Genomic DNA, 144179 nt, shown 5'->3' on the forward strand with positions numbered 1-144179 from the left:
CTGATTCCAGCCTGATCGATGACCACCTTTCCTCCGCCTCATTCATCACCACGATCGCTGCTCGACTGATATTGTTGTTATTTTAGGTGACTTAATTTTCCTGGCTTGACATGGTGCCACGTAGGCAATGGATTTCTCCGATTGGATATAGAAAAATCTGCGTTTATCAACAATGCCGGTTGTCTTCTGAACGGCGATAGCAACGCTACTCAGCAAATCATTATTTTCATTAATGAAAATAGGGACCATTCATAAACCAAGTAGACCGAAATTCGACACTTTTTGACCCCCTCCCCTCGTAGACTTAAGTAACCTTTTAGCAAGCCCCCCCCCCACACTTGATTTTTTGTTTCGTAAATGTCAAATAGCGAGTAGCATATTGTAGCGCTCAAATAAATTCAAGTTGTTTTACTAATAAAGACTATGCTTTTTACATTGGTTTTTTGACTACGAACGCTTAAATCAATTAGCAATTCAATGGAATTTATGATCATATTTTCCGTCATGCAAAACTCGTGTTTAGGCTATTATGAATAACTTACAGTTTTGAGAAAGGTTTTTTTTTCTATTATCAGTTAAATTTATACGAACACCGCGTAATATATAATATAATATTAATTTCAAAGTTCTTTCAAATTTTTATATAGCATTATGTCTCTCAAAGTGTGTATCTAAGAATCACTCAAACGCTACTCTGTCGTCGTTCAATGTTATTTTCCTTTCTTCCTTTTGTCGCCAGTTGTCATCACCACTTTTTGCCGCTGGTCCATGGACGTGGAAAAGAGACTGATCTCATCTGGTAAAGCCTCGAATTTCTTGCATATTTGGAGCCTTTGGAATGCTGCTGCCTTTTATATGTTATGTGGTTTTTCTGGCTTGATATTGTAAAGCGAATATCCACGCTAGATCAACTTTCGCCGACTAGAGTCTGTGGTATTGTGGTACTAATACTTTTCTTTCTATGTTCTACGAAAGAAGAATATTTGCTTACTTTGCACGATAGGTAGGTATCTGACTGCTCGATTGGTAGATCTGGCTTCACTCTGTGCAAACCTTTAAACATAAACAACACCTTTGACGCCGACCACCAATATTTCGGCGTTCGTTTGGTTTTAAATGTGTTTCTTTTAACGATTTCCACATTCAGCTTAGTTAGATTCGCTACTCGCCTCGCTACGGATGAATCCTGTGCGGCAATTTTTCTCAATACCTCTCGACGATTGACGTGTACTTGTGAACTGTTTTTCGCTATGTCCTAGTGATAGTTTGAACGCCTTGTAATGGCTCCAATAGGAAATGCTCCAATCTGTAGACGTCCAAATGATGTTCTGGTACATACCCTATGTGCATAGGGTGAGGTCTATATCTTTCGCCTTCTATACATCTATATAGGCACGAATGTTGGTGATCCGTCATTGCATATGATCAAGTGAGCAGAATCTACGATTTCTACTAGAATGAATTATTCCTCTGCTATGATACCGTTCGTATCCCCACGCAGGATGATGGGCATTGAAATTCCTGTAGATGTTACAGACAAGATAAGAAATAAATAAGTTTATTAATTGAAATACTCCAAAACAAATTGTCATTTATTAACTAAACAAAAACTACGCCAGTGAAATCAATCATCAATCATAAAATGTACTTATTTTGGCTATTTCACATACGTAATAGCAACTTCATATCGCCTAATTTCATTAAGCTTTCTAGGGGTGGAGACTTCTCCATCCTTGCATCATATATAAAACGAGCGGTATCGCCACAGGAGAGCTCATTCGTGCATCGGTCGGCGTGGCGAACGGATCGCCTGGTAGCAGCAGCAGCAGTGGGCCGAGTACGTCTCCCCCTCCCTTGAGCGTGCATATAAGACGCGGGGCCCTATTCTCACAGTTACGTCACTTGGTGACTAGAAGGAAATTTCCTTCTAGTCACTAGGTGACGTGACTGTGAGAATAAGGCCCGCAGTGTCGTCGCACAGAGGCTCATTCTTGCATCGGACGGCGTGGCGAACGGATCGCCTAGTAGCAGCTGCAGCAGTGGGTCAAGTGTCCCTCCCCAAATTCAAATAGCAGAGCATCTCACCACAATGGAGGGCCATCCTAAATCGACGCATTCTACAGCATCGACGACCTCAAATCACGACAATTCCCTCCAACTATAATGTTGCTAAATTGATCCGTAAATACTATAAGCGCCTTGGAGTTCTTTTCAAAAGCATCCACTGTAATCGATGGATATAAGCGGACAATACAGTTATTTATTATATTTGAAGTAATGGGTAGTGTATATGTAGTATAGTCAAATTTGGTCGATACCAATATCGGGGCTCCTTCATATCCATTGAGTTCTTGTCGGCCGGTCTCACGAACACTAATACAGTTTATTGATTGAAAATCATCCCATTTGGTATGAAATGTGAATGTAAGATTAATTTTTCTTATAAATACACACATAAGGTTTATGTGCCAGAAAATAGTGTATAGCCACCGCTAATTGAAACAAATCTATGTGTAAAATTAGTAGTATTTCTATGTCTACGTTTACATTTTTATCAGTGTATGTCCAATTCCCTTCGCTCAATATCCGCTGTATTTCAGTCTTGTTTTTATTCATACTCTGAACATTACATTGAAATATTTTTAGAGCCATCTTTTTTGTGACAAGGGTTTCTATCTCGAATGCACTATCCACTCGTCGGCATTTCGTATTACCATTCGTGCCAAATCAAAATATTTGTTCCAGCATTCGGTATTGTCTTGGTATAATAATCTGTATAAAAGTTTAGTAGTTCTGCATGCAGCTTTTCTTCAGTAGCTTAGATTTTGCTTCCAACTCTTCAAGCGCTTGCTCCGAGACATTTTCTCACTTTTCATGCTTCCCTTTGGCATGTCTGTTGCTCAGACCTGCTCCGATGTTAACGGTATTAGTGCACGATGAAATAAGCTTGTGGTACTCCGTGATCCTTAGCGCCTTAGTTCCCGGTGCCTTGTGTTCTACATGGTCGTATCTTTGTCGTTTTCCATTAGTTTTTGTCTTCTGTTGGTCCTTTTTGTCCTTATCGATCTCGATTGCTGCTTTCCGTTCCTGGTTTGTTTTGATCCACTCTTTTTCAGTGGATTTTTGCATTTGATGTTTCCGCTCGCCATGTTAGCAAAAGAATCTGTGATCGCTGGGTATTCTTCTACGTGGTTCAATGGTTCGTACACGTTTTCCGATGCCATCGGGACGATTTCGCGAACTTCTGTGTATGTAAAGCGGACGCTTTACGAGGCAGAAATATTAACAAAACTGCTTCAATCCATCAATGCCATTTAAATTCTACAGAATCAATATTTTCAAGGTGACCTTACATCATCAATATATTGATCAATAAATGATTTATAGTCAATATTTTTTCTCGTGTAGGGTCCGCTATAAACCCAGGAGCTGCAACACATGAAAACTTCATTTACACACACACACGCACACACACATTTGGTTGGTGGTACTAGGTTCGGTTGGAGCATTCTCGATTTACGCCGATCCGGCTCTGAACACTACTCCTCATGAAGGATAGTGTCAACCCTTGCATGACCTCACTGCTGCTTTTTGGCAGCATAGATAATCATGGGATCGCGAGAGGCGACTATGTGCAGCGAGTGAAGATAGCGACCCGGAGTTGGGACCCAATAAAATGGAGAAACAACAAGCAATTAATATTAACGGAGCAGGCACGGCGAATCCGTTCGCCAGAGGTGGGTTGGTGAGGTCACCACCACCAATAGTAGCTGAAGTCATTCAGCAAGAGCAGGAGGAGGGGAAGCCGAAGCAACAGCAGCAGCAAAAACAGCCAGAGTAGAGCGGAATGAGCTACACCCCACAAACGCCAAAAGTAGTAGCAGCGAAGCACTTAGTGGAGGAGCTCCACAAGTTTGTGGACACGAGTCCTTAACGACATTAAGGAGATGGTCATCAGAATCCGGAAGGCGCTACTATCTGCCGTGAAAGAGTATGATACGGAAACGCAGAGGGCGGATGCGGCTGAGCGAGCATTGGCGTCGGCTAAGGCTACTATCCTCCTAGCCCCTTCGAAACAGGGTAACGAGAGGCAGACTGGAGTGGAGAACACGCCAGGTCCCACAACTCCCAAGAGAACAAGATCCTCGCCAGGAGACGAAAGACCAGGCGGGTCAAAGAGGCAGACGCTCGAGGACGCTGTTGCTGCCGAAGGAGAGGACGCCACCCGACAGGGTGAAAGCTGGAGTACCGTTGTGGATCGGAAGGAGAAACACGGGAAACAGCAAACAGGAGGAGCAAAAGGGGAACAGAAGAGGAAATCCGAACGCTCGGCTCGTCAGAAGGCGCCTAATGGAGAAGCCGTGCTCGTCAAAGAAAATGACGAGACTACGTACGCAGCGCTGCTCAAAAAGGTCAGAGAGGACCCGGAGCTGAAAGATTTAGGGGAAAACGTGGTAAGAGTCAGGCGTACCCAAAATAATGAGATGCTCCTCGAGCTACAGAAGAATACTACGATTAGTAGCTCGACCTTGCAGGAGACTTTTACTAAATCAATGGGTGGAAAGGCAGAAGTGAAAGCCTTAAGCCCGGAGATGGTAATTGTGTGCAAGGACCTTGATGAAATCACAACGGAAGACGAGCTGAGAGGTGCAATGAAGCAGCAGTGCAACCTGGGCGAGGTGCACATGACGATCCGGTTAAGGAAGGGATACGGAGGAACGCAGACAGCGATGATTCGTTTACCGGTAACCGCTGCAGACAAGGGACTAGAGTTAGGTAAAGTTACAGTTGGATTGTCGAGATGCCTACTGAGAGCCGCCCCACAAGTAAATAAACAAGTGGAGAAATGCTTCAAATGTTTAGGCTTTGGACATTTAGCAGGGGCATGCAAAGGCCTGGACAGATCCGGGATGTGCTGGAAATGCGGAGAGACGGGCCATCTTGCGAGAGACTGCACGCAGAGGCTGAAGTGCTTGCTTTGCACCTCAGTGGAAGGAAACGACCATCAGTCGGGTGGCTTTAAATGCCCAGCCTACAAGAAGACGACTGCAGGCCAACGGTGATGGAGATAACCCAGATAAACCTGAATCACTGTGATAACGCACAGAAACTGTTGTGGCAGTCTACGTCAGAAACTATGTGTGATGTCGCTTTGATCACAGAGCTTTATCAAGTCCCCCCTAATAACGGTAACTGGGTGGCGGATAGATCAGGAACCGCTGTGATACAAGTAATGGGCAAATTCCCCATCTAAAAAGTGGTAGAACGCTCATATGAGGGTTTCGTGATAGCCAAAATCAACGGCATCTTCGTGTGTAGCTGCTACGCTCCTCCAAGGTGGACAGTAGAGTAGTTCAGCCTAATGCTGGAGCAGTTAACCTAGCAGTTGATCGGTCGGAAGCCGGTAGTCATTGGTGGCGACTTTAACGCCTGGGCTGTAGAATGGGGCAGTAGAGTAACCCACCCAAGAGGGTGTATCCTTCAGGAAGCTCTAGCGAAGTTAGACGTACGATTGTGCAATGAAGGTCTTGTTAGCACATTTCGGAGAGACGGGAGGGAGTCTATCATCGACGTCACATTCTGTAGTCCCTCATTGACGGCGAACATGGATTGGAGAGTATGCGAAACGTATACGCATAGTGACCACCAGGCGATTCGCTACCGTATCGGTCAACGGAACTCCGCGGCAGTACGGAGAAGGATGATCGGTGAACGAAAGTGGAAGACGAAAACCTTCAACAAAGACCTCTTTGTTGAGGCACTTCGACCGAGAACGTGGATGCGTCTGATCTAACAAGAAGGATTGTGGCGGGTTGTGACGCCACAATGCCGCGAAAACTGGAACCACGCAACAAACGGCATTCAGCTTACTGGTGGAACGAGACGCTTAGTACGTTACGCGCTGATTGTCTCAGAGCCAGAAGGCGGGCTCAAAGAGCAATGTCGGAACCAGATAGAGAAGAGCGTAAGGGCGCGTCGGGAAGCTAGGGCCGCTTTTAAACGGGAGATCAGACTTAACAATTCAGATAGCTACAATGAGCTATGCCGAGAAGTAGACGCCAATTCCTGGGGTGACGCATACCGAGTCGTGATGGAAAAAAGGAAGGGCCCGATGACGCCAGCCGAAATGTGTCCGAGCAAGCTGAAGATAATCGTCGAGGGTCTTTTCCTGAAGCACGATCCTACTACATGGCCACCGACACCGTACGGCGAAGAAGAAGGAACAAACACGGATCGGCAAGTGACTAACGACGAGCTAGCAGAAGCATCGAAGCGCCTAAAATTCCGGAAGGATCATTCTTAACAGGTTGACGAAATTCACGGAAGGTGAGCGTGGACTGTCCAAGATGCAGTATGCTAACTGGCATAAGGGAGCCGAGTCATGGTGCGGAATGGCATAAGGGAGTCCAAATGGGTGCACTAGACAATCTGAAGTATGCCCCCCAAATTGTCTTGGTAGGGGAGAAGCACTAAGTCTCGACTCAGCCAGCTTTCCGACTAAGTAGTTGAATTAGAGTGTGTGCTATGCAAATAAAAACTCCTCTCCGAAGTAATGCCGTAAGGTAGTACCGGGGAGGAATCAGGTTCTGGGCAAGAGCAGTGGTTTTCTAGCGTGGTCGGGTGATGGCAGCCCAAACCCGTTCCCTGAGACATTAGGGTTTTTTGTACATTTTCTCTGTCTCAGGGTTTTCTTGATTTTTTTTACTGCTTAAAAAAACACGCGCGCACTCACTGGAAAGGGTCATTTTTCCTCATGATTTTTTTAGAACTTTGAGTGAAGCGAATTGATCAAAACTTTTGTACATTGCAGTATATCATTTCAATAACATGCTTTTCTATGCAAGTATATCGACAAACGACTTGGTGACGAAGCTTTTTGTACAACGTCTCTGGAAAAAAACATAATTTGCGGTGTTACCTGCCATTCAAAAACTACTTAACCGATTTCTTTCAAACTTTCCATACACATTCTATGTTGAAAATACCTAACCCCCCGAGATAATTTTTCATTCCACTTATAAAAAGGCGGAATTTTTCGTGAAAAAATGTATTTTTTTTTAAATGAGTTAAAAAAAACTTTTATTTACATATATTCTTTACATAGAACGTGTATGCAAAGTTTGAAAGAAATCGTTTAAGTAGTTTTGGAATGGCAGGTAACACCGCAAATCATGTTTTTCTAGAGATTTTCTACAAAAAGCTTCGTCACCGAGTTGTTTGTCGATATACTTGCATAGAAAAATTACAGCATGCTGTTGAAATATTTTTTTTATTTCAATTATAGAGGTTTTAACCTTAAGGTCATTCGCCTCTTCGGGTTAGAAAAATCTCTTAGGAAAAATTTCTAACCCTATGTGCGGAGTCGGGACTCGAACCCAGGTGCGCTGCGTACAAGGCAATCGATTTACCAATACGCTACGCCCACTCCCTTGTTGAAATATTCTACAATGTACAAAAGTTTTGATCAATTCGCTTCACGCAAGCCCCCCCCCCCCATTTTTTGTTTTATGTCGCAATTGAAGTATTACATCATCTAATGGCGATTGACGAAGCATTCGTGCAAACAAAAAAATCGCAAATTGTTCATAGGTTCTTGGAAAACGGGGGTGCTCAACTTGCCCCACATAGCGATATTTCCCCACTTTCCCTATTGGTTAAACGTGAATACTTATAAGCGGAAGCCGAAGGTTAAGTCTTTGAACAAAAATCTCTTTGTAGATGTACACAGCGAATTGTCTAACCAGAACAGGAAAGAGTTAACATACACGTTAGCGAGAGACTGTCACACCACCATGCCAGGAAAACTGGAACCAAGCAACGGATTCAACCATGCAGATTTCGTGATTGATTCCGTAACGGGAAGGATGATTGACTTGTGAGAAGTGTAGATGGATTTTAATATAGGAATAGAATACTGGTACAGTACAATAATTTTTATACCATTAGAAAAATGCAAAAATCGTTTTTTTCCAATTGGCAAACTACTTTGTTGAACCTTTTGGCATTGATATCTCACTATCCATTGGACATAAAAATAGGTATAATAATTTTATTTTACATTTATTATTGTGGTATTTCAATTCAAACATATACTTCTCGCTCTATGTTAAACGTCTACACTTATGAATGTCTACATTTTTATTTATAGTAGTAGGGATATATCAAATATGTTAGCATAACTAAATAAACAACGGCAAAAGGTGAGTTTGAATTTAGACATGTGATTCAATCGTGAACAAGCTAAAATTATTTTCACAAGTTTTCTCAAATAGGTATTAATCTTTTGCAATTACTTGATTTGGTAAAGTAAACAGGTTGTTTCTTCTAAAGGTAGAGACAGTATAAATATTGATAGAAGAAAATCTTACCTATAACCATTGTGAACTCACAAATTTTCTCTAAACCCAATAAATGTAACGCTATCTCTACTGCAATATGATTTCACATGGCAAACCAAAAACTGGCTGGCCTTAGAATTAGAGCTTGTCGCCGCTTGCTACTAAATTGTATATACAGCAACGCCTCTAACTGTTAACGGCGTGCACGAACGCTAGCAAGCATCAGCGTTGTCCCGATACCTTAACGCATGAAGATCATTTTTCCGAAAATAGAAAAAAAAAACCTTTTTACGCGCGCCTATCTAATTTGCTAAATTAAGGCGAAGGCGAATCGTACTCCTCGTCAGTGGTACCGTATTTGTCGTCCTGTGAACTTTTGGTTCGATCACTTCGTTTTACAAAATCCATTGCCGACTCTGCCAGCGCTTTTTGTATCATTTCTCTTTCGCTTAGTTGGGCGAAACCTGTGGGAGGATAATTCATACAACAATACCATTTAGTTAAAATATCAACCCAAACACTACTCACTACCATCATCGGTGTACGAAGATTCTAGCAACGACTGATAAAATTCGGAGACTGGTTCACTTCGGGGTCGGTTGTCGTTGTTTGCTGTACCGGAAGTGCTTGCACCACTATCTGTTTCACTTTCGTTTGTTCGATTGGTGATAAGTTTTGCTTTTTTGGGTGGTAATTCTGTGCTGGATTTATCAATTCTAAAATATTGCAATTGTACCATAGCGTGGACATATGATACTCATTGAAGTTGTTACTTACGGAGAATTTAGATTCCTTTTCTTTCGTCTATTACTGTTGTTGAAGTAGTAAGGGACAGAACAAGACGTCTCCGGAAGAGAGCATTCCAATTCAAACGAACTGTTCTTTGAACTGGAAGAACAGCTTCCTTGGCTGAAGGAAAGGTTCGACGGTGAAGGAGATGCTGATTTACGCAAGTCTCGCAAGAGTGATTCCGAGTACGATGTTGCTGCTTCTAAGCTTAGTTTGGGTGATTTTTCTGGACTGACTGCCGTGCTACAACAACCACTTCCGCCCACATCACTGGATGTTATGGTACTGGTGCTTTTGCTGTTCTTTCCAGGGCTATTGCGCATATTGTCACGGCACCATTGTAGATAGGATTCTCTCGCTATCTGTTCCTCAATTGCTTCATTTGTAGCTTCCCAATCGGTGGTTTTTAATTTATCTTCAAACATGGTTTGCTCGATCTCTAATTCTTCGCTCATCCGTACAGCATCGGCCACTTGTTTAATGTCCAATTCATCTGGCCTATAACCAGCTAAACCTAAACCAACCCCTACCGAGGCTTTGTACGGATCCATAATAGCATTGTAGTGAGAGCAACGCTGGTACGATAACCGCAACGGCTCGTTTCCGTTATTACTTTGATCGGAATTGAAGATGTTGATTGGTTCTACATAAAAATTGCAAAATTAGCAGAGTAAATCTTTAATCAAATCAAATCGAACGTTTTCAATATACCTAACTGATAACAATACAACTCCACCGAGCGGTTGTACATTTCGGACATTGCTTGAATTTCTATATGATTACCATGAACATGATTTGCTCTTTTCCGGGATACATAACTGTCAATATCCTCTGTTACAAACTGTGCAAAATATTCACGATTTTGATACTGCAAAAACATATTTACTAAAAAAATCTTGCAAAAATTCGTTGCACTTACAATATAATCCATTGTCTGCTGCCTGATAACTTCGTGCATATCCTGATCGCCATAGATTTGGAGTGATATTGCCCGAAACAGACAAGCGCCATCTTCGACCATATCCTTGATGATAAACCCTCGATCCGACATGATTTTACTGAACGCTTCGTCTCGTTTCTTCCACTCGTCTGGGCTAAGCTGTGCGTCCTTTTGTCCGACATGTTCATCGCCACTGTTGTAACCGGAAAGAGTTTCTTCACTTGCAACAGTGAGATTGATTGGATTTTTATTGCTACTGTTAGTCGTCACGTTAAGATTTGTTCCGGAGGCGACAGTACTTTTGGGTGAACGTCCTCCAGCGCTTGCCAACGGGCTGGGACATGACGACGTCGATTGTTTCTTAGTGCTCGCAGAAGGCAAAACGGCTTGATAATTAGGCGAGGCATTTTTGTCACGCTCGCGGTTCTCTCTCTTGTGATGGTGTTCACGCTTTGTACGACCAAGACTGTGGAAAAGGAATTGAAAAGTTTGTGTAAACGTTAAATCATTGCGAAAATGTTGAAATTTTTTCTAAGCGTTACTTCTACGAAAACTTAATCTTGTATAGGAACATGTTTAAAAGGAACAATAACTCTGTTCACGGCATGTTTGATACAACAACTTTATGAAAAAATCAGCTTCTCTGAAACTTCGGAATATAGAAGAATGAAATTTTCCATTTCATTCGTGATTAACATGAAAATAATCCGTCGGGGTGTATTTCTCGTAACAATATAGCGGTTGGCAAAGCTTTATTGGTACAGAATGAGGCCAAACTATGTCCCCATTGAGTTCTTTGCTACCGGTCTCACGAACACTAATGAAGTTTCCTGGTTGAAAACAATCCCATTTACTTTTGCCGTCTTTGTTTATTATTTTCCACCAGCTTGTAATGTAGTATTTGTGTCATGTGGCGTGTACGTACATGAGCCGTCGAAAAGTCTATTCACCTCTGATACAGAACTCCTATCATTTAAATCCGTGCGGTGCCAACCGGGGTACGAACCGCTTATGCATTTTTGATTGGACCCAGGACTGGGTCGGGTTCTGGCCCCAACCGCTGTCAGTGCGTACATTTTGATAGCGGTTGGGGTTAGAGTCTGACTCGGTTTCGCTTCGGATAGGATCCGCATTAGTGAAGATCTGTGGGTCGTATGCACACAGGGAAGGGGAACAAACGATGCGAGCGTGGAACTGGTAATGTATTGGGCATATACAGTCGGGTCTCCTACTACTCGGAGTCCTACTACGCGGATTTCTACTGCGCGGATTCCTGCTGCGCGGTACCCGCGTAATAGGAATCTCATAGCTTATGGGATTTTGACTAATTGGGGCTGTGGCCGAATTTTTCGTCTGCGTTAACATTTAGCGCCATACTACCATACCATACAAAGTTGTTGTGCTTACTTAGACGTACAATTTAGAGCAATTGGATACCCAATTAGTTGATAATTGTGCCGCCAGTTTTGCTTTGAAACAGAGTAAATAAATCGAACCTGTCATCTGGAATGTGACTATCGTTGAATGGGTTCAACTTGAAATATATCGAAACACTGATTATTTTGAAAGGTAGGAAGAAAGTCAAGTGCTTCTGGATGGTGGAAGTAATAACAATCACGAGAATATTTAGAAGGGTACTGTCTTCAATAAAGTTGCTCGAGAGATCAAAGACTACCAGATGATGTCGCGTTAGTTTGGGATACTCTCACTATGTTGCGCTAGTGAGCGCAACAACACATTATAGAATATGATACATCTCAAAAGTCTAATAACTTAGAAAGATGGTGTTTTCGGCAAAGTTCTAGAGAAGGTCAAGGGCTACGCGAATATGGAAAAATCAAATTGGAATAGATCCGCCAGGCGGCGCTAGTGAGCATGTACTATTTTTTCAAATTCTATATCTCGAGAACATGATAATTTAGAAGTGTGGTGTTTCAGACGTGGACATCCCTACAACCTAATAGGAATTGCTGGGCTCACTGGTGGCAGCCCACCTGTCATCCAGTTGACGTCACGAACAGCATCCGGTTAGCTGTGTCAGAATGTACCATACCATACTATACTGCCGCGGCGAGGCATTCGATACTGTGCGTTAGTGACATTTGACGTGAAGAACGCATTCAACAGCGCAAGCTGGGATGCCATCGCGCTCTCGTTACACCGGCTTAGCCTACCTGTGGATCTGTACCGGATCCTGGAAAGCTACTTCCAGAACCGCGTACTGCTATACGAGACCGATGCCGATCAGAAAAGGGTTCCGATTACCGCCGGAGTCCCGCAGGGCTCGATCCTAGGCCCGGTGCTATGGAACCTCATGTATGACGGGGTTCTGAGACTGAAGTTCCCTCCTGGGGTCAAGATCATCGGCTGACGTAACCTTGGAGGTCTATGGGGAGTCAATCCCTGAGGTAAAACTAACTGCAGAACATGCGATCAACACGGTGGAGGAATGCTTGAGCGCGAGAGGCCTGGAGCTTGCTCAGCATAAGACGGACGTAGTTATCGTCAACAACCGCAAGTCGGCACAACATGCAGTTATCCATATGGGAGAAGTCGTGATCACCTCACAGCGGAATCTGAAGTCTCTCGGAGTCATTATAGACGACAAGCTGACCTTCGGCAGCCACGTCGACTATACATGCAAGAGAGCGTCCACTGCTGTTACGGCACTATCGAGGATGATGTCCAACAGCTCAAAGGTGTGCGCCAGTAGACGTAGGCTACTGGCAGGCGTTGTCATATCTATCCTCAGGTATGGCGGTCCGTCATGGTCAAGAGCACTGAGGGTAACCAGTTACCTACGGAAACTGGAGAGCACCTACCGCGTGATGTGCCTCAGAGTGATATCTGCTTACCGCACGGTATCACACGTGCTTCGAGCTATCACTGCGTGATAGCGAGCATGATGCCAGTCGGGCTGGTCATCCGGGAAGACGAGGAGTGCTTCGAGCTACGTGGAACTAGAGCAGCCCGCGAGCGCACTGTTATGTATTGTCGAATTACCCAGTAATAAGCGAGTACGCGTGAGGATACGATGAAGTAAATAAATATATTACAGACGGTTGCTGGGCGATCGTTCTCAGTTTAGTGTACACCATTAAAACATACGCGTGTAATTAATTTTATTTCAAGTCGTCAATCAGATGTAGACCGGTTTCTTACAATAATTATTAAACTAACTTAACACTAGTTAAAATTTTGGTTTACTTTAAACTGCTGCTTAAGTTTTGCTTTCGACATAGTGAAGTCAATGCTTTCGCAATGTTTGTTGTAAATATTCATCATTTGGTTTAAAGGGCCAAACTTGGCATAATTAGTGCGATGGCGAATTGTACAAAAGATACTGCGGTTACGTAGTTGTCGAGAAGGAGCATAAAAATTTAGTTTCGATAAAAGTTCGATTGAATCAATACGATGTGATACAATGTCGTTTACAAATGATACCATAGAAAATTCACGACGATCTTTCAAGGTTTGAATGTCAATTAGCATGCACCGTGCTTCATAAGATGGCAAATGTAGTCCAGTCCAACCTAGTTTACGAAGAGCGAACATCAAAAACTGCTTTTGTACTGATTCTATCCGGTTTGCATGCGTTGCTGAAAAAGGCGACCAAACTATACTACAATATTCTAGTGTTGAACGCACATAGGCTACATATAATGTTTTTATTGTGTAGGGATCTTGGAAATTATAGCTGAAGCGTTTAATAAAACCTAGTGTGCTGTTTGCTTTGTTAATTATTGTGTTATAATGATCTACGAATGTTATTTTGGAATCTATAATAACTCCTAGATCTCTTATTCTGTCACACTTTTCTACTTGTTGATTTCCCAATAAGATTCTATTGTTCTGTATATTATTCTTTCTACTCAATGTTATGGAATTACATTTTTTTACATTCAGTTTCAGCAGGCTTTTATTACACCATGTATAAAATATATTTACTTCGTTTTGAAATGTCTGAAAGTCTTCACCATTTCTTATTTCTAGAAATAGTTTCATATCATCAGCATATATAAGAACTTTTACATTTTTTAGAATGAAGGAAATGTCGTTCACAAATAAAATAAAGAATAGCGGGCCCAAATGAGACCCTTGAGGGACTCCTGATGTAACTTGAATTGGGATTGATTTTATCCCTTTAAATCTAACAGCTTGTTCACGATTTGTAAGATATGATTGTACCCATGTAAGAAGTCCTGGCTCAAACCCCATTTTTTCTAATGTAAAAAGTAGCATGGGTATGTCGATGCGATCAAATGCTTTGCTAAAATCTGTATAAAGAGCTTCAACGTGGTTTCCGTTATCCATTGCTGTTAATGTGTAGTTAATGAATTCGAGTAGATTTGTACTTGTAGCCCTTTGAAAAAACCATGTTGCACATGGGTAATTCTGTTCTTGATTTGGTGGAATAAATTTTCATTAACAATCGCCTCGAAAATCTTGGGAATGCACGAGATGATAGCTATTCCACGATAGTTACGCACATCGGATTTTTTACCTTTTTTAAAAATTGGAACTAGGAAAGAGCTTTTCCATGTTTTAGGAAAACAACCTGATTCTAGAGACATGTTAAAAAGCCAAAATAAAGGAGCGGTTAGTTCTATTGACAAAGTTTTTAAAAACACCGGTGGAACGCCATCAGGTCCAGGGCTTTTAGAGCTATCCAAGTTTTTTAAGGCATCCATGATTGTATGTACTTTTATCTGTTTAATGTTAATATCTCTTGAAAGTTCTGGGAGGAATGAAAAGTATTCACGCTCTCGATCCTTCTCTGAAAATGTAGTGTAAACTTCCTGGAAGAATGTTGCAAAAAGATTGCAGATTTCCTCTGAGTTATCGCCTACCTTTCCATCAAGATGCATTTCTGTTGGAAAATAATCCGATTTTATTTTAGTTTTTACGTAATTAAAGAAGTTTTTTGGGCAAGTTTTTATATTGCGTTCTGTTCTTGCATTGTACTCTTCAAACGCGATATCAATGGCAAGGTTCAATTGATCGCATAGATTTAAATAGTTTGTTAAGTTATCTTCGCTGTTGTATTTTTTGTAGATTTTGTGTGCTTTCTGCTTACGATTTTTTAAATTTTTGATTTCTCTATTAAACCAGATGGGATGTTTTGAGTTATAGTGACGCCTTCTTCTTTTCAATGGTATATCTTCGTGAATGACTTCAAATAATATTTTGTAGAAGATGTCTACGGCAGCTTCAACATTTTCTTCATTTCTTAAAATCATTTGCCAGTTTATTGCATTAATTTTTTGCCTCAAGCTTTCATAGTTAGCGGACTCGTAATCAAATACCTCCTCAAATTCACTATCACCAGGTCTGTCGTTAACATGCAAGAATATAGAAAACTCAATGGCTGTATGATAAGCTTCATTCTTCCATAAGGGAGTAAGTGATTCCGTTACACAGAAGTCTTCGTCTATATTCGTCATTAATAAATCTAAATAGCAATGTCGCTGATTTCTTATGTGATTTATTTGATTAAGTCCTAAACTGGCAGATTTATCGCAAATGAACTGCAAAGTTTCATTTTCCCCTACAACAGGAAGTAGGATGCTCTCATTATCAGCATCTGGTATGAAATCAATACCGCGTTGATTGAAATCGCCATATATGTGAACTTTTACGTGCGGGGAAAGACTATTAATAATGCATTCAGCAGCATGATAAAACTTTTCGTAAGTCGTTTTTCGAGCAAAATTTGGAGGAAAATACACCGAAGCGAAAACGTGAGTTTCGTCCCACACATGCTCGAATTCTTTTGATTTTATAGTTTTGATAACTTCTGCATTTAGTTTTGCTGAAATCGCAATCAAAGCGCCCCCTCCTGACTTCTTACCAGATACATGACAATCACGGTCATCCCTAAATACATTGTAATTGCTCCCGAAAACTTCTTCACTTCTCACTGTTTCGTCCCAACTAGTCTCAGTTGCTAAAATTACGGAATAATGACAACCTAATATTTTGTTTTGAATCACATTCATCTTAGCTGCACTTTTCATGCGGTTAAAGTTTTGGCAATAGACTAAGATTTCTGTTCTTGACTGAGATTCTCTTGGAGAAGTGTTAGTTGAATGGGAATTAATTAGACCTAGCTCTACCTCTTCTAAATCTTGAATCGCAATATGATTTGTCAATTCATTATTATCTTGCTCTAATGAGCGCGTCGATAGCGGCAAAAACACTGACAGGCGCCAATTCCGGAGGGGTACATAGGTGTGGCAGCAGCTGTTCGATGTGAGGTGCTAGGTTGGTCGGTAGGGCACGGGTTTAAAACATCGCCTCTCTGGAATGCAATGGTAGGTCTGAACGAAGTTGAAGGTGGCCTCGAAAAACGTTTCTTTGCCTCAGCCAGTAGCTCTCTGTCCAACGGAAGATTGTCGATGTCGCGGCGTTTGTTATCGTGGTACGCAAATCTGCTGTGGTTGTAATTACATCCGTTATTTTTGTCGAAAATTGTGTGGTGTTTGTAACCGTGATTCTTGCGACGCTTAGTATTATTATTACTGTTACGGGTGGTGTTAAGTGCATTAGCGGGCCTCTGTTTATTCCGTTTCTTCTTTATTCTTGCTTTCTCCGCCGCTTTTTGTTGATTGAGACGACGCAATTTACGTGCGTCGTATTCGGACCAATCAGCCTTCCATACCTTAGAGTTGCCAAGGAAACGCCAGCCTGAGTTACTGGCTGCCTCGACGGACATCTCAGCCTCTAAACTAGGGGAGGAATCTGTTGCGGGTGAAGCAGCAGTCTTTTGTTCCAGTGAGTTTACTGCACTAGAAATTTGCTTTAACTCATCGATAATATCATCCGTGAATATTGGGTTTACATAACTCATATTCTGAGCCGAACAGTTGTTAGCCATGTCAGTTATCACGCTGCTGACCTTTTCAATTTCTGAACAAATTTGTTTCAACTCGCGTGTCATATCGGTGGTCAGTTCATTGACATAGGCTGCGATGTTGTTTTTCGTAGCTTTCATCGATATGTCGAATAATGATGTTAAGTGATTTTTTGTGGCAACGACATCAGTTTTGCCAGTTTTGTTGGAAGCAGCCAGCTCATTCCACAACTCCGAGGTTTTGGCTATGTGTGCAACCACGTTATTATGATTAGCTGCAGTTGTTAAAGAGAACTGTCCCTCAGTTTACATAGTTTACAGTGGCGACGAGGTGAAAATATTTTAGAAAAAATTTAAATGAAAGTGATTGCAAAAAAAATATAAAAGTGTTTTCGCTGCTGATAGCGGGCGGCTGAAAGGAGTGCACAGCAAGTTAAAGGGAGAGCACGTGATTTGCTGTGGAATAAGTGCCGTTGAAAATAGGTGCGATATTGCACACGGCAGCGGCAAGGCTTTGGTGTTCATTCTGTTGTGCTTGGTGTTGGTAGAGTTCTCGTTCAGTGAGATCCCATCATAATTTCGGATAGTTCAGCGCAGTGCTGCCAGTTTTACTGCAGTTCTGCTGGCTTGAGTCGTGCGAAAAGTTTGTCGAATATTGTGTCGGCTGAAATTTTCGGCAGAATTCGATACTTTTTGTTCGTTGAGACGGGTGTCGAGGACGGTAAGGTACCATATACGGGACGGTGAGCGAAATAAATAAAAGCATATTTTGTTTCATTTTTTATTTTTGCGCTTGAATTGTTTTATTTAGCACATTCAATATGGCTGAAGGTAGCAATGGTAAGGCCAACGTGTTGATTGGCACGATTGAACCGTATGTGGTTGGTACTTCGTTCACCAATTATTCTGAACGGTTGGAATATTTGTTCCAAGTGAACGGGATTGACGATCCGGTGAAACAAAAAGCGCTCTTTGTCACGTTGAGTGGACCGGCAGTTTACGAGGAGCTTAAACTGTTGTATCCTTCAAAGGATGACCTTAAAAATGTTGGTTACGGTGATATTTCACAAAAGTTACGTGAGCGTTTTGACAAGGTCGATTCAGACTTGATTTTATAACCGTGTGCAAGGACCAAACGAGAAGGCAGAGGATTTCGTGCTAGCTGTAAAATTACAGGCTGAACTCTGCGCGTTTGACGAATTTCGCGAAACTGCCATCCGAGATAAACTTGTGATGGGAGTTTTCGATAAATCTTTTCAGGAAAAGCTACTGAATGAGGAAAGCTCTAGTTTGGCAACGGTTGAAAGATTTATTGTGAACTGGGAGTTGGCTGGGTCACGGGCTCGAATGATCGGCGATCGACAAGGCGGCCAGGTAGCTTCGGTAAAGCAACGTTTGGGTCGAAAAGAAACGTTCGACAGAAAGGTCAGCCGTGACAAGAGCAGGAGTCGTAGTCGCAGTGCTGTTTATAAACGTCAAGGGCGAAGCAGGAGTGGCGAGTTTCGACGAGCTGGACGGTGTGCGGATAAAAAGTGCGATTTTTGCGGAATTAAGGGTCATATCAAGCGCATGCGACAGGAGCGGAATTCGGTAAAGTTTGTTGGTGATGACAAGGAAAAAGATTTGAGTTTTGGCGATGAGAAAATCGGCGAACTTTTCAACCGTTTGCGAGCTGATTTGGACAATCCTGAGAGCGATAGCGATTCAGGTGATTTTTTATATATGAAAGTGTCGTCCATGAATAAAATAAGCGAACCATTCTTTTTGAAGTCAAGACAAGCTGGTTAAAATGGAGGTTGACTGCGGTTCGGCTGTTTCTGTTATTGGTTCTATTTTATATGAGAAATTGTTTGACTTGCCATTACAGAAAATTAACAGGGAATTGGTGGTGGTGAATGGTTCGAAGCTGAATATATTAGGAAAACTTGACGTTATGGTTCGTTTTAGGACCATTGAACTTGAATTGCCATTGTTTTGTATTGGAGTGTAATTATGACTTTGTGCCATTAATGGGACGTAGATGGCTTGACGTATTCTACCCGGATTGGAAAGAATATTTTGCAGGGGTTTCTCAGATTAACATTTACATTTACCAAATCTAGCTGAGAATTTTTTGCTGGAAATAAAGCAAAAGTATTCTCAAGTATTTTCAAAGGATCTTACCTCGCCAATCATTGGTTTTGAGACGGATCTTGTGTTGAAGGGCAATACTCCTATTTTTAAACGAGCGTATGAAGTTCCATTCAGACTTAGGGAGAAAGTTATTGAGTATTTAGGAAAATTGGAGAAGGAAAATGCTATTACTCCTATTAAAACAAGTGAGTGGGCTTCTCCAGTCGTCGTTGTTCCCTAAAAGGATGGTGAGATTAGGTTGGTAATAGATTGTAATGTGTCCATCAATAAATTAATTATTCTCAACAGCTATCCTTTACCTTTAGCGCAGGATATTTTCGCAGATTTAGCGGGTTGTAAAGTTTTCTTTGCCCTTGATTTGGAAGGAGCGTATACTCAACTTATGCTGTCAGAAAAATCCAGGAAGTTTGTGGTTATCAACACGATCAAGGGACTTTACACTTACAACAGGTTGCCTCAAGGAGCTTCATCGAGTGCGACGATTTTTCAACAGGTGATGGACCAGGTGCTGGCTGGATTGAAACATATACGCTGCTGTTTGGATGATGTACTCATAGCTGGAAAGGATTACGACGACTGTCGTAAGAAAGTTTCTGCCATTTGACGGAGTTGAAGTCGTTTTTAGGGCTCGTAAATTATTATGGAAAGTTTGTTCCCCACTTGTGTTCGAAGATTAGTTGTTTGTATAGGCTTTTGAAGAAGAACGTGAAGTTCGTGTGGGATGAGAATAGTGACAAGACTTTCGTTAGGTGTAAAAATGAGCTACTTAATGCTAATATTCTTGAATTTTACGACCCTATGAAACCAATAGTAGTTGTTTCGGACGCTTCAGGTTATGGTCTAGGAGGAGCGATTGCACATGAGGTAAAAGGTGAAGAAAAACCTATCTCCTTTACTTCTTTCTCTTTGAATAAAGCTCAAATGAAGTATCCAATACTTCATTTAGAGGTTTTAGCATTGGTCTGCACTGTGAAGAAGTTTCACAAGTTTTTATATGGTTATATGGAGGTTTGTTGTTTATACTGATTTCAAGCCTTTGGTTGGAATTTTCGGGAAAGCAGGGAAAATGCTATCTTTGTAACCAGATTACAAAGATATATTTTGGAAATGGCTATTTATGATTTCGATATTATATAATAGGCCGTCTGAAAAGATGGGAAACGCTGATTTCTGTTCGCGGTTTCCGTTGAATCAGGCAGTTCCAGCACAGTTTAACAGAGAAACTGTCAAAAGTATTAATTTTAGCCTGTAGATTTTTCTCAAGTTGCCAACGAGACTAGAGCCGACGAAGTTTTACAACAAGTTGTTAAGTTTATGCAGAATTGTTGGCCAGAGAGAATAGACAAAAGTTTTGCACACATTTTCTCAAATCGTGTTGATTTGGAAATTGTCGGGGGTGTTGATTCCTAATTCCATGCATAGCGGGATTTTGAAATTATTACATGCCAATCATTCTGGAGTTGTGAAAATGAAACAATTAGCTCGTCAGGCAGTATTTTGGTTTGGAATTAACTCAGACATTGAAAAATATGTCGGTGATTGCGAATCTTGCAGGAGAATGGCTGTTGTTCCCAAACCAAAAGTAATTTCTGCGTGGATCCCTACCAAAAGACCATTTAGCAGAATTCATGCCGATTTCTTCCATTTTGAGCACAGAACATTTCTGTTGGTTATTGATAGCCAATTCAAAGTGGATCGAGATTGAATGGATGAAACATGGAACTGATGCTAGGAAAGTTTTAAAGAAATTTGTTGGGGTATTTGCTAGATTTGGATTGCCAGATGTAGTGGTTACTGACGGCGGTCCTCCGTTTAATTCTTGCGATTTTATAACTTTTTTAGAAAGGCAAGGAATCAAGGTGTTAAAAAGGCCTTCTTATAATCCTCCCAGTAATGGACAGGCAGAGCGATCTGTCAGGATTGTTAAGGATGTTCTCAAACGTTTTATGCTAGAGCCTACAATCAAAAGACTAGATATTGATGATCAAATTAATTTGTTTCTGATGAACTACAGAAATACTTGTTTGTCGTCAGATGGCAAATTCCCATCAGAGAGCATATTTTCTTACAAACCCAAAATGTTAATCGATTTGTTGAACCCCAAGTCTTATTACAAACAGCAATTAGCTGAACCACCACCACCAAGTGATAAACCGATACTAAAGATTTTTGAGCAGATTCAACCTAGTGAACCTGTAGATAAGTTGACGATGGGCGATGTGATTTATTACAAAAATCACAAATCCCAGGATTTCGCAAGATGGCTGAAGGCTCAATTCATAAAAAAATATCGAAAAATTTATTCCAGATTGTGATTGGATTGTGTTCGGCTCACAGCTCATCGAAACCAGCCAAAGGTGCCAAGTAAGACGACGGCTAAGGCGCGTGGAATTTTATTTCCTTTTGCTAGCACGGTCGTTACTGAAAACAATAGCGATAGTAAAAGCGCCAGTCGAAAGCGAGATTTTCGCGGTACGACGAGCGATGATGAGGAGGATGTTTTCCGAGGATTTCCGGAGAAGATCATCAAACGTAGAAGACTTTTCGAGTCATCGAGTGATAAACGAAGAAAAATTCAAACTCTAAGGAGGTCGAACAGATTGAGAAGAGCGAATACGGAAAAGAATTTTATCCATGCTAAGCGGTGAACTATTTTATTTTATCAAATTCTATTGCTATTGAATTTTATTATATTTTGTAAATAATTGTAAAAAAAGATGAAATAACCATTGAAAATTAAAATGAATTTAAAATCATTAAAGGGGTAAGGATTGTTATGTATTGTCGAATGACCCAGTAATAAGCGAGTACCACAGTGTACGCAAGTATGCGTGAGGATACGATGAAGTAAATAAATATATTACAGACGGTTGCTGGGCGATCGTTCTCAGTTTAGTGTACACCATCAAAACATACGCGTGTAATTAATTAAAGAGAACTGTCCCTCAGTTTACATAGTTTACACGCACCAGGGTGACCTCGGTCGCCAGATGGCAGCGTGAGTGGGATAACTCCTCGAAAAGTAGGTGAACCCACCGGCTGATACCTAACATATCGAGCTGGGTGGGCAGACCCCATGGGGAAGTTCACTTCCATCTGATACCATTCCTGTCAGGCCATGGCTGCTTCCGACAGTACCTCCACAGGCTCGGGCACGCGGAGGTCCCTGCCTGCCCTGACTGCCCAGGTGTAGACGAAACTGCCGAACACATACTGTTCGTATGTCCTCGTTTCAACGTCGAAAGAAGAGCAATGCTCGACGTCTGCGGCTGGGACACAACCCCTGATACCCTTATTCAGCGGATATGTCAATCGGTGGAGAAGTGGAACGCAGTCTCGACTGCAACCACCCAGATTGCCTGTAGGCTACAGGGAATTTGAAGCGAAAAAGGCGAGCGCAGAAACGTGAGTGAATGGTCTGCTCATGCTGAGGCAGTTTGGCAGAGCGACTTTCAACCGCGTAAGGGGTAAACCCAGCCACCCCGAAGCAAGGCAGAAGAGCGAGTGTATAGGCGTATCTGTGGACTTCCTCATGCTAAGATGGGAGGGTCGTAGCGTAGTATGTTGGGACTTAGCTATCGATGCCTCGTGGCGTGGTAGAGGAGCGAAAGGGTGAGCATTCAAGTCAGTCTCACACGGTATGTTAAGGGTGTGCACAAAAGTCAGCCTCACATGGTATGTTAGAGGTGAGCACAAAAATGTCCCACATGGGATGCCAGAGGGAGCGACAGGGGTGTGATAGAGTGGTACGATTGAAAGTGAACCAGGTGATAAGGTGAGCATCCAAGTCAGCCTCACATGGTATGTTAGAGGCTAGCACAAAAGTAAGCCTAGCAAGGAATGAAAAAGGTGAGCATACAAGGCAGCCTCACAAGGAACGAAAAAGGTGAGCATAAAAGTAAGCCTCATGTGGAATGTTAGAGAGTGAATCAAGGTGTGACAGAGAGAGCACCCAAGTAAGCCTCATACAGGACGTATGAACGCGTGAGCGAGTGTGAATGAGTACATAAAGTACAGCCATCCCCCCAGAAGTAATACCGAGAGGTAGTCCCTGGGGGAACAATGGCGGAGCCCAATGGAGTTTAGTCGGTATTAATGGCTGCGTCACCATTAGAGCCCGACACACTCCCAGTACACCCCGTATGGTAGCTTGGCATCTACTAATAGCATGTGTACTGGACTAGTACGTAAATGTATTCTCGATTGTAAAAAAATACTATACTGCCATTATAAACTTAATTGTTCCATGTTCTATGGGATTCCCTATATACAAGGGACAATTATGCGTATAACGGCAGTATAAGTAACACGCATATTTTACCTCTCCGTTGTCCGCGTCTATAGTTTTCAATAAAGTATTTAATAAAGTATAATTTTAACGTATGGGTCGTGTAATCTTCTCTATCGGTCACCCACGAACACGGCCCAAATATTGGTGACGAGTTTTTAGCCAGTAACGGTTTGTCCGGAATTTCCCTTCAAAGAGAATTTTGACAATTGGCTTTTAAGCCGTAATCATATGTTTGTCGAGAATTGGCGATCGAAAGCCAATATTTATCTCCCACGTGAAAACGGAAAGCATGGCGGAATCAGCCGGGAAACGGCTTGCCAGGTAGTCCACTACCGCCAAAAGAAAACCCACAACGCCCGGGAATGCAGCAAAGTCATCAGCGGTATTCTGCTCCATTTTTCAATGGTCCACCATCAACGCAGCAATCTTCAAGTACCAGCTCGTCTTCCGCCGAAGCATCCCACCAGCTCTTTCAGCAGCTAATGCAGCAGCAACAGGTATTCGTGCAGTAGCAGCAACAACACACCAAAGACTAATGAAATTTAAACGACATGTAAATCAAAACGAAGGTAAACATACAACGATTGAATCCAAAATTTGATTGAAAATTACGCTAAAATCAATTGGAGCTCAAACAGCATACAATTTTACACTTTCATTCGTGTAAAATTACGTGTCATTCATTTTACAACAGTATTCGAGTGAAAATACATTGAAGTGCATTGGTTTTCCGTTTAAAGAAACTGTAATTTTCAATCCACTTGTAAAATTATAATAAAATTCGTTGAAGTAAGCACGACAAGTCGTGTGTATTTGTGGTGGAATTTGATTTTACATTTATATTCATGCTCCAAATATGTGCATGAAAATAAACTTAAAATTACAAAATATTTTTTTCTGTGAACAGTTGATGCAGCAGCAGCAAGATTTCTTCCGGAGTGTCATCTCATCAATCAATATTCACTCCAGTGGCTTATGCGGTACATAGTATGTAGTGTGGATAATGAACTCGACCGACCGGAACGAGCAAAAATCATCACACCGGTGCTTTTCGGATTGGGCAGCTCCCATCGTTGTCATCCGAAAAACGAACGGATCTATTCATAATTGCGGTGACTATTCCACCAGTCTCAACAATGCTCTGCAACCGCATCAATATCCGTTGCAGCTACCGGAAGAAATTTTCAACAAATTGGCTAATTGCACAGTGTTTAGCCGAATCGACCTGTTGGGTGCATTTCTGCAGGTAGAAGTGGACGAAAGCAGCTATGACTTGTTAACCATCAACACTACCAAATGGACTGAGAGCAAATTAAGGACATCCCTATCAAATCTATTCGGAATTGAAGACTGAATCAGTTGCCACTTGATACAGAATTCTGAAAAAGTCGGGATTCTGGCTTATTTTCCAGCAGTTCAACTGTGATGTTGAATCTTGATCGAGAAAAATTGGAATGGTGTAGTGCCAATATTGAACGAAGATAACCACTTTGGCCAAACCTCATATCGAGCTATCCAACAAATTTTGGTTACTTCTGAGTAAAAGAACTTTTGGTTGGAATGAGAGTATGCATTAACAAAAACAAGTGCTGGAAGTATTTGAAATTGACAATTGAAATTAATTCTCTTGGAATAAAGTTGATCTGAATTTAATACAGGGTGATTCATCATGACGTTTTTTTGATCTCGCCAAAATTTGAAAAATGGAGTAAATCACGAAATGTTTATTTGACAATCGAAATAACATTTTTTGCCATTTATTGTTTGAAAACAATTTCTTTTAAATGTTGACCATGTTGGCGCTTGAGGTAATCCATTCGACTGGTCCAATTTTTGATGACGGATTCGAGTATTTCAAGTGGTATCTGGCTAATTAGTCGAGTAATGTTGGTTTCCAATGCTTGGGAATGACACCGCCGCTATGTTTTCTCCAATGCGTGCTCTGGATGTGGTCGATTTGTTCGCTAATCATCCAATAACGAGAACTGCAACTTTTACTCTTTGATTGTATGGCGAATAGTGGAGTCAGTTGGCCGATAAAGTCGACCATATTATGGTCAGAGTACACGAAACACATTTCTCACAGATCGCTGATTTTCGAAATATAGTTGAATAATTTGAAAATGGTGAGCATACTGTGGTGGCAAACAATACTAAACTACAATAACATAACATGCCCTGTTAAAAAACATCATGTTGAACCACCCTGTATATGCCAGAGTTTGAGACTAAAAATAAGGACATTTGAAGTAAAATAATGCACCGAGATTGCGGGAGACTATTCTTGAAGTTCAATACTGACGAATAAAAGAGATTTCCGTTCTAAGTTTATAACTGATTCGTTCTAGAATACCTATCCGTCATTCAATTGCATTGCTTTCGTTTCTTTTAGTCTTAAATTTGCCGAAAACAGCGAACAAAATCGATACAGTAGAACCTTGCGACAATTGAAACATAGTAATAGAATAAAAAAGAAGTCGATTTTTTATTCGCTACACCAGACGCCTCCCTTAAACATTGTGAATTTGGATGTGTATTGCAGTATGTATTAATTATTTGCTTAATTTTGACGACATTTTGAAGGGTTAATTGGTCATCCATATTTAATCCAATTTAATAATGAATATAATGGAGATATCCAAAATTCCGATCTCAAGTATTCTCTAACGTAAAGTTAGAAACGACTAGGTGATGCGTTTAAAGCGAAAGTTGACGATGTCAACTAACTGTTTTGGCATCATCTTTTATGAGCATCTTTAGAAAACCACGTAGATAGAAAAGTCATAAATTGTTTGAATGGGTTTTGAAAGTCTCCATTTATTTATTTATTTATTACATGAATTTTTTTTAAGATGTAGGAAAAAGCCCCTTTAAGTGAAAAAGACAGTCTCCACTTATTTATTTTTTAAGTATTAAACTATAAAGTTTTTCAAACTGGGCATAGACTATTTGATAGCATTTGCCCCTAATGATTTTTCTTTGCAACTACTTACGGTTATCATCGTATATCGGTTCGACATAAGCGTAATTCGAAAAAATGTGTTCATAGACTATTGGCATGTCTCAATTTGTTGTTCTTGCTACGACCATCTACTGTTATTTTGATGGGTTGTTTGCGGATTCATAAATTTTATGTATAACTAGCTAATACCCATCGCACGTTGCTGCGACTACCAACGAAATATGAGGAAAACACAATTTGTTCTAAACCGCCATCTGGCGGGCAGATAATATCCAACCAATAGCACACAAACACGCTCCAGAACAAATGCCTACTATGTATAAATTTTGACGGCAATCGGTTAAGCCGTTTGGGAGTCCATAAATCATATACATACAAACATTGACTTTTATATATATAGATTTGCGGTAGGTTTTAACGAGATTGCATGATGAAGGATTTTTGACTATGTTTGAGGAAATTTAATAGAAATAACATAGAATGTAACATAAAGCTAACCAATTTAGCCAACTTACACGAAAAAATATATCGTATCTATTAACGATCAATAGAATTGGTATAGATTGTTATTAATATCTTTACTTCATTCATAATTGTGTTAAAGCAAAACGGTAACCAACGGATGCCATTATGCCAGATTTATCTGGCACAGCCAGAGTTTTTGGCAGCTTCCAGACAAAAAGACAAACCTCTTCTTCTGCCAGATTTTTAAATTTTAGAAGCTGCTACATACACATTTTGGAAATTTGGGTAATAATGTCTCAAACTTAACAAAAATCCATTGATACTGGGTCGGTGATTTTGAGGTTGCTGTCAAGTGCCAGATTTTACCATAGATTTTTAGTTGAATTGCCAGATTTTCTTTGAAAAATAGTGGCAACTCTGACGGTAACTAGAACGAGCACCCCATTTGAGCTAATGTATGAAACAAATATGATAACCAACGGTTTAAAATGGGTAGAGTGTATATAAGAATATAGTGAAAATGGGCTCACCACTCCACACATACAATTGTTTTAACTTGCATCTCAATATAAATAACAGGGCAATCATAAGATAGAAAAATAAATAAAAACCCTGAATTGTAGTTTTTACAAAATAATACGAAAAGATTATAGCAACATTGCATAGTGGTGAAATGTGTAGATGAAAAATTAAATCATTCCTCAAATTCACACGACTTGACGTAATTCCGGTAACATCTGGTGAAGAGATGTTAAGCGAATTCTATATTGTTTGGGGAAAGAATATCAATTAGCCAGTGGATTTCATACCATTATTCAACGTCAAAACTTTGAGAAAATAATCCTAGGTAATTTTCAATCCCCTAACAATAAAACTGTGCATCGTCAACAAAAAATAAATTAAAACTGGCAATTCTCCCACATTATTTTGCCACACTTCCTCTTCGTGTACTGCCTATAGCAAAACCAATACATTCTCTCCCAGCTGTCGGAAGAAAAATGTTATGACATCACGGTCATAGACAACAAAAAAGTTCTGATCTGGGGCAGTCAGAACATCTCGAATTCGTACACGCAGCCAAATCATTCAGCGAGATTCATAAGAATTATCTTATGATGTATAGAAAAATAACAAAACTATGTTTTCATAAGATGATTATGAAAAAATACGACTTTAGGTATTGCATACGTTACCCGCTACAGTTTCATACGAGCATCATACGATTCACATAAACATAAGAGAAATATATAGTTTTGTCTTATGAAAAATCGATGATGCATTATGGAAAATTAAATCATAGCAAACCGATTTGACAAAATAAATGCCGCTTCATAAGGTAGTCTTATGATTTACATACGTCCTGCTTGTGGCTAAAAAATATACGATATACTTATGAAGTTCACTGTATTTTTTGGCTGAGTGTAACATTCCCGAAGCACCTGACTTTACCCTCTGAGCACATTAATGTACATCGCCACTCAGAAACAGCCGAACCTTCGGCTTCTCTACATGAGTGCAACGAAGCGACTGTACCCAAATTCGCTGGCGCGTGTCCATACCTCTTACCGTAACATACAGCACCTATTCAGACACTGAACCGCTATGGCAGGACTCGGCAGCTAGGCTCGCGGCTGGCTGTGACAGTGTCGTCTTAGGTGCCAGTCGCAATGAATGTTAGCAGTTCACAAGTTTGCTGGAGATATCAAGGACTGCCCGATGATGTCAAATTAGTTTGGGATACTCTAACTATGCGGCGCTAGTAGGTGTACAATCTTTCACTACATGGTAGAATGTAATATATCCCATAAAATTGAAAATCTAGAAAGATGTTTTAACAAAATTTTTGAGGAGGTGTAGGGCGCTTGTGAGCTAGTAAAAAAATTGATATTCAAAATGCAAACATTTTCAAAGATATGGCAATGAGTTTTATTTTGAAGGGCAATTTTTTGGCAGATGAAAACCAATTGTTTTGGATATTTTCAATGTACAGGGGGATCCGCCAATGTGAAGATGTTTCTACATTTTAGCAATGAATTTCACATTGTAAGGCAAGTTGTTGGCAGTTGAAAATCAATAGTTTCGGACATTTCCAATTCATATGGGAGTCCGTCGATGAATTAATATGGAAAGTGGTTCAACTTCACAAGCGTGAGCTTTATATTCAAGAGAAAATTGTTGGCAGATGAAAATCAATAGTTTTGGAAATTTTCAATACACATGAAGGTCCGCCAATGTGCCATAACGGATTTTTTTTTCAATTTGATGGGAGTAAGTTTTGTATTAAAAGGTAAGTTGTTGGCAGATGTAAATCAATTGCTCCAAACTATGTGTTGGGCATTTGCATCACCGCCGATTATGACGGGAAATCCGTTTCTGCTATAGTATGATACAACCCTTTTGAAATCATCAAAAGGTGAGGAGGTGAAATCAGGGATGCCAACGGTACCGATAAACTACATTTTTTTCGGTATATTTACATTTGCACAAGCCGTACAGCCCGCTACAGCGACGCATCACTACAGCTCTTGCCAGAACGGTAGCCAAAACGAGTACATTTTCCCGTACAGCAGTAGAATACATTTTTGTTTTGCTGCTGTACTCCGACTGCTCGGTGAGAGTGTGGCGTAGTAAAGTTTGTTCTCTCGCTTTGTACGTTTTTCTCTGCATAGTCAAAGGGAGGGGCCCGGACACGAAAGTGTTGATGCCGGCCGCGGCGTAAATGAGCCGCACTCATTGTCGTCATTTTTGAATAAAAATATTAAAAAGATTGAAAATATTAAAAAATGTAAAATAAGGAAAGAGAAGCTGTACCGCTCGCGTCTGGTGGCTGTACTGGGGACAGTAGTTTTTTGTCATGTTACTGCTTTGCACACAGGCAGCCGTACAGCGCTGGGCGTCCTGCACTAGTGAATGACAGCAGTATCGAGAAAGAAATGAGAATGTAGGCAGAAAAATTACAGCCGCAGAAAAGGTAGGCATTTTGCATCCTTGGGTGAAATCAATAAACGTAAGGGTATGACCTACGACACTCGTGCGTGGCCGGCATATTTTATTTCTGTCAGCCATTCAGTCTTAAGCATGGAGAAACACCTTGACTTGAGGACTCCTGTTTTAAGTCGCCTCGTACGACATGAGAGCAGGATACCAGTGGATCAATTCTTGGTTGACAAACTTCAACCCGTCGCATACCACACGGCCTCTACGCTGGTTTTGTCCGGAGAAAGATAATAGACTGTTATCAACCTCTTAGTGGACCCCGATTCATAGAATCGGAACTTATGTCATCGACCGATCCTTCAAAACCGGTAGATGAGACGTCCAAGGAGCTCTACTTCTGCGAATACCAACTATCTGTTGCCATAAAGCATTATATATCACAATAAACGCTGCCTACCGATTCAAATTCAGAAATACTGATGATGTGTCCATCAAGTATAAGGCTTGTTCGCGACAAAATCTGGACACCTAAAAGCACAGTTCTCTTAAAATATTCAACCAAAAAATGCAATATCAGATATTGACGTGTGTCCGTGGTTTCTAAAAATACATAATTTGTTGGTACATAAAAAGCGATTTTGAAAATAGCACCCAAAGAAAATCTAGGAATATCTATTAAGATTACTTCTAATTTGCCAGTTCTATTCATAATGTCAAATCGTCTAATACTCGATTGTCAACAGCTACAAACAAAATGCAAAAAACCATCTTATGGCGTTTTCACTTGAACCCGAAACTGAGTCAGGTTCTAACCCCAACCGCTGTCAGTTCATACATTTTGACAGCAGTTGGGGTTAGAAACTGACTCAGTTTCGATTCAAGCAAAAACGACATTAGGAAACGGCCAAATTGATGCAATTGTGAGATAAATATTCAGAAGAATGCCAGGCCTTGCTGTTGCTAGGAAATAAAAAATGTCAAAAGTGTTTGTGCATAATTCGAAACATCATTAAACCTCCGGAAGTCGCGTAAATGGCCCACTGAACGAGCAGCCGCTGGTGCGCTAAGACAATTTCGCTAGATTTTCAGAGTAGCGTGCACTCAGTGCACTAGCGCGACTTCCGGAAGGTTAATGAATACAGTTATTCAAGGTAATGACGGTTCCGTACCATAGTGATAGACAGAATGCGAGGACTAAACACTTGATAGAAATTTTTTTCATTGATATTTGATTAAATTTTGCTGCGTCATAACGGATGACAAAAACTAGGGCGTATACTTCAACCAGGAGACTGTTTCCTAATAAATATTTGGTTGGGCAGGTCATCTGCAACAGTGGATGAACCAGTAAAAACGTATTAACAGGTAGGAACCCCAGAATATCTACTAGGAAGATTATCAGGGTGTCGACTCATTTCTGAAAATGAAATTCCCTGATTTTCCAGCTTTTTCCAGACCTTTTTATAAATTCTCCAGAGTGCTCAAACAAATCAAATTAAATTAACATTTTTCAATGTTTATCGTTTGAGCTTACACAATTTTTTCATTTTTAGTTAGTTTTAAACTTTTTATATCTTCCATTTCAATTAAACCACTTTTGGTCTTTTAACTGCCATGTAATTTAAATATTTTCAAATCTGAAAAATTGTTACCATGCACGGAAAGCAAGAAATCAGCTCTGCGGCTAATTTCAGTTTCTGTTTTTGGATTAGTTGAATTCAACAAGAAAAGTGAAAAAATAACTAACAGTTTAGTTGAAATTCAACTCACATTTTTCTAAAAATGTTTCTTGATTTTAAAAAAAAATTAGCTGGATGATATCCTAGACACAATCCAGCAAAATGAAAACAAAAAACCAAATTTGCATTTTCTACTAAGCATGCCGTTGAAATCAGAAGTTGAAGGGATTGGTTTATCTAAATTGGGTTAAATTCAGTTCTGTTTTTTCTGAGTTGGAAATGTTTGCTGTGAGAATTCAGCACGAAGGAAAACGCAAAAAATTGTTTTGAAGCCAGTTTTGTAACTGGTAAAATAGTTAAATGTAAAAAAAAGCTTATTACGTAATTCGAGTGGACGTAGCATTTTATTCATGTAGTGAACGAAAGAAAAATAAATTCAATCGAAATACTGCAGTGTTCTAAATTAGATCCCTGGATTTTAAAAAATTCTGAAGTAAGTATATTTACTACGGTGAAATGCGAACATTCACACTTCTCCGGCACGGTACAAGTGTAAATGCTCGCATTTGTGTATGAAAGCATATTGGTGTCCGTGCACGGAAATGAACCGTCACTGAATCGGATCGGAAAGGTGTAAATTTGGCTTAACATTCGCTGGAAATTTTAGGATATTACTTACTTCTGGAAATAATCAAATGTTATGTTTATTCCTGGTAAGTTGCCGGAGACAAAAATAGAAAAATGAATCTCTTCCAATTCACCCGGGAAATTCACCTACTGCCACATTATACGGGCACTGGATCAAACTAACAAGCGATTTGATAAATATGTAAAACTACATTACATTTAGGCACTCAATTTATGTAGATACCGATTAAGCATGGCAGTGGTAGGGATCAACAAAGATAAAAACTTTATCTATATTTTGAGTCTGTCACCGTTCTTTGCTTTATAATAGCGAGGTTATTCATTATTTAATAATGAATAACCTTCTCGCTGTTATAAAGCAAAGAACGGTGACAGACTTTGTACCTGATAGCACAACTTGTTCGACCACAATAGAGAGGATAGCCATATGAACCAGTTTTCTAACGACGCAAAGTGTAGTAGAAATGGTTTATTTTTAAAATATTTTATCTTTTGGCCAGTCAAAGGGGTTGAAAACGAAACTTGGTCTATCATATAACCAATCGATGACAATAAAGCGACTACTTACTGAAACTATAAATATCGTACCTTTTATCTCCGTAGTACTATACAAGTATCTTGAACGGTTAAACGACAGACCAGCCCGCCTTATCCAACTGTCAGGATTAATGATCAAAATTCCAGGAAAGTTTAAGACGTAAGCTTTCATTATATCAACTGTTTGTTTAAAAAAATCTATATTTAAAATTCTGCCCCATCAGTACCAGAGCTAGCAAAAGGTGCCATGGCACAATTGATCTAGTAGTGTCATATATCGTGTCGATTAAATATAAGATGATGCCACAAGCCTTTAAACCGGTGCGATGTTTCATGAGATGCAGATTGAAGTTTTCTAAGCGATATTAAAGTAACTAAGCATCACGATCTTGATAAATCCTTTGACTAACACATTGACGCAACAGTACATATCAACGGAGGCATCAAACTTTGTTAATCATTCCGCTCTCCGGCGTATTCCGTGTATTTTTGTTAGCTAGTACTGCACAGAAATCAGCTACAAATCTTGTAAACACAGTACAGTGATGTAGAACTTCTAACTCGTTCCGATGAAGATTCAACAAACTTCATTGCCTAGGTCGAAAGGAACCGGGTCATGTTTGTAAAGCAGCAGATCCAGGAAGTTAGCGCGCTTTTTCCTTTTGGATACGAACACAACTGAAGATTCCTTCATATCATTGATTGACACACGACGTCAATCTTCCTAAATAAATCCTGAGCTTGAGAGAATAATTCCACGAACACTACTCGCTCTGATTCACCAATGGCTTTGTTACGACAACGGAGATCCGGAGACGCATACGGTAGCGGATATACAGGCCTACAGCCAGTTGTACTACTCAACTTTGTTGATATTTTTCTGTTTTGCAATGTTTTATTAATGAGTATAAAAAGTCAAACATCGTTGAAGTTGACAGTTGAAGACAATGCGCCGTTCACCATTTTCGTGTTTTCTTTAGTCCAACACGATGCGTTTTGGCCCTAACCCCTTGTCATCCAACCCCTGGCAGACAAAACTGTTTGGCTGTGACCAAAAACTATGTTTTAAATATAGACACGCGGACAGAAGAAGTAAATCTGCCCAGTTAAACTCATTCCGGAACCGGTTCGGATTTCTGAATGGAGTCAGTATGGTTTCCAACTCAAATGCGACAACCGATTCCGACTCAATCTGTTTCAGAATCGGTTGTTGCATTTGAGCTGGAATACATACTGACTCCACTCAGGATTCCGATCAAATTCCGAATGGTTTGACCGGGTGGCTGCACAGTTTACTTCGTTCAACGTTGGTGCAACGAAAATCCTTCATTGGAAGGTTTCGAAACCAATCGTTCTCAAGGGGTATGAGGATAACTATATAGTAGACATTAGGTTTGTTCCAGTCCATGGAAGTTACTCCCTGTTGCTCAGGAGCAAAACATTCTTGCTCCTTTTCATTCCGGTTTGCCACCAGAAGAAGAAAAAGAGAAGAAGATAATACAGGAACGATTTTCTCCCTGTTTGCTCCAGAGCACTTCCAGTTTCTCCTGGTACTGGAACAAACCTATTATTAGCCTGTGCACGCCCACTGAGACGTCCAAGAAATTGTTTCAAAATCGTTCAACACGAACCCAACGATGGACTTTGTTGAACAGTTATTTGGACGTTGTCCAAATTGGTCCAACGAACGTCCTTCATTGGACGATTTTGAAACCAACCGTTCTTAGCGGGCGCTGACGAAGTCGACTAGCAAGCAGGGATTTGAAAAAGATAAATGTCCACATTTTATTAAAAATGTCTTCATTTTTCTTAAGCGGCCAGGATTCCGAATCGGTTATTCATTTTGAGTCAGAATTCTGACAAAAATCACACAGACATCTGAATAAATTTGTCTTCAAAATGAAAAACTTGTCTTCACAACATTTCAAAAGTCTTCAAAATAAAGACAAATCTGGCACCTCTGCTAGCAAGTCGACATAAATTGACTTTTACTGTAAGCCGTGTTTACCAACATTGCTTCACAACTAAATGGCAGTGTTGGAAAAGTTGGGCGAATATAGATGCTGGTGAGCGGGTAGGCAATTGTAACTTTGTTCTAGGCAACTTGCCGTTAACTGAAAAATAGTATGGGATGTACTACCCCAAGCAAACCCATTTCGGAACAAGAACTGAAACCCGGTTCTGAATCCTGAATGGATTCAGCATGTATTCCAGCTAAAATTTAACAACCGATTCCGACTCAATCGGTTTTGAAATCGCTTAACCCATTCATGCCCATGTTGTTTGTGGACAACATCGTTTTTAAACAGCTATAACTTTTGATTGTGGCGAGAATTGCTCACAAAAACAAGTCAGGCTCATTAATGTGATTATTGCCTTTAATTTGAGTATTAACAGTTGCAAGGATCAGCTCTAGAACTGAAGTTATTGCAATTAGTCTGATTGATTTACGATGGAGCAATGCTGCCAGGGACAGTTTACGTTGACGACGGAAAAAGATTTTTTTATATATCTTTGTTATGGTGCAATATTTTTGAAAACTGATAAAACTTATCAATTTAGACTGTCGTTGGCTACGTTTTCCACGTAATTAGACTATTGTAATTATTCGAGGACAATTGTATTGAGCATTAGAAGGTAAAAATTGACCAGCTTCTAGCACTGCCATGGAAGCACCTATCTTTATGAAAATAGGTTTTTCATGTTTCTTGATCCCACCGTTTTCAAGGAAAAATAGTTTTGAAACCCTACATGCACTAGAAAAAAGTTGGGCATGAAAGGGTTAATACTGAACAGGGATACCAGGCATATTTTTCAAATGTCTTCACATTTCATTAAAAAATGTCTTCATTTGTCTTCACCGACCAGCCCGGTCAGCGTGACAAGCAGAAAGTTACCAAAGTTGAGCAAAGCGAAATTGATGCTGGCAGAGTTTCTGCGAGCATTTTGCGCGATTTGTGCGAGAATTCTGACAACGAATTCGCTCAAATCCAACAACCGTTTCTGACAGAAGCGGTTAAACTAACCGATGCTGCTCACTTTTATCCAGAATCGAGCCAAAAATGTACGGCCAAGATCTTTGCACGCTTCCTGCCACATCTTTGTTTGATGTTTTGCTCGATTCGTGCCAAATTCTACCAGGTAGGAATTGCCAGGATCTTTGCAAAATTTATGTCCGAGTTATGTCAGGGTTTTGCTCGGTTCCTGTTAAAATTTGCCCGAAAATGCGAGCGAAACCGAGTTCGTCCTAGCTCAACTAACCAAACCAAGACTTACAGAAATCTAGCAGAGCGGTCTCTGCCAGAAAATTTGCTCACTGGGAGGATTCTGAATCGGTTTTAGATTTTGAGCCAGAATTCTGCCAGAAATCGGTCAGACATCCGAAACAAATTTGTCTTCAAAATGAAAAGCACGTCTTCACAACCTTTCAAATGTCTTCAAAATGAAGACGTCTTCACATCTGGCATCGCTGATACTGATTTTCGAAAGAGTTGACCGGGACTTTCGAGAAGTGCCAAAACTGGCTTCCCTGGTGGTTTCGTTGTTTTCATTTTGGCGAAAATGTTTATAAATTTATAATTCCTTAGTATCAGTCAATGGACATGCATACGAAAAACTACTTGAATATTTTATGAATATTCTTGATCGATTGTTATGTGCGTTTAATTGGCGAAAACCTGTGCGTGATGGAATATCCGGTGGTCATTTATATCAATTTTTGATTGCGGTTAGATTATAACAAGTTACTTGGAACTGATCAACAAGCAGGTAAGTTTCGGTTACCTTCTGCTTCATATGTTTTGTTTACGTTTTACATTTAATTTTCAGAGAAAGCATGTTGTGTGCTGCAGAATAGGAAAAGTTCTACAACGTCGCCATATGCTATTATCTCAGCGCGGTCATTTAGAATGAGACATTTGTTTTCGGAGCTAGTAAAATCTGTACTCTTAATGCTATCTTGCTTGCGAATCAAACTTGTCGTGGAAAATGTTTTTGGCGTTTGGGCGCTAGTCTTTGCTAAATAAATTGTTTAATCGAAAATTATCTACACGGAACCATGTCCAGCACCACCGGCGAGATTATATTCTGTACTGGTTGACTGATCACCTTACTGCCGACGGATGAAATAACAAGGTATCAAGTGACAACAGCATTTTTTTTGGTTTTGTACTAGTGTCATCAAAGCAGTGTAAAAGCGACGTGTAGTAAGAATTTTCAGCCATTTACTAAGAAACTTACGAAGAAGTTAAGATCCGGTGAATGCACGAGAATAAATGAAGCATCTGGTTAAAAGAGATTATAACTACTAGAGGGAGCAAACCGCTACTGTCTCCATGTATTCACAAACTGAAACATGGGGTCTCGCTCTAGCATATTGTATCCCATTACTTTGACATATGTGTATTTGGGGCAATATGTGTCAAACTAATGGCCCTAGCATATGTAAGAGCGAGATAATAAATTTTCAGTGTTAACAGCGACATGCGACCTCTAGTAGTTATAATCTCTTTTAACTGGTTACATTATTTTACATAGTAATAGTACAGATACTTTATGCAAGTTTACATTCCCTCTCCTAGGTTGACGGGTTTGACGGTATTGCAAACATCTTCAAGCATATTTGAGCAGACACCTGCTTTAGGATGGTTATTGTATTGCGCCTCGATAGTGGTGCATCGAGGAGACCGAGAGGGCTTATGGGCCTTTTTTATGTTTGGTGTTTTTTCATACTCTGCACCAGCCCAAACTAACGGTCAACTAATAGCCTGTGCACACTGGCGTGGCCGATTGGCGGGTCGACGTGGATTGACTTTTTCTGTGGGCTGTGTTTGCAGACATTGTTAAACAGCTTAACGGCAGTCTTTGTGAGCACGGCTCGCAGTGGAAGTCATTGTGTGTCGATTTATCGGTCGACCTCGGCAACGTGCACAGGCGCATTAAAAAAATAACAGTAGAACCCTATTAGTTGTGTTGTGTTGTAATAATTGTAGTTTTTGGTACTAGTGTACAATTGTGTGCTAGCCGTGTGTCTATCTGTGTATGTGGGCGTCTGAGTATTTGTGATATGTGGACCAGGGAATGGATGCAGAACTGGCTTATATGATGGAATAGTGGGTGATCCTTCTTGGGATTCGTTGGTCACTTTTTACTGGTGTTCAATTCGTGCATTCGATTCGATTCATTCGGAATGGATAAATGAAGGTACGATTGATTTACCGATGCACGTCAATCATCCATTCCCGTCCAGCATAGCATGAGAAACTTCTAACGGAGTTAATTGTCGTTAATGGTAAATATATATCATTTTCTGGCATTTGGACGATTCCAAGTAGTTTTATTGCATGGTACATGTGTTGTTCAATTAATATTCAATAACAGTACTAACTCTACTCTTTATTTTATTTTATTTATTTTCGATCTCATGCGCCATATTCCTCTGATGACTTCTCCGAGATAATTCAACATAAGAGGGCAACATTGCTGTCAACAATGACTATTCGCTGCCACCAGACGTCGCCAGGTTTTAGAAAAATTGAGATGTACTTTCATACTCAATTGAATCAGATAACTAGGAACGAACAACAAACTGTAAGTAGCATATTACACATGTCTTATTTTAACATCATGCATATTTGTATTAACATATTATTTACAGGTAACACACATATCTCAACATGCAACACTTCCCATACACACATAAACATTCACACACGCAAATATACAAATGCTCGACAGGTGACTGGGCCAAGTGCATTCACTCGTAGGATCTATCATTTCGATGATCGCCTCGATTCTTCGAAACCAGTGCACAATTAAGCTGACATAAGCTAGTCTCGTCTGGTGAATGCATGCAACCTGGAAGCCCCAGACACGACAGGACGAGACGGACAGATGACGGATTAGACTCGACGGGGCCTAGTTCAGAGTTTTAGGCATTCTTCAATGCACGGCAGCGACCTCAAAAAAAAGATACTTTATGCAAGTTTACATTCGTGGATGCTAGTTTTTCTGTTTTCCTCTCCGCTAGTCGGTTATATAAAGTGTGTAGTAATAGGTACCTCCGTCGTCTATCGTTCGTAGCGTTTTCACGGTTCAAAATAATTGTACTGGTGGACTGTGCATACCATAAACTTATTAAAGCGAAGTATTTTAAATGTATCTATTGATAGTATTGCCTTCAATACTTAGGCAAAACAATTATTGAACTCTTGAAAATGAATATACTATATACTGTAATACCAACTTTAGTCGATAAGTGCCAAAATGTTTATATTCTTTCTTAAGCAACATAATGCTAATAATACAATGAATGCATTAGCTAGACTATTTTAACTCTTCATTTACAGAAAGAAGGCCTTGAATTGAAAAGTTGTATTCAACTAAAAAACTAAATTCAAAAATAGTTAAAGATTGAAATCAACAAAAACTATTACTGAATACAACAGGGACCTCCGTTCAAACTAACCATTGATATTAGTTGAAATTAACGTTAGAAAATTCTGATTATAATAAATTTTTTTGTTGAAATAACAATTGAAATTAGTTGAAATCAACGAAAGCCAACACTGAATACAACAAGAACATTTGTTGAAATTAACTATTAGCATTGGTTGAACTCAACAAAATCAGCTGCTAAATTCAGCCAACAAAGTGATTGAATATACGAGTGATGTGTCTTTGCTAAAAGTGACAGCACATTCCATTTCGAAATATTAACTAAAAAAACAGTAATTTCAACCAATGTTTTAGCTTTATTTAGGGAAATGAAAAATAACACATCTAATTTAGAAAAATTAGAATTTTGTTAGTTGTCCTAAATAATAACTAACTGAAATCAGGAAATCAACTAATGTTTTCGCTTCTGAGCTGAATTTTCGTTTTCCGTGCAGGCCCGAAGGATGACAAGCAAATGAGTGTATGGGACCGTGTATAAAAGGAGCTAGTGTTCTGGAAAAATAAGCGGATTGACATTTTGGGGATGAATTTCCTCATAGTGTTAAGTATTTTAGTCTGTGTGGAAATGGTGATGAGTCTGGGATCTTCCGTTAACCTTCCGGCAGTTGCACTGGTGCACTGAGTCTTTGGGCAACTGCGGCTGCTCATTCGGTGTCATGCGCGACTTCCGGAGGATTCGATAGTGAGACAAACATTCTGTTCGTACACTAATAAAATAATAATAAAATAAAAACGTCAAATGTGTTTGTGTATAATTCGAAGCATCATTAAGGAACGAAGTCATTGAAGGTATTGATTATTCCGAATTATAGTGATAGGCAGAATATGAGGGCTAAACACTTCTTCGAAAATTGTAACGTGGATATTCTACCAATTTTTCCTGTGTGGCAATGGATTACAAAACTTGGACGTAGAAGACTTCAACCATGCTTCATGGTATGTAACGAAATGAAGTATTGAAGTAATTCTGAACGATAGAGAAGTCTAAGTTTATCAAGAAATATTTGGTTAAGCAGGTCTTCTGCAACAAAGGGTGAACCAGTAAAAACTTCATACCAACAGGAAGGTATCCCAGAATATGTACTAAGAAGATTGTTTACAGAAACGGTTTTAACCACTTATGTGCAGTAATAATCCGCTTTTTATGTTCTGGTTAGATTTGGATTCTTCTTTTTAACCTTTCGGAAGTCACGCTAGTGCACTGAGTGCACGCTGATCTGAAAATCTAGCGAAATCGTCTGAGCGCACTAGCGGTTGCTCGTTCCGGAGGGTTAATAATGATTGTGTTGTTGATACAAAATCATCCAGCACTTTTTCACAACTTTAAAATAGGGACATAATTCAAGAAAATGTCGAATAATCACAAGAAAAAACAGACAGGTCTGCGAACAAATTATAGAAACCGGTTTTTGGTAAGTTTACTTGTGATTTGAGACAAACAGTTTTTTAGTCTCTCATTTGCCTGCTTATGATTTTCCCCACCAATTCGTCATTTCAGAAATTAAGTACTCTCTAAACTGCCGTTAAGATCATATTCGTCCCATGTTCTATGAGATTTCCTCTATACATAAGACAATTATGCGTTGAACGGCAATGAAAAGGTCAGTTGGAAATTCCATCTTTGAATATAATAAATACAAACAAATAAATAAATAAAGCGATTTTTAATGCAATCTGGCAATAGCAGCACACAAAAAGGTCACTAGTGTATATTCTATCTCTGCTCAAGCTAGTGCTATAAGTTAAGCAATCGTAACAGTCGCCACGATCTATGGTGAGTGATAATACACTGCCGATTTTATTTTTGCGATGATCGTTTGTCTGTTTGTTGTGAGATGAGTGAAACTTCGCAGCAAAAGGGAGGCAAACTTCGGTTAAATACACTATTTGTTGATTTTAAATATTGTCGTATCCGCCCGTCTGTTAGCGGAAGATGATATTGAAACTGAAGCATGCGAAAGTCATCTTCATACAGTACTATTATACACGGAAACCCATATTGAAAACGTTGACTTTTTAAGCGGAGTTGAGTGTTTAACCATTAGGTAACGACATAGTACGCGAGTACCTTTCCAGATTTCAATTAAAATTACAATGTGCTTTCCATAACTAGAACCTGAAACTTGATGACATCATTGTACATCACTAGGCATAAATTTTAGTGAGATAAAATTGAAGATGTAGACCTGAGCGAACGTTTTGGTCGTTTCTACCGCATAGCAGACTGACAGGGTAATGGTCATTACTATTATAATTTTAAACTTATTCAAATATTTGTAGGTGGTTTGGAATCAGGAAGACATCTACTTTTTTAAACCTGCTATAAGGAATCGTATGAGACACCCGGTCCTGGAGGTGTGTCCCAGCTTTGAAATACTATTTGTAAATTTCAAAGAATCATAGCAATATGGATGTCAAAATTCTTGGGTTTGCCACAGATATTGTTAACAATCGTCATGGGACTATCTGATAATTTGACCCCGGAGCGGTCGTCACAACTTTATTTAGTTTCTTAATAATTCTGTCTGTCAGTGAGCGGAGCAGACATATGACTTCAGCTGCAGACAAAAAATAGGGGCAGCCAACGTGCGCGAATAAGAAGTATGAAAGTTGTGCGTTACCTAATGCCGCTATGGACTAGCACTGAATACGAGTGGAATTGAGTTGCGCTTAGAATTAACTCGATGACTAGTGCATGAAAGAAATTGAATAAAACAAGTTTACGCCGTTGAGAATTAGTTGAGTACAAACCCCAAAATTGGTCATATAAGCAAAAAATAAGCTGCCGCAAAACAAGAGATCAGCTACAATGCGATATACTGTTATACGGTCATGAAGATTTATTTCAAGAATCGGCAATTTTTTGACGTAGGACTACGTCTTTGTTTTCGATATGAGGGTGCACGTTGCAAATTCTACAAAAATGGTACGTAACAAAAAGTGGTCCAATTTTAAACGCAAATAATTCAGCCATTTCAATTTTTTTGCGCGAATCGCCCCGAAATACTTTAAGAATAGATTCCAATAGATAAACCCAAAGATTTTTGACATCATGGCATTAAAAATTTAAATAATATACAACCTTGTCAAGATATCGCGCAATTACACACAGAAGATAACGCTTCCCAAGCCCGGTACGACAGATTTGTGTACCTAGCGCACTACGCTTCTATGAATGACGTTATCATCGACTATTTAAAGAACGGATTTGGCCGGACAAGCTCAGTTGCCTGTTGAATGGCAGGCCGAGCAGATCGCTGCGCTGTGTGTTTTCACAGCTAGTGTAGCTGAGTGAGAAGTTCGTTACACTGCTTGTGGAGGTACGCTATCCAGTGCTATGCTTTCTTTTGTGTTGTGCTCGTTTCCAGCAAACTTTTATGTACAATCTCGAACACATTTATTCCTACACAAAATCGCTTGTACATTCAAGCTCCATTTGCAAACACGGTTAACATAGTGTCGTGATCAAGGCTGGAAGAAGTCATTTCAAATGACATTTTTAAGCGAAAGTTCGGGAAAAAACCAATACGACAGCACCGCTGCTAGTTTGACTTCGGCTGCTGTGCATGTAAACGGACGAGAGAAAAGCAAAAACGTTCGTGCTGCTGATCGTGCCTGTTACATGTTCGTGAAAGTTCGGTTATTCGGCTTGCTGCCGTAGTTGGGTTTCGTTCGCCGGCTGTTGCGAATGTATGTGAATGGCCCGTGTGTTTTACTTGCATCATCCGTTGCGTTGGAACTGTTGCAAATAAATTTCATAGCAGCGGCTCAAAATGAATGTAGTGAACGACATTCATGGCTCATATTTGCAAGATTGGAATGTGCGGCAGTTCGTTTTTCGCTTGCTATAGCAAAGGACTGCAAGCAAAATGTTAGCGGTCACATAGTATCGTTGAAAGGAAAGTTGTTGGCCATTGAAAATCTATAGTTTTGTATATTTACAATTCGCTGATGCGTCAAAATTAAAATATTTTCAACTTTTTAGTAATGAGTTTTATATTGAAGGAGAAGTTGTTGGCCGTTGAAAATCAGTAGTTTTGTACATTTACAATGCGCAGGGGGTCTGCCGATGCGTGAAAATGGAAATGTTTTAAACTTTTTAGTAATGAGTTTTATATTGAAGGGAAATTCGTTGGCCGTTGAAAATCAATAGTTTTGAACTTTTACAATGCCCAGGGGGTCCGCCGATGCGTCAAAATGGAAATGTTTTCAAGTTTTCAGTAATGAGTTTTACATTGAAGGGAAAATTGTTGACCGTTGAAAATCAATAGTTTTGAACATTTACAATGCGCAGGGGGCTCTGCCGATGCGTCAAAATGGAAATGTTTTCAAGTTTTCAGTAATGAGTTTTACATTGAAGAGAAAATTGTTGACCGTTGAAAATCAATAGTTTTGACATTTAAAATGCGCAGGAGAGTCCGCCGATGCGTCAAAATGGAAATGTTTTAAACTTTTTAGTAATGAGTTTTATATTGAAGGGGAATTCGTTGGCCGCTGAAAATCAATAGTTTTGTACATTTACAATGCGCAGGGGGGGGGGTCCGCCGATGCGTTAAAATGGAAATGTTTTCAGCTTTTTGGTAATGAGTTTTATATTGAAGGGGAATTCGTTGGCCGTTGAAAATCAATAGTTTTGACATTTAATATGCGCAGGGGGTCCGCCGATGCGTCAAAATGGAAATGTTTTCAAGTTTTCAGTAATGAGTTTTATAGTGAAGGGGAAATTGTTGGCCATTGATAATGAATAGAAGTTGTTGGCTGTTAAAAATTAATAGTTTTGGACATTTACAATACACACGGGCAACCGCCAATGTGACATAATGGAAACTTTTTTATGCGGTAGTAGCATAATCAAGTTACAGAATGATGGTATTGCAAGACAAAATTTTCATTATTTTTCTCCTTTCATCAGGAAAATAAATCGTTTCATTAATAATTTTGTGCCAATACATAAGAAACAATTAAATGAACAAAAATATTCTTTTTTCAGAATCCACCATTACATTTTGGCATATTTCCATAGTGGAAATCTCAAAAGGAAATGTTTTCGATCATTTTTACCGCTACCTTGCAGTATTTTAGTCGCATAATATCATAGTAGCGAAAACTCGGTTTTCTTACATTAGCGATTTAGGCCAGTATTGCCACAATTAAATCTGTACCGGGATCCTTTCTATCTGCACTCTTCTATCGAAAGAAGGACCGGATTATGTACCCAAACAATAACGAGGTTGTTAAAAAAATCATTTTTCTTCTACATATTTTCCATTCGGGGAAATCAAACCAGACATTCTGACTCGGTTGTTTTATTTGAGCTGGAATTCCGCAAGAACCCAGTAAACTAAAAGGCGGCGCCGTAACTTGCCGTTCACTTTAAAAGTAGTGTGGGAAACCAGTTAGAATTCTGGATGAATTTGACTGGGTAATGTCAATATCAGCTCCAGCTCAAATTTTCACTGCCACTTTGTTTGCCAACCAATGGTGGCCAACAGAGTAGCGGCGAGAAGCTGAGATGGGGTTAGAAATATCAATAAGATGCGAGAAACCGGCTTGCAGGAATTCAAATGGAGTACGTCAGAGTAAACGTATGCACTCCGAGAAGATTCGCTCAGCTTTTATTAGACATCATCCCTTTGATTTGCTAGAAGCATGTTTCTCGCATATTGCATTATAATGTCAGCTTCAGTTCAAGCTCAATCAGTACCAGCTCCACTTCAGATTCTTGCCATCACTGCTGCCTAACTCAACTGTTTACTGGGATGCATCGCAGGGTTAAATTATTTTACCTTGCTGTAATGTAAAAAATCTGTACCAATCTGTACTTTTTTACAAAAATCTGTAATCTGCACCCTAATAAAAAAAAATTATACACAAACTTTAACCCACATAGTCCAACGATTCCACATAATGTATGAATGATACCCTCAACAGGTCGTTAGGCTCTTGGATCATTAGATGTTTATTCGGGTACCGTACAGAATCTGTGCCAAAAATGCTTCAGAAATCTGTACCTTTCTACATAAATCTGGACTTGCGGCATCACTGATTTAGGCCCTCATGAAAGATCTATGTCGAAGTGAGAATTGCGTATCAAAAGAAAAATGCGAAGAGTGACCAATTTGACAAACACAAAGTCGTTTCAAGGTAATCATCATAAGGTGTAGGCATGTGTATAAGATTATTGGTGGCAAACTCTGAAAAACTCAGAAAACTTGAAAATGCTAAATTGTTATATTCAAATCAATTTGTTCCAATTAATGATTTGTTTTTTAGAATGATGTAGTATTTACACCATCCCAATCCTGTCGGATGTAAAATCAAAACACTGGCGTCACATATGTAAAAATCTTATCCGTTATCATATTGGGGTTTATGCCACTTGCTGTTTGACGAGACTATAATTTAATATTGTAAACGGTCTATGCAAGAGAATGATCATTGGAGGGTAGTCCTTCGTGAACACAGAGTTCGCTAAAATTTAAAACTGAATATATGTAAATTTGTAATATCTCGATGTCACAGCGTTCACACGATTCAATAACACGTGACATGACAATAGGGAGGCGTTTTGTTCCAATTTTACGTCAGAATGGTCCAGCTCCTGATTGGTTGATTCTGACTTTTTTACCGTACGCAATGTTACTGCAGAGATAGCGAAATGATGTTTGGCAGTGTTGCAATATTTATAGAAAAGATTGTCATTACTTTTGACAAATAAAATTATTATCGTTAAAGAAGAAAAAATGACTAAATTGAAAAGAAATTGTACGGCAAAGTGAAACAAGTATTTATCATGCATTTACCGTATACGTGGTTGATTATCTTTAACAAAAATAAGACAGAAACCACAATATAATCTAAAATTTTTCAGAAAATGGCTTCATCAAACCTTACTAAACACCCATGATATAGAAAAACGGTGCCATTCACCAATATAGTGGATTCAAGATACAAAATATTGCCGGCATAAAATAAATTAACAAGCCTTCATTTTCATTAATAAAAATAGCAACACTGTTCGGAAGATGGCAGGAAGAAAATGCGCGAAAAGAAGAATATCGAAGGAAAAATAAGAAGCCGATTGTCACGTCTTGTCTTAGTGTTGACCTAACATCGAACAATTTGGCTATCAAGAAACACACCCAGACCAGGGATGCCACATTGACATCTGTGTTTCGGCAAAAAAAATCTTTTTACCATCTGTGATGACAAAATGCAAAAAATCTGTCATCTGTGAAAAAGAATCTGTGATCAAAAATTGTGAAAAAAATCTGTGACATTACAGAAAAATCTGTGAATATGGTAACCCTGACCCAGACGCGACAATGTTCACACCTTTCTAACATTTACATTTTGATTCCATATTAAAATTTTCCAGAGCTGTCAGATAGCTTTGTTGGAAATGTGCATCCTAATAAAAAAAATCTGTACAGTCTTCCCTAATAAACATCTAATGATCCAAGAGCCTAACGACCTGTTCAGGGTATCATCCAAACAATATGTGGAATCGTTGGACTGGGTTAAAGTTCGTGTATAATTTTTTTTTATTGGGGTTTATTCTCTGGTTCGTAACTCTTGACTGGACCGTGTTTTAGTTAGACCTCCACTAGTTAGACTGTTGTTCAACTAAAAAGCAGTTTTGTGGTTATTTACGCATAATTTAACTATTATTACTTAACTATTGATTTTGAATGGCCAACAATTTCCCTTTCAATATAAAACTCATTACTAAAAAGTTTAAAACTTCTCCATTTTGACGCATCGGCGAACTCCCATGCGCATTGGAAATGTACAAAACTATTGATTTTCAACGGCCAACAATTTCTCCTTCAATATAAAACTCATTACCAAAAAGCTGAAAACATTTCCATTTTGACGCATCGGCGGACCCCCCTGCGCATTGTAAATGTCCAAAACTATTGATTTTCAACGGTCAACAATTTTCCCTTCAATGTAAAACTCATTACTAAAAAGTTTAAAACATTTCCATTTTCACGCATCGGCAGACCCCCTGCGCATTGTAAATGTACAAAACTACTGATTTTCAACGGCCAACAACTTCTCCTTCAATATAAAACTCATTACTAAAAAGTTGAAAATATTTTAATTTTGACGCATCAGCGAATTGTAAATATACAAAACTATAGATTTTCAATGGCCAACAACTTTCCTTTCAACGATACTATGTGACCGCTAACATTTTGCTTGCAGTCCTTTGCTATAGCAAGCGAAAAACGAACTGCCGCACATTCCAATCTTGCAAATATGAGCCATGAATGTCGTTCACTACATTCATTTTGAGCCGCTGCTATGAAATTTATTTGCAACAGTTCCAACGCAACGGATGATGCAAGTAAAACACACGGGCCATTCACATACATTCGCAACAGCCGGCGAACGAAACCCAACTACGGCAGCAAGCCGAATAACCGAACTTTCACGAACATGTAACAGGCACGATCAGCAGCACGAACGTTTTTGCTTTTCTCTCGTCCGTTTACATGCACAGCAGCCGAAGTCAAACTATCATCGGTGCTGTCGTATTGGTTTTTTCCCGAACTTTCGCATTAAAATGAAATTCGAAATGACTTCTTCCAGCCTTGGTGGTGGGAAATAAAACTGCTGTGTGGCGGCATTCACGCACACCAAAGAGATTACATTCATTGAACGACATTCATACGTACACCAACCATGAAATTCGTCTATGACTTTTCTGCTCGGGCAGCAGCGTGAAAGTTTGTAAGCTTATGACGTTCATAAAAAAAAGTCACGTTTCCAGCCCTGGTCGTGATACTAGTTGTCTCTTTCGCTCTACCCATCATCATCAGCGACTCATTTTGCGTTGTTCGCTTGGGTTCAATGTTTGAGGCGAATGTAGGTATATCTAATTTGTTGGCAGGGTTACTATATTTACAGATTTTTCTGTAATGTCAGAGATTTTTTTTCACAATTTTTGATCACAGGTTCCTCTTTACAAATGGTAGATTTTTGACATTTTGATGAAAATTTGATAATTTTTGGAAATATTGTGATTTTTCACAGATTTTTCGGAAATTTATCACAGATTTTTTTCCTGTTTCAGTTATCACAGATGGTAAAATGATATTTTTGACCGAAACACAGATTTCAATGTGGCATCCCTGTTCGTTAACGGATGCATGCGTAACCTGCATGATAGCAATCTGTGCTTTCATTGCGCAAAGACGAAAACTTTCTTAGCAACAAATTTACGCGGATCGATGGAAAGCACAGATATATGATTAAGACCACTGCATTCGCTACATTTGTATACGTACTTTAGGATTAGTTAAAATGATGACAAAATAAAACTAGAAAGCTTGGTCTATACATGAAATGTGATTATATTGTCTAAAATTTGATTTTTCTTCGCCGGTCCAGGTTTTTTACCACACACAATCGAAAAGTTTTTACAATTTTTAAAAGCTGATCTTGTGCTATAAAGATTTAGTTTCAGGTATTAGTTCGGTCACGGTTTTCTGTCTTCTTTCTTCAGATCTTCTCAAATAAGTTTAATTGGATTCGATCGCCTACTAGAAATGAAATAACTTGATAACCAAGAAGGTTTGGTTCAATATGTAACATTCGATGTTGATTGATTGTGCTTAAGCTATTCGTAAGAAATAGATTTGATTTATTATTACTCTGAATGTACTAAGAAAATAAATATTTTACATTAAATAGCATAGTCCTACGTCTACAGTTCGTGCAACCCCATAGGGCTGCCCCTTGTAGTTTTTAAAGAATTTATTGCTCTATTATTTTGGAAATGCAACTACATTATCAACAATATGTTCGATTTAATAGGCATAATTACTCTACCACTCTGTATCTCTAACATCATTGACCTATCTTTTTCGTCTACAACATAAAAATACCCACGGTTCGGCCAAGCTAATGCATTGAGCCGTGTCAAAGTAAACGGCCTGTGCACACCAAGCGTACTTATATGTACTTACCTTACAGAGTCAGAAGAATCACAACAAGGCCGTCAATAAATCAATTTGGCATGCATATTAAATATTATATATGAGTAATTCCACGTCAGATTTACAACCAATTTTTTTTGCAATCTTTAGTTGAAAATTGTTCACACTACGTTTTGTTTTTGATGAATATGATTCTTTTTTTCAATTTATGAGTTTGTAAAATTTTGAATTTTATTGAAATGAACATTTTTCAATCACTGATAACTCAGAAACTATTCAATTTGTATGTATGTTGGTAGCCACCATCCTAGCTCGAGTCTTGCTCTGCATGCCGCTCCACTTAACAGTACGCTCAAATTTCGTCACAATTCTGCATTCAGCATACCACTGTATGAAAGACCAAAAGGAGGTAGCGGACCCGTAGGCGATTACACCTACTCAGTATCCGCTGGAATCAAAGAATCTTCTACTCAGAAACTATTCAAATTGTAGAAAAAATATTAAATAATAAAAGTTGCCTTTTCGCATGAGCTCACCGAAATTGTTTTTGCAATACATATTTGTTTTTGCTATGTAACTTATGTATTCTGCAAATACTAGAAGCAAATTTTTGAACCAAACACATTTTATTATTTTTTGAAATCATTTACAGCGAAGATTAGGTAAAAGTTTCGGAATGGATCTCCAAGTACTTCACGAGATAATACAATTATAACAGGTCTGTCACTGGTCGTTTAGTGTAAAATTGGCTTGTTTTCAATTTATAACTGTAATATCTCGCATTAAATTTAAACATGATTCTTAATATTTAAAATTGGCCAAACTTTAAAAAAAATTAGTTTGTTTATAATAATTGCAGATTTCATAAGTTACATAACAAAAAATATTTTTTATGTTTTTTTCGGTAAGCTCATGCAAAAACAACTTTTTGTAAATAATATTTTTTTCCATGCATCAAATACTTTTCGAGTTATAAGTGATTGAAAAATGTTCGATTTTATAAACTTCAAAAGTTACAAATCTAATAACTTGAAAAAAGTTTCATATTCAGCCAAAACAAAAAATGCGTATCAATTATTTTTAGCTAAAGAATGCAAGAAAAAAATTTGGAAGGAATTCAAATTTTAGTTGTAAATCTGACGGGGGATGACCCATATAACCATTGTTGTGAGAAGTTTATGAGATGGATCGAATATTGTTATTCTCCCTAGTATAAAATGTGTTGAGGGGAGTAAGTGCGTTCAACCGAATATTGAGCCAATATTTTCCAGTCGCATTTATAAAAAAAATATTAGTCAAATAGAATTCCCTGAAATTCCCTGATTTTCCAGGTTTTTTCCAGGAATCGCCACCCTGATTATCTACAGAAACGATTTTAGTAGTTATAATGTACACTTTTTGTTCTAACCAGAATTGGTATCTTTTCACTAGAGCAGTGATGTTTTGCATGGTACAAGTAATTGCACCGAAAGAGCCAAATTCACCGAGTTATTAAACTTTTAAACTTAATGCTACGTCGCACAACTTCAGACCCTACCCTCCCCCTCGTCACACTTCGTCACAAATTTGGTATACCCTCCCTACCCCCCAAAAAGCTACGTCATTTATGCACGGATTGAGCTCTCGTAGATGAGAGAGCATTTTAACAAGAAAAAAGTAATTTATTATCGTAGTAATCGCAATTCGAGTTGCCACTTCCAGTGAGGCTTTCACCCGTAAATTTTTACTGACCTGGGATAGGTTTTTATAGAAGCACGAATATACGTTGAAACCAGACCTACCTGCTGAGTTTAAATGAGACAAGTATAAACTAATTCATTCTTTTTGTTACTCGTCGAGGTATCAATTACCAAAATTGACTCACAATTACGGTTTAGTGCTTTATTTTAGCAAAGCAAAATGCACACAACTGTTCTGAGCTTTTCTCATTAAGCTATAAATTTTAAAACCGTTTTGAAGATGTATATAGTGAAAGATTGTATACTATTCCCCCGAAAAGCATTCCCCAGAAAGCCATTCTCCAGAATTCCACTCCCCAGAATATCATCTCCCAGAATATACTATTCCCCAGAAAGTCATTTCCCAGAATGTACCATTCCCCAGAATTCCATACCCCAGAAAGCACCATCTCCCAGAAAGTCATTCCCCAGAAAAGTTTAACTTTTTTTTATTGATTTGATCTTTTCAAACGTACTAGTCGTTCCCACTTCCATCGAACGACGTTCTTCGATTCGGTCACATTTGAAATGATTTACGTTGTGTTGAAACCAGAAGTTAGGATGACATTATTCCGAATTGAAATAAAGAATGGCTGACTTTCCCCAAAAACCATACCACAGAAACTAAAATCCCGATTTTTTTCCCAGAAAGAACTATTCTCCAGAAAACCATATCCAGACAGAAACAATGCTCATAAGTTCATTCCACAGTTATAACCATTTCCCAGACTTTTTTTTATAGTGGAAAATTTTTTTGATGAAAAAACATTTTTTCAGTATGTTGGCCATATTGCTCCCCTCGAAGAGTGCACTGGTAGCAGCATTAGACAATAGCAATATTTTTACCTTTCTTTTAATAATATAAACATACATATAGGAAAAATCGCAAAATTCAGTACAGGTGTGTTTTTCAGTGCCATTTGGCACCAACCATAGAAACCTGTAGCACCCTTCTTAAGATCCAAAAGAATGAAACAGTGTTATGTAAGTAAGGTTATGTGGCGAAACTATAACTTTGTACAGTACCTAAGTCAAGGAACTGATGCATGATGTTAAGCTGGTAAGGATAAGCCGTCGAAAGCAGAGGCTTCTCGCAAAAATATCGTTGCACCAATTCGGCCAAAACACTAGCTACACCTTTTATAAACGTTTCCAACCACTCATTTACAAATTAGTTAACCCTCAGGCCCAGGAACAATTGGTATATCCGGTATATACTTGCGCATATGTCAGTGGCGCCATAATCGCGAATGCGATAACAGTGCCAACTAAATTTTATTCAATTCAAAATGACTGCTACCATTGACGAATAATTGTTGTCGAGTATTATGTCTGTAACTCTGTGGTATAAGTACCATTTGGCGTAAGCAGGCATTGCATTTATCGCTCATATGAGTAAATGCGCCTGGATAGTTTGCTACTGCGACAATAAAAACTAACATTTTCACACGAAAAGTCATTGGCACTCACACAACTTCTCCGGATAAATACAACGTGTTATTTCTCCAGATAAATAAAACAGCCAGAGAATGAGTGAATGAGTTTATCACGGTATCCTTTTTGCGTTCGCTGCTTTGCTGTCGTTATTCCAAAACACGAAAAAACAAGTCTATCATATTTCTTTGCCGCTTTTCTTTGTAATTAAAAGTATTTTTGGGAGTTTTAATTGATTTTCACGAAATTAAAATTTTATCACCTTCTCCGTTGAGATGGAAAAAGTAAAATAAATTTTATCCGGAAAATCATTCTCACGCTATTTGTGGAGACGGAGAATTTTGCGACTCATCTTATCTCGGAAAAGTTGGACATCGGATAAGCTACTCCTCGCGTGAGTGAGAGAGAATTATAATGCCTGGGCATAAGGTATGAAAATACTTTCGAATGTATTTAGTGCAACCTGTTTGAGTAAACCGAGCAATCGGGTGGATCGTACATTTTCGTACGAAACATTACCAATACAAAAGAAAGATAAATGCTCTAAAAACCTACGAAACCATTTGTCAAAATATGCATTCATTTCGATTTTAATGGCGTACAAATTCAAAGAACTGCTCATGTTTGAAAGAAGGAACCAAGTCCTATGTTCGAGTAAACCGGTTATACGAGAGGATAACAGGTTTGCTTGCGAGAGGCCGCCACTTTCGACGGCACATCCTCAGCAGCTTAACACCGCACCTTGAATTAGGTATGCGCAAACCTTTGGTTTAACCAAAGTTTGGTTGAATAAAAACATGTACTTTTCTGGGTAATGGGGCATTCTGGGGAATGACTTTCTAGGGAATAGGGCATACTGGATAATGGTTTTCTAGGGATTGGTACATTCTGGGAAATGTCTTTCTGGGGAATGGTACGTTCTGGGGAAGGGAATTCTGGGGAATGGCTTTCTGGGAAATGGCTTTCGGGGGAATGGTATACAACCATAGTGAAATTTCAACTCCCCGGCTAACGACGAAAAATTCAAAAGCACCGACTACTCTCGCTAACCACAGCTAACAGGAGAAGTATAGTGAAGCAGGCAGCAAAGTGAAAGGAAGCACGCTGTGATGTCTTCCGGAATTGTTGTTGGTGCAAATTCGGTTATTCATAAGCACAGTCGCTAGGGAGGTTGCAACTAAAAAACGAAGCTTTTCTCTCTGGTCAACAGTTAATGCCGCCAATATTATTATTCATCTGCTCACTAGACCCGGAGTAATTGGTGTAAATCCCAGAGGCCCGGAGATCGTCTCTAAAAACCAGAGTCTCTGGGTTCAGACACGGAGGGGTTGCAGCCTTATACACTGTTGTGAGCGAACGAATGTTTTCCATCGAAATACTCATATATGAGCAGCATCGTAATCGGCTACTGCGGGAGAACGGCGAAATGTTCACCTGTATGAAACGTAATTTTAATTATTTGATGTGACATCATCAGTGAATGCGTCGACTTAAAAAATCATATATGTATTTTATTTTATTTTGTTTCTTTTAAATATTTTATGAATATTAGGCCATTACTTCAGTTTTGTCTTCACATCTCGCCATGAGCAGAAGCAAAAAATCGTCCCGCGCAAGTGAAACAGTCAATTCTACCTAAAAATCAATCGGTGCCTATCACACAAGCAGTCCATATAACAATAGCCTATACCTACTGTGCGATATAGTGATGAGTGACGGTGCTCAGCAAAAAGCAACCCAGATGCGGCCAAACTGTGTTGCTGTTGATTTTTCAAAATGCCCCGTAAGACCAGCCATTCGGGAAGTGGAACAGTTATTAAAAGTACAGATGGAACTCAATTTGGCTGAAGTGAAAACCCTACAAATGCATCATATCAAACATTGCGTGCTGATTTCGTTCAACAACATTAACCAAGCTGAGTCATTCGCCTCGCGAAACAACATGCAGCACACCGCCGAATGCGGCAATGTTAAATATAGCATTCCCGTGTACATCGAGAACGTCGCTGTAGAAGTTCGGGTCCATGGTTTGGCTACGCGTACCCCTGACGGCGCGATTAAAAAATGCTTGCAAAAATACGGAGAAGTAGACTCCGTTACACATGATACATGGAGGAATTTTTTCCCGGGCATCCCTAACGGTGTTCGTGTGGTGAGAATGCGTGTGACCAAGCCAATTCTCTCCTACTAAAGCTTCACAGTGTTAGGAAGGGACGATGCTCTGTTTCAACAGACATCACTAGTCACGTACCCAGGGCAAATTCCTACGTAGAAACTGTTAAGGAAAACTCAAATCCAACTGAAATCAGCACACAACCATCTTACGCTAAACCACTAACAACCAGCAACAACAACAACGAAACGAATGCCGATAACGAATATACTAAAACGACCCTTAAGAGTAAAACACAAACTGGAACATCCGACTGCGAGCAGCAGGAAAGTAGTACGGATGAGGACATGGACGTGAACGATAACGCGAAAGAAGACAAACGAAATGAACCTCAACTTGCAGTGGACAACACTGGTAATATTTCGCCCCCTAGAAAAAGGATCTCAACACGCAGCAGAAAGCTGCGCCTGAACGAGACCAAAAATTTAACGTAGCTGTTTTTTTTTATTTATTGTAAAAAAAACAAACAATCGGCCTCGTCGAGCTACCGCATTTGGGCCTAAATAAATTTATTAATTATAAAAAAAAATATATAGGCCATTACTTCCTATTCGGCCGAAAATCGGTTCAATTATTCAGCGTACCCTATATTAGGCTTAAACCAAAATCGGCTGGTATTCGGCCCGAACATTCTGTCGACCGAATATTCGGTGCATCTCTTCGTCTCACAGAATCCGACACAGTGACATAGTGACAAGACTAAGTTAGCCCTAGCGGTTTGCTCAGGAACACAAATTGTGTCTCCCTTTTTGGAGCTAGCGTCAATCCGGCGCTAGCTTAATTCTGTCACTAAGTTAGTGTCGGATTCCGATGAGACGAAATCTAAACGCAAATTCCATAACTCATTCATCTAAATTGGCTATCCCTGATTTTAGTTTGGTCTACCCAAAATAATTTTTCTATTACACACTACTTTCATCGCTACTTTTTGAAAGCGCTTTTAACATATTAATGATTTTGTAATTTTAGATATAACAGCCATACGTCACTATCTGTGAGAAATATTTCATTTTTTTTTGGTTTAATATTGCAAGAGATCTATGTGCTTTCAGGTTCGCAGATTTTGTCGCGAACAAGCCATATATCAGACAACCTTAATTCGCCTCACCGCATCAGTTTGGCCTTACCAATCTGTTACGCTGGTGGCGACGTGAAAACTGTTGAGTAGGAGTTGAGAACAGCTTGAAGCAGCATATTGCTCAAAATATAAATGATACAAGACTGAATTGGACAGTCCATCGATCTTTGTTTGCATACCCTACTCAGCTAGGATCACCCACGTTTTCCAAATTATTTATACTAATCAATTAAAACTCAGTACATATTAGTTAATCCCTGCTACTCATTGTTTTGTTTTGCATAAAAAGCTATTGTGGATTGTTTTTGTAATGAGAAAAAAGATAAATCTATTGCCAGCTCACGAAAGTACCGGACTATTTATTTAACCCTCAAAAACCAAGGCCTAAGAGCCGAAGCGGCGCAAAGGCGCTGAGGATCCGCCGGGCGAGGTGGCCACCGACCCGCCGTCGGAAGCAAGGGAACCTGTGATCCACTCGTTTGCCCGGCTTACTCAAACATCGGGGCTATCCCTAGTTTAAGCACGCGCAAAAGCGATGTGGCGTAGCAAAACTACTTACCGATTCAGAGAACACTAGAAGTAATTGATAAACAAATAATTAGTTCACTTATTAGATCTTTCATATACATTTTCCCACAGTAGGGAATAGCACAATTTAATTGTAAGGCGTTCTAGAGCACATCTATACTTCCAAAAACATGATTCCCAATATATTTCAAATGTTTCCCAATATTTCATTTTGAGAATACGAATAATCTCCAAGTTCAAAGTATAATCAACAGGACCACCACCTGTCACATTTAATGCTTGACGTCACTGTGCAGTGACCAATTGTGTCTTACAGGATAATCGCACGATATGCGATTATATGAAAGCTCAATTCAGATAGGCACGTGACAGCCGTCTATATGAATTCATATGAAGCTTATTCCTTGCAGCTTTCGAAAAGCACAAAGCAGGTAGACAAATAAACAAACAATGCAAGAGAAAACCCTCTACATTTATTTGCAATAGAGGACTGCTTATCACCCTCCAGTTCACTTATGTTCGACTGTCTCATTGTCTAGTGGCTCCAGTGAAATCGGCTGGCGGAGCAACTGCGGCTATTGAGATATCTGACGTTTAAATTACTCACACTGAGATTTCGCATTTTTATACTACCGCCCTCCCCTTAAGCCCAGAAGCGGTTTGTTTTCCTCCCAATTCGCCGTGTAAACGATTTGTTTTCCTCCCAATTCAAACGTCAAAACGGCACAATACTAACGCAGCTGGATAAGTCTATATTTGACGCGCCTTTCAAGCGTACCCTACACGAGTCGAGAATATTGTCAATAAAAATATTGACAAGACAGCTTCTATACGTCAATCCCATTTGAATTCTACAGAATCAATATTTTCAAAGTGTCCTTACACGATCAATATACTGATCAATAATTGGTTTATTGTCAATATTTCTGCACGTGTAGGGTCCGCTTCAGACGCGCGCAATGTGAGATTTTATTATAAGCGCGACAATAACTTTCAATTCTGTTTCAACGCCTCATATACCCTGAGCGTACGGCACACTTTCAACGCGTTTTTCTCGAAACCACTTTTTTGGAGCTGGCTGGAAACGTAACTTGAACAAATGATTTTTGGTGATTCTGAAATTTTCACGCGTCGCTTGCTATTGTCATAAGGAATCCGAAAAACCTAAATGTTAAGTAAAAATTATGGTTGATGGATAGACGACCGTAGACCCTCCCCAAAAAAACGTGCCAACGGAAAAATGCTGTACAACCGCCATATTGCAACAAAATTACCTGAAAACAAACATTTCTTGTGCTCCAATGAGAAAATGCTCCTCAGCCGCCATCTTGCGACAAAAAAAATCTTGTGCCCGATTGAAGAATCAAAGCAAAAATATTAAGTATTAAAATCCCATTTTACAAGATCTCGATTACGTCACAAAAGTCCCGCAATGTGCCTAATTTTTGTGTTCTACAGTGGTGCAACCCCTTATAAATGCAAAATATGCAAAAATAGAAATATAAATATTTCTAAAATTCTGCACTGAAAGGGCACAAAAGTTAGATGTACAAGTTGTTTTACCGTCGAGTTTATTGAATGATAATGTAAGATTAATATTTATTATAGCTTTATAATCAGATTTCTGTGCCGTAAAATTTATAGACATTGCATTTTTTTTATTACTGTAGGGACTAAGGAAGAATATTTTAACAGATTCAGTCAATAAAAAGGAGAAAAATGTTCCGATTTTGACCATCTAAAATTTACCAAGGGACTGATAAAACCGGGTCTTCACTGTATCTCAAATAAAAACTAATAACGAACACTACATTATAAGCAATCGTAGGACAATGAATACTATAGTGATTATTATTTATAGGAAAATATATTATATAATTTAGTTTTACTGTAAAACAATAAAAATGATACAGTAAATTAACCCTTTTTGGACAACTTTTTTCTACCGTATATAGGGTTTCGAAACTATTTTTCTTTAGAATTAGAAGGCGTGACGATAAACCTGTTTTGATCAAGATATGTGCTTCTACAAGCTGCTCAATTTTTACATTTCAGTGTTACAAGCTGCTCAATTTTTACATTTCAATGCTCAATACAATTCTTCTAGAATATTTAAAATTGTATGGAAAAATTGTTGAAGACATTGATTAATTGATAGGATTTATTAGTTTTCAATAATATTGCAAGACAGCGTAGTTATATCGAAACATAATGTACCTTTAAATGAAACTGTTTCTGGCAGCACTGCTTCAACAGATTCCAATCAATTCAATTGCAGTGACTTCTGTTCTACTGATAATACTAACAACTCTGAGTGTTCAAATGAGAGATGATAGCCCCAGTTATCAAGCTTACTTGGTTTTGTAAACAAATATTGTGAAAACTAAGTTATAGCTGTTTTAATTATGGTGCTCTACAAACACCATAAGCGGGAAAGGGCTAACGTTAAATGTAGCTCAACATTATCCTGTATAACATAAAGGAATTGCACAAAAAAAAATTCTGAACTCATTTTTTCGGTTGAGAACCACCCTAAGAAAATGGTTAGCACTTTTTTGACGAAAAGAAATAAATCTTGGAACTAGGATGTAAAACTGATATGATTTTGGCTGACATTTTTGACAGTTCGTCAGAAATTGTGCAATGTAGTAGATAATTATTATAAACAGTGCAAAGTAATTTAAAAAATAAATATTATAAGTACAAGTTAGTCCACTCATCAGCATACTGCATTTTTCTATAAAACTGCATACACAATAACAAACCCCGTATATCCACTGAACAAATTGGCAGTGTGCTGCTGGGACAAATTCCAGCTATGAAACAGTCATCACATGGCGCACACAGGGATGGAGCAAGTGCAAAGCGTAGAACGAAATTCTCACCGCACGTACAGAAATAAAAGGGAAAAATCAATGCCAACAACCAGTCAAATAGCGAGCAGTAGTGCGCTTTTTGAAGCATATACGAGAGAGGATGAATAAGATGGCGATTTTCCCGTGTATTAGCAATTCTTCATCGTCCCGTAGAATTTTCGGGGTTTGGATTACAAGACCATTTATATGCTGCATGAAGTAGAAAAAGGTCTAAACAAATTACTACTCCAAGAACCATTCTAATAAACATCCTCATATTAGCATAAATAGGGATAAAGTTGATTCTTACTTTTTGTGTGGGCTTCTTCTATGGCGAACACTTTCATTGTCAAAACTGTGCGGAGTGTGAACCCGTTTTTCTCTCGGAAGTTGCTAGAAGTATACAAATAAATCATCCAGTCAATGCGTTGGATTTCAGATCCGGGTTTCAAGTGTCGTCTTACTTGACTCTCTGACGTCGACAGCTGATTCAGAACAACATTCCGATGTGTGTTACGAACAACCGCTCCGTTGTTCACCAGGTTTTGTGAAGAACCTTCCTGGCTATCTTCTTTCGAGTTTTTTTGGTTCACCACTGGCTTAATCGTCATGATAGTAACCAGTAGCACCCACTTCCGTAAATGGATCCACAGTTTTTACCACCACAAATGGCGTTTTCTTGGGCACTTTTTCACTCTTCCACTTATTCCAAAAGTATTTGCGTGACACAACTGCAGAAAAAGACTGCTTTGCTTTCTATGCTGCAGCTAGCTAGTCTGATGAACCGTGCTCACAAAAAGAAAAATATTTACGTTTTTAACCTACGAGAAAGAAAATTCACACACAAAGAAACAATCCAACTCAACAAAGAGCAACAACTAACTGACGTTAGCAGGAAAATTCGAGGAAACTAATGGAAATGAAAATGACAATCGATAAGTGTCATTTAAAGTTGCCAGTTTTTCTATAGCATCGCAACTAGCTTCGATCTCCATCGGCTAAACGAAACATAGGGCGCGCCACAAAATAATCAAAACCCACACGGAAACGAAAAACTACCTAAAATTGAGTTCCTTTGACTCAATCTCGTGGTATCGTGGGGGAACTTAAAATTAGGTAAACCGTGTTGAAGGTAGTTTGCATTTAACCACGGCAAAAATTACAACTCATTGATAGGTTTTTTATACTCAAATTTAAGTTGAATTTACCTAATTTTGAGTTCACCCCAAACAACTCAAAAGTACCTTCCTCCACGGAAGACCTCGACTGAGTCGAATCTCTCTTTTTGTTTTTGACAACACTAATAAGTGCGAAAGCGACGCTCAACTCAAAAGTAAGTTAAAAGAACTTATTCTGCAGGTTGTTTTATTTAACCGTGCAGTTAATTATTGTCTATCCCGAGATAAACTACCCGTATAAATAAATACCATTCTATAAATGTTCGGAACCATTTCCTAACTATTCATATAATACTCACCATATTGGGAATACTACTAATAAATTCCACCATTATAATTCAACTATTATACTACCATAATCATTTTAGTTACCATTTCCAATACCTTCCGTGTGTCCTATATTGGAGATTTGTATACTAAATTGTACTTTTGCGCTAGAGGTTAATATTGCTCTGGTGGTCTTTGTTATTCGCATATCTGTTCAAGCTGCTCCAAAAACCTGTAGCTTAACATGATCAAAAATCCTCGTCTTGCAATATTACGGCGATAGCTCAGTTGGATAAAGCGACAGTCCAGTTAGTCTCAACCAAGCTCTCATCAGAAGATTGCGTGTAACAAAATGAAATTTCACCAATCGAAAGAATTGAAATGTGAAAGGGAAAACATTTTTTTCTGCATCAATACTTTATACATCGCTAGATCTAAAATATGCATGCCACCATAATCTGTATAGTTCCTGAATGGTATGTTGTCAAAATGTATATGAAAAATCGCATATTTTGGTATGGTGACTGTTCTTAACGACCCGTTGTTTATATGGTGGAGCATGGAAAAACGACACTGGTTATGTTCGATATTATACCAGGCAATGGTTAATCTATTGTTGAACGAACCATATTGAAAATGGTTTTTCGACGTTTGATACAATGGTTGGCATATGGTACAGACACAGATAACAGACGTTTAGGCTAGAACAAAATTTCTTCAAAAACCTGTGTAAACTTTCAAATTGATATACGTTGAAAATCCGTGTTTCACTATTGCCATCTGCGCAACTGTTTGCTACACGTGTTTGACAGCTGCACTCTAACTGCATTGTAGTGATCACTGCGCCATCTGCAAACGTTTGCCAAACATGTTTCAGATCTCTGATTTATTCGGAATTTCAGCAGCGGGTATTTACACACGATTCAAATCGAGCCTAAACGTCTGTTATCTGTGGTACAGATTTATGCGGGTAGCATTTCATCGCTTTGTTGCTATATGCACAGAGAACAGACGTCCATCTTCAGCGTTCAACTTGTGTAAAATCTCTAACGGTTTCGAAGGTAGTTTGGATATCTAAACCAGGTGCGCTACTGTCGTCATGATTTTTTGTGGCTGAGTGCGACAGAATTGACAGCGGTTATTCCTCTACCCAGTCAAACTAGTCCGGAACCGATTCGGACTTCCAGCATGAATTCCAGCTCAAATGCGTCAACCGATAGAGTCGGAATCGGTTGTTTTCTTTGAGCTAGATTTCATGCAGAATCCATCCAGGATTTCGAACCGGTTCCGGAATCGATTTGACGGATAGTTGGGATAGGTTGGTGTGGCGGCGCTAGTGTTTTTAGTATATTAATTCAAATGTTTACACACGTTTTTTAAATATTTTTGTTCGATCATGGATGTCTGTTCTCTGTGCTATATGTTCCACACATGAGTGCGAACGAAACAAAAATAAACGTCAAATCGTTTTTTCGCTTGCACTAATGCAAAGTGAATAGGCGCGTGATTCGGCGCACGGCTTGGCGGTGTATGGCTGATATGTCACGATGTGGATTTTAGAAAAGATTCGCAATATCGATTTTAAGTTGAAACCGCTCACAGATAGCGCTTGAAGTAAAGAGTTGCTGATTTGATTCTGTTCTGTCCTAGTGCATATATTTTCTGTAAACATTGGTAAAAAAATAACTTTTAAACGCCAAATCGACGAGAACATTTCAAATGGGCCGATAAACAAAACGTAAACAATTCCGGTTAATACTTACTTCAAATGGACACTATCAAAGCTTTATACATACCTTGAATAAGCCGATTCTGAAGCCTGGCTGTTGGCAAAATAATGGATTATCGAAAAGGCACATAAGAAAAATAACTTGTTTTGCTTACACTCAAAAAAAGTAAACGTTATGCCTATTGATACATGGATTTTTGCAATTAACGGAGGCATATAGACCCTATTTGCTGGCACATAAACCTAATGTGTGTAATTACAAGAAATATTAATCTTACATTCACATTTCATAACTATTAGGCACATAAAACCCCATTCTATAACAATATGCACATATCACTTATGTGTGTATATACATAGTTTATACAGTTGAAACATAGAAGCTATGTGTGCGCGTGATAAAAATAGCATTTCTTCTTAATATGAATTTTAAGCGGTTTGAAGCAAATAGAATTAACGTTTGGGTTTTTTTCAGTGTATGTTCCCTTTCACTTTCCCTCAAAAATTAACGGTTCATATATACACCAAACAACAAAACGGAAAAAAAATTTTATCGGCCCTTTTTTTTAATGAAAAAGACTATACTTAAAAAGGGAACAAAAACATCGCAACACCAAGAAAGGTATCAAAATAAACGTCACATAATCATTTGCTGTAAACAAAAGGGCTCACCCGCACGCGCTATAAGCTAACGACTCGCCGAAAACGGATTATGGGAGAGGGCACAAACTCAGTGCGATGTTTCAAAAGGGACCAAAACATTTATCTACAAAAAACGTTCAAAATACATTTTTTTTTAAATCTGGTATGTTATTCGGAAAAAATGTTTAATTTAACACGGCATTGAGTTGTTTGGTCCTTAAATCAAGCTCCTGTTCATAAATGGGAATATAAAGTACGAGGTAATTTTTCAGTCGCCATTTTCTCAACATGGGCATATTGTATATAATGCATTATGAAATGTTGACGTCGAAATCACCGATCAATTTGTTGTTATTTGGTTATGAAAATGAAGGAAAACCATCATTTTATAAGATGATGAGTAAACATCTTGCGAAAAGGATGTAAAACATAATGTTTTTTAATATTATTCGCAGAACGCAACATCATTTCCCGTTCCTCCAAAGTTAAGCTAAACCTTCATGAGATGGTGTAAATTCATAAAACTCTCCAGATCACGCGAGGAAAGAATATATCCGGTTAATAGGAAAGTGTCAGCTTTGTATTAGCCTTCTCCCTGATAGTCTTCAATGAATCTCCTACGTAGTCCAAAATATGAAGGAGTTTGACATTGGTACTGATTGGGTCTCGGTTTCGGGCTGGAACTTTATTTATGGAACGATTTTTTATAACCACAATAATATCCCGATTACATTTCGAAGAAATGTATGAGTGAAATAGTTGCAAATGGCTGTAATTTCAGAATAATTGCAAATAAAACTAAATTTCTTACTCGTTTCATTCATATTTTAGCAGTGGTAAGCTTTTTCCGAGAAAAATATGAAGTTTTTGTTGTAAGCTACGACCAAATACAAATATTTTTTTTTAATTATTTTGTACTTGCTACGATTCATTTGCGGGTGAAAAAAAGCAAACTGTATCAGTTTGCCAGTTCATGAGCTGAATCGTATAGGCAAATACAAATTTGTATTTGGTATAGGTGTCGCATGAATAATTTTGGTTTTGCCGCAAAGCTGAGCAAGCTGAGTTTGGCAGCTCGTGTGCGTGAAGTTCATGTAAACAAATGGATGATGGAAAATGAATAATTTTAAACGTGCTGTTTTCAACGGTTTTTTCATAAATATATGAAATTGTTAGTTTAAATCAAAACAAAAATCATCAAACGAGCTAATTTGCTGAAGAAACGAGTAAAAAATGTCATAGAACATGTTTATTTTGCGTCCTCAACATGACGCATTATTGTGAAGCAAAAAACAAACAAGTTTTCAAAATGATAAAAAGTATTGAAAATTCACCTTTTCGCCCAAAATTTTATTTACAGATTAAAAAGCAATATGTATCCAACTTATGGTAAAAATTTCTCCCAATACAATTAGTTTGTTATGGAGAAATGTTTTTTCGTTGGCCATATTTATACCGCCAGGAGCTATCAATGTATATGGAACAAAATGAAAAATATACTGATGAGCAGGTTATCTGCTGTTTTGAACCACGCAGACGGATATCTTTAACCACGGAGAGGATATCACAGTAATGGCGAATAAGATTTTAGCACTATATACTTGCATATAATATGCTTGAAAGAAACACGGGTGGGTTTTGAGCAGTTAAATCAGTTAAAAATCACAGCAGAATAAAAGAGACGGGAATAGAAAGTATGTTATTGCACAGTTCATACCAAATCGAACGGGATAGTTTGAAAGTGTAATGAATCAAAAGTGTGATCAAAAGTGCAACTCCTTTGACCTGACAGATTTTTAACAATGAAAAGTGTCAAAAACAGACTTCTTCTTACTTTTACTAGCTGCTAGGTTTGCATGGCTGCCAGTCTCGCGGTTTTTATAATATATTTGATCGAAAAATATTTTTTTGTCGATTTCGTATCATTTCATTTGGCAACCGTGGAAAAACTGTGATAGCGAAGTGCATCAAAAATCCTGAGTGCATATAAGGAGAGTGACGACACTGTCAAAATTGGAACAATTATTATTTGTCAGTGTCATTCCAAACGAGTCAAATTCATGTATTTTGACAGGTCGTTTGTTCGTTCGGAATATCACTGACGGATAATCATGACAGTTGTCTTCACTCTCCTTACATACACTCTGCAAAAATCCTACTTTCAAAGCAATATAGTACTTGACAATCTGTAACTGTTTAATGCTGATTTCGTTTTTAGAATCGAGTCGCTCTGAGCTGTCACTTTTGTATGGGTTTTGTAAATATTAGAGCGAACCTAGGGCGACTCTGATCTAAAACTGAAAGCAGCATAAGTGTGTTCAACGGTTTGTTTTCCTCCACCTGTCATAGATGGAGAAAAACAAACCGAAAATAACTTCGGTCGGATTATTTTCATGATGGAATATGACCAACCGGAATTGTACGTCCCCCGAATGAGTTTTACAGCGCCGTACACACTAAGCCAGCCAAAAGTTGTTCGGTAATTTCTTTTGACGACTACCACAGTAAAGTGATATTTTTACGGAGCTTTCAGCAAATTATTTAAAAAATTGCGGTAAAGTTTTCATTTTTTAACGATTTTCAGTAATTTTTCGAATAATTTGCTCAAACCCGCAATATTTTTCACTGAATTTATCAGCACTTTTGTTTTTTTCGGTATATAAACATTATCCAGTAAAAAACTGACTGATTGTTCGGCAAAATTGTACCAACATTACCGAACCTCGTCAAAAGCTTACAAAACAGGTACAGCAAATCATCTGTCAAATCGAGGAAACTACTGACTGACCAGTATTTTTTGACGTTTGGATAGAACGGATTGCGGAGAGTTCGGTAACCGAATTGTTTTACTGAATTGATTACCGAACGGTTTGCTGTTCAAAAACCCAGTAAAATTTTACTGTACCCAATAATTTAAATTAAGTGTGTAGATCATTTCAACACCATTGTAAATCTTTACGAGAGCTAATTCAAAATTTTAAATTGGCTGACAGTTTTATATATGACAGCTGGAAGAAAACAAATCCTTAAGTACACACAGACTTTTATTTATGCATCGATAGCATACTTTTCTATCTGCATCTCGTTTCTTCTGCTGTAAATTTTATGCATTGGACATATTCGGTCTATCCACTCATTGAATGCTTATTAGAAATTCATGCATAAAAATCACAACAGAAGGAAAGAGACGGGAATAGAAAGTATGCTAACTACGCATATTTTTGTTTTTCAGTGTAGTGTGAGTGAAATCATTTGCATAGAAACTCTATAAACAATAACTCTGCTTTTTTTTTTGTTTTACAGTTTAGTAAAGCGTGCAGCCAAATTTAATGATTTCTCTCCGCGTGTCTTTATTCAAACATTGTCTTAGGTTGTGGTTTGACAACCCAGAGATGCCAGATTTGCAGACAAGTCTGCAAATTGGCAGACTTTTAATTTAAGCTGCAGATTTTTTCGATGACGCAGATATTTGCAGATTTTTTAGTTTGGTTGCAGATATTTGCAGATTTCTTAGTTTGGTTGCAGATATTTGCAGCTTTTTGAATATAAAGGCTTTTGGTTACACTAGCTTTCCTGACATTTTTTGTTCTTCGCAGACTTTTAAAATTATTATCGCAGACATTTGAAAAAAGTACCTGGCATCTCTGACAACCAGATTAGCTCCTGTCAGTCCGCCTAACTATCAACATACAGTCTATAATCGACTATTCGCATGTTGCATTGATTATCACGAAAATAGGATAAGAAAACTATGAATAGAAACTCAACATAAATCAAAACCAAATGCCGGTGTTACCTACCACAAATAAGTAATAAAATTATAAATCAACGCAAAAAGATTACATAATCCAGTGCTGCTCCAGTAATGGGAAGCGGTAAATCTAAGGTAAGTGGTACTGTACTAACACAAGTATGTATCATCTGCAGTATTTATGTCGTATTAATATGTATGGATCTAATGATATCAGTTTAGAAACGGAGTTAGTGTACTACTTGATAACTCGAATCCAAAATTGTAATCAACGGCGCTATTCTCACAGTCACGTCACTCAGTGACTTGAAGGAAATTTTCTTCTAGTCACTAGGTGATGTGACAGAATAGGGCCCAAAGTTTTGAAAATTTGCGATTTTATTGAATACGATAACCCGCTAGTACAATTTTGTCTTAGTTGAAAAAATAACTAAATTATACCGTCTTATGTTGAAATATAGGAGCCGTCAGCAGCTGGCCAGAAAGGCAACATCGACTTCACACAGTTTAAGGCCAGAGTCGATCGCATCAATATTACGGGACTTAGTAGAACCCACGATGACTATGTGCAGCGGGCTATCAGGAGTTTATTCAAGGCGACAAATTTTCAGGATGTCATCATAGAAACTACAAAGTTGGTAATGTAGTCAATCTATCAGCAGTAATATAAACTGCTATTCTTTTAGCGCCAAGGATAACCTTATGCAGTTAGGCATTTTCAAAAATATGAAGATTAACATTGATGTTAGCAAAGGAAATGGTGCTACAAACAATGGATACGAAATAACGTTTCAGGGCGATGAGCTTTCCCGCTTAACTGGCAGTATTGGGACTGAGCTTGGTCAAAACGATGGAGCGGCTACAGCGGGTATAACCTCCACCTCTACTTTTCGATTTTCAAATAATGCTGAAAAAATATCCTCTAACAGAACTGACATCGCCAAACATGCTCGGCCGAGGAGAACGTTTAAGTTTAAATTATAGCTACAGCTACGTGAAAAGTAGTGTACTTAATCTTCGATTAACAAAACCATACTACCACACCGTCGTTGGTGAATATAGTCCCGAGTGAGTAAACATGATTATCCAGTTTTGCAGGACATTTGTCAAATTTTTGTAAAAGGTTTTTTGACTAGAAAAGAAAACAACCATAGCTAAATACGCTAATCATCCAATTTCAGGACATCGGTATCGATTTTCAAGCACTCGTCACCCACGCCTTGGTCCAGGTTCCGCACTGACGAAACTGGTGTCATGCTAGATTTTTCTTTTACGTTGCCTTTTGGATTAAGCAACAGTTTGCAGTATGAAGTTGGAATGAAGGAAATGTTCGCCATGGATAAACTGACGCCGTTTTTTATACGGGAGCACTGCGGGCCTAGACTGGCAGCCATCGTTCGACATATTGGTATTTACGAAGGGCGCGATAGCAATGTATTCCCCACAAATGGTGTTTTTATAAAAACGACGAATGAGTTAATGGGCAGTACACTAACTCAATTCGGTCTGGTGAAAAGCGATGTTCATTGCGAGTTGAATGTGCCACTTTTTGCTGGAATTTCACTGCAAATGTGCGGACGTGTCGGAGTGATTGTGAATGATAAACTTAAGGAGTCAATACCGATCAATCAGTTGTTCTTCCCAGGAGGACCTCAATCACTTCGAGGGTTTGAGATTGCTGGTGCATGTCCTTATCGGGAAGGAGTTGCCGTTGGTTGTCAGGTATAATGAAGTATTTTACTTTAGACCAGATATAATTTATTTGAATGTCATTTACAGTCATATTGGACATCAGGAATGCATCTGTGGAGCCCACTTCCATTCAACAGTTACTTTGGCGGTTTCGGAAACCTATTTAGAACGCATTTATTTTATAACTTCGGAACGTGTAATACTTTCACTACAGGTAATATTTCAAATATAAATATCTAGGGGGGTGAAGAATATTTATGACTTATTTTTTAGACAAATTGCGGAGTGCGGCGGGTGCAGGACTTGCAGTGAGGATAGGTCAAAGAGCACGCATTGAATTTAATTACTGCCAACCCCTTTCTTTCGAATCCGGAGATCGTTATAAACAAGGTTTTCAGTTCGGCATTGGCTATGAATTCATTTAGGTAGATGCAAATAACCGAAAACAGCCTTGGTACCGATAGCTTTTCTCCTCACATATAAAGAAATCGGTCAAATATGTTACAGCGAATAGTCTCATTTCGTAAATCAGTCGACATTGTTTTTTTTGGTAGTTTAAGCAAATTGAACATAGGCTGAGAGAATTTTTTCAAAAATTGCCACTTAAAACGAAATATAGTCTTCTATATACATTTCACTGGTTCGCGATTTAGTATCATTGGTTTTCGTTGTTAACCTGTATCATTTTCTGCCAATCCGATCAGTCTGATACATACATGAACTTTTGATAAAATTTAAATCAGTGTTATTTATTACCACATCCACCAAATTATAATCACATCTTAGTTCGATGAGAAATAAACTATCGCTTGTTAATATGGTTATTGTTAATTTATTCGATGGATAGATGACTTGAAAAGGATGCACAGCGATGGAGCCAGAAGCTGGACAATGTTCGAAAAAATATAGAACGATTTGGATTAGAATTAAGAACAGTTCTAATAATTAGAAAAAAGAAAAAAGGTATGAGATAACACGCTGTGTGTTGACCATCCCAACTTCCAATGGCTGATACCGTTTCACACAAAAAAGCTTGATTCTATGTATTTATTCATGCAAATATCTTAGTTCCAGGATTTGGGCAGGTGTTAGCTCGATTGAATTCCGATGACCCATTTCGTTTACAGGACAAACCATGTTCCGAAGTCACTGTCCTAATAACCAGGCCGGCCTTAATGCAATGTTTATATCAAATGGACTTAACCATTATGAGAAGACTTTCGATTCCCTACAGAAGGTAAGAAATCGACGTTAAGAAGAGACCATTCTTTTTTCATTCAGAATATGCAAAGGGTCAAACATATTTGTAGAAGCACGTCCGTCTTCCAATGATTATTCAAATTAAAGTTTAATTCCGCGTCCAATGGCATTTTGATTCTCAAAAACGGCCGAAAAATACCGAAGGCATTGAATTATTTTGTAACATGCTATGTAAAAAAAGAAACTTCGGCGTAAAAAGCAGTCTTCCCAACTACTCATGCGTCCGCAAATGCGACAGAGAGATCGCAGCAAACAGTTTGTGTTGCATGTTTTTTCCAAGAACAGGAGAGAAATCACAAAAGATGAGAATTTTTTTGAGTGCGACTCCCGGACGGACAGAACATAATACATAGCAAATTGCGTAGAAATTTGATGTACGGTTATATTTTTCGCATCGCATTCGACATAGAGCGCGGTTAATTAATTTCATTAAACTTAGCTGAAGACAACTAATCACGAAAACATCAACGAGAGTCGAAAATACATTTTTTTACCATTTTACAGCTTAGGAGCACAGTGGTTTCCCGCATATTCGACATCTCTCCCGAATTGAACTTTTTTCAAAAATGTTCGTGAAAATTTGATGATTTCCTTTTTCATGATAAAAACCATTAACCATTTCAGTGTAATTTAGATACTTGTAGCAATTGATCACAATGGTTTCATCAGCAATTGATCCAAATGGTTTCATCATATATTGTATGGTTTACTTTGATGAAGAATTGTTTTGTAGAAATGCACGGCATCTCTCCCGAAACTACCCTAAAAGAGAAAAATTTAATGAAAAGTTCACGTGGATATTTCCAATACCCCCACCCCCTTGCCATGGACAAGTGTGGACTTTCTCGTGCCCCTACCCACCTACTGCGAAACAAGATGGGGAAAAGTGCAAGGACTTTGAAGATGTGCACGGAACAGATCCGAATGACTACCCTGTACCAAACAAGCAAATCTGCAAGTCCATAAGCGATGAACCAAACCAGCCGTTTCCAATAGATCTTGAAAAATTATAGTATGCACAGAATGTACGTTCGCCAGGCTACTGTACTGTATACGAAATATGCAATAGAAAAAAATGTCAGAGAAAACCATATCAGAATTAGATAAATCCATTGCCCACACTTTACATTTGTGGAGCACCTTTGAATTCATTCCAGAATGTGTTCCAAAAGGCCATAAGTAAAATGTTACAATCCTGTTTCTGTGCATAGCTATCAGGCAGGGTCATCTTTAACCGATTTTCATGCTTTTGGTGTAAATTCGGTGCACCACCAAGACGAAACGAAATCTATACAAGCAACCAAAAGTTCGGATAATACCCTAAAAATACTCTTTAATGTTCATATTAAGTTCTTAGCGAACATTGAAGCTGTTATTGAGAATTTAGAAACAGATTAAACCACTATTAGAAATTGTACTGTTCATAAAATTATTTAAAATGAAAAACTAAAGCATCCCTTTCTTATATGAACTTTAGATTGATTCAGTAATGTTTGCTTGAATCGCTTAAGAAAAACAAACAACTCATACCCCGCTATCTGAAATCACCCTGCGCAAAATTCCACGAGAACGATCAAAGGAAGATGTAAAATGAAAAAAAATATTTTTTTTGTTTTAATAAAAATAAATATTTATATTTTGTTTGACCCCTCTCCTTCCGAAAAAAATTTCTGCTTGGACATAATTAAAAAAAAAGATTCGTAATGGCCCTACTGGTCGTAAAAATAAACCGGATATGTCGGTAATTACCAATTTGCATAAATACCGCGAATTTTGGCAATTTTTTGTATGAATATCGAACATTTCGGCACTATTTTTTGACGAAAATCTCGACAAGTTTTATTTTTATAAATACTGCAAATCTCGGCAGATGCATATTCGCTGTCAAAATCTAAATACCGAGATTTACGGTATATCAAAAGTTTGCGAAGAGCATTACCGAGCGCTCAGCTGTTCAAATCTCGACCAAAGTTTACAGATGTTCGCTAAAAAAATTAAGTGAGTAGGTATATACTCCATCCATCCATTGGAGAGTCAATACCAACAACTTCCGAAGATGTGATCTATATTCTGCACGCAGAAGAATCAGGCCTTTTTAAAACAACAAAACGTTCAGTAGAATTTCAAACTTGACGAATGACTGTTTCAAACTGAAATGGGCGTTTCTCGAAAGCAAATATTTGGTTTAGTTCAACAAATACTTCTGTTTGCATTTTAAATAGAAACGTTGAAATAAAATAAAATTTGTTAAATCTGTGTTAAAAATCAATAGAATCTTTGTTAGATTTCAACTAAATTTACGTTGTGCTCTTCTTTGGTTAATACTAAAGAGTTTTTTTTTGCTTCTTCGAACCTGTTTGTTAGGTTAATCTTATCATGATTTTGTTGTTCAAAACGACATATTTGTTGAAACTATTGAAAGGCCAACAAATGAATTTGTAAATAATTTCAAGCAACAGTATTGATTAAATCAAACTTGAATCTTGCTTGTCACTATATCAAACGGGAAAATTGTTAATTGAAACCAAAATTTGATTATTCTTACTGATTTACGTGTGGTTGCAGTTGAAAACTGGAAAATCCAACCAGCGACGATCCGATCGTATTTTCTCTGGTTCAAAACAATGGAATCACGTCGGAAGTAGTGCGCTGTACTTCCGACATTATGGATTGGCACTAAACAAGAGGAAAAACGATTGTCGCTGGTTGGATTTTCCAGGTTTCAACTGTAACGATAATATTTTCTGCCGAAGCAGCTGCAGATCGTTTTGCCTGCCTGAGAAGAAAGGACGTAGGTGGGCAAGAGAAATTCTCGGACCAGACCTTTCATCGACAGAATCAGCTGGGATTCTGCCTGGCAAGCTAAGTAGGTGGGAAGGTATCGGCTATGTATACGTAAAATAAAAGGCACATCCGAAAAATGGAATGACCGGAAAACCTGAAGTAAACAACATATACTGCGCAGACTACTCGTTGGACTTATCCCGATATTACATCGAAACAACCGAACTTGCAATTCGAGGAGCGCTGGGTTCGCCCTACAGCCGAGCACATTCTGATCACCTGTCCCATTCACGATGAAATTCGAAAAACGTACGATATACCCAGATCCATGCATGAGACGTTGAGGTACGACGAAATTCGAGAAACATCATTAATTTGCTTTCGATAGCATTTAAACTACAACGACTTTTAACCAATGTGTGATTTTAAATTAGGTGAATTGTAAGTATATAAAGGTTATTTATTCATATTTAACCCTCCGACACTCGCGCGAATGGCTCCCCGAATGAGCAGCCGCTGGTGCTGAAAGAAGATTTCGCTAGTTTCTGAAGGTGTTGCACTAAATACAACGGCGCGAGTGCCGGAGGGTTAATAAGCATCATCATCATTATAAAGAAAATAGAAAAATATTATGTTTCATCAGGACATTTCTCTATAGATCGGATAGCACATTTTCACCTTTGGTAGACCGAAAATTTTATTTGGAAATAATTATAGCTTTTTGAACTGACAGAAAAAATTAAGTATTTTTGATGTTGAGAAAAATACGGCAACTGAAGATAACTTCCTTGTTCAACAACTACAATTTGAGAATTTCACATCAGGGTCGGAATGGTAACGAAAATCAGTGTATTAAAAAGTGGTACGTTTTCAGATAAATACATATTTCTAATATCACATACTTGACTAATAGGTATACGCTTTTCTTGTTCGATAATGCATTTTCTTTTCCTGTTACTTTAGATTACCCTTATGATGTTACAAGTATACGTCCCTTCTGTACAATATATGGAAGTACATTCATAGAAAAAAAGTTCACGTTCTTGCTTGCTCTTCTGTCGCGTTACCTTTTGGCTATGGAGTTAGTTTTGTTTTTCATCTTTAGTATCCTCTGGGGCCTTTGATTCCGGATACTCAAGCTGAACTCCAGGCTCGCAGGCGAACTTTGGACAACAGTATGGGAATGGAGCGGTTTTGTTAGTTTTTTCAGTATCCAGTTTACATTTATCGTTGGCCAGTGGTAGCGGTCCGCAGTCCTCGACTAACTCCAAAAGTCTGAAAGTACGACAATACATAGGTTAGTGCTGTTGACTGATATTGATGGACCGTCGAGTGACAGACAGAACCAATTGTTAGTTCAATCTGATTTCATTCCGATCATTTGTGAAGTTACACTTACTGTGATGGATTGCTATCAGATACCACGCATGTAGAACGTCCACAAAATGGAGCAAGATCCCACGACTTGCCAGGTTCAACAGTGGCGCAACGGGTCGAAGCGAAGCACATGCCAGGGAAATCTGGAAGAAACAAACAAAATATTAATTCAGTCAATTGACGTGAACTATGTGAAGCTAACAACAACTAATCCATCTACAAAAAGTTTGACTTGAATGTGAGACTGCAAATTACAATGTCCGGTATTAAATCGAAGTAAAGTGTCTGCGAAAAGTATGCCAATTTACGTCCACGAAACTGCTGCGCACAGCGTAGACCTATCTCGCCATGCGATTACTCAAAGCAAGCTCAAGACAAGCGAGTTATGCAATATTGGCACAAAAGGCGCGTGCATTGAGCAAGAGGAGTAAAAAGGAGTGGTTTGCAGATTGCATTTAGGTATAATATCGCGCGAACAATCGAAAAGGCGAAAAGGACGGTTACTTTTGTTGCTGCCTTTTGCACTCGAGACCCGTCGATGCATGTTTTAGTTATGATTGCGCAAGGACTGAACTGAATTGAACTCGATAAGTAATCATGGAGGATAAGTCATCTCTAAATGAAGTTAGACTGGATTTTTATGTCTCCTTTTTCTCGATAACAGCGTTAAGGCGGCTGCGGAACGTGTTATAATCCATTTACGTCGCACCACTGTTCAAGAACCTCACTATCACCGTAATCGAATTTATTACGAACTGGATTGTATCATGCGTCTGTTTAGGAAAGTATATTTGAAAAACTAACACGGTAACTGAACTGGTAGAAAATCAGAAATACCTCACTTTAGTATACTGGACGAGCGTATGCTAAGGTTTTTTTTAAATAGAATTACGGTTAACAAAACGAGGCGAATTATAGTAAAATCGTGATAGTAACGATTAACAAATAAGCGGGCATAGCGAAGTTGGTAAATCGATTGCCTTGTAAGCAGCTGGAATCGATTTTCAATCCCACTCATAAGGGTAGATATTTTTGTTGTTTTTTTGGATCGTGAAGCAACTCAAAAACAATGTCCAAGCAACGATACTCATAGGCAAAATTAAGGGCGAATAAGAGTTAAAACTTAGAATTCCTGTGATTCTAAATGATTTCATTTAGCATTCCAATGCATTCAATTTCCGGTGCATGTTGTATTCATTAGGACAATCAATTAATCACAAGGCTAGATTAAGAAATTGGACAATTTGGGGAGGGGTACGAAAAGGTCCATACTTGCCCATGGGGAGGGGTGGGGGTATAGGCATAGTCCACGTGGACTGATTTTTTTTTCTTATGAGGTCGTAAAACAAATTTACATCATTGGCATAAGCGTTTGATGTTTTCCTTCAAATCATCCCAAAACTGTGCAACACTTAGAAAATTCCTAACACCGAGCAAAATGTTACTCCCAGAAAAAACAGTTACCAATTTTCGGCAGTCACATCAGCACGAAGAACAAATGTTTTATTGTCATATTCATTTGTTTACTTTTGGGTCATTAAATCATCAGTAAATTATATTAATATGTTCTTATTGTATTAAGTACTTGCATATGCTTTGGAGTAGTAGATGCACTTTGTTATTGTCACGTTAACCATATTTCTTCATGAGTATAAAATATTGTAGCTTGATTGTTGACGAAAAAGGTGACAAGTAAATTAATTTTCATTCTTATTGTTTTCAATCTTGTTCTAACAATTAGCGTAAAAACACATTACGCATATGTCATCGGTTGTATATCCGACATATAAAGTTAGTCGTTTCAGGTATTTCGGTTAGGCTTATTTCATACCGTTACAAATCTGCCTTAGATAGCATAACAACGCGCGCGGCTAATTATAACATAAGAATCAATCGTCCGCGGAGAAAGAAGCCAATACATAAAAATCATTATTAATAATACACGACTAAATAATGCGTGTATTACGAAACCTTTAACTACATAGATATATCGACCAATGTTTCGAGATACTAAAAGTAATCGCTTTTCGTTATATTGTATTGTTTTTAGAATGCCGTGTTTCGCCGGAATGAAAGAGAAAGGAATAATAAAATCGTTTACTTGCCGTTTGATTCAATTAAACATAAGCAACGCTCTCAACTGTTGGCTGTCCGGAGCTGAAGATGCTTTTTTTACAAACTGAGCATTTCGAAATTAATAAATCTATCATAAATTCTCGGCAGCCGGCTGTCCAGAGCAATGAACACATTGTAACACTACTGAGAGGTGAATAGATCGTATCACTCATCAAGGTAAATCTAGATTTATGTAACTCTTTACCACATCCTACTAACAGAAACTCCTTCCGGTGGCAAACGTTGACACGCAGAGGTGTACACGGTCTCCATAATAATGTTTGTTACACTAGCATTCCTGCCCTTCTCCGATGACTGCAAGGACGTGGCCGGCGCCGTTATTGCCATTTCAAAGTATAGAATTCTCGAAATGTGCTCATTGAGGATAGATAGCTACTTCTTGGTCCCATTCGTTGATTCTCTGTGCAATTTCACTTGTTTTGGTCAATCATGGAGTAACGACTACGAATTGTAGGTCATCATGCCCATGCTCATACTCATTTCCATGTTTCTCGCATGGTAATTTATAATAATAGTGCAACCTATTAGCGTGTTGGCAAGCCGGATAACAAAACGAAGAACAAAGTCTACCACATAGCATTATATTGATATGATATGAGCGACCGAAAATAAAAGTTGCAAGGACAGAACATACTTCGTAAAACCCGTTTCAAATATATTAGAATATAAAAACCGGATATAACTTCAAGCATAAAAATCGGACTGGGACATTTCTTTGTAAGAGTCGGACAAAAAAACCTTCTGTAAAAAACCGGAAAGAAATATATCCTAATCTTACAAAGTAGTTTTTGTTAGCCGACTTTTCATCTTGAGTATCTAGATATACGGATGCTCCTACGAGCGATTTATTTATTTTAAAACGATTTTTATACTGGAGGTTCATCATTGCCGAGTTTTATGGGTGAAAACTTTTTAAGCGATTCTTATGCTGAAGGATTTCTGTCCGATTTTTATGTTTGAAGTTTATTTCCGATTTTAATATTTTAATATGTTTGAAACGGTTTTGCGAAGCATGTCGTATCCTTGCGACTTTTATTTTCGGTTGCTCATATGTGATTCCTTCAACCTCTTTACACGTGTCGTGTGAATAAACAATACACAAATTCGTTAGTTAGGGGCTCGTTAGATGGGTGTTTGCTACCTGTGGCGTGCGCCAACTAAAAAGCAACTGGATGTCAAAAACTTATGCCAAATTTACTTTGACAGTTAAGCAGGCAATAGGTAAATATGTGAGCAGTTGCATTCTACACACCCTTCATTCTCTTTTGACATCTGTTACTCGACCCAACTAGCGTATAGTGCTCGTTAGTTGGGCAAGGTCATGACCCAACTAACGAAATAAATAAATAAATAAGCACGTTTTTATCATTTTATTTTCGACTGTTATAACATACATAAGTGTAATTTATAATTGATTTTGAATGTTTTACATATAAAACTGATCAATCAATAAAATATTTTATTTTCTTATAATTATTAATTACATTCTTATTAATTTTCTTTATTTCATAACGATCCCCATCTATTCTATACACTTGCAACAGAAATGTTTTTAATTCATCCTGAAAGAATAAAATGATATTTTGATTTCTTAAGTACCATTTAGTATTCATCATACTCTCATTAGCACTTTTGCGTGTTGACTAAAAGAATAAATAAAATTTTAGTATTTTTAGTTGTACCGCTTTGAAGTTGAAAAGAGTTGTAAGTTATCCCATTTAACGGTACCATCGAATTTAAATGGTATTGCATCGTAAATGCTACATTGAAATCAATAAGCGAGCTGGTAAGTATTGTTGTAGTATCCAGTAGTTGCCATACAAATGATTAATTAAATAATCCTATATTCTGCTATAACTCAGATCAACCCACTTAAACAACAATAATGTTTAATGGTTTCCGCCTAAACCCCAATCGTAAGCATGTTGCGGAAATTAATGTTTATATGACAATTTTATATTTGCTCCGGTCAGAGTTAGTCGGCGGTAATTAACTTATATCACGGTACGTTCAAGCATAAAGTTTTATTTAGTTGTGCCTTCACGTGCAGAATGCGCATGGCATAGGCATCATGGTCCATGTGCTCTTGTTTGCTTGCATGCTGTTTCTATTTTATTTTTTCAACGTTTCCTCGTCGTACCAATTTATCATGCATGTCGACCGTTTGTTGAACTTGACCTTAACTAAACTGATATACATACAATGTGTCTCATGCTGTGCGTGCAGTATTAGCTCGATCGGTTAGAGACACTGTCTGCGCGTCCTTCGCCGGAAATAATGTCGAAATATTTAAATTAATGGAAGTTGAATCAGTTTTTATTTTGAAGCTTAAAACATTCGAGTGTTGAATAGGAATTGCTCTTTTGTTAATTTTTGCACTGGAAAGCTATAGATGATATCTATAATGATTGGATGGTTATTTATATTTAGCACTTAGATGGTGGATAGCACCTAGATAATATTTATTAGAGGATCAGTCTATCCAGAACCTAAAAATTGAAGTTTTTCGTTATTTTTGTTCAAAAGGACAATACGACAATATGTTCAATTCTGTGAAAGAAAGCCCTGCAATTGTCGGAAAATTATATTTGCATTTTCTGAATCGCGGGACGTTGAATTCTGTCGAGAAATGGAAGCGCTAATGATTAGCACTAATTATTAAGATATTTCAGTCAATATTTTGTTGAAAATCTATTTCCCAAAGTTCTATCACCCCTATAATTTGTGTTTTTTTTTTTCAAACGACTTCCAATTGAATAAGTTTGTATATATCGAATGCAAAACAAATTAATCATCTTAACTTTCTTCTTCAGGATTTTTTGTCATTTTCTCTAATTAGATATGAGATATAAACGTTGTGAATAAAATGTGTGATTGGAAAAAATCGTTAGTAATGGCAGTCTTCAGTGATTAAAATATTCGATTCGAAATGTGTGTAGCCACCCGCCACTAAAAGTTCCAATAAACCGGCAATCTGAAACATGTTTGGCAAACGTTTGTAGATGGCACAGTGATCAACGCAATACAGTTGGATTGTATCTGTCAAATAGGTGTAGCAAACAGTTGCACAGATGGCAATAGTGAAAGAAGGATTTTCAGCGTTTACCTATTTACAAGTGTGCACAGGTTTTTTAACCAAATTTTGTTCTAGCTTAAATGTGTATTATTTGCGTTATACATAACTAAAAATTTGAAATTGAGTATGTCAACGGTATTCAAAATATCAACCTCGTGGTCACTATACGAAAAGGGCGATTCCGAGATAATTGCGCTGAAAATCCAACGTGTTACTTGGTGCGCATTATTCATATTAAATGAAAACGCTTTCGAACGCGGAAAAGAAGATCATTATATTTGCTTTGAAAGACGACACAACACTACTTAAGTTTGAAACAGGCGTCGGAAAATACACCATGACTACACCAACTAGTACTTTGCCCCGAAAGGCGCGCAGAGCCGCATGAACTTAAAAAGTAGCGTGGTAGTAAGAGCTACAATTTCAGTTATAGTGCCCAGATCGCCATCGCACAGTGTTTCGGAAACGGCAAAACCGTGATCGAAATGGTTTTGACCACGCGAAAACGATTTTTAAGCAATGGTGTCCTCAGCGAAGTTTGTACACAGTGGGGGGTCCAGGGGAGGGTCCTGGAGGTCCGGACCCCCTCAGATTTTTTTTTACTTGCTGAGAAATTTTAATTTTGTGTCAAGTTTATATTAGTATCAAACAAAAAATCATCTTAAAGTAAATTTGACTAAGAAAACTTATATTAATTTAATAAGGTTATTACGAATTATACAATGTTCATTTTAAAACTAAAATGTCAGACCCTTCCCGAAAAAAATTCTGAAACCGCCCCTGCTTGTGTATAAAATATTCCTCATTTTATAGGAATATTAGTTTGGTGATTAATGCCCTTAAAATTGAGAAGCAAATTTTTGTTTGGTCATTTATAAAAATTAAAAAAAGAGAAGTTGTGGGGAGTATAATAAGAAACATATTCGCTGAAGAGACTATGTGCCTATCTGTTGGTTTCAATAGACATTTGTGGAGTTTTCTATGATACACCCCTGAAAATTCACTTTTTTCAAAATAACTTTTCTCGGCGATTATTTAGAACTTCAAAGTGTTCTACAATTTTTTCGGGCAAAGAAGAAAAAAATTAAAAAAATTTTACTATGCAATTTTATTTCTATCTCTTATATCTATGGATTTTTCGCAAGTTTTAGTGGCATTTTGGTACGAACTAAAATTTCAATCCTCAAATTTCCACAGATAAATATTCATACGAATTTATAAAGCAAACGCTACCAAATCTAGGGATAACCATTTGTCACATACTGTCTCTTGCATGCAAAAACATATATTCAAAAAAATAACTATAAAACTATTATAAGGCCATACTAAAATTACATAACACATTTGAGGGTAAGAGGAAAAAGGAATGTTTCATACTTTTTGTCACAAACATTATGTATTTTCTTATGCCGGACAAAATTTTTGTGGGAAATATATTTTTTGAAATTCTAAAAAATCATAAAATAAATTTAAAAAAAAGTAATTTTCAGGGGTGAATCATAAAAAAACTCCACATATGTCAATTGAAACCAACAGATAGACATACAGACTCTTCTGTAAAGTTGTATCTTGTTAAATTTCCCACAACACATATACCTTTTTTTATTTTTTTATAGATGACCAAATAAAAATTTGCTTCTCAACTTTAAGAGGGACTAATCACCAAACCAATACTTCTATAAAATCAAGAGTACTTATTCAAAAGGTCCTAAGTGACATTGAGCTCGAACTGAGAAAAACAAGGCTGAAGTTTCATGAACCTAAAACAAATCCCTATTAGAGAACAAATATGTGTTTTGATAGAACAGTTATGCCAATATAGTCTAAGGACTATGCTCTTTAGGTAAATAATACTAAAAATATGAAATGTTTAATGCTAATGTTGTTTTTAAGCGCTTTAGAATGATGCGTCCTTTTGAAAATTATAGGACCTTTCACATAGGTCTTTTTTCGGGCCTAAGAATCATAGGACGCTGCACATAAGGCTTTTTTCAGCAAAGGTAGCTCTTACGACGAATATTAAATTTCTTCAAAGTTTTCGGCAAAATGAGCACCGGAATACGATTGTTCTTCATTACTATGGTAAATAGTTGCACTGGATTTAAAAGAAGTCTTGCAGGACAAAAATTGCGGGTAACTTTAGTTTATATTAACAAACCATTGGCTGGAAGTGGTTAAAACCAACAAATGGTATGTTACTTTAGAATAACTAAGCTTTCCAATTATCATTTAATTTATTATACTTTCTAAATTCAACTTCGAAAATAAGTCGCATGAACAGAAGAAAATAATTTCTTTTATTTTGATGCTTAGGACGTTTTTACTAGGTACCTATGTGCCGTGGGAAAAACATAGAATGAAATTAATCTTGCGTTTTTGCATGGCGCCTATGAACAGTTGCAGAGGTTTTGAAATGTTTCACGCATAGGTCCTTTCAATTTAAAAGGTCTCAAGTGCAAAATTTTAAATTATGATCATGAAAACTTTACGACTTTTTAGAAAATGCTTGTTATTTTGATAAATACTGGGTATAATGAATCCTGGTTTTCGGTATTCATTAGCTATGTTGTAATCACATGCTGCGCTGCAAATAACTCAGTTTGTTTACATTTGTCACTAAGGACCATTTGAATCAGCACTTTTGAAATGGGAAATATTTTATACACAAACTTTTCCGTAGACACTATCGCTTAAAGATCGTTTTTTCGTGGTCAAAACAATTTCGATCAGTTTTTGCCTATTTGGAAACATTGTGCATTGGCGTAAACAAAATTATGCAAACTTATTTTTTCACATTTTTGGCAAAACACAACTTATATAATTCTTTAAATATGATTCAGAGTATTCGTTTTCCACGCTCTAAATTTTTCATTAAAAATGTGTTGTGCATGTGTGTGTATGAGTATGTGTGATGCAAATGCATGCTTTCTGGAATTTCATCGCGTAGCAAGAGGCAGAGCATACGAATGTGTGGTATGAATAAATAATGTTCAACACTTGCTTTGTATTATGGTAAAGATTTCCCCCCTTAATCTTTCCAAGCTTTATTATCGCTTGTGCAGCCATTCTAAGGAGTATGATCCGTTCTGCAAGAAGAATATATCCCCTGTTACTAAGATTCATTCTCTTAGAAGTAACATACGCTTTGTAGTAAGCTATCCGGTTCGTGTTATGATTTTTCGGAGCTCTGTTGATCAAAAATCCGGCAGTCGATGGAAATTGTTCTTCAATATTATTTTAGAATCTCATATTAGATTATCCTTTTTACTTTCGTTTTATAATAAAACTATGAATCGCGTTCAATTTGATTTTTAATTTTTTGGTCGGCTGGAGACCAAGGATGCAAAATGCTTACCTTTTCTGCGGATGTAATTTTTCTGCCTACATTCTCATTTCTCATGCGACGCTGCTGTCGTGCGCTAGTGCAGGACGCTCAGCGCTGTACGGCAGTCTGTAAGCAAAGCAGTAACATGACAAAAAATACTGCCCCCAGTACAGCCACCAGACGCGAGCGGTACAGCTTCTCTTTCCTTATTTTACACTTTTTAATATTTTTAATCTGTTCAATATTTTTAATCACAAACGACGACAATTAATGCGGTTCGTTTACGCTACGACCGGCATCAAAGCCTCGTGTGCGGGCCTTTCCGTTTGACTATGCAGAGAAAAGTGTACAAAGCGAGAGAACAAACTTTACTACGCCACACTCTCGCCGAGCAGTCGGAGTACAGCAGCAAAACAAAAATGTATTCTACTACTGTACGGAAAAATGTGCTCGGTTTGGCTACCGTTCTGGCAAGAGCTGCAGTGATGCGTCACTGTAGCGGACTGTACGGCTTGTGCAAATGTAAATATACCGAAAAAAATGTAGTTCACCGGTACCTGCATGAGACAATACTGACAAGGAATAAATACAAATACCAGAGTTTCCGTGTATTTCAAATATTAACATGATGTTATAATAGTGTAATTGAACACCATTAACTACTCCCAGTCGTTTGCATTGAATCAAAAATGAACTCATCCATATAAACAGCGTGTCGATTTTACCCCTCTTAAAACTGTCGGTCTTACCCCAACAGTGCACATTTTTTTTAAATGCCCAATAAACAATGTTGGAATACTCAAACTTATCCTCAACGCATATAAATAATGATATACAGAGTAGATTAGAATGTGCGGCAAAAATACCGGTGATTTTCAAAGCTTTTGTGCTGTTAAAACCTTAAAATGTTTCAACTAAAAATAACATCCAAGTGTGCATCAACTTTGCTTTCGCATGTTTTGTTTATTTTGTGACGTTGGATGAATCTATATGGCATCTATGTGTCTCGAAATCCTCAAAATAATCGTACTAATGATATCCTGTTATTATTGTATGATTTATAATTCGATATCTACGAAAAGTCGTGGGGTGTCGGATTAACCACGGCGTCGGACTTGTCCCCGGTTCCCCTACCTTGTTTTTAATTTTTTTGGGAAATAAAAATTATAAAAGAAGGAACCACAGAGAACAGACATGTTCGAACAAATTTATTATTAAAAGTTGTGTAAACATTTGAATGAATATACGTTAAAACACTAGCGACACCACACCAGTTTATCCCAACTACCAATCAAACCCATTCCGAAACCGGTTCGAAATCCTGAATGAATCAGTATGAATTCCAGCTCAAAGAAAACCACCGATTCTGATTCAATCGGTTGATGCATTTGAGTTGGCATCCATGTTAGATCCATGCAGAGTTCCGTACCGGTTCTGGAATGGTTTGATTGAGTAGAGTTATACTAAGGTCGGCCATTTTGAAATATTTATGTGAGCCGCTGACAATTAAGTTGAAATCACCCACCAAACAAAATGACGACAGTAGCGCACCTGGTGATGATAACCCAACTACACTTGAAAATGTCTTCGATGTTTGCACAACTTTAACGCTGGAGTTGGACGTCTGTTCTCTGTGGTAAAACTTATATGTCTTCAGCAAACTTTTCTAGAATTGGTTGTTCTACAACTCGCTTGACGATAATAAGGCTCTATTTAGAATGATTAAGAATTTAATTTTCAGATTTTGGTAACATTAGAGCTACCCTAACTGTTGTTTCAACAAATGGATGGAAAATACGAAAACTACCCCAAACACATACGACTAAATTTAGTTTTCGTGAAAGATTGAAAGCATTTTGGTCCACTGTGCAGTAGTATGGAAAACTTACGAACGAGTGGCGAGAGTAGAATCAAAACAGACGTGTTGTTGATAGAAGTAATCATCATCTGGAACCTAACTACCTGTTAATGAATATACATGTAAAATCACATGTAGGCTGATATGTCCATTTTGACATCATTAACGAAGATTTTGTAATCTCTCGATTTCGGTAGTTGATCGATGTACAATCGATGGAATGCGTATAAGTGATTAACTACTGTTTTACTTCTTTACTAAGAAACAGTATAGCAAAAGCGCTGTTGTATTGTGATATACCTACCCAGATACCTACTAGCGTTGGAATGAAATGATAATTTGATTGAAGTGCTCCTCCCTACCCTACGGCTTTAAATGGATGTGTGTGACAATAGATTCAACACCTCACGTGATATTTAGCATATTCTAACAATAATAATCACCTTATTTTCTGCATACACGAATAAAATCGAGTAGGTATTGCCAATCCCGAGATTATCTATCGTTTCGCAGCGGAATCCCACAATATTTTTTCAGTAAACGATAAGTTGCGGCGCGAAGCCTAGAACAAAGCTCCGATCGCCTGCATCTAGTTTAACCCGCCTTTTCGTTGACTGGGATTGTTCTATTAGAAACTACTGAGTGCGAACTAAATAAAAATGAACGTTGAAACGCTTGAATTTCATACATAGATGCACATCGAGTTTGCTCTTATCGCGTATTCCAGCGCTCAACGTATGGCGCATGACTAAAAACCAAAATGACGAATTTTATAGAATATTCGCAATATGTTTATCAAAATATACAAATATTGTAGGTATACATGATGCTAAAAAGCCACCTATTGGATAGTTGGAACCCACATCACGCACAGTTTGTATAAACGATGAATAAATATTGTATACAGAATTTCGCACTTTTTGGTATAGGAAGAGGTATAGGCGTGTTAAGGTGAAGTGACTACTAGTCAATATTGAAAATCATAACTCCATATCAACTTTTGAATAGGGCTAATAAGATTTGAAAACAAACTTTTGTTTTGCTGATTTCTCTCAATTTGTTATAATTTCAACACAGAAGACATTTGAAATTGATTCTACCAAGGGTAAAGATGTTGATTCATGTGTATCTTTCATGAAATTAAATCTCGACAGCGGAATAATGAGCGAAATAAGTTTGTTTACAAAAATCTCATTAGCCATTTTCAAGAATTGATATCGCACTGTCCTTTCTAATGAGAAAATCAGGGCTATAATAATTTGTGCTTCACTCCCTTATAGGCTCCCTTATACCGTTTCAGCAACATATCCGTGTTGTAGTCATAGGCGGCTCCAGCCGGATGGTAAAGAGGAGGGGGGCACACCTTTTTGGAAAATGCATCTATTACACGATTTAGAAAATCGAATTTCGAATTTTGGATACGCGTTTTCTAACATGCGTGGAGATTTGCGAAGAACTTGGCCAATCATAAACATCATATACAATCATAAACATAAATTAAAGCATTTTGTCAATCTATATATTTACTTCGATCGTATGGAGTAAGTAAGGTGAGGTAAGCCTATTTTCGCCATGTTTCTATTATCACCATACCCATTTGAAGCCGTTGGTTAGAGCGTGGTTGCCATGTTTGTTCTACGCATTGAGTCAAATGGTAGCGCAACAATAAGGGCGCACGATTCGAGTTTTCGTTGCGCTCAAACACGAGAATTTCACCGTTTTCAGCGCATTTGTGTTTTTATTACAGTTCTTAACAATGAAGCAAAGCTTTTGATGTCAATTTGTACACATTCCATTCATTGTATCCCGAGTAATTAATGAATTAGTGAGGCACCCTCCTTAATATGGTGATAATAGGCACTTTACCCTATGTAAGTCCTTCCAGGTACCTATTCACTGAAAATTTTATTGTGACTGACGGATAGCAAGCTCTTCTTGGTTGTCTTCACCCAAAACTAACCTGATATAAATCACTTGAAGGAATCCTATGCTTAAAATCATTAATCTATCTCTATCTATCTATCTATCTATCTATCTATCTATCTATCTATCTATCTATCTATATATCTATCTATCTATCTATCTATCTATCTATCTATCTATCTATCTATCTATCTATCTATCTATCTATCTATCTATCTATCTATCTATCTATCTATCTATCTATCTATCTATCTATCTTCTATCTATCTATCTATCTTCTATCTATCTATCTATCTATCTATCTATCTATCTATCTATAATCTTTTTATCTATCTATCTATCTATATATATAAAAGTCAAAGTTTGTATGTATAGGATTTATAGACTCCCAAACGGCTTAACAAATTTCCGTAAAAATTTATACGTGGTAGACATTTGTTATGGAGCGTGTTTGTGTGCTGTTGGTTGGAGATTATCTGCCCGCTAGATGGCGCTTCGAAACAAATTGTGTTTTACTATTTCGTTGAAAGTCGCAGCAACGCGCGGTGGGTATTAGCTAGTAATATATAAAAAAGGTAAGTCATCTTGCATCAGATGTAAGTAGCCTGCTTGCAAGAAATGCTACAAAATAAAAAGATGGTAGATACAATAAAATATCGAACGGATAATCGCCTAGAATATAGGATCGATAAAGTGTCTAATCAATGTTGGAGCAATAGTTGGGCCAAAGTCGGGAGAGGCATGTAGGACAACGGATGTTGGTCCATTGTTGATAACGCGCTTTTCCACATATACACTTGAATGCTTGTGCTTTTTAATTTATTTCAGAGCGGTTAACGTGCACTGCGTCAGAATGTTGGAGGTCATAACGCTCGAAGGGTAGTGCGTCACAACGTGTGGGACATTATGACGCGTAGTAATGGCCCTGACGTTATGACGCACATTCGTTTTCAGATTTTATGTCGCAGTCGGATACCTGGACACTGTGTGACGCAAATCATTCGATATATTGTCCCAAAATAATGTACACATTTAAATACTGTACTCTGTGGCCTGTTTCGAATAACCAGAAGTATACGTAAGCTGACCAAATTAGACCACAGTAAACTATGCGTACTATGTACTATGTGCCTGGGTGGTGTTAAACTATTACGCTCTGTTACTGAATCGTGTAGGGATTTTTGGGAGAGTCGGTGTTTTTGTGATGCCGCTTAAAAGTTGATTAAAAGCATAATAGTAAAAATGCAAGGCGCCATTACTTAAGAAACGGCAAAAGGCGGTTGCAAAAGTTGCCTTTTATCTTCAATGCAAAAGGTTTCTATTTTAGGCATGAGTTAATAAAAAAACTCGATCGGTAACACCTATGTCCAACTAACTAGGAATCCACTCTATTTCACGCTTGTAGGTTGCTCTACCGGTTTTAAAACGGCATGAAAAGCTAAGATGCATCGGCTCCCAAGGTTACTGCGAAATCGTTGTGGCGGCTGCAGGTGATTAGCACAGCTGAATCAATTAACATTGAGTATGAACCCAATTGTTTGTTTCACTTTCAACAGGTAAGCTCAAAGTCACTGTTTCTAATAAATTCAATTCACACCGGAAAACAACTGCTGGACACAACACTACAAGTTGATGAATTAGTCACCGCCACTAACCGGTAAACGATCATACAAACATCAATGACAAACTCCAGAGCGACGTTCACTTGGGCTTGGTCAATCGTTGCTTCGAACAAATGAAAGGAAAAACTTGTTGTTGTAGGTATATTAGAACAAATGCATGAACTTATTATATATTAACAATAATGTTGTAAAACAGGCGAACAAGCATTCAAGTCATTTTCGTATCGCCTAGAGTCAGTCGACAGTCGAAAGAAACAATTATGGCGATAAGTAAGCAAATCTTAGAGTTTAACAAACATGCTAAACCCGCTAATCATAGACTGAGAACGCAGCTATGTTAAGTACAAAGGAATAAATTAAATTCAATTAACCTAGCCAACCAACCGCATATTGCTTTCCCACCTTAGAAACATGATGGGAGCATACAGAAGCTTAACAATTTATAATAAGTACGTCTTGAACCATAGGTCTACTGTGGGTTTGGATATAACATGAAACTCTATAGACAGGAAGGTCACACAGATAATAACCGCTTGATGGTTTGCCTACACAAATATGAAATTAATTACTGATTAGACTTCCGCCATGAACAAATTTTCTGGTTACCTTATGGCCATGAGATAATTCTATTGATATTTAACTGAAAATCAAACCTACATTTTTTCCAATAAAAATGCAAAAGTTTATATAATATGGGTTTCAAAGGATAATATTGTGCGACGAGTGGCCTTTTTCGAAATATGTGTTTTAATGACATATTTAGATATGGTAATGTACTCTGTTTCATAGAATGCGTAGTTATCGACATCGAGTCATTTACGACATTCCACATTGGATGACGTTAAACAATTAGATGTTCGGGATATTATTATAATTCATTCAAATAATAGAATGTATTATAGATGTTGTATTAAATATAGAGAGCTGGCATCTTCTAAAAAACTTTAAGATTCAGGTTACTATATTCAGACAAATTACGTACTTTTATGAATGTTTTGTAAATTCTATTGAGCCTTGAACAAATCTTAGAAAAACAAACCTAAACTTATTTTATCAAATTGTATAATTATGTCTTTTTTTCGGATTTATTCGGATTATGTCTGCATAGTGATTACTCAAAATGTGATTAGTAGTATACTTTTTTCAGAATATTGCTGACCGGTTTGAAAGGTATAGTTGCGAAAATGCGTTCAAAGTAGTAGAAAATGGTATAATTTTTCAAAAAGTTCCTGATTCGTTCATATTTTCGTAATCTTATTTCCTTTACTTCCTTGTTTGTTCATATTTTCATGGGAGGGAAAAAGGAGCATAAAAATGTATATAAAGTTTGCTGTAAAAAATTGCCAAAATTTATGTAATTCAAACAAATTTGATCTCGGGATGTACTCGGGATCTCATAGTTGTCAAATCCTATCAGTATCATATAAAATTCCGGTATGAAAAGACTCCAATAGAAACTAATTCCGGTGCTCGGAAACTAATCATAACCGTACGATTTCCAATCTTGTTGAGCTCACTTTTGAAGTATGTACGAAAATATGAGCAGGGAACATTTTTTCGAAAACGTTGGAATAGGTTGAATGGCTATGAAATTGCATAAATTTTAACATTTGCTGAAAATTTTGTTTTAATAAGAGTTGAGACGAAAACTTAAAATTATGATAATGATAATAAATTTTTGGATTAATAACGATTACACTTTCAGAAAATCATATAAAATGGCGTTTTCCTTTTTCCTCTGGTAGGTCGGGATCGATTTTATGATCATTTGATTTTTGTTATATTATCAATGATAAGAATATTTAAGGTCAAGATCACATCATTTTGAAACCGTCGACTTTGGAGGTTTAGTATATGGGGCATTTCACGCAAAATTTGCCACAAAATTTTTTTTGCCCAGATCAAGTTTTTTCTTGTTTTAGTAGTCAAAAATATTCGACACGTATTTTTTTATTTCAACATAGTAGGCGAGACTTTCGAGATTTTTTGTGTTAAATTTCACTATTTGAAAAAAACCTACCTTTTTCAATCGCTCGTACTGTCAATAGTAAAGAAGGTTGCAAAAAGTGCCCAAAACATGAAATGTACGCCTTTTTCACAGCTTTCGGATGAAGTATATTAAAACTTACTGAACGTATTGGTTTCAGGTAAAATATTAAAAAGCTTAAAACAAATCGATTTTTTTCAAACTTGGACATGATTTTTTGTCTTTTTTTATTGTATAAAATAGGAAAAACATTTTTCTTGATGCCATAAAAATTTGTGAGACTTACGGAGATATGAATTTTTCACTCACGCCTTGCGCGCGAAAAACGTACCGCCACGCGCTTCGCTCGTACTCAGACTTGGGTGTATGAAGTTTTACACACCAGCGCGTTGTGTAAAACACACTTACGATTAACTTTACTATTTATTGCATTTTGATGTATGTTTAATTTTAGATTTATATTGACTTAATCATTCAAAAGTGTCACCGGAAGAAAAGATCTTCAGTTTTAATTTTAAGTCCACGTTCGTCTCAACATAGTGAAAATGATTGTGTTCCAGTTGTGGTTTGGCGTTTTTCGAAACAATTCTGCTCTTGCATCAGAATAAATTGGTTCGATTAGCACGTTTCTTATGTTATTCTGAGATTTGAACTTGAAACATTGCGCAACAAAGAAGCTTTCCTTACCACCTCGTACGACTCAGTTACGGTCGAAATTTGATCATCATTGATCATTTGTAAACTTGCTCGACAAATAATGGCTTCGTCGCAAGCACCTTTTCCATGGGCTGTTGCGCGAAAATGCCACTATGTGGGGTGAATGCAGTCAGATTTGTGGGGAAAAATTAGTACAACGTTTGACATTTTTAAAATGTTGACGAGCACCATCAGAAAAATAAATGCAAACTTTCAAGTTTTTCAAAAAGAATAGAGTTAAGAGTACGACGTACAAACGATAGGTAACTAAACTGGAGAAAAAGATTTAAAAAGCGCTAGAAACTTAAAAAGCCTTGAACGAAGGCTTTTTAAGTTTCTAGTGCTTTTTAAATCTTGTTTCCAGTTTAGTTACCTATTGTTTGTATGTCGTACTCTTAACTCTATTCTTTTTGAAAACCTTGCATTTATTTTTCTGATGGTGCTCGTCAACATTTTAAAAATGTCAAACGTTGTACTAATTTTTTTCCCACAAATCTGACTGCATTCACCCCACATAGTGGCATTTTCGCGCAACAGCCCATGGAAAAGGTGCTTGCGACGAAGCCATTATTTGTCGAGCAAGTTTACAAATGATCAATGATGATTAAATTTCGACCGTAACTGAGTCGTACGAGGTGGTAAGGAAAGCTTTTTGCAGAACTGCAAGAATCTCTCTTCAACAATCATTTATCGCCAGAATACAAATATCACATTTTAATCATTTTAAAAATTATCTCATGCAACGATATTCCCAAACGTTTTTTATTATAAAATCAACTACAAAATTGAGTATAAAACAATAATAATTTGAAATAAACATAACGTATTAGATGTTTTCCTTTAGGGGGGGGGGGGGGGGGTCTGGTGTAAAGTGCTTAAACCGAAAGTGATTTTGGTTTACGATTTTGAAGGCAAGGCAACAATGGACCTCTTGTGTAACGTTAAGGTTTATTTATACATTCATTATGTACGAGAAAAAATTACAGTCACACAGAATCACACGAGCGATCCAAGAGTAGACGTCCAACCATTTCCACGTCGAGGAGCGCCACAGCGAATATGATAACTCTTGATAAAATTGACTGAAACAGGAAATTCAATAAGATTTTACTCGATGCGCAAAAAAAATAATTATAAAATGGTTTGAATTTTGGAATATGGAATAGCCTCAGAAAATCAGAAAAATCTGATATTTTTAAGTGAAATTCACTCACTTTTCTTAAAAATAATGAGAGAAATTTTTTTTATTCAGTTTTCCGTGGTTCATCGATTTGCTACACATATTATGCATCCTCATAAAAAAATCAAGTCAATCCGTTGAATAATTATTATTATTTATTTTTATTTATTTCTAATAAATAATGAAATTAATTGCAAGTGTGTTTTACACAACGCGGTAGTGTGTAAAATCGCATACAGTCAATCCAGAGTACTAGCAAAGTGCGTGGCGATACGTGTTTCGCGCGCAAGGCGCTATTGAAAAATTTATATCTCCGTAAGTATTTAATTGCCCACTCCCAAATTTTTATGGCATCAAGAAAAATGATTTTTCTATTTTATACAATTAAAAAAAGAAACAAAAATCATGTCCAACTTTGAAAAAAATCGATTTATTTTAAACTTTTCAATATTTTACATGAAACCAATACGTTGAGTAAGTATAAATATTCTTCATCCGAAAGCTGTGAGAAAGGAGCACATTTCATGTTTTGGGCACTTTTTGCTACCTTTTTTACTTTTAACAGTACGAGCGATTGAAAAAAGTAGGTTTTTTTCAAATGGTAAGATTCAACACAAAAAATCTCGAAAGTCTCGCCTACTATGTTGAAATAAAAAAATACGTGTCGAATATTTTTGACTACTAAACCGAGAAAAAAAATGATCTGGGCAAAAAAAAATTTGTGGCAGATTTTGCGTGGAATGCCCCATATACATTCGAAATATTTTACAACGTGAAATAGAATATAAATAGAATATCATCTGATAAAAAAGGTTTTATATCCTCCTAGAAGTAGTCATAGATAATTTACTTCTCTAATAAATTTAGTTCAAGACTTAATGTCTTTAGTAAAATTTTCGAATGTGCTATTTCAAATGACTTTTTTGAAGACACGAGTGCTCCATGCGTTTAGAGTACCGTGATATTTGTGTTAGCAAACCTTTAGAATAAGTTATTTTGATATTTTGGTTCACGATAAATCTCTTCTGTTGTTTACAAAGAATAAAATTCACATTTCGTCAAAGGCATCAGTTTCTTAATTTAAAAAAAAAACGATCTTTTGAAGTAGATTTGATTCAAGAAAATTTCGTCAATATCGTTTAATAGCTCGATATGCTACATACCTTTAACAAAGTTGTTCTAAAAACATTCTCATCGACTTTTCTTATTACACGTTTGTTCTGTCTAGCTTTTCACCCCAATGACTTACAGGATTTATTATCATTACAAAAATTATATCAGAATGCGCGATGGTTTATGTTAGAAGACTTCTGCAATTTTTAAACCTTCAAAGGTGACGGTTTCGGAATTGTGCCTTTCTAACCGTAATTAAAGTTTTTGACCATTTATTCCACTTTATAAGTGCATATTATTTTCCTTTTAAAACATATTATAAAAGAGAGTTAAATATAAATCTTTAAAAGCTATTCTTTATTGATCTTCTTGCTTGTGCATTATTTTATCAAAGGTGCATCAAATTTTAGCATTTTCGAAAAATCAGCCATTTTCATCAAAATTCCCACCAAACCGAACTTCTGGCTACACCACTGGCCCCGATTATCAATTACATTCTCCAGTCAAGGACGAAATCTGGAGCATACTTTTGAAATATACGACCCCGACATTGAGACCGTTACATTTATAACTAGCTAATACCCATCGCGCGTTGCTACGACTTTTAACGAAATAGGAGGAAAACACAATTTGTTCTGAAGCGTCATCTGGTGGGCACACAATCTCCAACCAATAGCACACAAACACGCTCCATAACAAATGCCTACTGTGTATAAATTTTCACGGAAATCGGTTAAGCCGTTTGGGAGTCTATAAATTATATACATACAAACTTTGACTTTTATATATATATATATATATATATATATATATATATATATATATATATATATATATATATATATATATATATATATATATATATATATATATATATATATATATATATATATATATATATATATATATATATATATATATATATATATATATATATATATATATATATATATATATATATATATATATATATATATATATATATATATATATATATATATATATATATATATATATATATATATATATATATATATATATATATATATATATATATATATATATATATAGATTCAAAATTTCTTAAATAAAATCTGAAACCCTTGTTTTAATCCACCTAGTGGTGCGATGTGCCTTTCTCCTTTATCCAAAGTATGATTTATTAGATGCTTATGTTTAACCTTCCGGCAGTCGCGCACTAGACTGAGTGCACGCTGATCTGAAAATCTAGTGAAATTGTCTTAGGGCACCTGCGGGTGACCGTTCAGTGGGCCATAAGCGCGACTTCCGGAGGGTTAATATAATTGTGCAAATGTCTATTACATTCTTATTGGACTTAGCACGTATCCCATGACTACCACAAAAGTCGGCGATGACTCACTTTAAACAAAAAAGTATACTATTTAATAAGCTTAATCAGTATGAGTTCGCTATCTTCATGTGATCATATTTTGAAAAAAACTGGTGGAATGGGTTTGGAAGGGGAGGGGGTAGTGGGTTAGCAGAGTGAGAGTGAAGGATGCGTCATAAATCCTTTATCTTATTTCGGTATGCGGGATGGATTAAGAAAATGCAGGCGTGATGGTGGTCCGAGGGGGGAGAGGTGATGTGTAATTGAGACTTGGTTTGTGAAAATCGGCTCAGCCAGCACCAAGGAACCGTGGTGGCATTAATCGGGGAATATGCCCGGAATCTGAGAATTGTGGATAGTGGACAATATATTCAAAGAATGTTTGATTGGCAGTTAGTGATTTAGACCTGCGAATCGAAGAAATTTGGTGACTATTTCAATAGATTTTTAGCCTATGAGGTATTACGATTGAAACGGTTTACATGGAAATTCCAGTGTGACCTTACTACCCAACCTGTAACTCCGGAACCAAAAATCAGAACCGAATGAAATTCAATAGAAACCAATAGGATTACAGTATTTTTCTTTTAAAATACACACATACGAACACACACAAAGATATTTTTCGATCTCGACGAACTGAAACGAATGACATATGACACGGCTCGCCGGGCCACGGGTAAAAGGTCCTTTTTAGAGTGACTTTCTTTATATGAGAAAGGCAAAAATTAGAAAGTTCTTCATATTGTCATTCAAGTCCATGAGTATTATTAGGATTACACCAGGAACTAGCTGCAGAATATTTAAAGCTTTTTAAATTGAAAATTGAAAGCTTAGAGATATTTGAAAGCATTTTTCAAATCTAGTAAAGAATTTTCCTGGACACACAATCATCTATCGAGATATGGGAAAAGTTTTAAGTGTGTTTAGTAAATTCACAAATTTGGCAAATTGCATTTAAAACGAAGATTCCAGTTCCAACAAAACATAGAATACATATTATTCAAGTGAATTTGAATGTTTCCTTTTGTAAATTCGAATGGAAATAAACTAGAAAACACCACATTTCTCACAATAATTAGTCACTAATAATAATAATAATGAATGCATTTAGATTTGCATTCACACTTTCAATATGAAACAAAATTTTTAAATCTTTCGATTATGAGGTTCTAACCTATGCTTGCTATCGGAAATAGTGCCTTGTTCACATAGACTACATAATTTTGTGCAATCGGGACTAGCATTTTTGAATGACCCATAATTGTCCTATTAGATTTCATCGATTCGTTCATACCTCGGCGTGCTATTCTTTTCACTGAAAACCAGTGATTTGTCAAAAATGGGAATATTTGTAGGTTGTTGATTGTGTACTAAGGAAGCTTGTTTTTTCATACTTTATCGTACTACTTTTTTGGTCACGAATATCCAAGTTGCTTAGAACTACTACCTGTTGATCTCGTCATATTTGCTGTGATACTGAACACTTTGTTTCTCAACCTTAATTGACGGAAAGATCTAGAAAAATATGCAACCGGTTTATTTAGTCGCACATTCGCTATGGAAATTGCCACACAAGATCTAAAACAAGGTGCACCAGGCTGGCCACAGGGGCGACTCCGTTTTTTGTCCCTCTTTATTATATTTGATAATTCATAACGATCAGCGTGTAATAACGTCAACCTACAAACGTTGCTGCCTTGAAGGCTGGCTCTTCGGATGTGTGTGACACTAATAAGTCATATCACTGTGATGCCGAACCTTCGTAAATGGTAAGGTAACGTGCTTGACTGATCGCATGAAATAGCATTTAGTAATTGCGCTTTGGACATTCAACATTGCGTATGCTGCTACAACTTGTAACTAGTTCGTATACTAGTAAAATACGACAAAAATGTAAACACTGTTCCTTCCATGAGGCAATTGCAGCTCATACCCTTCCGTTGGGTGTGTTAACAATCGTCAATTACGCCCTGCAGTAAATACCATCTGCTTCATCAATGGAAACATATTTCTGTTCTCTTGTGCAATTGAATCTATTGTAGCGATTGTGCAGTACGGTCAACACATCGCCAACATTGCACCACATAATGCACTACTGAATTTGGTCTTCACTGATGTTTAATCATACCTCTTAACACATCGGCTGGGATCAGTCGTTTGTAGATCCTGAGTCCCTCTTCTTCCTTATCCTTTGCTGGCTCATCGGCTCCGAACACGCTGGCCACGCAAAAGGCAGCAACGATGACTACTCCGAAAGTGAATGGCTTCATGATTTCGATCTGGTTTTGAACTATAACAAACACAATAATCCTTATAAGCACTTATTCTCGCACAACACGCGTTGTGTAATTTTCTAATAAACGTTAATCAATGTGTTTTTTTTATAAAACTGCCCAGACGGAACTTACGAGTTGGATTAGCGTAACGTAATTGACCACGCGCTAACGAACAATGACACCACCGTTCAAATTTATAGTTTTATCCGTTGCACAATGTTCTACGAAGGTGAACCGCGATGCTTTCTGCTACTTGGCAGCGCACCCTCAAGTACGGCAAGAACAAGCTACAATATTCAGAGAGACGTGGACTCGGTGAAAGTCAGCTAAGAAGTAAGCTCGGAGATACTATGCTCGGCCGTATTTATAGTAGTAAAAGGAATGGCTGGAGCCGGCAACGAGTACCCAACGGCAAACGCGGCTTTCCTGCCTTTGCTTTATTCGTTACAATCGGTTGCTTCTACTTTATTCAGACGGTTTCGCTGCCTCCGGTTTGGGTGGTACAGATATGTGAATAAGTGGTAGGGGACAAATTTGAGTCGGTTTTTTTCTGGGTTTTTTTCGGTACGCTAGGTCAGGCTGAGAAACGATGACTTTGTGCTGACAGCCTTTTTTAATAACATCGGATATCTATATATACACATTTATCAGATATTATCCAAACACATTAGCTGATCTGATTGCTGTATTGAATCGTATCGATTCTAGGGTTGTGCGTGACAGAACATTTCTGCTTCTGTGATAATACCACTGAGAACTGACATACAAGTAAAGTTTTCAACTTGTGTAAGAAATTAAACTGTCACTTTGAAATGACAACAGCAAGTAGCAACTTGCCACTGGTCGGCGCTTCGATCGGCCAGCAATCGCTATACGGAACTTGTATGCAAACTTGGATACAATGGTGACTCACGCATGCTAACCTGTATGCGATGGTGATTTTAAACGTATTTTCATGTAAATGTTTACACAGGTTTTTCGGGAAAGTTTGTTCTAGTTTATATGACTGTTCTCTGTGATAATACTGTATGTATTATCACAGAAGCAGAAATGTTTGGCTTGGCGTTATACAATTTTTAGTTTGCGTACAATGATAATGCGAGTTTACTGAGTTGGAATTGCCATGTACCTAAGACAAAAATTAGTTGACTATTCAGTCGAGAAAAAGGGTAGAGATACTTTTAAAGAAACGTGGTTCCAATGATGTTTTTACTGAACCAAAGTGATCAACATAAAAAGTAAATCAAATTATGATTTAAGTAAATCTAAGCCGTGGTACTGCATTCTGTAGCAGAACTTGACCTTATTTTTCTACAGAGTTCACATCCGATTTTTGGTACACAAGACTTTACATGGCTAGTGTTATGATCCGGATGACACTAAGATTTTTTTCTGATTGGGACTCGAACATACAACGACTGTTTTATGAAACCAGCACTGTACCCGAGACCAGGGTTACACACTTATAAGCTGGGAATATTTCGTCTGGTATGTGCAGCATTCAAAATAACATAATTTGTATTATTCAATCAACGTTAGTGCACCCGATCTATAAAAAACCTTTTGGCATTTGGTAACTCTTAAGCTACAAGGAAACCCCGTAATCACAATTTAATAGAGTGAAGACTTGATTTCATCAGCCCTCGCTTTTGTCTGCCTCCGATTTTGTTATATGACAATCCGTTTGGTGGGCACTAGCAGACGAACCAAGCCAAATTCGAGTAAATCCTTTCTTGAATATATTTTTCTTATCTTAGAAATGGGAAATATGCAAAAATAAAAGCATCGTTTTTTTTAATTTTGTACTATAAGACCTAAGGGGTATTTAAACTGAATAATCAGAATGGGTTATGAGACTATGTCTAGGGACTAAAGAAGAATATTTGAAAAGCTTCGGTCTATTAAAAGGTAAGAAAAAACTGGAGTCTGGCTTGAACCTACGTTCGATCCTGTTGATAGCTCCTGGTTTACCTAGAATTTTTCAACAGCAATAGTTTTTCTCAAGTTTGCTATGTTTTTACACGATCAGTCTTTCTCAAGACGACCTACTTTTTCTGCTCAATCAGTCTTTTTCAAGACTAACACGTTTTGCCTTTCTCGTATAAAGAAAGGCTATGCAATCACTCCAAAAATCTATTTTCCAACCGAGGCCCGGAGGGACGAGTGTCATATCCCATTCGATTCAGTTCGTCGAGATCGCAAAATGTCTGTGTGTGTATGTATGTGTGTGTCAAATAATATCACTTAATTTTCTCATAGATGGCTGAACCGATTTACACAAACTTAGTTTCGAATGAACGGTATAACGCTCCCAAGAGACGCAATTGAATTTTTAGTTGATCGGACTTTCGGTTCCGGAGTTACGGATTGAAGAGTGCGGCCACACAGCAAATTCCCATATAAACTGGTAACCCTATGATGTCCGAATGATGTAATACAAATTCAAATACATTCAACATTACTTGGATTTACGAGTCTTCATCACTAATGACCAATCTAAGTAGTTTTGATCACATTGGTCACCTATAATGGATCTTGATGCCCCCGGGGAACTCGCCAAGTTCCCGAGCTAATGTCACATCTATTTTTCAGCAAATTCTTAACCGATTTTGACAAATTTGATTTCAAATGAAAGATATAATACCCCCATTGACTGCTATTTAATTTTATTCAGTTCTGACTTTTGGATCCGGAATTACAGGTTGATTATTTCGGTCACATAGTAATTTCTCATATGAACCGGTACAATCGTAATACCTCATAGGTTTAAAATCTATTGAAATGAACATAAAATTACTTCGATTCGCAGGCCTAGATCACTGATGGTGAATCAAAGATTATTGGAATATATTGTCCACTATCGATAATTCTGGAAGTCCCGGGTGCCGAGCATATTTCAGATCTAAAGCGACTTCGGTGATGACTGAACCAATTTTCATTGAGCAGGTCTCAAATGGTATGGAATAAATATGAAGTTTGGTGTTGAACCCTTCATCTACTTCTCCACCTCCTACCTCTCACCAACCCCCCCCTCTTCTCTCACCACACCTCTCAGGCCAACCTCCCTCCTGTATTCCCTTCATTCACCCCGTATATTAAAATAAGTTATGTGGTTCCCGACGCATCCTCCACCTCCCACTAATTATATCCCCTCCCTTCTCCACCATGAAGTTAACATGAAGACAACATTGAACTCACGCTGATTAAGCTATATAATTTTTTTTTGTTTCAAGTATATCAGTGTCGACATGTTGCTTATCAGGTTCGTGAGAGTCGTGCACTTATATATGCTTATCAAGTATGATAAGAATGTAATAGACATTTCCACAATGTTATATTGAACGTAACCAGGTATCAAATCATAGTTTGGAGAAATGAGAAAGGCACAATTGCATCGCTAGGTGTATTAAAACAGATTTTTTAAGAATATTTCAGCCTAAACAAATATTTAATTCTTCCAACATCTGTAACTGGTGGGGTCGTTACTCCCAGCACTTATGAGACCCCCTCTACACTTCTCAGGGAAAGCTTGCGATAGCGAACTATTGCCAAGAAAACACTTTTTTACCTTTAAGTAAATCGTAATTTTATTCCGGATATCGATGTCACTTTTATTCGGTTGTGCACTTTGGCCACTTCCTTATGCTACTCCTACCTCGGGTGCCGATGGCGGTACTACAGCTGCTGTTGATTCGGGGTTTCTTCTGCTACTGCGTCTCGTCATCGTACCCGTTGGTATTCACGTTTTCCTCGTAGGTCGCGGACGGCCACGGGGTTTTGGACCTTGATTAACGACGTTTGTTGCCTGTAGAACGACCTCGGTAACCGTGATGCGCTAGCCTGAATGTGGCAACGAATCCAGACAGCTCTAAGGATACCGATATGAATGGCGTTGGCGTTGACTCCGCGATAGTGCGAAATTGAAAAAAGACGGTCAAAAAACTTTCCTGAGTTGCACAGATGTTTTCATGCTTTGATGTCTTCAGGAAAGTTTGCTAGGATTACAACGTACATCTTTTAAGCGGACCCTATACGAGACAGACATATTGTCAATAATAATATTGACAAGACTGCTTCAATCCATCAATCCCATTTAAATTCTACAGCATCAATATTTTCAAGGTGAACTTACACCCTCAATATATTGATCAATACACTGAAGTTTTTTATACGTACCGCATAAAAAAAATCCGCATAAAAAAACCGCATAACTTTGAAAATCCGCATAAAAAAACCGCATAACTTTGAAAATCCGCATAAAAAAACCGCATAACTTTGACAATCCGCATAAAAAAACCGCATAACTTTGAAAATCCGCATAAAATAAAACCGCATAACTTTGAAAATCCGTATAAAAAAAACTGCATGATTTTGAAAATCCGCATAAAAACACATAAGGTGTGAAATATTTTTCATTATTAAGAGCCATGGTACTAAAGGAAGAGCAAGGATTTGAAGTAAGAAAGTTTAGAGAAAAGCGTGGAGTAGGGTATCATGAGCAAGCTTAGAGTTTCATTGTTACTTAACTCTTTTTCTTCTGCAACGCAGGAGTCAGGATCTTTTGGCATTAAATGCGAATCACCTGAGTCTGCGACATGTCCAGACAAGCGTTAAGTCTCTTAATGACTTATGCTATCGAAACCGTGACTCCCCGGAATCGCAAGACTGACCTCGGCACCTAACCGACCAGCATCGAGATAACGATTTCGAGAGAAATTTCAACGTCGGGAAATTTCTCCGTCGGAGTAGACTAGGCCCACCGCCGGGGACTAGTTCGAATAGATCGGGAAATAGCTCCGGCAGATGCTCGTCGGGGCGCCTGTCACCTGGAAGTCACCCTCCACCCAGAATCGCAGGACCGACCTCGGCATCTGCCCGGGTAGTATCGGTTTCGGAAGATCTTCCACTGCCGGGGAAGTCTTCGTCGGAGTAGGAAAGATCCACCGTCGGGGACTATTCCGAGTAGTCCGTGGTGAATCGCCGGCTTGAATCATCGGGGCACCAGTGAACCGGACGCAATCCTCCACCGAGAATCGCTGAACTGACCTCGGCATTCTGCCGGACTGCTTCTAAGGAAGAATAACGCGTCCGTCAACGGTAGCGTGAGACATTCTTTCGTCGGGGAACTCTCCGCCGAGGTAGGCTAGCTCCACCGTCAGGGACTACGCCGAGTAGCACCGAATACGACAAACCATCAGGGTCGTCGGGGCACCAGTGAACCGGAAGCCACCCCCCAACCGGAATCGCCGGATCGGCCACGGCATCCAACTGGTCAACGTAGAGAGGAGGGCATGTAGGATATAATGCCGTGCAGGACTGATATGGCTGTTATGAGACAAGCGAAATCTAGCACGACCAGCTAGACCTGGAATCAAGTGAAGTGCATTAGTACGCCTCCCCCGAAGTAGTCTTGTTAAATGGAATTCGGGGGATCAGGCAAATGTCGGACTTTTTGGTGGAGTTTAGAGGAATAGGATTCAGAGTTATCTTCTCTGTTCAGAGTCCCTCACTCTGGCACACGACGGACGAAATCGGTAGTATGGTCTAACTACTGAACGTGTGCCGGGTCGGCGTAAAAGTTTTATCACCAAGTAAAAAAATACACGCTCAGAGACTTTTTTCCGATCTCGCCGAACTGAGTCGAATGGTATAAGAGATTCGGCTCTGCGGGCCTCGGTTAAAAAGTCGAAATTCCGACCGATTGCATAAGTTTTATTATGAGAAAGGTAAAAAGGTATTCAGTCATTTTCTGTTTTTATTTTCACTGCATCAAGAATGCTTCTCATATCCTTAACCCAAAGACTAGTAATTTATAACCTAAAATAAAAATATGAACATTTTATGTCTTATGTTTAAGCATGTGCATTCACGAGGATCTATCTTTCGATAAAAGTCGCTTCAGGTGATGCCCTAGAAATTAAAAGGAAGCTGCATAAAAAGAATCGCATAACTTTGAAAATTCGCATAAAAAACCGCATTATTTTGAAAATCCGCATTAAAAAAACCGCATAACTTTGAAAATCCACATAAAAAAACCGCATAACTTTGAAAATCCGCATAAAAACCGCATAACTTTGAAAATCCGCATAAAAAAGTCGCATAAAAAACCGCATAAAAAAGACTTCAGTGTATATAAAATATTGTCAATATTTTTGCTCGTGTAGGGTCCGCTTTAGGATAAGCACCTTAAGGCGCAACTTACATTAAAAATAATTTTTTAACTCAGCAACAATTTTTGAGCGGAATGTTGTAGAGCTATTTATTTTGAACAACTTTGATGAACATATCCGCCATCTATATATTTTTCCTTAAGAGATATGTACGTTGCACCTTGAAATTAGTTTTTTAACTTTGTCTTCTGCAACTGATTTTTTTTCTACAATGCTACGTTCTTGAAAGTTTTAGATATCGCCAAAACACATAACTTTTCTGAAGACTCCAATGATGTATGATATGGGACCATTCATAAACCACGTAGACCGAAATTTGAGATTTTATAACAACACCTCCCTCCCTCCCCCTAGTAGACATAAGTAGACTTTTATCAAACCAGTCCGCCCCCCAAAGTCTACACACCAATGTTTTGTATTTTGCTTAAACTTTTCAGCAAAACTGGATTTGCTAAGAGTTCAGCTTTGCAATTTTTGTTTCGCTGATTTTTTAGAAAAAGCCCATTATTTTAATGAAAATCAGAAAATCTATAGAATTTGATTGCTGAAGCAATCAGTGAAAGAATGGCAATTTTGCAGAGTTCCAGCAAATCAAACTGACAGTTCAGCAAATTTTGACAGTTTCGAATTGCTGTAATTTCAGCGAAATTTTTTTTGCTGGAAGTATGGTTGATATTTCAGCAAGGAAAAATTCAGCATAATTTAGCTGATATTAGGCAAGAAAAATTTAGTGTGCGCTTTTCGATTTTTTTTTGATTTGTGGAAAATGTGAAATAAGCATTCACATTATAATGTTCAAACGAAAATCAAATGTGAGGCTGTCAGAATTATTTCAAGCTTTTTAAATATTAAGGTCAAAAACAAACATCGATCAATAATGCTTTCCACATCGGGTCTTTGTCTTCAACTACTCAAATCTAGTACCAATTCAAGGGAATTTTAAATCAAAATATTTGTCTCCGAAATACAAAATTCTTATTTCGAGTAGGGGAGCCCGGGGCGGTTGGGGTAAATTGGCGGAATCCCTTTTTCTCTGTTTCTATTAGACATATAGCGCTGCCTTTTTTTGTGTACCTCAAGTTATATGAAACCCGTTATCCAATGTGTTTTTGTTGCAAAACGATGTATTTGGTGGTGTGAGTGATATGTTTTCGAGCATACCAAGTAAATTTTCTAAATTTTAAATACTTTGCGTTAATTAGGGTGATTTTCAATCTATTACCCGAATGATTATATTTTTTTGATAGCGCGTGAAAAGAGCTTTCAGTATCCGTATAGATATTACATCTATCCATAAACAAAAATTATTTTTTTAAATAGTTTTTAATAAAATATGCGGTTGGGGTAAGTTGGCGGTGCTGCACGCGGGGCAAGTTGGCGGTATTATTTACAGTGCAAAAAAGTCATCAAAAATTTCAAATTCACTCCAAAAAAAGAAAATCTTTTTCTTGCGTATCTCGCCAATGTAGGAGACCTTTGTTCCGACCAATTTCATGAAGATTTTCGAAAATTTGGTTTTGAATAGAGAGTACTAGTCAAAATCAAAATGCCGGGGTATTGAAACTGAAATATAATATAAATGTCGGTTAATATACAGTTTTCTCGAAAAGACATTCAGCACGTTCCAAAAGGACCCTTGAAGTAATTGCATCTCCATTTGATTGCTTAGATTATGGCGTATCCTCACGTACCGCCAACTTACCCCGGGGCCAGGGTAAGTTGGCGGATTTCCCGCGTCTCATATTTTTGTCTCTAAAAATGGAAACAATGCATCAAACACTTTTAACAAATCAGAGATTTTGCCAACAGTCTGCTCTTTCATGCCGCTTATTTTATTTTGCAAGATCTACATACATCAAAGCGATAAAAACTGAAAACACCGCCAACTAGTCCCGGTCTCCCCTATTATAAATTACTTACGACTTTGTGAAAGATATCTATTTTAATTCCATTATACTGATTGACATTATCATTATCTAGACTGACGTACTAAACCAGATATGCACACAAATTTAACTTTTCGTGAGAAAATTTTAATATTCCTAAGTTAATTTAAATTCCCTTATTCGATTAAAGGGACGAAACTATCCAAATCTTTCTAAACATATCTATTTTCTTATGTAATTAATAGTATCTATCTTATGTAATTAATAGTAATATCACCTAGAGTTTTATCGCAAAGCATCAAAATAGTGCCTGGTCAAAAAGTTAAATTTAACGGGCGTTCAAAGATTTTGGAATCAGTGTAAATGATTGCAAGGAAAATTTCATACTTCATTTCAATTTCATACTGATTTGACTACACTAAAGCTTGAACCACTGCAATTAATAAAAAAAAAACAATCTACTTATTGTTAAAAATTGGAATTAAGTGATTTTCCTATGGAAACAGCAAAACCACGATTTTTGATTGAAGACACCTCTAAATCATGTTCAAATTAAGTCATTTTTGGCGAAAGTTTTTAAATTCACACCTAGAACAAAAATCTGAGCTGATCCATGTATATTTCAAAACTTTTTCAAAATGTGGAGATGTCTAATGTATATGCATGCCAAATATGAGCAGAATTGGTTCACACATAAAAAAGTTGTTCATATAGCGTTTAAAAACATTTTGAGTGGACTACCTGGGGGCTACTTTGCACACTTCTTGAATACAATATAAAATTAAAATTAACCAGTTTTATTTACTTTTATTGAAATATCATTAATTCATACTGATATCAGAGGCTTTTTCACAAATCAAGCATCACGTATTTATCGCATTTTGTAAAATGAGGCATTCCTTTTAATTTAACATTTACAACGTTACTTGTCAAAAAAACTTGAGTGGGTTGAGACTGCATATTATTTTTGTTAGAGAGAAAAGAGGAAAATGATGAAAAATGGCGATATCAGTTTATCTCTAGTATGTCAGAATAAGTTTTTAAGAGCATTTAAAGATTTTTTGTATTATCGATTATAAACATAGCCACATAGGGTATGAAAATTTTGCAAAATAAAAAAATGAAATAAGGGGCTATTTATGACGTACATGTGAGTGCTAAATTGATGGCGTAGTTAGTACACAAGTCCACGTTCTCAAGTTATGCACTTTTTATGTCAAGAATTTTGATATAATGGTTCGAAACCAGTTTTTTTTCACGACTAAGATCACAATATTTCGAAACTACCAACTTTGGAGGTTCAATGTCTTCAAAGAATTGTATAATTTCTATAATATTTTTTTTAATTTCTATAATATAATACAGAGCATCTCTTGAAAAAAAACTATTTTAGTAATTAATTCTCTTGGAAATAATTACTTCGGTAACGTTGTTGATAATGATATTAAAAACAACTTTTTTAAAGATACAAAAATCATCAAATGCTCATAAAAACCGATCCTGACATACTAGAAACAAACGGAAAACGACATTTTTCATTACACAGAAACCTTTAAATGCTCATAAAAACTGATCCTGGCGTACTACAAATAAACGGAAAACGCCATTTTTCATCATTTTTGTTTTCTTCTTTCCGAAAATCAGTATGTGGTCTCAGTACAGTTAATATTTTCTGTTTTGTCGAGTAATCTCATTTTGAGAGACTCCAATCACTTTTATCGACACTTGAAGTTTTTTCGTTTGTTTTGGTAAACAGTTTTAAGAAAAATAACAAAAGGCGTAAGCAACATGGTTAAAAGACATGGCTCTGCAAATGTCAAAAGTAATAAAACTAATAAAAGCGCGTCTGCTAGTAAATATTGAAAATCTAAAGTGTGCAAAGTAGTTCCACATATCCAAAGTAACCCCGCACGACGGTATTTCGTGTTTTTGGAAAACATTTCCTTTTTGGAGAGTTTTTCATATTAGTTAATTTAGATGGTGGTCCTTGTCGTTAAGATATTAAAAATATTAAGTTTTTAGATACCTATCTGAATTTAACCTACGTAATGTTCTACAAGGTTATAAAACAAGAAAATTGAAGTAGCTTTGACTTATTTTATTTCATTTCTTTTTTATTTATTTTTCATTGATAATTTCTCGGAAATCAAGTAACCTTTAGATCCTTTGCTCAAGTCACTAAAGCAGCAGAAGCGTTTCATTTAAACGTTCTATTCACATAGCCTCTATATGATTGCATAAATAGGTAAGAAGACGCACAGTGAATAATTAGGTAAAATTGAAGTGATTTATTTTGAGTGTTCAACGGGCGTTCAATTCGAGGCTAAAAACCTTTCTGTTCGATATAATACTGTTGCTAGTCAACAGATTTTGGACCTTCGCTTCCATTGAGTGTGTCACAAAAATTCAGTTGTTGGACAAATCGTACCGAACCAAATTATTCATATTATATTCCACACGAGACCTACTTAAATGTGCTAGAGAAATTTACTGACCAAGAATATTGAACATTTTGATATACGATTGGTGTACCGTAAAACGGAGGAACATTGATCATTTTTTCTAAAGTTTTTCGAATATTTTTTCCACTCAAGTAAATTTAACAATTTGAATTTTTAAAACAAGTGCTGGTACCCATAGATTCGAAACGATCAAATTGTTGGGTATTTTATTTGGTTTTACTATAACAATAAAATTACTTTGTTGTAAATTGAGAAATAACGCTCCAAAAGTAAATTGCATATTCGCAGGCCAGATATTGTGACATCTCGAGAGAGAACAAAATTGTCCAGAAGGATACAGCTAACTTATATCGAACTTTTTCAGGAAAATAGTCCAAATTAAATAGCTAACAACAAAACTCTCATATTTTTAAAATGAATTATTAGACAAAAATAATTGGAGTTTCCAAAAAACTGTTCAGTTCGGTTGAAGTTGATTGAAAGCATTATATACGAAGGATTGTTTGAACAGATTAAAACGTTGCAGGAGAGTTGTGTCATTTTCAATTTAAATTTGTGTTTATGAAAAGTACATTAAAAGTCAAAAAAATGTCGCTGATAAATACTTAATGTGTTTAGTATATGGTTTGTTTTTTGTTTCGATGATTTATCGTACCTTACTTGAGAATGTTTCATTTGATCAAACTTACCCCGGTGATCCAAGATACCCCCTTTTAAGGCACATAACTTAACTTCCCGGAATACTTGGGGTATCCAGAATACGAAAACAATATTTTTGTAAAAACTTTAGTATCGAGAAATACACGATTCCCGGAGAATTTAATCTCTAGGTAGGGATCTCTAGCCTTTAATGTCGCTGATAAATACTTAATGTGTTTAGTATATGGTTTGTTTTTTGTTTCGATGATTTATCGTACCTTACTTGAGAATGTTTCATTTGATCAAACTTACCCCGGTGATCCAAGATACCCCCTTTTAAGGCACATAACTTAACTTCCCGGAATACTTGGGGTATCCAGAATACGAAAACAATATTTTTGTAAAAACTTTAGTATCGAGAAATACACGATTCCCGGAGAATTTAATCTCTAGGTAGGGATCTCTAGCCTTTAATATCGGTCCAGTATTCCTTGTATAATCAAAGACGTAGTAAGAGTGATAAGAGTTCAAAAGAGTACCCAAGATGAATAATTATCAAACCGCGATTGTCCGACAAACTGAGAGATAGATCATCATCATTTACCAGAATGAGGGGATGCCCAAATCACAAAGTTGATTGTTTTATTCAAGGGTTAGTCGCTTGAGCTACCAGAGAAAAACCAATAGACTCGTGTAGTATTACAGGACTCATCATTCTACTGGAATTCCCAAACCCATTGTTTCTTCAACCGAGCGATGTTTTTGAAGCGTAAGTTGGTTTCATGTGATACCTTATCAAATGAAAGTTTATATTTCCTTCGTAATATACTACATAAGTACTGTTAAAACTAGTTCCGCACAAGGTATTTACCAAAATTACGGGTCCTTATGATAAATAATCGATAAAAGTGGAGCCGTGGTTTATTTTAAACATTACAAATTATAAGCAAATGTTAAACATATGTAACAAGTATAAATCTAATCCAAAGGCCAAAGGCAAGACGAGCACCTTATTTGATGGTATAATGCATTTCCATACAATAGCGGAAGGTTCATGTAAACTCCGCTCGTTTGCATGATGAACCCTGAATTGAAGGTGCCTAAATAGTATATGTAAACAAGTAGGAAAAGTAACGAAACGGAACAATTTAATTTTTAACATCATTGTGCACAGAAGCGGGAGAAAAAGTGAAAACTAAGCTGATTTCGTGCAGCGGTTGTAAATGTATTCAATAAAAGTTAGGGGCGAAAGTACCCATTGTGGAGTGTGGTAAATATGAATAATAAAAAATTTAGCAATAATATATTGTGCAATGGTATTCATCATCTATTCAAAGTAGTTCACACAACACTGTCAGCTTAAGATGCATTATTCCATGGGGGACAGTGACATCATTATTAATTAGACAACCCAAGTAGAACCAGCATTTTTATTCTTTTTGAAGCATAAGCATCACGCGCAATTTAGGGCTGTGGAACTAGAGGTACACCTGAAGCGTAATCATTTTCCGGTAGCGATACTGAAATTCTATATTCTGTGAGATTGAAATTCTGTGTATAATCCTTGTTTGGATGGTTCTTAACAATATATATTTTTTTCGTCATGTTTTTGGTGCAAATACATGTTTTCTTTAATTCCTTCGTATCGTATGTTTTACCTGACGAACCAGGGTTGGCACTAGTTACAAATGATTACCCCAGACTGTAGTTGGTGACTCAGGTGGGTTGGTGAGGGTGTACTTCAACCTCGCCAACCCACCTTAAATAAAGTGGGTAATTCAAACTCCACGCGGTGTAACTCACATTCGTTTCCTCGGGGCCAGACTGCGCTGCTGTATTCATTCCAACACATCACACATTACGCACGTTAGTGGTTTTGCAGTCCTTGACTTTGTGACCATCCGCACACTTTGGGCAACATACTGTCTTGGAGCAGGCGTGTGCTTTGTGGTCATATTCAGAGCAATTGTAGCATCGGAAAACATCGACGTTATCGAAGATCCGGCAGCGGTCCCAGCCAATGTAGACACGTTGAAGTTTCAGCAAGCAGCTGTAGGCGTTGGCATCAGTTTCCAATGTTATTGCAAAGGGATTGTTCTGCACATGTTCTCGTTTCTGAGATGTCACAATCTTAAGCTCACACGACTGCGGCAGACTGTTCTGCGCTATTATTTTTACAATAAATTCAGCCTGGGCAAATTCTTCCGAGATTCCAGTGATTTTGATTCTTGGTTTAAGCGGTTTTTGAATCTTGATGTCATATTGATAGGGGAGAAACTCTTTGAAAGTGGACGCCATTTTTAGAGCAAGCTCGCTAGAATCACATCAAACTGCTACTGCGCCATTATCTTTAAATCTCCCATCTTTGACAAAGAATGTAATCAAATCGGGGTTAATTTTGATGTCTTTTTTGGTTATTTCAGCTATTTGTTAAGCTTTAGACTTGAAAATCACCGTTTGTTTGATCTTTCACACAGTTTTTGACTTCGGTGGTGGCGTTTTATTTTCACACTCAGCAAAAGTTGGTGAAAGTTCTATATTCTGCACAACGTCGTGCTCGTTAACATGAACAATTCTGCGACGCTTTCCATACCTTAAAAGACCACCCTCCGCAATTGTGGGAAAATCGAATGAGCTCTTTATCAGTGCTGGTCTCTCTATCGCAGTGGTTTTCAACCGGGGGCGAATTCACCCCCAGGGATGAATTACATTAATGTAGGGCGTGAATTATGCGGGGTAAATTTTAACTTATTTTAACATTCCTGTAGGAAACATTTACATATTGGTTAAGAATAAAAATGCTGCCTGAGAGAGTTCAGGAACAGAGTTCAAATTGAACTACTTCTTTTTTGACAGAGTGGTTAGCAATGTTCATCAAAGGGGTACATGATAAGGATCAATATACAGAAAGGGGTACATGGAACGAAAAAGGTTGAAAACCACTGCTTATAATGTTCAAAAATTTTGATCAATTTGCTTCACCCAAATTTCTAAATAAAATAAAAAAAAGAGTCTTTTTTATACTGAAACCCTTATTCCCAACCTTATTAGTTAATAACCAAGTCATGTTAATGATAAAGCGATGAAAAGTCACAACAAACACACAAACACCCAATATATGTATGAGAAATATAAATTAAAATGAAACGATGAAAAAATGAAACTAAATACTAAAAAAATATTAAGCAAATGATGAATCCACATATAATTAAAGAAACATGAATTTAATATGGTTTCAAATATTTTTCATAGTTCTGTAACAATATGATATTTGGATTCCTGTGTATTAACATGCTTAGTATAATAATGCCTTTATTGTTACTATTTAAAATGACGAATAACATGATCAATATAGCTGTTTGTTGTTTGAATTATAAGCAACACCCAACAACAAAATCAAATACCCGCTTTGTCGCTGAATCTAAAATACGATGCGGACAGTGCACGTGACATGCCGATGTCTGCTTCTTGGCGCCATGCAGTTTTGTCAGAAATAATGTGTACGCTTTTGATGGTATGCTGAAGCTGTTCGAAAAAGAAACACATTGTCATCACTGGGAATCCCCCGAAAATCAGAACTAACTTGTTTTTTAAGCAACACCAAAACTAGCACGCACTTCACAAATCAAAACGACATGACCCATTTGTTTGGCTATCGTTATTTAAAAGTTTTCAATTGGATTGACGCATAAAAAAGTTATCTTTTACCTTTCCTAGAAAGAACCAGCATCTGAAATATTCGACTTAGGAATATCCGAACCACAGAGTAAAGTGCCAATTTTAGCCTTATTAGGGATCCTCCCTATTTGATTGGCCTACAACCGGACGAATGCCTATAAGTTAACATGAATATCTTTACTACATTCTTAAGAACCAATATAACAACACAATTGAATTGAAAACGGTGAAATACTTGTGTTTGAATGCAACAAAAACTCGAATCGAGTGCCCCAATTATCGCAATACCGATTGAGTAGAGATGATCGGGTTTCAATTTTTTCGAACCCGACCCGAACCCGAGAGCATAAAAATTTAAAAATCCGAATCCGACCCGAGCTAAAAATTATAAAATTTGAAATACCCGAACCCGACCCGAGTCCGAACATTTTAAAACTTAAAAACCCAAATCCGACCCGTACCCGAGAATGAAAATTTTGTGAAACCCGAACCCGACCCGACCCGAGTATTTTAAAACCCGAACTCGACCCGAACGCGAAAATTTAAAATTTGAGAAGATCGATCCGAATCCAACTTGCAAATACGGAGAATCAACCAAAGATTTCGAAGATTTTTAATTCTATGCACCCGAGCAGGATCCTAGGCTCATCTAAGAATAGTAGAATAACTCGAATCTGAAGTAGCACCATACACATTGAGTTATATCTGCATATGGCAAACCTGTATCGAAGGGTATCAATCAAGATTTTCTGACGTGTTCTTGATGTCCATTATTAGCATTAGGACGATCTATGATGGGGTATTCAAGTTATTTTATTCTTCAGATTATATGGTAAGCGCGCCAGTAGAGATGTTTCGATATCATCAATAGATCTCTCGGAACGAATCCAAACTTTTAAAAATCCGTTAATGGCTTCAACAGAACATACAAAGTTTTTGCGATCAATTCCTTAAGTTCGTGGAAATTCATGTATTTTCATGAAGGAATCCGGATCATGCAATAGCTCAGCCCGGGAACAATCTGACAGAAAGTGCTTGTTTCATATATGTACCACTGATTTGATAGTGGTGCTATTATACCATCAACATATGAGTGTCATGAACAACGAAACCTGGCGGAAGTGAAGCTAGGTTTAGGTCTGATGGAACAAAGACAGTCTCTAGAAAATAAATTTGGCCTAAACTATCTGCTTTTAAAAAAATAATGTGCCCTTTCTAAATTTGAGCCGCCATAATGACAAAAGTACCACCAAATTTGTGAGTTCAAATCCTTATTTTTCCGTTACAGTTTATTTTAAATTCTAGCAATTTTTATCATAAACCAATTTGATTATTAAACTTCCGTTAAGGCAGGTACAACCTATTTGTTTCATTTGACCAACTTAACAGTGTTTGCTTAAAGTTTGTTTGGGGTACAAATGTACCCCACAAAACCGTTTGCGTTAGTGTTTTGTCATGTGTACATAATTCAAAAAAATTATTATATCTTTTTCTAAAAGCAAAATATCAATACATAGTAAGTGAGAACTTATGTGAAATTCTACAAACTTCAACATTGCTGAACAATAGAATCTGTTATTTCATATAATAAAACTACTATAGCAAAGTAACTAGAAAATGCGCTTGGATCGGTATCGTAATTTTTGCTTTTGCGGATGAAAGAGGCAAAACACATTCGTGAATATGATTTTTATATAGTATACAAGATGCATCCAGAGCCCAAGCTCTGGAACATACTTACTTTAAATACACGTACAATGCACCGGCTCAACCTGTTCCTTCGGCGCCTTCCTGTTTCATCTCCGTTACTGCATATTGCTGTATTTTTAACGTTTGTATTGGCGTTTGGTTTTCAAAAGAGCATCGGAATAAAAACACTTTTTGACCGGTTTTTGAAAAAAATTGTTCAAAAGGAAATTTAATAATCTTTACAACGTCGTATAAATGGTCAAAATCGATCTGAAACTACCGAAATTATAGCAATATGAAGAAAAAGGGGAATTTTGACGTATTTTAAAGACTTATTCTATGCAAAATAAAATATTACATAATTAAATAGTCAAAACACGAATATTTTTAAACAGCTTACTTTACGAATGATTATAGAATAAAACTATCCAATTTGATTATAAATTTAATGAAATTTAGACAAATTATAGCGATTTTAGTTCTGGAGTACGAATGTACACCACAAAACCGTTTACGTAGAGAAAAAGTCGCCGCGGCCTAAGTATCGGTGTTAAAATACCTGTCGAAATTTATTCCATTATAGAAAGTTGAACCGAAATTTTCCGATAAATTCCTGTTGACTGAATGAAAAAATACAATATTTGAGCACCAGAAAATACGACGAATTCTAGCGATTCAGAGGTGCTAACATTTGGTATGGTTATATGTGTCATCCATTCGTATCACGAAGAATAATACACTACTACAAAAAAGACTGCGTTTTGTGTAGAGACGCAAACAGTGTCATGAAATGGTTGGGTTGTTTTGTTCGAAACCCGAACCCGGGTTTCGGGTCCAAAAACCCGAATCCAACCATCTCTACTTTTCTACTACTTTCATAATCAGTACATGAAAATTAATTCATAAACAGCTATGGATGCCTTGAAATTTATTTTTACTGAGGAGTTCAAATTGTGTGAAACATCCACAAATAACTTGAGAAAACTAATTTATTTTCTATTCAAAAAATTTCAATAAATCGGGACCACCTTGGCTAAATCGTAACTAAGGACTATTTTAAATAATCAAGCTAAATCTAATCTATGCTGTATCTATGTTGAAAAGTTTATTAATGTTACTTTTTCGAAATTCAAACTTTTGGAAGCACCCTAGGTTGTCTAATTTTTATATTAGCTTCTTAATATCAAAATTTCCCCTAGATGATATTTTAAATCATTTTAAACTACTTTTGAGATTTTGTCCTAGTTTTTGTATGGTCGAATTTGAAAGTCATCTCTTTGTATTGCCGAAAATCGATTTGTTTTATTTTGGATTTTTTGAATTCAAAATGGAATGTTTCAGTTTAGGTCTGGTGGAAGAAGGACAGTCTCTAGTTTGAACAGCAAAATAAATTTGGCGATAGGAGTGTTTAAATTATTTTATGCGTCTATGGAAAATAATAAATGAGATGTGCCTGTTTTAAATGTTCGAGCCACCATGACATCACTAAATCACCACGGATCTCACCTTATCTCACTTGAGTTACCTTTAAGGTACACCAGAGCAAGTTGAAATGCGGGGTAAGTTGGAACGAAAGTCTGAACCTTTATCAGAAACGAGTAATCGCCGAGATTATTTTTTCCAGTAAAAAGCATCTTTTAATGCACCTTTTGAATACCATAAGCGATAGTTTGAAACATTTCAACGATTTTCGCACTTTTGTTTATTTTTCGTTGATCGCGAAATCAAAAACCTCTTTTTTCCTAACCAGATCAATCGGTCGAAAAAAGTTATGGTTGCAGATTATTAGTGAAAAGTTGTATGTTAAACAATCGTTTAGAATCTATCATGTGTAGTAATTATGAACTGTCTGCTGAGAAACCATTGTTCATCTTAAATTTTTAGTGTTCCATTATACCCCTTATTTTAACACCCATTGGGGCAAATAGAAGAAGAAGGGCAAGTTGGAACGACAGTAATAATTCACTAATCTTCAATTCGGGATTGATCATTTTGTTTTAGCATCCAATATAATCCGCTAGTACATCAGAAAGCCGACTAAATATTTCTTTTACAATTTAATAACAAGTAGTTACATACTTTATTTATTTTTGTTTGTAATTTACTGCGCAATCTCAAATTCAGTTGCCAATTGCTGTGTGAATTTACCGAAACCAGCATTTAGCTTCAACGCCTCTCTCACACATTCACTTCCAACCTGACTGATGTTTCACGCAGATTCGAATGCCTTCAGTGCAGAGATGCCAGGTACTTTTTTCAAATGTCTGCAATAATAATTTTAAAAGTCTAGGAAGAATAAAAAATGTCAGGAAAGCTAGTGTAATCAAAAGCTTTTATATTCAAAAATCTGTAAATATCTGCAACCAAACTAAAAAATCTGCAAATATCTGCAACCAAACTAAAAAATCTGCAAATATCTGCGTCATCGAAAAAATCTTCAGCGTAAATTAAAAGTCTGCGAATTTGCAGATTTGTCTGCAAATCTGGCATCTCTGCTTCAGTGCATGTAAAATGTGTATTCATGAACCAACCAACGCATTCATTTGTTATATGTGGGCAGAAGGTGACATCTTTTATATTTTCGAGCACATGTGAAGTATGTAATCTATGCCTGATGTGTTTTTGCACGAGGCTGAAAATAATCCACACGTTCAATTCATGTGCTTCTTGCACTTGAGAATCAATGGGTACATAACACCTTAGTTTCAAGTGTTCTGCTTGTGGATCCCATGAACTGCACATATGTAATTCATATATTTTTCCTTATAGATACAATCCTAGTGGCAATACATTGAATTCTATAAAATCGTCACTTTTCAATGAAATGCTTGCAGCACTTAATTTTCATTGTACTCATTGCACGTGAGTCTCAAGTGCTTTTCTTTTGGATTTCATAAATATTACATTTCACTATCAAGTATTTTGCCTTTGTGTTCGCTATACGTGAAACATCATGGCGAAAATGGCCGATGGAAGGAATGAAAAGCTATGTTTTCTCGACACATTTTGTAATATCGGGTAAGTCTACATTCAATGACTTTTCCAAATTTGATTACTCTTACTTATATACAAAAAAAATTACAGACGGGATATAATACGGACTCAGTAATGATGAGCTTACACGAACCTGTCGAGAAATATCAATAATATTTCTTAGGTATCATTATCATTATTTGCAGCATTATTAAATTAAATAAACCATTAAAAAATAGTAGCAATAGAATAATTGTTTCTTTTGAATTTAAAATGTTGATGACTCCAAACTTTAGGGAAGGGCCCTTATATTATAATAAGGCAACATTGAATTGCTTTAGAAATGTTATTGATTGGCAAGTGGTGAATTCATTAATTTTCACATGCAAAACACTTCAAACTCACGTGTTGTGCTATTGCATAGCTTGTTCGTCGTGACTGCTGAATTTCAAGTGTTTCGCATATGAATTACGTGTGGTTAATCTTATAGCACAGATTCAAGTGTGAAATACTTGATAATAGCGTGAGAATTATTATTAGTGGATAATTCATAGTCAGCACAGAATCAAAATTCAGTTTGCAACTGAAATTAAATTTAAACCGAAAATAACTGAATGAATGCACCACGACGCACGATTGAACAACAAGGCCGAAGCATACCCTTCAGCGCGTCGAGTGTGATTTTTCTTCCGTTCCTCTTTCAAGCTCACTCGAGGATGTCAATATTTCAGAGTTCTACTAGGTGGAATAGAGGCTTGAATTTATTGTTGTTGTTCTACATTTTTTGTATCCTGATACTTTTATTTGCTGGTATTGACAAAAAACAATTGTATTCTGTATAATTAATTAAATAAATAAGCTCAATGTTTTATGAAACTATCGGATAAAATGCATCAAATTAATAAAAATATATGTTCGGATTCGATGTTTTTTTTCTGTATATTAGCCGAACCCACAAATTTGGGTGAAGGGAAATTTTTGCATACATGTATGACCGGCCACCAACACTAAAATGTATACGTCAACTGAAATATTGCCTTCGAGGTACAGTCATATTGAAATAAACCACCACCGAGAATGGACCACGAAGAATAAATTTCAACGCTACCCAAGTGCTAAGGTTTGTTAATAAAGGTGCAGTCGACCGCGTAGCAGAAGTTTGAATTTCGTTACACCGAACCCTACCGAAGTTTCGTGTCCACTGAAATATTTCGGATTCAAATTCGCCAATCCGACCCGTAAATTCCGTGGTCTCTTTGCTGGTCTACCACCTTCCTTCCGGAACTTAAATATTAGCCGCACGTCGTACCTGTCTTTTAAATGATCAAACACAACAGGGTCCAACATAAATTTGGTGCCGTGACCAGGATTGTGCAGCCGAATTAATTAGGGATTGACCGAAGAGGTGGTTCCGGGCGCAATTGTGAGCCGTAAATTCGACGCCGTTGTTTGCCGCCATTCCAGTTCCAGGGAGCCAAGCCACGCTTGGGCGCCATCGCTGTTTGCTATTATAATACAAGGCCTATTACAAATAGGCGTTAGGTAATTATGATTCCAACGCCTCGTGCTGTTACACCAGATGCCCTTTAGATTCCCGATTTCTATTTCGAGTGTTTGCCATCGCCGAGAACTTTGAGGTGTACCTACCAAGCCGCTACTTGCTAAAAGGACAGCAGCCATTCCCAGTTCGAGAGACCAAGCCGTTTATGAGCGCCATAGCTGATCGCCATTGAAAATTAATCAAATACAACGCCTACTTTAAATTGGCGTCAGGTAATTGTAATTCCAACGCCATAGCCTGTAAACCCAGGTACCCTTTAGTTTATTTTTCCTTTCGAGTTTTTGCCGATCATAAGAACTTTGGAGTTCTTCCTGCTATAGTTATCGCCGTCAGTCCCAATCCGGGAAACCAAGCCACGTTTGGACACAATCGACATTTGCTATTAGCTAGCAATTGGATACGAAGCCCTCCAAATATAAACGCCATTGTGAAGATTTTCCTCGCCACGTGACCTTATACTGAAACTCGCTTGAAGCCGTCGGTAGTAATCCAGATTCCTGAGTTATTTTATACAAGGCATATTTAAGCATTATTAAGGTAATTACCTGTCCAAATCGATTTTTTTATCCATCGGATCTAACGGGTCTCAACTTTCCCAGAACATACGGTGCTTCATTGATTGGTGTCAGGTGACATTGACCTGCTGCGATGGAGGACTATACGAAGAAGCACCGTGCTACGGTGCGACGATCGACGCTAACATCATCTCTGAGTCGAGCTATGGAATTTCTAGACGCCTTCGACGAGGAACGGGACAGGTTCGAGATGTCACTGCGCATGGAGGACCTCAACGAGATTCGACGAGAGCTAGAAGAAGTGCAATCTACGCTAGAGGAGCTGGAGACGAGCGCAGAAGGTATGGCTACTAATCTAGAGCACAGATCCTCGTTTGAGAGACAGTTTTTTAAAATAAAAGCTGGCCTAATGTCCAAATTACCCACTCCCGTTATTCCTAATGAATCGCTACTCCAAAATTCACTCCCTCGGGGTCCTTCCGCAATCAGGGGTCTAAAATTGCCGTCGATATCACTACCGGAGTTTTTTGGCGACTATAAGGATTGGCGTGTATACTATGACACGTTTTATGCGTTGATTCATACGAACCGGGACCTTCCAGACATTCAAAAATTTCATTATCTAAGAGCTGCAGTGAAAGGTGAAGCAGCTCAGTTGATCGAGTCCGTTGATATCTGCGCTGCAGATTATGTGAGTACGTGGGATACGCTGGTTAATCGATATTCCAATGAATATCTGATGAAAAAAAGACGCCTACAAGCGCTATTTGACATTCCTTGCATGGAAAGAGAAACCGCTGCTGAGTTGCATACGATTGTCGATGTCTTCGAGAGACATGTCAAGGGATTGAACCAGATGGGAGAACCAACAGAAGCGTGGAGCACAATTCTTGAGCATTTGCTATGCTCACGGCTTCACGACGACACGCTTAAGGCTTGGGAGGACTACGCATCAACCATGAATCAACCGACCTACAAGAATCTTGTCGATTTTTTGCATCGTAGGAATCGCGTTCTTGAATCTATTTCAGTAAATCATCACCACGCTCCACAGCACCCCGTGGTTTGCTCTCACGTGGCTGCTTCAAAATCCGATGGTCGCGGAAACTCAGCGAATTTTGCTTCTGGTAGCGCTTCGCTTAAATGTCACGCTTGCGATCAGCGCCAGCCACTTTTGAAATGTTTCAAGTTTACCAAAATGTCGACTTCTGATCGATTGAATGTTGTCAATTCAAAGCGATTGTGCTTGAATTGTTTTCGAAGTACCCATTATGTTCGAGAGTGCCCTTCTCAAGACAACTGCCCGCGTCTGTGGAAGGCGTCACCATACAATGATTCACCCAGGCTACGATGAAACCTATGCGCGAGCGGTTCCTGACTCAAGGTCGTCGAGGTTTCAACAACCAACTCGAGCAACGGTGCATGTCACTCAGTGTGACGAAGATCTTACCGAACCTGTGTTGTCAGCCATGACTACCGTTTGTCAACCCACTGAAATAAACTGTATGCCTTTAAGAACCCGGGAGAAGAACGTTAGTTTGCCCACTGCGGTGGTTATCATTGTGGACTGCTATGGGAAGGAACATCTGGTTCGTGCACTTTTGGACTGTGCTTCACAGGCTAATTTGATAACAGAGAAAATGGCTCAACTTCTGCGACTAAGGCGTACAAAAACAAGCATAATCGTTAATGGTATTGGGGATCACCCAAAACTGGCAACAGAATCCGTGACGACACAGATCCGTTCCAGAAGGAAACACTTCACAAGCAACATAGATTTTATTATACTAGAGAAAATCATTCCAAGGCTGCCTGGCCAAAACTTTCCTGTTGACCACTGGAAAATTCCTGATGACTTATTCCTTGCTGATCCAGGATTCAACAACGGCAGTAGTATTGATTTGCTTATCAGCAACGAACATTTTTTCACCTTTTTTACGTCCGCAGCAAGGATCGAACTGTCCAAGTCCTTGCCACTATTAATCGACAGCGTTTTTGGATGACTCGTATCAGGATCTGTTAACTCCGAAGATTCTCCAAGTTCTACGTTCACGTGCAGTATCCGAGCGATGCCCTTGGTTTCGCTTGATGAAAGGCTAGAAAAATTTTGGAAGATGGAAGAATTGCCAATTAGAACCGATTGTTCACCACAGGAGAAAGAATGCGAGAAATTCTACGCGAGAACCGTTTCTCGAACACCAGAAGGGCGCTACGTAGTTCGCCTTCCACGACACCCCAATTTCGAGACGATGTTAGGTTGCTCTGAAACGATAGCTCGAAAACGGTTCGAGTTGCTTGAACGAAGACTAGAAAGGAACCCACAGTTGAAAGGCGAATACCATCGATTTATGGCAGAATATCTTTCTCTTGGGCACATGCGCCTTGTTGAAAATGAAGATTGCAATGCTTACGCAGCATGCTGCTTTCTCCCACACCACCCAGTGATTAAAGATGCCAGCACTACTACTAAAGTGCGGGTGGTATTCGATGCCTCTGCCAAGACCAGCACTGGTTTCTCGCTGAATGAATCACTACTCGTAGGTCCCGTTGTGCAAGACGATCTTGTTGCTATTGTTCTTCGGTTCAGAACTTACCCCGTTGCACTAGTAGCTGATATAGAAAAAATGTACCGGCAGGTTCTGCTCCACCCAGAAGATACAGCCCTGCAGCGCATTTTTTGGCGTTTCCATCCCGACCAGCCTATTCAAATATTTGAGTTGCTGACCGTCACATATGGTATGGCACCATCCTCCTTCTTAGCCACGCGTACGCTCCAGCAACTTGCTTGTGATGAAGGATCAGCCTACCCAAACGGTGCACCCGCCTTGCGGAAGGGATTTTACGTGGATGACTTCATTGGAGGGGCATCAACAATAACGGAAGCAATATGCGTGCGAAACGAGCTCATTGATCTGCTCGGCAAGGGAGGGTGTAGTTTACGCAAATGGGCTTCAAATGAGCAACGGGTTCTGAAGGATTTAGATGAATATAAGGTAGCCGTGCAGAACGAACATCGATTCGACACTGAAGAGACAGTTAAAACTCTCGGAATATGTTGGGAACCAAAATACGACACACTTCGATTTGACCCTGAAATGGGCCAGAAAGCAGACAAGCTAACAAAACGTTCAATCCTTTCCGCTATCTCGCAACTATTTGACCCACTGGGTTTAGTTTCGCCTGTGATCGTTCGTGCCAAGATAATCATGCAACAGCTTTGGTCGTTGTCTTGCGGTTGGGATGACGAAGTTCCCGAGCCGGTACAAGTGAAATGGAAAAGATATGTACAGCAACTCCAACAACTCTCCAATTTTCGTATTGATCGCTACGCTCTGCTACCAAATTCAAAAGTACAGTTACACACCTTTGCCAACGCTTCGGAACAAGCGTACGGCTGCTGTATTTACGCACGCTCCATCGACACACACGGCAATATTCGCGTAAAGCTGTTGGCTTCCAAATCACGCGTGGCACCATTGAAACGTGTAACGCTTCCGCGCCTTGAGCTATGTGCAGCAGACTTGGCTGCGAAACTTCACAGCTGCGTCATTCAAGCCCTCAACATAGAAGTAACTGCTTCATATTTCTGGTCGGACTCAATGGTAACACTACAATGGCTAAGGTCAGAACCGAACGTATGGAAAACATTTGTTGCAAATCGGGTCTTGGAAATACAAACGACTACTCAGGGATCTTTCTGGAATCACGTAGCTGGCAAACAAAACCCCGCCGATTTAGTATCGAGAGGAATGGAAGTTGACGAATTTTTAATCAGCAAGTTGTGGACGAACGGACCTGATTGGCTCGGATTTCTACAAAACGGTTGGCCAATTACGAATATTCCTGATTATCCTGAGCAGGGAATTGAACGACGAAAACAGCAAATCGTTTCAGTTGTGAGCTCGCACCCAGCTCACAATTCTATTTTCAACTTGTGTTCCTCCTACAATCGCCTAGTTCGAATCGTCGCATATTGCCTCAAATTCATAAAAAACGCGCAAGCAAAAACCAGATCACAACCAGTCCCGTTTGTTAATCAACCACCTAATCAGCTTTTATCCGTCCAGAACATAGCAGCAGCGAATACACGTCTAATCCAACTAGCCCAAGCTGATTCATTTAAAGAAGAAATACGCAATTTGAAATCCGGCACACCCCTTTCGAAACGCTCGCACATACGTGCGCTATGTCCGTTCATAGACCCTGAAGGTACCATCCGAGTGGGGGGGAGACTACGTCTGTCAGAACAGCCATACCTATCCAAACACCCAGCCCTCCTACCAAACTTCCACCCTTACGCTCGCATGATAGCCAACTTTTATCACCTCAAGTTAATACACGGAGGGGGACGTTTAACGCTCAGTGCTTTGCGAGAAACTTATTGGCCTGTCAATGGAAGAAGATTGGTTCGGAGTGTGTTGCGAAACTGTTACCAGTGCGCCCGAGCCTGTCCTGTTCCCATTGCGCAGCAGATGTGCCAACTACCTGTTCATCGAGTCACACCTAGCAGACCTTTCACCACAACCGGTGTCGACTTTGCCGGTCCGGTATATTTGAAGCCAATTCATAAGCGTGCTGCAGCCGTCAAAGCATACATCTGCATTTTCATCTGTTTCTGCACAAAGGCTGTACACATAGAATTAGTCAGCGGCTTATCAACGAAAGCATTTCTTTGTGCGCTTCGTCGTTTTATTGCACGTCGCGGTCGCCCAGCCAATATATATTCCGACAACGGCAAGAATTTCGAGGGTGCGAAAAATGAGCTGGATGAACTGCGCCAATCACTGCTTAATCACCGAACCGCTATACACGAAGCACGCTCCCAGGAATTTATCGTCTGGCACCTGAATCCACCAAAGGCTCCACACTTTGGTGGCCTGTGGGAGGCAGCAGTGAAAGTGGCAAAGAAACAAATGTATCGCCAGTTGGGAAACACAAAACTCAACTTTGAGGATATGGCAACCTTACTAACTCAAATAGAAGCGAGCATGAACTCGCGCCCGCTTGTACCAATGACTGACGATCCAAACGACCTGTCCTGCATTACTCCAGCACACTTTTTAATCGGAGCGAGCTTGCATGCACTACCAGAACCTGACATTTGTCATATAAAACTTGGAAAATTGGACCACTATCAACACCTGCAAAGAATAAATCAGCAATTTTGGCACTGTTGGCGAACTGAATACCTGCAAGAGCTGCAACGTGTGACAAGGACGTGCAATCCAAACACCGACATTCAGCCGGGGCGATTGGTTGTGATTGTAGATGAATTCCAAATTCCAGTCAAATGGCCCCTAGCGCGAATCATTTCCGTGCATCCAGGGAAGGATAACCTCACTCGTGTAGTTTCACTTAAAACGAGCCGTGGAATCATCAAACGACCGGTCACAAAAATATGCTTGTTACCTCTGGAAACCGTCGACGATCAAGCAGTAGGAGATCAAACAATCCAGTCCGATGAAACGTTGGAGATAGATGAGAACAACCCCGACGAAATCGACCGAAACAGCAATATGTAGTATTAAAATGCTACCACGCTACAGTGTTTACTTTGTGTTTCTGAAATGTCCAAATGAATTTATGAACAGATATCGTCGCTGTTGTGCTATCTTATGACAAGCGCCATTTAGCACATTTCGAGAAAAACGATTTTTAAAGTTTGAGATTGAATATCTTGAAACTTACAAATGGTAAAAACAATTCAAAGAAGACAATTAATGCTTCAATCTATTCTGTATTAAACTCTCAAATATCATGAAGTTCGGTTGACTATGTTGCGAGTTTTCACTACAAATGTAAACAAAAGTCGCACTCACACGTGTCGTAGGTGTGTATTGATGGCAAAATTTGTATGGCGTGTCATAATTGTGCATGAAAAATTTTCCATAGAAAAAAAGCATCAATTATGAACTTTTATTAGTATCTGTGTGTGTGTGTGTGTGTGTGTGTGTGTTAACCTTCCTATCTCCCACTAGCTGGTAGTGATTTACAGAAAAAAGATGTTTGCATGTATTTAAACATTCATGCAAATAACTTGGTTCACGGATTTAGGAAGGTGTTAGCTCAATTGACTTTCCGATGACCCATTTCGTGTACAGTGCCAGACATGTTCCGAGGTCATCGTTCCATCAACTAGCCCCGCCTTACTGTAATGTTTATATCAATTGGATTATAACATTACAGTAAAACTTTCGATTCCATTTAATCAGGAAATCGACGCGTATTTAGTATATTGGTTCAATTTGTATATATATAACATAACACATGTGTACTAGAAAACTTACCATTTTTGCAGTTTTCTACCTTCATTCCTATCTCCCATTTATGTCTCCTTTGACTCTCATCCACATTTCTTGAATTCCTGCTTATTTAAGAAAGAAAAGGGGAAATAATAAAAAAGAACCGATAGACTCCGTGTTTTCCTCAGCGCTTCCGTTTCTCTTATTCTGGTGTCACTGACTGTTGGACTTGTGTAAGTTGTTCCATTGGAGATCTCCAAGGAGCTGTAATTGGAGGAAGATCTGACTTCTATCCAGAAGTATCAGTTTTTCACATTAATAGATTATATGTGTGCACTACAAAACAATCCCGTGTATAATGCAACCATTTTTTGAACATTTATATGTACATACACATATACACATACATAGACACACACATGTATACATAAAAAATATACACATGTATTCATACACACATACATATACAATTACCTACATGCATATACGCATTGTTCATACATGTATACATACATACACACATATACACAATTACATGTATATACTCGAGTTGAAGGAGGACCCTACGATTAACAGCTCAACTATACAAGAGATTATTACCACATCACGGGGTGAAAGGGCAGAAGTTAAAGCCTTAAGCCCGTATACAGTGATTATGTGTATAGACCAGGATGATATCAGGACTGTGAACGAGCTAAAAGGTGCACTGAAGCTGCATTTTAACCTGATCGAGTTGCACATCTTTCCGATCAAGTGAAGTCAAGTGAATTTCCACTCCACTCCACCGTCGATGTGGAAAACAGGCTGGGGATCTAATCAAAATACTATACTCGAAGAGATCGCAGCAAAGCGTTTACAATCAGTTTCACCTGACGCGGGGTGTATTCTTTGGTAGCGGGTAAAACTCTCTGTCGATATCAATGTTATTGAAAAAGGATTATCAGTAGATTATGCACAAACGTCGCGAATCACGAGTCACGAGTTTGCTAGACCAAAGCAAAATTAGCGTACGCGAAGCGAAGTTGTCCGTTGGTAGTTTTCATATAATTACAAACATTACAAAACTCGCTACCGCGGAATCCACCATAAAATGTAAAAAAATATATAACAGAAGATAGGAGTTGGACACAGAAAACACGCACACCCCCATTTTGAGTCTCTCAGTGCACAATGAGAAACTCAAACTCGCCGAGCCCGCACAACCTTTCTCCACCATCGTATCCTATCAACCAGTGCTCTCTCAAGCACACACACCAATTATGCTCCGAATAAGTGGATAAACTGAACACGCTTAAGGTTGGACAGAGAAAGGGCAAAACTCGCAAACGAAAAAAGCAGTTCCCCTCCACACCGCATGTCAGATCCTCATAAAAATCAATCAGCAGTACTGTAACAACATTCTACATACGCTGACTGATCTCCATGAAGATCCGACACACGGTGCGGAAAAAAAACCGCCTCCCTCACCCGCGAATCCCGCGCATTCTCTGTCCAACCCTAACGCACAAAATCCACAGTAGACGAAGCCGAAGATAAATACAGGTAGAATACACGCCATCTGTCCAATCTGGTTGATGTCTTCGTGTAGGTGAATTGCATGAAAACTTAAACTGTTCCCATGTCCCTGCTCACTTCTCCTTTTGAACCTTGTTTCGCGGCAGGGATGCTAGGTATATTTGCGTAAACTACCGCACAAATATATGAATAGTACCACTTATTCTTCACTATTAAAGCATATAATGTAATAGAAAAATTAAATTGACGCAATGTATGGTAGAAACCAGATAGTTAAAGGTATACGGACCCGTCACAATGTACTACTGATACCAGCAGACATACCCACCACAAAAAATGGAACAGTTAGAAAACATACTAATTGGCCACACTTCCTCCTGTATATACACGACGTAGACATGAGTAAGGAAAAAAAACAACACACAAAAAATATATATTATAGTTCAAGCAAGCCATGCTTGACAATTTAAATAAAAAATATTCCAATTGGAATTCTCTCACCGCAGTCCGCCTTTATGGTCCTCTCCATGCCTCCTCGCGCCAGTAATGAGGAAATCGTAATGCCCGAAAGGCCAAGCGCCGATATTTCTTGAGCGTTTTTTCAAAACGTCATATCTGCAATGAGTTACTCTCTTTGTTTACTTTCTCTTCTGTTAATAATTCGGCCACTTTAACATTTATCCCTCAGCTCTTTGCATAATATGCTAGCTAAAACCACCGTCTTTCGATCTCATGAACTTTTATTAGTATCTTCGGCTTAATTCGACCTAGAAAAAATCTATGAGATGCATTTTGAAGGAAATTGAGCAAGCAATCTAGAAAAAATAGTAATTTTTAATTACAGTGTTGCGAAACATGAAATATTGCCAATTTAAAAGTAAAACTGCATATTTCTCGCAATACATGTATTTTTATTTTAAAAATTATTATGCCATTGTGTTCCTCAGACATTTTTACATATAAAAACATCTAAAACTTCTACATTACTTAAGCGAATCCCAAGATAAAGTGATTTAAAGCAAAAAACTGACAATTTCTCATCACTTTTTTCGCTATAACTCAGTAACCAAGCAAAATTTCAAAATTCTGAAAACGCCATTTTGTAGAGAATTTTCAGATTAGTAATGTTGCATGTCTAACTCAGTTTACCCCAAAATGGCGTTTGTCATAAGATAGCACAACAGCGACGATATAGGATCATAGTATTAGGTATACATATAGTAGCAATGAGATAAGCAACTGCTGCAATAGTATTAGTAAGATAGTGGGCTCTGAATTGCAGTAGGTAGTCTAACTTTAGAAATATTGTATTTCAAGGTGGGGGCGATGTTCGGATTCGATGTTTTTTTTCTGTATATTAGCCGAACCCACAAATTTAGGTGAAGGGAAATTTTTGCATACATGTATGACCGGCCACCAACACTAAAATGTATACGTCAACTGAAATATTGCCTTCGAGGTACAAATAAACCACCACCGAGAATGGACCACGAAGAATAAATTTCAACGCTACCCAAGTGCTAAGGTTTGTTAATAAAGGTGCAGTCGACCGCGTAGCAGAAGTTTGAATTTCGTTACACCGAACCCTACCGAAGTTTCGTGTCCACTGAAATATTTCGGATTCAAATTCGCCAATCCGACCCGTAAATTCCGTGGTCTCTTTGCTGGTCTACCACCTTCCTTCCGGAACTTAAATATTAGCCGCACGTCGTACCTGTCTTTTAAATGATCAAACACAACAGGGTCCAACAATATATTTTTTCTACACTATTGAATAGCTTCTACATACACCTCCATTTGAGAAATTTCATCCAACCGTACCTTCTTAAAGTTTTACGCAGTTTTGAAAAACTGTATAAAACAAAAGAACATTAATTAAAAAATGACTTCAATTTTTTATCATATTGCTCAGGATTTTAGACCGTTAACGATTTATGCTCGATATGGTGTGTACCCTTCCGCCAAATTCGCGGAACAGTCCCTAGCATTTATGATAACATCAAACATGTGTATTATGCAGCGATTGGTACAAAGTCCAAACTTTCAACTCATAAAATCATATTATTTCAACGAGTACGAGGGGCAAGCCGAAACAAAGCTCTTGAAGATTGGAATTTTCAATAACCACTATATTTCTTAACTAGATGTATGAATGTTTATTTTTTATTAATAATAAACAGAATGTGCTAATATATACCACTAGATGATTGGAAATTGTTTATATTATGATTTTATTAGAGAAGTTCAAATTCCAACTTTGAAAAACTCGTTTCAACTTGCCCCGGTGTACCTTACCTCACTAACCAGTCACCTCACTCACGATGAGGTATTCCAAGACCCATTTTAGGTGAGCTGACTGTTGGGAGACCGTCGTCACCCATGTTACTCTCAGAATCGCAATTTTTAAGTCACTTAGCGGAAATTGTAAAGTGACTGCTGGAACCATCTATCACTCATCCGGATATTTCTAAATTGCATCTTGTTGTCTATCAACAGGCCCGATTTAGTCTAAAAGTAATAAATTGTCATTTGAAATTCCAAGATAGCGGTTTCCGGTTATCACGAAACACTGAAACCCACCATCAATATGTATATCATTTGTAGAGTAGGGATTAGTAAAAGGTTAAAATTGATGATTGGCACCATTTTGAAATTCAAGATGGCGGTTACCGGTTACCACAAAACTCTGAAAACCACCATCAAAATGGATGTCATTCGAAAGGTAGCGAATAGTAGAAGGCGATAATAGATTATTTGCACCATTTTGAAATCCAAGATAGCGGCTTACGGTTACCACAAAACTTTGAAACCCACCATCAATATGGGTGCATTTGAAAGGTAGCGATTAGTAGAAGGCGAAAATTGAAGATTGGTGCCATTTTGAAATCCAAGATGGCGACTTCCGGTTACCACCAAACTCTTAAACCCACCATCAATGTGAGTGTCATTTGAAGGGTAGTGATTAGTAGAAGACGAAAATTGATGATTGGCGCCATTTTGAAATCTAAGATAGCAGCTTCCGGTTACCACAAAATACTAGAAATCCGTATGTAAATGCATATCATTTGATAAGGGGCAAGTAAATAAATGATGTAAATCAATGCCCTGTGACTGGCGGAATCCGTGAAGTTTGTTTGTATCAGTAGTATCGTAATTTTCAATAGCGGCGTATTTTTTTTATATTATAAATGTTTACTTTTGTTTAATGTGTTTGCTGTAAACCCATGAGACCCACGATTGATAAACCCTCGGGAAGCACTCTACCGCCAGAATGCAGCTAGCATGATTTGGTTTTGTATTGGGGTTAGAAGAAAAATCTATAACCCTATATGCAGGCTTGGGAATCGAACCCAGGTGCGCTGCGTACAAGGCAAGCGACTTACCAACTACGCTATGCCCGCTCCCACACAGCATAATTTTTAAAACCTACCACTAGATGGCATCGACTGGCAGGGTGGCGATCAATTTGATTGAGTAGTTTGCATCGCATTACATACCGCGGACGGGGGCATTTTTTATTTTGATTATAGAGGTTCCAACCTTAGGGTTATTCGCCTCTTTTCAGGTCTATGTGCGGGGCTGGGAATCGAACTCAGGTGAGCTGCGTACAAGGCAATTCATTTACCAGCTACGCTATACCCGTCGTCAAAGACGGGGGCAATGAACTTAACAGAACTTAACTCACATCAACCAACAAATTATTGTAAAGGCCGATTGCTTACGGAAAACGTTGATGAGGCAAGTTTTTTTAATAGGAGTTATGATAGCTAAATATTATAATAAAAGCAAAATGTATAACGTGAGAAGAGTAATGAATAGTACATAAATGTCTCATAAGATTATAAAACCACGATTCGGGTTACGTTGTTAGACACTAACAGTTATTACTAAAATACATTGCCCCAAAACCGTATTTAGGAAGACAACACTGTTTACTCCATCATCGTTAGTTTTTGATATATGGTGTTTTCGGCAAATTTTATTAGTACTTTTTGTCGATTTTTTTATATTAATTAAATTAGGGTGATCCTTGAGGTTAGGGCGTTCAAAATATCATTTTTTTAGATATGTGAAATTTAGGCACGCAATGTTCTACAAAGTTATAAAGCAATTAAATTGAATCGATTTTACTGAATAAAGTACATGTCTATTAGGGTAGGACAAAAATTAGATTCCTGCTCAGAGTAACTTGTTGGGTACCATTTGGGTCCTAGATCAACTGTGTAAATTCTTAGGTCGATCCGTGAAACTATATTTTCGCACCCACTGTTTAAGTGACTTTACAAAATAATTTCTTCAGGATACAGGCGACTCCTTCTAAAAAAACCTATTTTAATCCACCTAGCGGTGCAATTGTGCCTTTCTCAATCATGAATCACGAGAATATGTGCGTTGTTTATATTCATTAAAAGCTTTTAAATGCATATATTACATTTTATTATTGTACATCACATGACAACTATATACAAGAAAATAAATCATTATTCGAGTTCTAAAATTTTGAAGAAGAACAAACAGCCACGGTAATATTTAACTGAAAAACCTGTTTTAATCCACCTAGAGGTGCAATTGTGCCTTTCTCATATGGAAATGTCTTTCATTCTTATTACACTTGGTAAGTATATATGAGAGCACCTTTTTGCATTCATCGCGGTATCGGTTTGAATCGGAGTTTTCTATGTGATCGCACTCCACAATCCGTAACTCTGGAGCTGGAAGTCGGATGGAGATGGAATTTAATATCAGTTTCCGGGGACGCAACACCTTTCATTTGAGACCAAGTTGATCAAATCAGTCTAGCCATTTTCGAGAAACCAATATAATCGTTATTCTGAATTTGGATGCTTCCGGATCCGTCGATGATGGCCAGTGTAGCCAAAGAGACTTTGAATTACTGTTGAGGACCTAGATCTACAAATTCAACAGTTGTTTACATTTTGGAAAAAAAAATCACCTTTTTACATTCATCGCAGAATTCGTTAGAATCGGGATTTGCTGCGTGATCGTACGTATCATTCTGTAATTCAGGAACCAGAACTTCGATCCACACAAAACTCAACAGCAGCTGATGGACCTTTCATTTAAAATCAAGTTTATCAAAATCGGTTCAGAAAATTCCGAGAAACCGATGTGGACAAATCAACAAATTTTGTTTTGTAACCATACTCTTCAACTCGTAATCCGGAACAAGATGTCGGTTGAAAATGAAATTCGATAGCAACCTATGGGAATATTATACCTTTCATTTGAATCTTAGTTTGTAAAAATCGGTTCAGCCATCTCCGAGAAACCGATGTGGACATTTTGTTAACAAATCCGCACATACACACATACATACATACATACATACATACATACATACATACATACATACATACATACATACATACATACATACATACATACATACATACACACATACATACATACATACATACATACATACATATATACATATATACATACACACATACATACACACAGATATTTTGCGATCTCGGCGAACTGAGTCGAATGTTATATGAGACTCGGCCCTCCGGGCCTCGGTTAGAAAGTCGGTTTTTGGAGCAATTGCATAACCCCTCTATATAAGAAAGGCAAAAGAATAATATTTAATTAGCTTAATAAGCATGAGTTCAATGTTATCTTCATGTGATTATATTTTGAAATGTTGGTGGAATGAGTTTGAAAGTGCAGGGAATGGGGGGTTAGTAGAGTGGGAGTGGAGGATGAGTCAGAAATCCTTCATCTTATTTCGGTATACGGGGTGGATGAAGGAAATGCGGGCATGAGGGTGGTCCAAGGGGAGGGGAGTGATGAAGGAGGGAGGTGTAAGGGCAAGGCGGGGGGAGGGGAGGCGACGCAATACTCAACTGCATATTTTGCCTTACATTTGAGACTTGGTTTGAGAAAATCGGTTCAGTCATCACCGAAGAACCGATGTGACATTAATTGTGGAATATGCCCGGAATTCCGAAATCGTCGATAGTGGACAATATATTCAAAGAATGTTTGATTGGCAATCAGTGATCTAGATCTGCGATTAGATGTAATTTGGTGACCATTTCAATAGTTTTTAGCCTCTGAGGTATTACGGCTGTACCGATTTATATGGGAAATTCCAGTGTATCCTTACTAACACCCCTTTAACTCCGGAAGCAAGAGTCAGAACCGAATGAAATTCAGCAGCAGTCAACGGCATTACTGTATCTTTCATTTGAAATCAAGTTTGTAAAAATCGGTAGAGAATTCGTTGGGGAATGGGTGTGATACTAGCTTTGGAACTTGGCGGGTTCCCCGGGGGCGTCATGAACCGTCATAGGTGGCCAATGTGGTCAAAGCTGCTTTAATTGATCATTAGTGATCCAGACCCGCAAACTAGAGTAATGTTACATCAATTTTAATATGTTTTACATCATTTTAACATCATGGTGGTACCAGTTTATATGGTAATTTGCTGTGTGACCGCACTCTTCAACCCGTAACTCCGGAACCGGAAGTCGGATCAACTAAAAATTCAATAGCAGCTTATGGGAGCGTTATACCTTTCAGATGAAACTAAGTTTGCGAAAATCGGTTCAGCCATCTCTGAGAAAATTGTGTGAGTTTAAATGACACACACATACATACATACAAACACAGACATTTGCCGATCTCGACGAACTGAATCGAATGGTGTATGACACTCGGCCCTCCGGGCCTTCGTTAAAAAGTCGATTTTTACAGTGATTGCATAGCCTTTCTTTATATGAGAAAGGCAAAACGCTTTTAATTCACCTAACAGTGTGATGAGACATTTCTTATAACTCATATCACTCTCTTCGGATATTATATCGATTGAGAATATGTAGAACTTGATGTTTCGCGATGTTTTTGATAACATATACTACATGGGATAGTGGCAAAACTCAGAGAATCGCTCAAATCAGCATAGGACAACATCAGTGCTAAAAATTTCAAACCCAATCAATGGTTAAGCGAAAAAACCTGTTTTAATCCACCTAGAGGTGCAATTGTGCCTTTCTCATTTCTCCAAACTATGATTTAATAGCTGGTTCGTACAATATAACTTTATGGAAATGTCTTTCATTCTTATTACACTTGGTAAGTATATATAAGAGCACCTTTTTGCATTCATCGCGGTATCGGTTTGAATCGGAGTTTTCTATGTGATCGACCTCCACAACCCGTAACTCCGGTGCTGGAAGTCGGATGGAGATGGAATTTAATATCAGTTTCTGGGGACGCAACACCTTTCATTTGAGACTAAGTTGAGCAAATCTAGCCATTTTCGAGAAACCAATATAACCGTAATTCTGACTTTGGATGCTTCCGGATCCGTCGATGGTGGTCAGTGTGGCCAAAGAGACTTTGAATGACTGTAGGGGACCTAGATCTACAAATTCAACAGTTGTGTTTACATTTTGGAAAAAAATCACCTTTTTACATTCATCGCAGAATTCGTTAGAATTGGGATTTGCTGCGTGATCGTACGTATCACCCTGTAATTCAGGAACCAGAACTCGGATCCACACAAAATTCAACAGCAGCTGATGGACCTTTCATTTAAAATTAAGTTTGTCAAAATCGGTTCAGAAAATTCCGAGAAACCGATTTGGAAAAATCAACAAATTTTGTTTTGTAACCATACTCTTCAACTCGTAATTCGGAACAAGATGTCGGTTGAAAATGAAATTCAATAGCAACCTATGGGAATATTATACCTTTCATTTGAATCTTAGTTTGTAAAAATCGGTTCAGCCATCTCCGAGTAACCGATGTGGACATTTTGTTAACAAATCCGCACATACACACATACATACACACATACACATACACACATACATACATACATACATACACACATACATACACACAGATATTTTGCGATCTCGGCGAACTGAGTCGAATGTTATATGAGACTCGGCCCTCCGGGCCTCGGTTAGAAAGTCGGTTTTTGGAGCAATTGCATAACCTTTCTATATAAGAAAGGCAAAAGAATAATATTTAATTAGCTTAATAAGCATGAGTTCAATGTTATCTTCATGTGATTATAATTTGCAAAGGTTGGTGGAATGCGTTTGAACGTGTAGGGAATGGGGGTTTAGTAGAGTGGGTGTGGAGGATGCGTCAGAAATCCTTCATCTTATTTCGGTATACGGGGTGGATGAAGGAAATCTGGGCGTGAGGGTGATCCAAGAAGAGGGGAGTGATGAAGGAGGGAGGTGTAAGGGCAAGGTGGGGAGGGGGGGGGGGAAGGGGCGGCTACGCAATACTCAACTGCATATTTTGCCTTCCATTTGAGACTTGGTTTGAGAAAATCGGTTCAGTCATCACCGATGAACCGATGTGACTTTAATTGTGGAATATGCCCGGAATTCCGGACTTCCGGAATCGTCGATAGTGGACAATATATTCAAAGAATGTTTGATTGGCAATCAGTGATCTAGATCTACGATTAGAAGTAATTTGGTGACCATTTCAATAGTTTTTAGCCTCTGAGGTATTACGATTGTACCGATTTATATGGGAAATTCCAGTGTATCCTTACGAACACCCCTGTAACTCCGGAAGCAAGAGTCAGAACAGAATGAAATTCAGCAGCAGTCAATGGCATTACTGTATCTTTCATTTGAAATTAAGTTCGTAAAAATCGGTAGAGAATTCGTTGTGGAATGGGTGTGATATTAGCTTAGGAACTTGGCGGGTTCCCCGAGGGCGTCATGAACCGTCATAGGTGGCCAATGTGGTCAAAGTTGCTTTGATTGATCATTAGTGATCCAGACCCGCAAACTAGAGTAATGTTACATCAATTTTAATATGTTTTACATCATTTGAACATTATGGTGGTACCAGTTTATATGGGAATTTGCTGTGTGACCGCACTCTTCAACCCGTAACTCCGGAACCGGAAGTCGGATCAACTAAAAATTCAATAGCAGCTTATGGGAGCGTTATACCTTTCAGATGAAACTAAATTTGCGAAAATCGGTTCAGTCATCTCTGAGAAAATTGTGTGAGTTTAAATGACACACACACATACACCCACACACATACACACACAGACATTTGCCGATCTCGACGAACTAAATCGAATGGTGTATGATACTCGGCCCTCCGGGCCTCGGTTAAAAAGTCGATTTTTACAGTGATTGCATAGCCTTTCTTTATATGAGAAAGGCAAAAATGTGTTAATAAAATATCTAAACTCCTCAATCAATGCCTTGTGGTGGGAAAACTGAATTTTCAAACGGCTATATTCTAAAAATGGCAAATCCTACAAAAAAAATGTTGTAGGAGTGATTTTCACAAAATTAATCAAATTTTTGAATAAAAATATTGAAAAAATTCTTCATGGACTCCTATACTGAACAAAAATCGATTTTAAAAATTTAAAGTCGATTTACAAAAAAAAAAACATTTTAGATTTGGATAAAATTTTATTCCAAGATAGGCAATTATGTTCCCTACTTACTGTCAAACATTCAAGTTGGACACTTTCAAGGAAAAAAGTTATTTGAAAAAAACTTTTCCTTGTCCAAACTGAATTGTTTTTTCAGTGTATGTTTATCGAAAACTAAACCAACTACTAGTTTCCTGATACATGCAAAATGTATCAATAACGAATCAGTAACCAACTAAAATGAAAACTGGAAGATTGGAAGACTTGAAGACTGCAGTTCATTTGTTCATCTCAAAAATTATAAATGTTATGAATCAATTGACAAACTTTTCTAAAATTTATGTTATGTCTGATGGCGCAGCAGCATAATACAAACATAAGAAAAACTTCGCCAGCTTGTGTAGATTCCAGTCAAAGTATGAATTAAGCGATGAATGGCATTTTTTACATCCCGTGGAAGAGGAACCTGTGATGCTATTGGTGGCACACTCAAGCGAATGGCAATAAGAGCGAATCTTGCATGCGACTATGAAAACACCATAACAACTCCCCGAGAGTTATATAACTGGGCAGATGAACAAACTGATAAAAATATCACAAAAGTAATTTTCTGCTACATATTCACTGAACAGTACAACAAAATGTCAGAAGAACTCGAAGAACTGTATAATAACGCCAAAACTATATCTGGTACTCATGCATGAAGATAGTTTTAAGACAAATGCTATATATAAAAATAAATAAAAAAATGTAAAATTCAATACATAATGTTGTGGTGGTTATTTCTTTCCATGATTCTTACTCAGCACTAAACAAACAAATAATGAAGTCATAATGGAATATTTGTTTAATGACATAAACTCTTTTCAGTGGGATTCTTGATTAAGAGGTTACATACCTTTTTGTGATAAAAATGTCAAAGAAAGTTTGAATTTACGTAAAGGCATTCATTACATCAAACTTATAGTATTTTGGTAGTACATTTTTCAGTGAAATAAAGAAGCATAAGTTTGTAAAAATATATTGATAATTGGCGGAGTTATGGCTTTTCCCCGAAATCCTTTTTTACGAGATTTGCGGTGATCACGATTGAAGACCAATAGCTCATCTAAAATCCCAAAACTCAAAAAATTCCATTAGTATAGGAGTATTCGAGAACGTTTTTAGTAAAAAATCGCTGTGTTAAGCTCTAAAAATTGTTCTAAAAAATCTTATCCATGAAACAAAAATTTGTTCATAAAAAGGAATTGTTAAAGTACCAGAAAAATAATAACGGTCAATTGAAAAAAATTAAAAAGATCGATTAAGTAGTTTTTTGGCAATCGTTATCACGGAAAAACCATTTTTAGTAAAACGACATTTCGCGATAATCGAGTTTAAACTTTCAAATTACCACTGCTTTTGGTAGACGAAACGCGCTTGGAAGCGCTGTAACTTTTGATCTATTTCTCGAATCTCTATAAAAAATTGGAAAACATTCTCAAGGAGTTGTACTTTCAGATAAAGTATTAAAAAAATCGATGATGAATGAATGAATGAATGAAAAGGTATGTAACCCCTTAATAAAAATATACTTAGTTGCTAAGTTAGACAATCTTCTCACAAACTGAGTTTTATTGGATTCTGAGAATATTATGACTTTCATTGGTTTAGTTATCGATAAAAATACACTGTAGAAAAAAATTCAGTTTGGACAAGGAAAAGTTTTTTTTAAAAAAACTTTTTTTCCTTGAAAGTGCCCAACTTGACGGTAGGTACGGAACATAATTACCTATCTTGAAACAAAATTTCATCCAAATCAAACATGGGATTTTTTTGTAAATCGACTTTAAATTTTTAAAATCGATTTTTTTCAGTCTAGGTATCAATGTAGAATTTTTTCAATATTTTAATTCAAAAAATTTACTAATTTTGTAAAAACCACTCCTACGACATTTTTTGTAGAATTTGTAAGTAAAAAATGGTAAAAAAAGCTTGGCCCTTTTCAAAAGACAGTCTAGCTCCTTTTTGAAAAAAAACAAAGTATGCAAAGTGGCTTTTTGTGATAAAGTCTTCATGTACAGAAATTTTCATTAAAATCTGAGAGGGTGCTGCCAACTCTGAATACTATTTGGCGCGAAATTCGTCTATTATAACATCATGTTAATATTTGAAATACAAGGAAACTCTGCTATTTGCATTTATTCCTTGTCAGTATTGTCTCAAGCCGACCAAAAAATTAAAAATCAAATTGAGCGCGATTCATAGTTTTATTATAAAACGAAAGTAAAAAGGATAATCTAATATGAGATTCTAAAATGATATTGAAGAACAATTTCCATCGACTGCCGGATTTTTGATCACCAGAGTTCCGAAAAATCATAACACGAACCGGATAGCTTACTACAAAGCGTATGTTACTTCTAAGAGAATGAATCATAGCAACAGGGGAAATATTCTTCTTGCAGAACGGATCATACTCCTTAGAATGGTTTCACAAGCGACAGTAAAGCTTGAAATGATTAAGGGGGAGAATCTTTACCATAATACAAACCAAATGTTGAACATTATTTATTCACACCACACATTCGTATGCTCTTCCTCTTGCTACGCAATGAAATTCCAGAAAGCATACATTTGCATCACACATACTCATATACACATAATTACACTTCATCACACATATACAACACATTTTTGATGAAAAAATTTGACAAAAAGAAAGCTAACAAGGGTGTCGCTCTTGCCACTTCGGGGTGTCGGTCTTACCCGCAGCGCTTCTAAAATGTTATTTTGCTCCATTTTTTGGCAACCAATAATTTTTAATGAATCCAATTTTTTGAAACGCTGAAAAAATTATATCTTGTTAAGAACCATCTAAACAAGGATTATGCACAGAATATACAATTTTTGGAGCTTTGTGGTATTTTAGAAAAATGATTGCGCTTAAGGTGTCGGACTTGCCCCGGATCCCCTACGGTCATATGTGTCATACATTCGTATCACGAAGTATAGTTCATTACTATAAAAAGAGACTGGATTTTGTGTACAGACGCCAGCAAGGTTAAGAAATGGTTGGGTTGATTTGTTAAAAACCCGACCCGATCCCGATGATTCCAATTTTGAAAAACCCGAACCCGAAAGTTTAAAATTTTTAAAAACTCGGACCCGACCCGAACCCGAGAATTTCAAATTTAAAAACTCGGAACCCGACCTGAACCCGATAAGTTTCAATTTACAGAACCCGAAGCCCGTCGAGTCCCGGTTTCGGGTTTAAAAACCCAAACCCGACCATCTCTAGTACAGAGCAAGTTCTAGGTTTTTCTTGGAACCCTATCGAAAATGTGTTTGTGTTCAACTCCAAATTACGAGACAATCTACAGCCATTCTTTTCAGGAATGCATCGTCCATCGTTCCGACCATAAAAGGTACTCTGTAGCCTTTCATATTGGAGAAATTCTTAGCCAAACAGCACTACGAGAATGGTGTTGGATTCCAACGAAACGCAACATCGCTGGCATGTTAACCAAGTGGGGTAGTGGACCTTCTTCGTCTTCTAGCGGAGAATAAGCTGTCGGGCCCGATTTGCTGCATACACTGGCGGAAAGTTGGCAAAAACTGAGCTCCCGCCAACGAATGTTGCGGAAGAACTAAAAGCTATTCATTTATTCCACGAGATTATTTTCCAGGAACCGCTGATTGATACAAATCGATGTTTTCGATGGAACATACTGGTACTTTGTATAGCATGCGTCTATCGCTTCTTGTTGAACTGCCTGGGCAAAAAAAATCTTCATTTATAACGCCCTCCTCCCCCTCCGTGGGCAAGCGTGGACAATTCCTGTATCCCTACCCCCTCCCTACGATGTCCATGTGGACTTTCTAAAAAAAATCGGACGGTTTCATAAAAATTGAAATATTTCTTTTCTTAACGATTTATCTTTTATATTTACGTGTTAAAATTCATCATAACAAAAAATTAAAATATCCTATGGATTCTTCAATTGGCTCGTAATTTTAACCATAAGCTTTCAAATCCAAAATTAGTGGGATTAGACCATGCAATGCACGCTAGAATCAAGTTATTCTGACAGATTTTTTTTTATAGATTTTGTTTCGCACGATTTCCTCCAATTTTTTGATGATAGTTGCCATCGATGTCTTCTATTTTCACAGATGCATGAACACTCATACAGTATTAGAAGGCAAGCGCTTACACCAATGACGATCCAAATTAACTAGCCTTTATGGCTAGTTTACAGTTCGGGAAATGGATCAAGGGATTTCGCACGAGATTTGCGTCGGGATTTGATTAGGGAAAATTTCCCGCCGAGATCTCTCCAAACTGTCAAACCAAAAACTCTGCTGCTTCTTAACAATACAAACAGTATCAAACTTACAGCGAATTGCAAACCTTATAAAAATACTATTTTCCCTGTCGGAAACAATTTGTGTTGAATTGTTCCCGGCCGGATTTGTGTGTGGAGAGTTTTAAAATCCCGTGATGTTTCCCGCGGTTGGGTGTACACTTGAGTGCCCGGAAAAATGATGATTTTTTGAAAACTCTATCGGCCCACCCCTGAGTCGATTCCTAGTCCCACTAGGAATACTTGCTCCAAATTTTAAGCAAATCGGACATGTCTAGCTACCGGACCAACGTGCCTGAAGTTTGTATGAGATTTTTCGACAATTTACATGGAGAAAACTCACTAACTCGCATTTTCGCCGCTAGGTGGCACTGTATGCATCGTACTATCACTGTAAGTGAAAATAAAAAAGATAATTTAATTGCCTACAACTTTGTCGAAGACTGCTAGTGAATCCGGCATTGTTAAAAGAAGTTATTAAACCTTTAACGAAGTGATGTCTGAGTCAGTTTTTCATGGGGCCTAGCAGTGCATGGTTGTTTATCGGTACTCGATTCCAACCAACTATACATTTTTGTGAGATAATGGTTAGGTTTAGCTGAATAGTATGTTCAGAAGAAGTGTAGTACATAGTACGAGCTATGTTTTGGTTAAAAAAATTAGTTCCACCTGTGACCGAATACAGGGCGCCATCACTAACTTTTTATAGAAGTGAAATAGAATATCGAGATGTTCGGAAGAATATTTAGAAATACTAATCTCTATCTCTTTCCGGTGAAAAGTTAGTGTTGGCGTCCTCTATGCGGTAAAATGTGAATGTTTCTATCCAAAACATGACTCGTATTACTTACTATAAATCTTCTGAACATACTATTGACTTAAACCTAACCATTATTTCACAAAAATGTTTAGTTCATGCGAATCAAGTAGTGATACACAACCATGCACTGCTACTCCCCATGCAAAACTGACGCAGACATAACTTCGCTTAAAGTTTAATAACTTCTTTTGACAAAGCCGGATTCACTAGAAGTCTTCGACAAAGTTGTAAACAATTAAATTATCTTTCTTATTTTTACCTACAGTGATAATACGATGCATACAGTGCCACCTAGCGGCGAAAATGCGAGTTAGTGGGCTTTCTCCATGTAAATTGTCTGGTGGGGCTAGAAATCGACTCAGGCATGGGCCGATAGGGGTAATTTTTTTCCTGTCACTCTAGTGTACACTTCAGCAAATCTGTTATTTTTGTGTAAACTAATTTCCCGTCACGGGATTTGAAATCCCGAGCTTCATTTAAAATACACAGGGACCCAAATATCGTGACACGTTTTTCGAACTGTAAACTAGCCTTTACGATGAATGCGAGATTCGCTCGAAAGCGATTCGAACGAATGGGAATTTGATTTTGCTGCCGTAAACGGGAATACAAATCACTTTCGAACAAATCTCACATTGCGTTGCGTAAGCACGGTACGCTTCGTAGATTGCAGACTGATGACTCTCATTTCCAGCCAGAATACTTGAGGAACATTGTTTGAGAATAACAATTGATCCAGTCCAAGCGAGAATTTCGCCTGAGAACTACCATTGCTGGCCACCACTATCTTTACCGTAACTTGGGATATGAGAAAGGAAGTGTTGATGTGGTACTTACTTAACGGAAGGCCCCGACTCAGTGACACTCCCATAAGTACCACGGATCAGGTAGTGGGTGGGTTGTTAGTCAGGATTCGCCTCAAGCAAGCGATGCGACTGAGAATATATTTTCGTGCATTGGGAGTTTGAATACTTTATTGACTGTAGGATCCGTAAATGTTCTAGATGCGAAGGCGTTTAACTCTGGATAACAGTTTATCGAGTATGTTTCATTAAAAACAATTTGAACTCCGGACAGGACTGTCGGGAGTGTTGTCGGATATATAAAATGGACCATAAATAATGAGTTTAAAGGGATGCGTTAATCTACATAAATTTCAGCAAATTGGAAAAGTGGTATTGTGGGCCATTAATAAACCACGTCACGCAAAGACTGCCCAATACTAACTCTCTCATATTACCGCGTTCTATATCCCCTTGGTCTAATACGAAACAAATGATATTTTTCTTTTGGAGCACATTACCGCAGCTATACGTAAAAGCACTTTTGAACAAATCTCACATTCGTCGTAAACAAGAATAAGGGTGATAATGAAAAGTCCACGTGGATATTTCCCACACCCCCACCCGCCTACCCATGAACAAACGTGGACTTTCTCGTGACCCCTACCCTCCCTTAAATTGTCCACGTGGTATATGGATGGCCCCAAATGACTTCGAATAGATATATTGTAATACCACTGAAACTCGAAGAGTATCGTCGAGCGGAAAATGACGTGTGACGAATTGCACAACGCGAAGCGTTCGGAGATGAAGTTAAAATCTTACAAAAATCGCGGATTTTCACGTGAAAGTGGATGAAGATAAGGGATTATACGGATAGAAGGAAGAGCGGCTTATGTTACGTTTTCCTGCCGTGTTGCCGAAGGCACGTAATATTATTACAAAATTACTACAACAGAAATTTGATCATGTGAATTGTTTTCATTCCGAAACTGAGGGCTGCCGTATGGCGTACAGAGAAAGAGTGCTATTGGTGTAAAGTTTGCAAATGTCGCTTTCTATCCCTAAAATGGTACCTTTACCCGAGCAGCGTCTAACGCCACACCAGAGACGATTCAGCCATGTTGGTCTGGACTACTTTGGACCGCTTATCGTTACAGTAGGGTGTAGAGCGGTAAAACGTCAGGTGACTTTGTTTACTTGCCTGGTGACGACGATTCATCTGTCACCAAGGAGCGCCATTGGAATCGTTTTCTGACAATGGCACTAATTTTCAAGCTGCTAATAAAGAGCTCAAAATGGAAGCGAAGAATATCGACGCGGAATATGCTAACGCCTTTACGGATGCTAGAACACGCTGGAATTTTAAACCACCTGCGGCACCACACTGGGCGGCAGCTGGGAGCGCATGTTTAGATTTGTAATAATGCTCTCATGGCGATCCACAATGGACGGAAATTAAACAACGAGATATTGCTGATGGTACTGGTGGAAGCAGAGGACATGGTGAACTCCCGGCCGGTCACTCATATTTCTCAGGAATCGGCCGAGAACGAATCTGACGCCAAATGGTTATTTAAAAAGATCGCAAAGGCTAGCTGATATACTGTGGCAGAGGTGGCTTAAGGAGTATGTTCTGCCAATTATTCAGTTCGAGTTTAACCGTTGTGTATCCGACGCGGTACCCGGGTACCTTTTTAGGTTTCAATTAATGAAATTCCCATGTTTTATCCATAGCTGGAAATCGAAACTTTGCGACATCTTAGAACTTCACTAAGTCAAGCTTTTGGGTTAATAATATTATTGATATAGTAAGGGGTGGAGTGAGGAGGGGCTTCTGAATTTTTTTACTACGTAACAGGCCGACGTGGGTACCCGGGTACCTACAAAAGTGAAATACTAATAACTACGGTAATTTCCAACCGATTTTGATACTTTTTGGTGTTTTGGATTCGGGAACTCATCCACTTTTAGACTTGGTAATAATGAATCCGGTTAGTTCATTCGGTTCCCGGAAATCCGGAAACATGTTCCAGTGCGGGGATACTATTTGTGACTTTTAATGGAATACTAGCAATATGGGTATCAAAATTCTTGGAATTGCATCAGTAGGCTATATCTCGTGGTTTTTTAACCATTTGGTGGTTTGACCCCGGAACGGACATTCTGGAGCAGGTTCCCGTGGGGCCGTGAGTGGCCATTCCATTCCATTTTTTTAACTACCATAGGGTCCCGTAACAACAAATAACAGACTTCCGAGACAATTTGAAGAGTTTTGATACTCATATTGCTAGGACGTTATTAAAATTTACAAATCATACCCTAGTACTGGAGCATTACTCCGAAAAATCTGGATTGCCAAGAACCAGATCCATTCATCCGGTTCACCTTAACAGAATCAAAAAGTGGACGAGTTTCTGAGTCCAAAACATCTAAAAGTGTCCAAATCGGTTAAAGGAAGCCATAGTTATGAGCTTTTCAAATTCTGGGTACCCGGGTACCCACGTTGGCCTGTTAAAGGTGTTTTTTTTTTGTTGGGCACAAAACTGTTAAGGAACCGATGGACGAAGGGGAGCTTGTGTAGCATCGTTGACGGCGACAACAGACAACCCTGAGTTCGAGGTATTCACCCTTATTCTTGTTTACGACGAATGCGAGATTCGTTCAAAAGCGATAATTTGACTTTGCTGTCGTAAACAGAAATGCAAACCACTTTCGAACGAATCTCGCAATCGTCGTAAACAAGAATAAGGGTTATTTTGGAGCGTATCTTTTGAGGTCAAGATGGAAGAGTGCGCCAAGCGATGGTCAGAACTTCTAGGGGCATCTTTAGACGACCAGTTGCAAAGCTGGCTGATGAAGATTACGAGTAAATCTAGCCAGGGCTTTGGCTGTGACCTAGAGTTACGGTCGGGGGAATTTTCTTTCTTTTTTGGAATTAATACAATGCAGTTGCATTTATTTATTTCACTAAGTGGTAGAAACCGTCTTGTTCAAATTGCTGAAGTAATTCTACCTTCATTGACTAATTTTGCCTTTTTCTTATTTTTCTTCTGTATAGCTCTCTCTCGAATGTTTTCCAAACGCTTTTTTTGTTTTAAGGACTTCACATGTTCGTTCTTTTGAATTCGTTGTGTCCATTCCTGTTTAGACTTCGCAATTTGATTTTTTCTCCTTTGGACTTTTGTGGAGAGCCGGCCAATATTATCCTTTACCTTTCGACCTAATGCTTTAGCTGTGGCACGCTCCCATGATTTTTTGCTCTTCAATTCTGCATATTTTTCGGTTTCTCCAGATAATTTTAAATTATTTAGCTGCCCTCTCTCATCAAGCACTTGCTTCAAAAGTTTTTTTGTGTCAGTTTCAATCCCTTCCTTTCGAATATCATTTTCGTCCAACTGTATTTTAGAGAACATTATTTTCCCCATTTTATTGTAGGTCAACAGTTTTTCATCTTTTTCCTGCTTTACTAATTTTTCAGGATGATGTTTAATATCTTGTGTGCTACAG

At 37.9% G+C, this 144179-nt stretch overlaps 4 protein-coding genes across 6 annotated transcripts in view; 1 reads left to right on the forward strand and 3 right to left on the reverse strand.

Moving 5' to 3' along the window:
• Positions 1-8045: 8045 nt before the first annotated feature.
• Positions 8046-59639, reverse strand: LOC131683441 (OTU domain-containing protein 5-A). Its single transcript, XM_058965433.1, has 7 exons — positions 59227-59639; positions 59073-59155; positions 10048-10534; positions 9840-9996; positions 9117-9771; positions 8868-9055; positions 8046-8803 (listed from the first exon to the last, which is right to left on the reverse strand). The coding sequence occupies exons 1-7, from the start codon at positions 59371-59373 to the stop codon at positions 8655-8657; spliced, it is 1866 nt and encodes a 621-aa protein (XP_058821416.1). The 5' UTR covers positions 59374-59639; the 3' UTR covers positions 8046-8654.
• Positions 59640-66215: 6576 nt separating this feature from the next.
• Positions 66216-68837, forward strand: LOC131683442 (SAM50-like protein CG7639). The gene is made up of 7 exons (XM_058965435.1): positions 66216-66464; positions 66791-66963; positions 67016-67197; positions 67259-67397; positions 67511-68051; positions 68109-68235; positions 68295-68837. The coding sequence occupies exons 1-7, from the start codon at positions 66444-66446 to the stop codon at positions 68444-68446; spliced, it is 1335 nt and encodes a 444-aa protein (XP_058821418.1). The 5' UTR covers positions 66216-66443; the 3' UTR covers positions 68447-68837.
• A 3899-nt stretch (positions 68838-72736) lies between these two features.
• On the reverse strand, positions 72737-96332 carry LOC131683443 (uncharacterized). The gene is made up of 4 exons (XM_058965436.1): positions 96121-96332; positions 95841-96002; positions 73465-73585; positions 72737-73340 (listed from the first exon to the last, which is right to left on the reverse strand). Exons 2-4 carry the CDS (start codon positions 95980-95982, stop codon positions 73148-73150), a joined length of 456 nt encoding a protein of 151 aa, XP_058821419.1. The 5' UTR covers positions 95983-96002; positions 96121-96332; the 3' UTR covers positions 72737-73147.
• Positions 96333-143610: 47278 nt separating this feature from the next.
• LOC131683444 (surfeit locus protein 6 homolog) overlaps positions 143611-144179 on the reverse strand; it is a 1228-nt gene continuing 659 nt past the window's right edge. For all 3 annotated transcript variants that reach the window (XM_058965437.1, XM_058965438.1, XM_058965439.1), the window contains exon 2: positions 143611-144179. This exon is cut by the window's right edge. In XM_058965437.1, the coding sequence (XP_058821420.1) occupies positions 143663-144179 (517 nt within the window). In that variant the 3' untranslated portion in view covers positions 143611-143662.

The sequence above is a fragment of the Topomyia yanbarensis genome, chromosome 2, assembly GCF_030247195.1.
Source record: "Topomyia yanbarensis strain Yona2022 chromosome 2, ASM3024719v1, whole genome shotgun sequence".
NCBI classification, from domain to species: Eukaryota; Metazoa; Arthropoda; class Insecta; order Diptera; family Culicidae; genus Topomyia; species Topomyia yanbarensis.

Coding starts and splice junctions, on each gene's coding strand:
- LOC131683441 (XM_058965433.1), bottom strand. CDS start 59,373: ATGACGATTAAGCCAGTGGTGAACCAAAAAAACTCGAAAGAAGATAGC. Junction 9,056..9,116: donor AAAAGGAATCTAAATTCTCC/GTAAGTAACAAC, acceptor GCAATATTTTAG/AATTGATAAATCCAGCACAG. Junction 8,804..8,867: donor TTCGTACACCGATGATGGTA/GTGAGTAGTGTT, acceptor ATCCTCCCACAG/GTTTCGCCCAACTAAGCGAA.
- LOC131683442 (XM_058965435.1), top strand. CDS start 66,444: ATGGGAAGCGGTAAATCTAAG. Junction 67,198..67,258: donor CGATGGAGCGGCTACAGCGG/GTATAACCTCCA, acceptor ATCCTCTAACAG/AACTGACATCGCCAAACATG. Junction 68,236..68,294: donor GTGTAATACTTTCACTACAG/GTAATATTTCAA, acceptor CTTATTTTTTAG/ACAAATTGCGGAGTGCGGCG.
- LOC131683443 (XM_058965436.1), bottom strand. CDS start 95,982: ATGAAGCCATTCACTTTCGGAGTAGTCATCGTTGCTGCCTTTTGCGTG. Junction 73,586..95,840: donor CCCAGCCGATGTGTTAAGAG/GTATGATTAAAC, acceptor TGTTTCTTCCAG/ATTTCCCTGGCATGTGCTTC. Junction 73,341..73,464: donor TCTGATAGCAATCCATCACA/GTAAGTGTAACT, acceptor TCGTACTTTCAG/ACTTTTGGAGTTAGTCGAGG.